Here is a 144,179-nt window from a genome sequence, read left to right as displayed (position 1 = left end):
ATAATTTGTCATTCTTACATCCAAGTATTTTCTTTCTTTCACTGTGTTCAAAAATTAATAGCAGACTATATTATACGCATTTACACCAGAAAAATGAATTGGAAAATTATATGTTTGATGATTGTATATTATATTGAGTTAATATCATCAGGTCAATCAAGTAGATCTTCAGAAGAAACGGTAAATAATGTCTTTATTTTATATTAGAAAACTATCGATAGATTTCAAAATAAAAATAATATAGTTTAACCTATAATTGTAGAAATGTATAGGTACAAGGAAATTGCAAAATTGATTTTTGATTAAAATTGCTATATAATATTAACAAGTCCTTTTTAGATGTCTATAACTATAAGTTATATTGTTATTTTATTTACGCCTATTTATTAATGGATTACAACACCATACATATTGTCAAACTATTCATAATATACCGGATGATCCATATGGTGTCAGACACTTATTTTCCCTTTAAATATAAATATTTAAATTTGAAAATTATACTTTTTCTTATGCTTGTAGGTACATAAGATAGCTTTGAGATAAAACTCTGAACTTTGAGCTCAGATAAACTCTGAACTTTGAACGTTTTTAATATCACCCCTCATACATAATAAGACTAAAATTTTGTTTTTCCAAATGCAAACACATACTTTTAAGTCGATAACTGGGTAGGGAAAATTAAATTTTGAAATTGTCCTTTGAATTTTTAATTGGTTCGTCACTACTTACTTATGACTTGGTAATTATTTAAATTAAAAATCAATATTTTTCGATTTTTAAAGACAGTGGCTTAGCAAGCTAATAATTAAATAACAATTCTTATCTACTGATTTAAGCACAGTGCCGGTTTCTAGTCTTCGTAATAACGAAAAAATATTGAAAACAGTTAAGAGAATAATGAAAGTCAATACTAAGTGTCATATAAAACGAAAATATTAATGAAAATTCAAACGCTTCAATTTTTCAAATTCTTTTTTCTACATATTTATGGAATTTAAACATACGTTCTCTTTGAAAAAACGAAGTCAAAGCCTATTATACGTATAAGGGATGAAGATAAAATAGCTGTAAGTATTGAAAACATAGTAAAATATGTAGGTACAAGCATAGGAGAAAAAAAATGTATAAATCATTCATATTTTAAGAAAAATTAGTGTCTTACATCACATGGATCACTCTGTATACAAACACTTATTGAGTTAATTGTATTTATAGGAATAATTTTTTTTATGTATTACATTGATAGACATGGAGACAGACGGCACAAGAAATGATGTTGGAAGAACTGTACGACAAAAATGTTTTTAAATCATTGAACTATGTGTCAACTTTGATTAAACTTGGAATAGTACTCGACAATAACGACATTAACTTGCTTTCATCTGAATGCGTAACAAGCTTAAGTTGTGAAAACAAAAAAGTGTCCATCGAAAAATACCACACCCTAATGAAAGCGATCCTACGTATTAACAAAGATTATATGTCAATTATTTTTGACAATATATTAACGTTAATACACAGCGGGGAAAAGAGTTCACTTGACATGCTCGTCAAACATTATTTTTCGTATGTACCTCGCATCTTATCTTTGTTATATGCAGCCCGATGGGAAGCTCCTAAATGGCAAGTTAAATTTTTTATATATCTTAGTGCTCTTATTTCTATGGATTTAAAATCATTCGATTTTGATTTTGTACTGATGAAGACTTTTGAAGGAGAACATTTCGAATTGGCTCTTTTGGAAACACTTAAAGAAGATAGAAAAAAGAATACCGGCAATGCTAATGACATTTTATTGATAATCGAAAAACTATACAAAAACGATGAGCTACAAAACGCATATAAGAACGAACACCACATGACTGCACATAATTTGATGTTGTTTCACTTGTATGGAAATCATGAAGCGTATACACAAAATTCAAAACTCGAAATTTATCTGGACTGGAAATGGGTCAATTCAGTATTTATCGAAATATCCAGTGATAATAAATTTGCAATGGCTAACCAGCTAGGTTGGTCATTGATACAGCACCGATTTATTAGGTATCATGTGCTGCTTTTAAATTGTATTCAAGTGAGAGTGATGTTTTATGCGTGGTATCACGTAAAATTGTCCATAAAAATGCTATCACAGTATAAAAATGTTAAAAATTTGTTTAAAAATCCATTTACAGAAACACAAGTACTTCAATACTGGTATTCTCTTATAGATCCTTTAAAACACATTATGCGAATTTTTTCAATTAAAGACAATATTCTTTGGATCGCACTTCGTAAGATGATGGATGACATAACGAAATTCAAGATAAACGAGATTGATGATTTAGAAATGGATTTGAGAAATGAATTTCTAAGTATAGTAAAAGAGCTAGATCTTGGGGAAGTAAAAACTATAGATCAGCAGTTGAAAACACTGTCCACTGTAAAAAGTTCTAACGAGATCATTGAAAAGATCAAGGCTAATTCCAATCACCTGAAAAGCTATACAAGTTATTTACAAGAAATGTTAACGCCAATCAACGTTTCGAGCGTAGGTTGGTTCTTTGAGAAATATGAAAATATTTTTTATTCAAATGAAACCGACAAACGAAAACATAATATTGGTACATAAACCTTATCAGCAATTCAATACCTTATATATTTGAGCTGAATACATATGATTACGCAACTTCAACAGAAAATGTAGATTAAGCAACTTAAGCTCACTTTACTTCATAGCCTGTTTTTTAATAACTAACTTAATCACATATACATTTCACATATATTTTACTATCAAATTTTATTTTATTTTTTAAGCACAAATCCTGTAATTCTCTCTATAGATATATATATTATACTTTTATTCATATCAATAACTTACAATTATTATATTCTAATTAATCATCATCATATTATCAATTAAGTCTTTATTATCTTAGCTATTATATTTAGATAATAAAACAATGCGCTACTCGTACATTGAATCTCGAAGGCAAAGATATAGCATGCATATATATTACAATTTTGTACATAGTAAAAAATAATAAGCCAAGCCGTTTAAATTTAGTAGGAATTCATCAAAGCCAAGTGTACTTAGTTGGGATGACTCAGAAATTATAACTTTCTGAGACAAAAAGTTCTGCTTTACTCTTTCAGTTTCAGCATCTCTACCTCTTCTATTTTAATAAACTGTTACGTTGCTTAGTAATAGTTGAACCAAGGAAACCCTCCAAATGTATTCTCGAGTGTACTAATTGCCAAAAAGGCTTGTATACAACAAAAGTATACCACCTATTAACTAGGTGTGTTAAACGCCCGGGAAACCCACTCTTATGTCAGAAATCAAAAGAAGTTTCTTTGAATTCGTTAGTTGTGAAAACACCCATCCGGCTCCAGATCTCAATAATATTTTTTTTATTAAATTAGAACGCCAACGGACTAAACAAATAGAATAAACTGGTATTAAAGGTGTATAATTGAAGTATGGCCCGCTTCCTGTTTGTCAGCATAATAGAGCAACGACGCGACGGTATAAGAAATGTGTAAACCGTGCGGCGTCCTTTCGTCGATTCAACGAAGACCAGGCGGCGGCAACTATGATACTGGACGCCGCGCCGGACGGTGTTATTCGGCCATGAGACCCTGGTACCATTTTCGAGACCCTCGGATAGGACCTACGATGCGTCGAGCATGACCACGACCACGGTTACCTAGATAACCGTGACCACGATGGACGCTGGTATCGTTTCGCCGAAAACACACTGGGATCTAAAACCGAGAAAACCAGAAACCGAAAATTAGTTTTATTTAGATTTTAAGTGAGAAGGCATGAAAATGTCGGTAAGCTCTCGGAATATTATTATACATTTTTATCGACTTTTGATTTAGGCACAACTAATAAACGATTTAATTTTTTTCTCGGAAACGTTTACAGTTAAAAAATATACACATATTGCACGAATAGCGTTAGAAAGAGGTCACGATGATATTATCCTATTCCATTATCACTACCAATACGACTCTAATGAATTAATTCGGCATCAAGTAATTTAAATAAATAATACCTATACTTCAAACGGCTAACCGTTGTACGCGATTTTTTATTTTTTTTTATAACAAGTAGGTTCATAACTGCAATAATATTATAGAACAATAATAATATTAATACATTTTGAATTTAAAAATGGTGCCAATTGTTTGAACCATTATGAAAACTTTTATCGCGATCCCACCGCTATGAGCACGGTTGTCGGACGCCACACCCTATAAAATAATTCCTTTGTTTCGAGTGCGATGAATATTCTAACAAAATCGTACCAGGGTCCCATGTTCATTCGGCGTCAGATGTACGCAGCTCGGCTCAATGATAGGATAATTTTAAATTTGTTGGTTTTCAACTGCTGAAGGAAACATACCGTAATTTAAAATAAAAATATATTGTAATCATATACTTTCCATTATTGGTAAAAAAAAATTTTTAAGCGACGGTTTAAACGCATGAGAATGGTTGGAATGTCAACTTGACAGTGCGCCAAGGTAAATTTCAAGAATACCAGTGTATGAATACCTACATGAACCAATTCATTTGGGTTTTCTCACCCTCATATCTCATCCTTCTCCTGAGATTGGCTTTTGAAATTTGAAACACACATTTAACTTAAGTATCTTAGAACACAGTACAAATTGACTATTGAGCCTTATCAAAGAGGGAGAAAGTTTACATTTTCGTTCAACATACGTTTTCAAAGTTTACATTTTTATAAGGACAAATTATAAGGCACTTACCGTATTGATAGAAACCTGAAAATTAGAACAAAGGCACGTGTTAATACTAAAATTTAATCTGATGTCCATACTAGTATTAACACATTTTAAACATAAAACGAGCGGCATTTATTTAAAAACGCCACACCCCATAAAATAATTTCTTTGTTTCAAATGCGACGACTATTCTACCAAAATCGTACCAGGGCCCCATGTTCATAGGCTATAGCTCACCGACTTAACCATCCGGCGTCCGATGTATGCAGCTCGCCGCAACGATAGGATAATATTAAATTTGTCGGTGTTCGTTTACTGTAAGTACACTATAGGAAAGTTAAAATTGTACCGTAATTAAAAATAAAAATATATTGTAATCATATACTTCCATTGTAGCTAAAAAAAATGGCTCTTCTTCACAAAGAAGATCATAAGAGTCGTACCAATACGACTCTTATGAGTTAATTCGGCGTCAAGTAATTTAAATAAATAATACCTATACTTCAAACGGCTAACGTTGTACGCAATTTTTTTTTTTTTTTATAACAGATAGGTTCATAACTACAATGATATTATAGAATAATAATAATAATAATATTAATACATTATGAATTTAAAAATCGCGCCAATTGTTTGAACCGTTATGAAAACTTCTATCCCACCGCTATGAGCACGGTTGTCACTCCTTATAAAATAATTCCTTTGTTTCGAGTGCGATGAATATTCTAACAAAATCGTACCAGGGTCCCATGTTCATTCGGCGTCAGATGTACGCAGCTCGGCTCAATGATAGGATAATTTTAAATTTGTTCGTTTTCACCTACTGTAGGAAAGTTAAAACATACCGTAATTTAAAATAAAAATATATTGTAATCATATACTTTCCATTATTGGTAAAATAAAAGTTTTTAAGCGACGGTTTAAACGCATGAGAATGGTTGGAATATCAACTTGACAGTGCGCCAAGGTAAATTCCAAGAATACCAGTGTATGAATACCTACATGAACCAATTCATTTGGGTTTTCTCACCCTCATATCTCTGCTTCCTCCTAATATGGACTTTTGAAATTTGAAACATACATTTAACCTAAGTATCTTTGGACACTGCACAAATTGAGCCTTTTCAAAGAGGGAGAATATCAAAGTTTACATTTTTGTAAGGTACTTACTATACTCATCATTAAAATTATAAGGCACTTGCCGTATTGGTAGAAACCTGAAAATGAGCACAAAGGTACATGTTTATACTAAAATTTAATCTGATGTCCATACTCTAATGTGCAGAAATTAAGTTAATTTGGTGTCAAGTGATTTAAAGAATTTTCAAATTAATGAAATTAACACGATTTTTGAACTTTTTTTATAACAATTAGGTTCATAACTATAGTAATGTAGACTATAGTATAACAGTATTAAAACACATTTTAAATTTAAAAACGAGCGACATTTATTTAAAAACCCCATAAAATAATTTCTTTGTTTCGAATGCGACGACTATTCTACCAAAATCGTACCAGGGCCCCATGTTCATAGGCTATAGCTCACCGACTTAACCATCCGGCGTCCGATGTATGCAGCTCGGCGCAACGATAGGATAATATTAAATTTGTCGGTGTTCGCTTACTGTAAGTACACTATAGAAAAGTTAAAATTGTACCGTAATTAAAAATAAAAATATATTGTAATCATATACTTCCATTGTAGCTAAAAAAAATCGCCCCTCTTCACAAAGACTTTCAAATCACATATTGAACAATCTTGAAGGTCTTTTCACAAGTTTTTAATCGACGGTAGTTAAAATCGTGTCTTTAAAACTCAGAGTTATGCGATATTAGAGAAACCCTATTAAGTCTTGTGTACCCATTTTAATTATTTAAAAATGGTTATCGACCAGTCAAAATGTTCAGTAAATTATTCTTTAATAAAAAAATCAACTTAATTCACATGTTACCTACTATTTATACTTAAAAAGTTAATAAAGCTTTGCCGAATACTAAAAAAAAAAATTGAATGTTTTCTATAGGGTATTTTGTACTTAGTCTGCAGTCAGCTTAACTATAAATATATAATTAATTCGTAGTTAATAGTTATTACATATAATTACAATTTAGATAATTTAAACCAGTTATTTGATACAAAATAAAAATGGTGCCCCGCCAAAAGTACAACTTATAATTTCATGGTCGAAATGAGATATTTTCATAGGTTTAAGGTGCCTAAAGGTTGTAATAAAATTTAGCGTAAATATAACATTGGCATTACCATTATTCTGTGTTCTTATTAAGTCTAATTTCCATTCTGAAAAATGTTATGAATTCCTCATTAATCATTATCTTTTCTATCGATTGTTGCATATTATTTTCCAATATTTGATAATAGTTAAAAAAAAATAATAAGAAAAAATTGCCTTTATGGATTACAAAAATTGAAAAATAATTTAAAAAAAAATTAAATATCAAAATAGACATTTTTTCCTGTGTGACTATTTATGTTTACAGATTTTATCATAAATGGTTTCAGTAAAAAGTTGCCTATATAATCACCGTGAGGGCCCATAAGAGTTTTTATATGTAGCTACTTAATTGCTTAATTTATTTAATATCAATATATTTATAATTAAAATAAAATACAAATTCAGTTTTACATAATTTTAAAAATGTGTATGAATTCAAAATAATTGTTTAACAACCAGTTCGATTTTTTAATAATATATTATAGTAAGTACATTTTTATTATTTTTTTTGTAATTTTTCTCTGGAATATCTGTTGTCTACTTAAATGTATCAAGTACAAAAGGTAGTACAATGTTAAGTTACAATTAACGATCAACAAATACTATTTAAGTATAACTATAAGATTTAGACCCTCGAAACTTTAGTCTATTTGCGCCTAATATATAAATTTACAATTTTTATTTCACTTTAAGTTAAAATTAATAGAAAATGTTGAATTAATATTTTGTATTGCCCTAAACTAAAAGACTTATGCTTTTGTATTCGACTCAATTTGGCCTCAAGATTGTCAAATGAAAAACAATAATACTATACCTACTAAAAAATGACTCGGTCATAGTCGTACATAAACATTATTACTTTATAGTAAATTAATTAACGCTACTACAACAATTACTAATTATTTAAAATATCATATAATTACTATATAGATAATCCATTTATTGGAATAAACTTTCACTTAAATTTTTTATTTTCCATGTTTCCGGGTAACTTTTCTAATTTTTCATGGAAAAGCCTTATTCGGACTATTACAAACATAAAAAAAAAAATGAGACAAATCGGTTACGAACAGCATTACATTTTTATTTATATAGAAGATTATAACCTTTCAATAATTACATCTATGATAATGAGCAATTTAAATACAATTTTTTTTTTTACAAAACTGAATGCTATTAACAGTTAATGTCAGAGATGATTCATATAATACAAGTACATGACTAAACAATGTTGGGGTGGAAAAATAGTGTAAAGCCGTATCTAGTAATAAGGACTGTTCAAAAATCAGTTAAATACTTAATTGTATTAAATTCAACTATAACATTAAAACTAGTTTTGCTTTATTAGAATATATTCCCCTTTAAATTTTAAATGGCACATGTTATAAACTAAATACATTAATAAATCGATGGTAACAATGCAAAAGTACAATAATTCTTCAACAGTAAAAAAATAATTTTGTTTGTTAGCATAAACGACACGACAAAAATTTAATATTACTTGATAGGTAAAGTTGTTAAAGCAAAATAGAAAATTTAACACAGATCGTAAAACAAGTTTGGTATACCACGTTGGCTTTTACCAGTATATTCAATAACATATTTAACACACAAATAAGTACCTAAAATAAATTGTACATTCATATTAGATTGCGACAATGGAAATAAGGTTCTGTTAAATAAGAGTTTGGGTCTTAAACCAGTTTACTTTATACATTTTTTTAAAAACATGATTTGTCTAAATGTTTAAAAAACACAACAATTCATCAAAATTGTTAATGTCGTAATGTAAATTAATTAAAATTAACAGTCGGTAATTATCATATTTTATCTCTGCGTACAAATGCGATCGATTAACATAGGTGAAAATTGATCGGGGGAGAACTAATAGATCTTCATCAGCACCGACAGATTTATGCACACATTGCATTTAAGGATGATTCTTGTGTTTCCTAAAAATGAAAAATTGTTTATAAATAGTGTTTGTGGACAATATTACATAATCAAATTTCTTTGAATTAAATTAAGTATCTAGTAACCAAATATTAATATTATATTATCGTATTAAAATGTTTACCAATTGAAAGAGAACTCTATAATTTAGGACATATCCATGTCTTTTTATATGACATCACGGAGCCATTGTAGAGTCCATCTTTAAAGCAATGAAGATATACTCTGCAATGTCGGCACATACAAAAAGACACAGATACATATAAAAATTATCAATTTAATACTATATTTTGTTAACATTGTGGATTAGTCACCTTTGCACAAATTAAATGGCATTTTAAACTATTTCATCGTGTTTAACAAATAAACACGTATCTTTTACGCTTTGCATAATTTGTTGTAGTTGAATAATTACAGTGACACCACTATTTGGTAATAAATGTTTTCTAAGTCATAAAAGACATAGTTTATCATACTTGTATCCAGGTCGCTCACTTCCAGCTCGTATGGCTCTTTGTCCAGCAAACGCTGTATAAACTGGAACGGTAGTAAATTAATCAGCACCGTACGTCAAATTAACCAATCCACAGTCAATATGACTGGATCGTAAAGAAAGTATAAATAAAGCTATTTAAATAATAATCCGAAATTAAATGATAAAATATGATCAATTACTAACCATTAACGATTCCATAAATAATGTTTTAACAGATGTTGGTAAAAAAAACGTATACAAAAGTTCTCCGAGCAGGTCAAGGGCGCTTATAATCGTTTATCTTTTTCATCCATGCATCAGAACAGGAAACAGTTTTATCCTAAAATAAAAATGTATAATATTTTATTGGCCTTTGGCTTAATCTTATGTTAAAAAATATTCAGTTTTTTCAATTTTAATTACAGTTTAGATTGTTTGATAAAATAATTAAGTATTTGGTTCTAAAAAAAAATGATTACCAGAAATATCAATACTTCTAACTGTAATTTATTAAGACCACAATATTAAACAGACTCAAAAAGTATCAGGGGCATACAATTTATACAATAATAAATACTTGTGTGTTACCTCTCAAGAAAAATTATTTAGTTGGATACAATCTTCTTTGTGATATTGTCATCAGCGTTATCACTCTACTTAAAATTTAAAACAAATTTGAAGTTGTAAAATGTTCGTTGTTGCAGATAGTAAACTAGCTGTAATGTTGGCCGTTTCTAAAAAATAAATGATATATTAAATAAAGAAATTGATCAGTTTTCATATAGATTAGTTAAATAACATTTCTGTATTATTACTTTCAACTTTTTTTCAAAATACCCATTTAAATATCTGTCAATAAACTTCTCTAGTTTACTTTGCCGAACAGTTGACTAGTAAGAATAAGAGATTACTTATCGTTTCATTCAACAAAATACCTTATCATATAATTAAAAAAAAAAAAGATGAATAATAACAAATACAATAATTTTGTAGTGATAGCACTTTACCTTAATTTTTGTATTAGGTTCAGAGCAGTTATACGATCTTTTTGAACAGCCAACAGTTGACTGAAATTGGTTTCTTTGTTTCTCGTGCTCCACAGCTTGCCAATGTCTTGGCACTCATTTTGCGAGGTACTAATATGATGATTGCTTCCTCGTATTGACATTAAGCACTATCAATGAAAATTAATATTTTATTAATTTGTAATTATATTTTATTATTGATATTGTTCCTTCAGAGAAATCTTAATCCGATGCTTTGTATTTGCAGATTTCTCGTAGAAGGTTATGTAAAATAAATGCATAGTTATTTTTTTTGACTACCTGTGATACTCAAGTACTCTTTCTGCTTTCAGTTAATCCCGCAAGTATTGATGTTTGAAATTTCTCATGTAGACATACATTAAGTTACGATACTTTGTAATCAGGCCCTAATTACCTTGTAAATCCAGTGACGTTTATGGCTTGTAAACAAAAGTTGAATAAAAGGTCAATTCAAAATTTGAATCTTCTACTCCGTACGCAGGTTTTCCATCTGTAATTATTATCAAAAAATTTAACAAAATGTAAGTATAAATAAAAAAAATAAAGCTCAATTGACCACAAATGTGTTAATATAAAATAGTTTTTACTCTTTTATAAATTCAATTGTGTATATTTTATTACAAACAAATACAAGTTTGTTTACCGTAGACAGATAGTTTTGATTTAAAAAGAATTAAAACGATTTGTTTATACCTTACTGGTAACTTGAGTTATCCTATCGACTAGTGTAAAAATTAGTAGTACTAAATGCAGTATAATAATATTAACCAACCTTTGTTTTTGAGTCGATATCCAATCATTTTTACACGACACTAATACAATTGATTTACATAGAAAAGTACTAATAGCAAGAACTGTAGAAGAACTACTGTCTACTGTGTAAGTATGATGAATATTATACATTTAGTCATTTGTTTTCTAAGAAAAATAATTACAATACTGGTGGGTGCCTTGTGAAGTTCAATCCTACAGTAATATTATAGCTGAATAGTGATTGTCGATTTGAGATTATTATCAGTCACATCTTATCAAATCTTATCAGTAATAATAACACAGAACAAACTGAAGGGAAACTTACCTATTTAGTTTATGGGATAATGAGCTTTTCTAAGAATTCTAAGAAACGTTTGATTTCAGGTAATTAAAAAAATAATAAAATATGTATCAATTTGCCCTAATTATAGCTTTTAAATAAAAAACGAGGCCTAAGTTTAATTAAATAAGTAAATACATTTAGTAATTTAAGGTTTAAAGTTCAATACATTTAAGACTTAAAATGCAATTATGTTTTACGTTTTATATCTGAATAAATCTGTGTTACTTAATTTTAATGAAAGTTTTGAAAAATATATTATCGAGTATGTAACCCTGTTTATGTAATTGGACTTAATACCCTTTCCCAAGATCATCGGAAATTTAACAATTTATTATATTGCCTAAAAATGTATGTTCTTAATAATTTTACAAAATATTATTCAAAAACATAAAAGATATTATAAATATTTCCTATAAATATTTTGCAATTGGCCATAACACTCTCTTCAACTTCTCACCCAATTTTCTATATAATTATAGATACTAATAATACCTATGTACCATTTATCTTTTCTGCTTCTCATATAAACAATTACCATAGATTATACTATTACTATAGGATAGCCGATAGGAATATTTCGTTCATGTAATTTTATTTCTGTTATTATATAAATATATTAAAAATTTGGTTAACTATGTTTGAAAAAAAAAGTGTAAAAGCTTAAAAGTCGATTTTAAAGTGAAGGGTAAAAATAATAAAACAGCCGTGCTGCAATCAGAAAGTGGGGATCATAGCCAAACGCATTGTACAATACAATATAAAGGATAAACAATAAGTAAATAAACACAGTGTAAAATACACGTGAACCGATTGTAAAAACAAACTCGGAAAATATTAATAAAGAAAAAAAAATGTATTTATCTATCCGTTGCTTAGTGACGACCGCTAGAAATTGCATACATAGATGTTTATATTATACACGTCTGAATTTAAATCAATTATAATAATTTATTATAACAATGATGCAACGCCGTCGATTTTATCAGCTCGTTTTCCACTTGTTCGTTTCGGTAGGAACCACCAGACGAGCCGTGGCCGAAATAGCACAACGCGCTTCTTATCAACAACGGGTACAGGTCATGACTTCCATGACTTCTTCTCTGGTCACGGCGGGATACAAGTAAAACGTCCCGGACTTCCGGCAAACTTCAACTTACAAAACAGATTGTTCGCTTCATCGTCGGACCAAACCCGAGTTTGGTTTTTGGGCTTTAAATCGTGCAGAGCACATTTGAACGCCAAAGGTGGTATTGTTTTCAACTGGTAGGGATATTTTCGCATCCGGTCTCGGTTCACCGTTTCCACAAAGCCATAATCAATGCTGTGAACCGTCAGCCACTTCTGTCAGTTTTCTTCGTACCCGTTTACATTGATTACATCTTACATTGATACCATTGCGTTGGTTCGATGCGAAAACCGAGTAGACTTGGCAATTGTTGTGGCCTATGTTGACGCTGATGTGCTTGGTGTTTGCGTGCTTGGCCAGCTCTTCTTTGATCATCGACAACACATTGCTGTTAGCTTGGAGCTGTACATAGAAGTCTGACGGCGAGTTCACGTCCGTCACTATAACCGGCTCCACTACGTTCCGGGGATATTGCTTTGACAGCGGTTTTGTATTACATCTAAAATATTATATTGTTATTATTGCAATTATTTTTAACCAACAATAATACATGTTGTATATTACATTAGAATTTACACAAATTTATTTATTCGTCTATTATAGGTACAAATGAATTGGAAATAAACAAAACTTAAAATGTAATCTATATTATTTTAATATGTAAAAAAAATTGAAGTTACGAGGTTGGTTCGCATTACCAAAATTTACCACTGCTGTTTTAATTTTGGATAACAAATTTAGAACATAATTTATTACTTTTTATAGGGTTTACTTGAGTAAGTCATGCATTAGGCAGCCTGTTGGACAATGCACACATGACTGAAATTTTGAAGCACACCTCAGCCTGCCGAATGGGTTTTAATTTTTCGCTGTAAAACTTAACATCCCTTATATAGAGTATATCTACTTAGGGTTAAGCTCAATGGCAATTAAGGCTTGATCATAAGGAGGATCATAAGAAGTATAATACATAATATGGATTATGTATTAGAATATAAAACATAATATAGGTATTTATCTGGTATTTGTAATTTTATTAAATGCAATAACATAATAATTAACAATAGGGTAAGTTAATCGTACCCATCTTACATATAGTATTATTGAAATACAAGCTTTTTCAAACATAGTTAATCAAAATTTAAAAATATTTATAGAATAACAGTAATAAAATTGAAGAAAATGAAATATTCTTATTCCATAGTGATAGTATAATCAATGTTTATTAATTGTATTAAGAAGCAGAAAAGATAAATGGTACATAATAATAGTATCTATAATATAGAAAATTGGGTAAGAAGTTGATGAGAAGTGTTATGGCCGATTGCAAAATAATAATAGGAAAATATACCTAATAATTTTATAAATATCTAAATAACACATCTTTTTTCACATATTGATATTGTGATTATGTACCTTAAAGGAAATGACAATAAGTATAGAAAGAAATCATCGAAATTATCATTTGTTAGAAATTCGCCAAAAACTGTAGCGGATCTTTTAATAATTTGAAGTTTAAAATTAAATAATATGCATTCAACTTGCGTTATACATTTTATTTCAACCTTATGTTTACACAAAATGTTAACGATTTATTTTCTTACATTATAATATACAATATATTTTCAACTATTTTTTATATAGTTTTCTATAATTTTCTATATTATCTTATAGGAAACAAGTTGTTTTTCATGTTGTAATATAAATTAATTGCAAACAACTGTAGGTATCATTCATTATTAAATTTTAACATTATACATTACAAAAACTACTATTACAGAAATATTATATTTATTTTTCGTAAATAAGTTGGGTTTTAAAAGTATTTTGTCATGTTATTTGTGTACTCAAATGTTTGGAACTATTTATTTTCTTGCATTGTAAAACCTAGTATCACAGTAAAATACCCAAAATACCAAAAAAACGTGAAAATACAAAGCTAAAATATCATAGCTCCCAATTATATGACAAAAATAATTAAATTTAGATTTTTTACATTATTGGATATAATATATATATAATTATTGAAACATCTAGTTTCTACCGTGCAAGAATTAAATTAGGTCAAACATTTAAATATAAAAAAACTGCAAAACAGAATATGTGCCTAAAAACAACTCGTTTTCGATAAAAAAAAAATAAGTAATAAAACTACACAAAATTGTTTTTGTAAAATAGGAAGATTCATGTAATATTCAAAGTTTGTGATACTTATAAGTCCTTACTATTTGTTTAAATTACAATAGTCGCTGTGAAAACGATAAATGATCTTACAAAACTTGCCTTATCTCACTCCACCAAGCACCTGCACACAATACATTTATAGTTACTATAAAATAACGTTCTACAATACATTCAAACACAAGCATCAAAACAAAATTCGCTATAACAATTTTGCTCGTATTTTCATTTATTTACACTGCCTCAATCAAAGCATATAACAATTTACTTTCAATTAAAAAAACTACAATAAAACTATTCACGTTTTCTTGTAAAAATTGAAAATTCTTATTATGTTAAAACATAATAGATTATAATTAAAATCCATTAAACAAATGCTCTGAATAAGTTAGAAATTTGAAAGTGATTTTATCAGAGAGGACTAGTACAGTAGAGTATAGGCACAATGGAATCAAAGCATAGAGGGGACGGAGAGGTCACAGGTCTATTGGAATTATTATAAAATGCATAAAATCACTTTCAAATAAACGCTTTGATACTTTGACCCTTGAAATATTATTTGTAAATTTCAACTCGATCCGACTCGTTTTCTCTAAATGATAGCCAGTAAAAGTTTTAACTTTTAACATCGTATGTTTTTTTTTCAAATTTTAACTGTGGGGAAGTAAAATATTTACAACATTAAACCCCTCTTTCCTCAAGTACCAAATAGATGGAATTTGTGATTTATAGAGTTGATACCCGAAGGAATTGGTCCAGTATTAAAAAAAATACAGTCTATACAGACAAAAAAAAAGCACACAACTGTCATTTTCGTTCACGTTCCTCAAAAAAAAGAATTCGTTAATTTTCCTCGTTCCTTTAAAAATAAAGGAAGCAGTTTTGTTATATCAAATGCATTAACTATAATCTTATGGTGAATTAATTAACATTTAATTTAAATAAATGTGTCTATTATTTCTAAAATACCACACACAAAGGCTAAAGTAACAAAAAAAAAGGCACCTTCAATAAACTTGAACGAAACAGTATAATACGTAGAACAAATACATTTTGCTCCATTAATAAATTATTAATAATGACAAAGAACAATTACATTTTATTTGTTCCGGAACAAATATCAAAGGAACGAGTTCCAGGTAATTGTTCTGGAACAAATATCAAAGGAACGAGTTCCGGGTATTTGTTCCGGAACGAATATCTTGAGGAACGAGTTCCGAGTATTTACTCCGGAACGAATATCTCGAGGAACGAGTTCCGGGTATTTGTTCCGGAACAAAAAAGAGAAATGAGTCAAATAGAAACGAATTCCGAACCCCTGCTATTCTATACCTACAACTATTATAGTATTTTTTCGAAAGTTGAAATAGTGTCATATTATTAATTTGTATTTTAGTTATTAATTTTTAAATTAATACAAAATCAGAAAAAGAACAAAACTAATGCACCAATAAATACCGATTTTGAATTACAAGTGATTTAAAACCCTTCAACAATATCGGTGTCAATATAATAATTTGATTAAAATGTGTACAACATATTACGGGAATAAAGATGGTACCTCGTAGAGATCGGTTTAACATAAATGTATATTATTTTTTTACGAAGAAAACTTTGTAAATAGTTTATTTACTTTTAATTTTCAGACATTAAGTGTGTATATTTTATTATTTTCACTTGATCAGATGGATATAAAAATTCAAAATAGACTGATTCGAGTTAGCTTGACACAATTAAATATTACCCAACTCGATTTTATGTTTGAAAAATAGTTCTAACGCGATTCTACGCAGTCCATGTTAATCTAGCCAGTTACATTAGCTTTATTGGGCTAGATCGGTCCAGGCCGTGTAGAATCGGACCGTAAAATTTTTTAATTACTAACTTAACATTCTTCTACCTCGAAAAAAGTAGGAATTACAATCTAATTCGAAATGTATATTACTATTTAACTATTCGAATCCTTAAAAATGAAGTATTCTAATCCAAATTACAGCCCTATTGGATATCTTGTATTCTAGTTAACACATTTTATAATTATTGTGTTCATACATTCAGAGTCCCTTATTATCTTATATTACAATATAGTATAGGTTCAAACAAAAAACTTATTTTTCCCAAACAACAGAATAAAATCTATAAAATATTTTACTGTATAGTGTATACATAACTGTTCTTATAATGTTAAAACTCAAAAATGTGTGCCAACAGTTAATAGTCATTTGTTTACACTTCAACAGGCATTGTGAAAAATACTGTATTTTATGTAGTTTAATTTATATGATTACTGATTAAACACATAAGAGCCCTTTACATGTAGCTAAATCACTTAAGGGGTGAAATAATATATTTTTATAGCTTTTTAAAAAAAAATTATTAAAATGTTTAATTCTAATTAGAGCCACTTTCGAGATAAATTCAAAGAGATAATCTATGCACTTAAAACCAGAGAGTAATTGCATCAATTTTGTAGTGTCCATATTTTGATTTTTATTTCAACTACCAAAATGTTATAACTACAGTTAGTTGTATATTTCTTTTAGTCATACTATTAAATATTACATATGAAATTAATAGTAATTATTAATTAAAACTATAATATTAAATCGAAATCAGAACAAGTATTTGCTATAACTTGTGTAAAGTAGAGTTCTACTTTGCGTGCTTGTTTGTTGAAACATATAAAGGCAAATAACAAAAAAAAATGTATTTAAAAAAAACAACATGATATCTGAGAAAATATATAAACAGTGACAATAAAAATTCCAATCGCACCTACGACTCACAGGCTGTAATGCAGGTGTTGATGAAATTTGGTTCAGAGGCTCAACGAAAAATAATGTTATATTCAATAAAAATGTAGATTAATTTCATAGATACATTATTTCTACTGACCCCATATATGTTTTATCAGCATTATAACGAATCATTTGTTGGAATTGAATTAACAATTTGGTCGTTTATTGTAAAAGTGGCGTTACCTTACATTTTTTTAAATACATATACTTTGCTAATGGAGTCATGTTGAGTTATGTCTTTCCTAACAAAAGAGAAGCTACTCTAAAAAAAGTAAAAATCAAAAAAACACTGATTGAATACTTGTATTTGTTCTTCTACACATTATTTCACAAAAAGCTCGTTATTTAAAAATTCAATTATTACAGAGAAAAAATTCAACATCAACATTTTTTTTATTGTTTAACGTTAAAATTATAACGGATTATAACGGTTTCTGAATTATAATGTTTAGCGTTATTATAAATGTTAACAATGAATATGTGACTTACCAACGATTAAACAACCACAACATTGTTAAAGACATGTATATGAACAATACACACAGTATCATGTATGAATAATACATTTTTATTACTAACGTTGATTATCAGTGGCGTAGTTACGGGGGGGGATTAGGGTGTCGTATCCCCCCCCCATGACCTTTTTTTTTTACTGGCCATAGGCTTAACAAAATATTTATGTACTTATTTAACATTATTATAGTAATACCCCGAATCTCCTATGTACCTATATAGTTTATAAATATAACTAAAATAATAGCAGTCGATTGAGGTTTTTTTATTGCGGAGCGACGATGCACATCAACAATGTCGTCGTACAATGTACGTCAATAATCCAACAATATTATACTTGTGTAAATGCTCTGAAAATAACTGATGGATTTATACACGTTATCGGAATTTTCTTAACAACTTTTTGTCTCATTCGATAAACGGCATGTGGGCATTAAGATTAAGCATGTGGTCAGTGGAAACAAATTACAATCAGCAGTGTGAGCAACTGGATAATAGTTGACAACAGTTTTCACTGTATTATGTATACTGTATAGTGTATTAAAACATAGTTGTGAATTGTGATACGTGAATCATAGTAAGTCAACTAGGTACACGAGTTTAGACTTAAGTTATTTTATTATTTAGTCGTGTCATAGAGAAGACAATTTTTTTTATAAGTCTAAAAATAGAAAAAAAAAGAAAAAAACCAGTACAGTGGGGTCGGGGCATAGTGGCGACGGAGCATAGTGGGGACGGGGAGGTCACAGGTTTATAGGAATTTTTAAATCTGAAAGTGATAAAATCACTTTCGAAAAAACGCTTCGATGCAAATCGGTAGTTAGTATTTTCAAGGCAGTACAATCTAAACCAAGCACAGTGTAAGCTAGGAAAGTTAGAAAGTAATAAATTGAATCGGCCATTTCAAAAACGACTTAGGTCACCGATTTTTCAAAACTGTCTTTTTATCAAATGTAATAATTATATACTTAGCTACGTATTCTGTGTGAAAGCTCAATTTGTCAGACTCATATTTAATACAAATGTTGAGTACAAGAAATTTGAATCACTGCAAAATATATTTATGAAGTTTCTTGTGGCTAGTGTAATATTTCAAATTTGTGACTTGTGTCGTTTTTTAAATGACTGATAAAATTACAAAATAGAAGCATCAAAGCGTTAATTTGAAAGTGATTTTATCCGAGAGGACTAGTATAGTAGAGTATTGGCATAATGTAATCAAAGCAATGAGGAAACGGAGAGGTCACAGGTCTACAAGAATTATTATAAATAAAAGTGATAAAATTGAATAAAATCGCTTTCAAATAAACGCTTTGAGTTTTCACACAGAATACGTAGCTAAGTATATAATTATTACATTTGATAAAAAGACAGTTTTGAAAAATCGGTGACCTAAGTCGTTTTTGAAATGGCCGATTCAATTTATTACTTTCTAACTTTCCTAGCTTACACTGTGCTTGGTTTAGATTGTACTGCCTTGAAAATACTAACTACCGATTTGCATCGAAGCGTTTTTTCGAAAGTGATTTTATCACTTTCAGATTTAAAAATTCCTTTAAACCTGTGACCTCCCCGTCCCCACTATGCTCCGTCGCCACTATGCCCCGACCCCACTGTACTGGTTTTTTTTTTTAACATTATGACATTGTGATGTAATGTTTTTGCAGGATTTAAATGTACAACTCCTTTTCTTTGCTTATCTTTTTCTCTTTCATCAGCGCAATACTCTTTGTTTCCTCTTAAATCCCGTATATGTTGAAGGCTTTTAAGGGCTCGTTTACTTTTCCTTCCCATGTTAACTTAATGAATTTAAAAAAAAAATATGCCTAAAATTAAAAATTAAAAAGTTAACTATGACACATGAAATACAACTCTAGACGTCAAACAACTTTATTACACCACATAACAATATGATTAATCCATATACACAACAATTTCCATGTATTTATAAAGCACATATATTAGATTAATAGAAGTCCTGATATTATTATTGTAATTTTCTTGACTTAAATACACATTTTTATACTAATGCAAATAATTTTTTTAACGTCATCAAAAACATGTCCATAAAAATTAAAATACATACCCATTTATAATAGAAGCATACCGTCAAACATAATTTATGATAGTATTAATAACAATAATTGCAGGTATATAACAAAGTTATCATAACAAAAAGTTGCACACGAGTATAAAATGAAAAGCTTACATAAATGTTAATATTTACCTGTAACATTTACAAAACAACAACCACTTATTACATAGATTAATTTCTTTATTGTCAAGTAATACCCCAAAAAATTACAGTACACAAAAGTACCTTTTTTTGTAAATTTCTTAAATGAAACTATCAGTTCTTACATTCATAGTTCTTTTACTATAGCCAGTAAAAGTTCTAACTTAGAAACTCGTACGGTTTTTTTTTTTGTTTTTTCAACTTTCGCCTGTGAAGAGTTAAACTTTTTCAACTTTTACCCCCCCAAAGTACCAACTAGATGAAAATTGCGATTTATAGAGTTGCTATTCGAAGGAATTTGTCCAGTATTAAAGAAGTTACAGTGTATACAGATAAAAAAAAAACACACATCAGAGTAAAACCAATACCTTCTCGCTTTGCATCGAAGCTAAAAATGTAAAAATACTAGAAATACACTTTTTTCATATTTTTCAAAAAAAAAATCGTTCTATTGAAAATAAAGAAGATTGTAATGAGGTAAGTATCTTTATCGTTTTATATTTTGTTTCATCACTCCAATTTTTAGTAATTTGGTTTATTTTGTAAAACAAGCAATATAAAAGCAATACGAAATTGTTTAGATATTGTTGAAAAATTATACAATTTTTTCAATACTCCCAAACGAAATCATGTGTTATTATCTACTATCGAAAACAGTAATGTTGATCAAAAAATAAAAACATTAAAAAGGCTATCTGCAACTCGATGGGTGCAAAGATACGATGCGATTCATGATTTCATTGACCTTTTTAAGTTTGTAATAGAAGCTTTAGAATGAATATCAGATTGGAAAGATTCGTCTGCTACGGATGCATCAATAATTCTAAAATCAATGGACTCTGAATTCCTAATTTCAGTTAATATTGTTCAGGTAAAAACAACATTTTTAATTAAAAAGAAGGTATCTTAAGTCTATTGCAATTACCTGATGTATTTTTTCAGCTAATGTTTTCATTTGGCTTACCGTTATGTAAATAATTACAAAAAACCAAAATTGACTTAAAAGAAGCCATTGATCTCGCACAAGATACTGTCAATGAGTTATGTACATTATTGTTAGTTACATACTGTTATGTTTATTACAAAAAAAGAGCTATGTACATTATATTATATTATATTACAAACAAAATAAATGTACTTAAAAATTAAGTAGTTTGTATTTTTGTGTGTACAAAAATGTCTATCCCCCTCTAAGACAAATTCCTAATTACGCCACTGTTGATTATTAATAACACCATTAAACATTGAGTACGCGTCTCCATGCAGCTAATGCACCTTGGGTCTGGCCACCCATCAAAATACACATAATACGCTTAACTCTAAGCAATCTAACACGTATAATTGCCGTTGTTGTGTTGACAACACAATATCAACAAACAATAAAATGTTCGCTGTACCTTTAGTGTACAAGATTGCTCATTAAATAATCTCAACAATAAACTCACCAAATGTGATGTCTTTCCTTTTTTTATAAACGTCTTGTTTATTACTTTAACATTTGCCAATTTGTTGTATAATAATGACATAAATAAATTACAAAAATCGTAATGTACAATTCAATAATAAAATAACAAAAAACCAAACAACATTGTGTGATAAGTGCGGTTTTTTGACTGACTTGAACTACCCGTTCATCATAACAGCTCCGCATCGGACGTCCGGCTATTACGCTGACGCGCCGTTGCCAGTGTCGCCAATTGTTTTCGCCGACAATAAATTTATACTTTATAGGTTTTATTTTGTTGATACGATTTTAAACGTTATCGATTTTTTCCGTTCAACGTTAAAAAGATTTAAAACGTTATTGAATTTTTTCGTTTAACGTTTATAGTATTTATAACGTTACGAATTATTGAGTTTAACGTTATGTATTTATTTTTATTTTGCATCTTTTAATTTTTTTGATAAAAGTAATAAAAGAACCTCCACTGTGATTTTTTTGTTAGCATCTAATACTTATTTTTATCATTTAATATTAACTCATATTTTCAAATACTTATTTACGAAGTTACCATGTATTTTTTTAGGATAAACTAAAAACAATGACAACAAATTGTGTTTCTAAAAATAGGCCACTATCTACAATATTTAAAATCAATTTTTTTATACAATTTACATCATAACTAAATATTGCGATATACGCCTGTATATCTTGGTGGAAGTTAGTATTTAAGTAGAAAATAAAACACAACAATAATATGTTTGAACACAATACTATTGAACATAAAAACACACAGTATAATATATATATACAACGTACGTTACAATTATAACAGCAGCCGTAATAGACTGGTAAAACCAACACCTTAATACTATGTCTTATATATGATATATTCTAGGTTACAGATGTAATTGGTCCTTGTATAAAACTACTTAAATATTACTCAATGATTTCTTCAGTGTACACATATAATACCATATAAGGTTATATAATATTTATTACTTATATTCCATGACCCAAATAAACAATATTAATTATATTCAATACACCCCCTTAATTAATATTCCCTTAAATTAACTTATTCTACTGTGATATCTTCTGTATTCCGATGTTTGATCGAATCATCCCAAATCTGTCCTTTGGAAGTGCTTTTGTAAAGATATCTGCCAACATTTCTTCTGTGTTTATGTATTGAACTTCGAATTGACCTTCCTCATATTTTTCACGAATGAAATGGTATCGTACATCGATGTGCTTGGTTATTCGATGAAACTCCGGATTTTTAACTAAACGAATGGTACTTTAATTATCAATGAATAATATAGGTTTATCATACATATTATTATTAGTGAGTTCTCGTAAAAAACTTTTAAACCAAATTAGTCCTTTCGTAATGTCCGACGCTGCAATGAACTCCGCTTCCGTACTGCTAAGAGAGACCGTTGCTTGACGTTGAGCTTGCCAAGAGATTGTAGATGAACCCAACATGAATAGATGTCCGGAAGTTGATCTCCTTGTTTCTAAATCTCCAGCATAATCAGAATCTGTAAATATTCTTAAATCTAAATTATTATCAGATTTATACACCAATCCATAATCAATTGTATGTTTAACGTAACGTATAATGCGTTTGACCATCGACCAATGAGCATTAGTTGGTTTTGTCAAAAATCGTGATGCAAAATTAACTGCAAATGCCAAATCTGGTCTTGTTAATTGTGACAGGAATAATAAACTTCCCACTGCTTCTCGATACGGTACTTGACCTTCTTTAAGTACTATCGAATCCATGTGAACATCCAATGTCGTTGATTTATCAATGGGTGTTGAGATATCCTTTGCATCTAACATGTTAAATCGTTTAATAATATTTCTAGAATAATTAGTTTGATTAATAAATAATGATCCATCATCTAATTTCTTAATTCCCATTCCTAGAAAATAATCTAAGTTAACATGTTTAACTTCAAATTCTTTTTCTAATTTAGACAATAATACCTGTATTTTTGTTTTATTGACTGACGCAATAAGACCATCGTCAACAAAAATAGCTAAAATCAATTTTTCATTATTATCATGATTAGTGAAAACACACGAATCATATTTACTTTGATTTAAATTGAATTGCAAAAGGAAATTCTTAAACCGTGTATTCCAACACCGTGGAGATTGTTTCAATCCATATAATGACTTACGTAATTTGCAGACCCGTCCTGAATTGTCGTCATATCCGATCGGTTGTTCCATATACAGTTCGTCTTCTAACATACCATATAGAAATGCTGTACGAATATCAAATTGGCATAATTCCAATTTCTGAGCCGCACTAATGGCTAAAATTGTTCTAATAGATTCAAATCTAACTACAGGTGAAAATGTTTCGTTATAATTTATCCCATATATCTGTCGAGAACCGTTAACAACTAATCGAGCCTTAAATCGATCAACCTGCCCGTTACCATTGTACTTGATTTTGTAAACCCATGAATTATTTAATACTTGCTTTCCTTCTGGAGTTGGCACTAACGTCCAGGTGTCATTAGTATGCAATGAATTTATCTCGTCGTCCATGGCTAAAATCCAATCATTTTTATTCTGACAGCTCACAGCTTCTTTATAGTTAATCGGTTCTGTAATACACGACGTAATACATGCATATCTGGCCGGTTTACGCAATTGACCTCGATTGCGAAGATTGTAACTTGGTAGTTCTGTTGGCGTGACTTCTAGTTGTTTTTCTGGTTGTACCTCTACCGCCTGAGATGTTTCTTCGTCGACATTATAATCTTGACTTACACTTTCGCTAAATGTTAATTCATTAGTATTTATTTCTTTTTTAAACACAACAGCTCTATAACCTCTTATAGTTTTAGTTTTTGGACAATAAGCCCTATACCCACGTTTATCTAAAGAATACCCGACAAAAATACACAATTTACTTTTAGCGTCCCATTTTCGTCTCTTGGCCTTTGGAATATGAACATACATTTCTGTTCCAAATACCCTTAAATGCCTTATATCTGGTTCTTTGTTAAAATAAAGCTCATATGGACTTTTACCTTCAACAGTACTCTTACCAGTAAGATTGAGTACATACACTGATGTATTAACTGCTTCTGCCCAAAATGATAAGTCCATCTTCTTTGAATGAAGTAATGTTCGTGCTGCTTCCACAATAGTTCTCATTTCACGTTCCGCCCCAGAATTTTGCTCTGGTGTGTACGCTATTGTTTTTTCATGCCGAATGCCATATTTCTGCAAAATACTTGTTACTTCTTTAGAAATAAACTCTAAACCATTATCACTTCTTAAAGCTTTTACTTTATTCCCAGAATCATTTTTAACAAATCTTATAAATAACTAATTTAGTTTTGACCTCATTTTTATTTTTCAAGTAAAAGACCGTCCGATAATGTGTGTAATCATCCTTGAACAATAAAAAATATTGGGACCCGCCCAGAGACCTGTTTTCCATCGGTCCGCATAAATCTGCATAAATTAACTCTCCGGTTTTACCCGATGTAGTCGAACGACTCTTAAATGGCTTTCTCGTTTGCTTCCCAATAACATAGTCACCGCAAAAGAACTGCTTCCAATCACCGCTTACATTTATATTATGTTTTAGCAAACAAGATTTTACGTACTGTTTACATTGATGCCCTAGTCGTTCATGCTAAAGTTGAATGGAATCCGCGATTGCCGCATTCACTTCCATTTGTCCGTTACCTTGCTCGGTCAATGTCATGTCGTAGGCTATTTGCTGTACAATCTCAATGTTCATATTATATAACCCGTTTTTGCGTTCACCAGTGCAAACGACCTTATTGTTTTTCAAAAAAATACATTTTTTACTGTCTGATTCCATTGTCAAACCTTTATTTAATGCTTTGCCCGTACTAAATAAATTATACTTTAAATTTGGTACATATAACACATAAGACAAATAATTTGTATTCATGTTATTTCCCACATAACATATTATGTTTATATTACCCGAACCTTCTGCCTGTAAATTTGTACCATCGCCAATCCTTATTTCCACTGGCGACCTGAATTTTTTATAGTTCACAAACCACTCTCTGTTGCTTGTCATGTAATCAGTAGCCAAATACCATTGATTCTCTTTGCGATCAGTAACCAAAGATTCACTATAGAACGCTTGACCTGTTAAACTTGTACTTGGCGAATCTGATTTCGCCTCACCCTGATCCTTCTGGTACTTCTGATACTTCCTGCAGTCTTTCTTGAGATGACCTAGTTTCTTGCACCAAAAACAGGGACCTATCTTTTTAGTATTATTATTACTAAAATTACGTTCATTACCAACATTACCACCATTCTTCTTAAAAAATTTCTTTTGAAATCTTTTGACAGTCAAAGCATTGGATTCCTCTGCTTCAACTTCTGAACCTCCTTGAGACATTCTCGATTCTTCTATTAACAACCGAGATGTAAGTTCATTTAAATTTTTACTTGCTTGAGGTACACTGTCCCATGCACTGTAAAAATGTTTATAAGATGGCGGTAAAGTCATAAGAATTTTAGTTAGCAACATATTGTCAGAGATTTTCTCTCCCGATTGAGCAAGTTAGTTTTGAAGATTCTGTAGTTTACTGATATGCGTCGAAATGTCATCTGTAGGCTCTTTTACATAACTGAAAAATTTATTTTGTAATAAATGTATACCTGCTTCAGATTTTTGCTCGTAGATACTTAATAATTTGTTCCACATATCATATGCTGTACTACAATTTAGCAAATATTGTAACGGTCCATTTTCCAATGACGTGACGATTAGTCTTTGACATTTACTATCATCCCTTGACCACGCTATTCGTTCTAACTGAAACCTTTTCTTGGCATCCTCTTCTTTCTCGGAGGTTGCTATTGTATATACTGGCTTTTTATAATCTCCTGTAATTATACCGCTTATCTCAAATGAATTAATTATTACCTTCATTTGAAATTTCCAAAGTGTCCAGCCTTCCGAGTTACTCAGCTTTGTAATCTTCAGTGACTCGTCCATAGTTAAAAGATAACGTACTTAAAAATAGTACTTACTGAACAATTGGAATAAGTGAATTTTAACTACATAAAATACTTAGTCTTCTGATGCTTCACTGTTGTGCCTGAGACTATGTGTCTGGGCCAATAACCTTTTGCGATAAACGCCTGTATATCTTGGTGGAAGTTAGTATTTAAGTAGAAAATAAAACACAACAATAATATGTTTGTACACTATAAAAACACACAGTATAATATATATATACAACGTACGTTACAATTATAAGAGCAGCCGTAATAAACTGGTAAAACCAACACCTTAATACTATGTCTTATATATGATATATTCTAGGTTACAGATGTAATTGGTCCTTGTATAAAACAACTTAAATATTACTCAATGATTTCTTCAGTGTACACATAAAATACCATATAAGGTTATATAATATTTATTACTTATATTCCATGACCCAAATAAACAATATTAATTATATTCAATACTAAAATTAAAAAATAAATATTTGAGTAGTTGAAAAAAAAATGTTCACATCACATTTGATTATTTATATTCTATAATTTGATTTTGTTTTCCTTAATACTTCAAATTTTAAGATCAATACTTTAAAATCTTAATATAGTTTTATACTTGAATGGACTATATATTTTATAACAATAACCATTTTTAAGATTAGGATGAAATGTGTCTAATAAAAGTTAAAACGATTTTCCTAAGTCTAAATATAATGCATATGACAAAAAGTCAGAGGTCGGCATATATTTTCTTGTTTTTTAATTTTTATAATATACAACTTTAAAGCTCTGTAGTGAATGAACTATACATATAAGATAAAGTTCTGAAACTCTCCATTACACTTCCACGTGCCAAAGGGATTTTAGGAGCCTAAACAACAAAATCCGTTAATCGGTTTTGGAGATCTGTAAATAGTAAGAAAAATAGCTTAAATTGACAATTTTTTTTAACTGTTAAAAACCTAAACAATTTGTTTAATTTTTAAATTCGTATTTTGAATCTTCTTGACAAGCCTTTCTAATGAGCTTTAAAACAACTTACTATATTTTAAAGTTGAAAATTATGCGTTAAAAGATCGTAACACGCTGACTTTTTTCAAATTTAAATAATAACACATAAAAATGTTCTCGAATATTCTAGCTCACAATTTCCCGGTAAATCCTTTATCTTATCAGATGTTATAACCGGAAAAAACCACTGCCGTGATAAACAACACCCTAGACACGTTTCTATATAACTGGTATAGTAAAGTGATTCTACATTATTTTATCGCTCTACAGTTTACATCGAACAATAAAATTTACTGCAAAGATAAAATAATTTCCCAATACGTAGTATTCATGTGTTGCGATTTCATACAAATTACACATACTTAATTATAGACCACAAAAAACCAAACATTTGATCATGTAGAGTCTATTTGGAGTAATTTAGTTTTTGGTACCTATAATAATATTTTTTTTTGTTACAACATTTTATATCGTTTATCCGTTATTGTTTTCGTTATGTTATTTGAATCTTTTCGTTTATCGTTTTTTTGATATGTTTAACGTTTTTATATTTTTCGTTTATCAAAACGTTTTGGTTATTGTTTTATTTTTAGAATAAGCGTTTAATGTTTTTCGTTATGTTTTTGGTTATCCATTTCAATCGTTTTTTGACAAGTTTAACGTCATAATCATAACGTTATAAAAACGTTTTCGAGCCCTGTGTAAATGGCTATATTACTACCATTTATCTTCAAACTAAATTTATGTTTTTACAATAACTATTTTATAAAAGCTATAATATTATTACATATTAATAATGTTTTTTTCCTAAATGGATATTGCTACATACAGATCTTATTAGTGTTTAATCAGTAGTTTTATGTATTCTATTATTTCACAGCGACTGTTACAATGTAAACAATGGACAAAAGTATTTTAGTATCATAAAGTTTCGACATTATTATAGTTCTTTTACGAAAACATGTTTTTTTTGTAAATAAATGGCTAATACCTACCTCGTACAATCTTTTAAGTTAACATTTAAAAAACTCATATTTTACTAATATATGTATTTTAATGTTTTTATTATTGGTCAAAAACGTTGACAATACATTTATTATATAATATAGGTGATCAACTTATTGTGAACCAATTGTGAATAATTAACTTACACAATAATAAACTTATTGTAAATAATTATCTCACTGGGTTTAATTAATAATTTAATTTAATTTTCCATACAGTTTTTACACAATGTTATCTCAACTTCTTCCATATTTTGTTTTGGTTTTTACCCCCTCCAAATTTAGATTTGTTGATAGCAACTTTTGAAACTAAAATAGTAACGCATACATTTCACTATCTTTTTTTTTGAGAATTCTGTACTAAAAAAATTAACTGGTCGATATAGAGTTTTGAATAAATATTGTTAAAGTTATAAAAGTTTAAAAGTTAGGATAATAGGGGAAGTGCGGTTGGGAAATGCACACAGATAAAAATAATACTACACTCCACCCTTTCTCCTGCCAGTCAAAATTTGTATTATAATATCAATTTAAAAAGTTAATGAAATATATGCGCCACCATTTAAGTTTCAAAAGTTGCTATCAAAAAAACTAAGTTGGGAGGGTTTTTAAAAAAATATAAATAAATAAAAAATTGAGCTCCCATTGCATGAAAACACTATTAAAAAAAAAAATCTTATTTAACCCAGTGAGATATTGAGTGGTTAACGATAAGTTGATAACCTTGTATTATCACATAACATAATTATATTAATAACGTTAGTTCATAAAAACACATGCAGAACCCTTATATGTTTAATCATTAACATAATATGCTATCAACTTGCGGTATAATTTTAAAAACAAGTTTCAGATCCAAAGCCCGAAATCTAGGTCCAAAATTGAGTACTTTCGCTCCTCATAGGAAAGTGGTTTATGATATTTTGCTGGAATTTACGAAACATGTGCAAATGATAAAAAAAAAAATTCTACAAAAGTTTAAAGATATTTCGACTATATTACAAAAAGTTATAGCGTTTAAATGTTTAGCCCTATTAATATTAAGTTAATTGTATCTTTCATAAGCAACTTGTCTAAAATTAAACTTGCTAAAATTAGCATAACTCACAAAAAGCCATGACAGATTTTTACCTAAAATTACAAAAATAGAGAGCTATGATTTGCGAAAATGTGTAGGTTGTGTACATATGTGGATGTGTAGAGAAACTTATAAACTAAAACAAATTGCCGACTCAATTAAATAATTAAAAATAATAATATTTTCAACAATAATTTGAAAATTATCTCGGTTATCGTTTGCACGAATTGTTTTGTAAGTTAAAAATTGTGTACATAGCCCTCCGCTGAGATTCCGCCTTTACTATTACTCATACTACTATAATATTAAGTAAATATAATATTATACTCTACTTGGTATTATGCTTCAGAATATTGTAAATATGTTATTCATAACGAAAAATGACAAATTTTGCTTGTGTTAACAAATTTGCATAAACAATTCTGCAAAATAAAACTAGATTTTTATTGTTTCGGTCGGCAATATATAAGCTATTCGATCAGTCGTAAAAAAACCATTACAGCAGCCAGTATAACTATCATTGCACTTATTTGGTAAGTAATATACGAAATTGTTTTCTTATATTTACTGGTTTTATATATTTCCTAAGTATAGAATGTATTAAATGTATACGAAATAACACTTTTTAATATAATTACTTTAGAAATCACTTTTTTTTTTTAATTTTCTTAATCTTTATTAATATGTACAATAAGTAAAATGGCTTGTTTTTTTTTTTTACAAAGCTGGACGACTTGAGTGAAGGGGGCGACCAGTGACACTACTTTAGGTGTAAAAAATCACTTAGACTATTTAAATAATATTTTTAAAAATTATTTGAATACATTTTTAAACGAAGAACTTTTATTTAAATAATTTGTTATCTAGATGATTATTCAGATATATTTTAATAAAATTCTGGTTATAACTACGCATAGCATAGTACTATAGTAGGTACTGCAGGCGTTTATTTGAAAGTGATTTTATCCTAGTAAGTCAGTACAGTGAAGTCGAGGCATAATAGGATCAGAGCAGTAGGGACGGAGAGGTTACAGGTCACAGAAAAACAAAATGTATTTTTAAGTAGCAGATTTTGTTGTTATTGTACAGTAAAAATTTCAGTTCCCTAGATCTAACTTGAAAAATTGTTATTTAATCGCGGTTTTTAGATTTCAGACCACTGTGGTCTGTACGTATGTGTTAGCGAGTTAATGAAAAGCTAGTTAAAAGTTAATGAATTGTATATTTTAAAAGTTGTTATCAAAAAATATAACTATTTTATATAATAAGCTAGTGAATAATTCTAATGAATTGTCATAGTGTAAACATTTCTAATTTTTAAGTGTTATTACATTTATTTGATTTTATAGAAAATGGTTAACGATACTATATTCTTAGGCTACCAGAATGAATACATATAACGTGTTTAATGTAAGCAAACAAAATCCGCCTTGACATAATTAAGAGGCCTCTACATCTGTGTAGTTTCCATCGAAAACAACTCTATTTAATTCAACCATATTCTGAAACGCGCGAAACGACAGTAAATTTTAAAGCTAGTAAACATACTTTGTCAATAATTGTTATTAAATATTTTCTGTAATCGTATCTCGTGGTTAAGTATTCTTTGAATCGATGTAAGACACCATGATTTTTTATCTGCATGGCTATAGCAGCAGAAGTTTAAACTTCACACCTGACTAATGTAAATAAGTAAACACAATGAAAAAAAAATAATCCTGCTTAAAGTTAAAGAATTTACATAGGGAAATCTGCAATAAATATCTAGATTTTATTTTAAGTATAAACGATCTAAACGCTTTAATGCCAATTTTTATCGTAGTCATTATTTACAAAAACAAAAAAAAAATTGTTCGTAGCTTCTTGCTGCTTTGTTTATGTTAAATGTTTCCATCTATACCACGTATATTGTAAATGGACATCTACATATTATAATATTATTTATTACTATATGTTGCTGGCCTAATACAAGTGATGTATAAAGTTATGATATTTTATTGTACTTAGAATCTATGTGAATTGTTTTTTTAGTAGTTTAGTGTAGGACTTTAAGCACTTGTTTAGCTGTATACCATAGTATACTTATACCTATGATACTATTTGAGCTCCTCCTCCATACGTAGAAACTCTAATATTATGTTTACATACTGAACACAAAAAAACCATGTATTTTTAAAACAAGTGTTTTCCACTAGCTGAATCATAGCACCAGAAATTGTTAGATACTACTCATATTATTATTATTTAAGTACTTAAAAAATAGTTATCCAAAACTTGTTATCGGCCAGTCATTTTTAGTACAATATTATAAATTTAAAAACTTTTTTAGAAACGTGCTTTTCTAAAAATAGTAAAAAGTGAACTAAAAAAAAAAAAAATTACTACAAGAACAATTTACCAGTCAATTGTAGCACATTTTATCTAAGATTTCAGTTACTTTGAAAACAACCGAAAATTAACTTCAATTTTAAATAATGTTAAACATATTTACTTTTTGACTAAAAAGAAAAGCATGGACCCTATCAACTAAGTCCCTAATAATTTTATCAGTTAACATTTTACTTAATGTTTTATATTGTAAGTTTTTTTGTAATTTAAATTTGATTTAATATTAGTGTGTGTCACATACATTTCATAATACTTTACTCATTGCATATTATAAATTTATCTATATTTATATTTTATTGTAAGTATACCTTCGTCTAATATAACATATTTTAATTTGTATTATTATTTGCAGACAAAAATGAAAGTAATCTATGTGTTAATGTACTGTGTTTTTTTAAACGTTTTGACAAATGCGGGTATGTAATTCGTTTTTACAAGTATCTACTTAAGGTATTTAGTTTAGATTTAAAAAAAATTAAACAATATTCAATATTCAACTTTTTTACAGATATAGCAGAAAAAAGAAAGATGCTTCATACTACAAGTCAGTACATTTTTTGTTTACAAAATATTATTTTAAGTTTTACGACTTACAGTTTTTATATATAATTTATTACAGACATACTCATCGAAATACATATTGGAAAAGGTAAGACATACTTAAAATGATTAATAATATGAATTGAATGGTTTTTTTTGTACTTGCTATTTGCCTGACTGTAAGGTAATTTATATTTATGAACTATAATCATATAAAAATGTTTTCATTTATTGGCCTTTGTGTGTATTGTATTTATAAAAATGGGGGTTTTCCGAAGAACTCTAGGAATTCTCAACAGTGGTGAAGTCGAGGTTTGATGAGGATAGTAAGCTTAAATAATGTAACATGTATTGAGAATATTTCTCAAAAGAGTCTCCCACTCGAAATATATGGTTACATTATAATAATTCAGTTTGTACAATATTATTGATAATCTAGAATAGATATTATAGAATAATTGTGTCATAAAATTCCAACATGGTTGAACACTCAAAGGATGGACATTGGACACTGATCAAAATTGACAAATTGACAGTTAAAGATACTTATCACACAAAAACGAGTCGGCCATCTTCCAAATATGCTATCACCAAATAAATTATATATAACTATACATTATATTTTTAGTTGTATATAGATATAATTTATTATGATTATAGCATATTTGGAACATGGCCGTCATTTTTTGTTTACATTGTTAAGTGACTCTTCTGCTTTAATCTATTCTGTGGTTAAATGGGCCACGTTAAACTCAAAATGTACTTCTGTTCAGAACATTTTTATACATATTATGTCGAATTAAAATTTCGAAATTTGATTTTTTTAATTTAATTAATTTATTTATTTCAGGGACCCTTTGGAATATAATAAAACATTTTGCTTGTATTATTGATTTCTCAATGGGTAACTATTATTACACAACAAAATCGATTAAGTATGCTAGTAGAAGACATTTTTTGGAAATTATACAATAATTGCAAAAACAATTTATCGATGCAACTTTACGAGTGATATAAATATTAAATTTAAATCACTCAATATTTATTTGTAAATGTAACTTCATTATTATTATTAAACATGTAATTCTACCTTGACTTCCTCCTTTAAATTTATAATTGAACGTGAAATTAAGTCTAATATCATTTAAAAATACATTTTTTATCAATTTTAATTTCAGATCAATTGACTTTTATGTTTGCAATACCTGGTAATAATTGAAAATATTTCAATATAGTTGTTGGTTATTCACAAGAATAAAACGATTCGTTTTAATTTCAGAAAAAAATTTTGATAACGACCGTGCTAAACGTAATTCATTTTTCATATTAGTAATATATTACACACGGCTTTTACATGAGTTTTTAAATTATGAGAAAAATCATATGCATATTAATTTTGCCATAAAAATAGACATATATAAAAATGCATTTTGTTTTTAATTTTAGAGCGTATGTTGGAGTTTGGTCTGCAACTAAAATTACTCGAAGACTCAGGTAATTATAAAATTTAACATATTTTTACAAACACTTTACAAAACTTATAGTTAAATTTTAATTGTACTAAAAAACATTCAGTTTGAAATCATAGTTATAAACTAAATATTTTCAGCTTAGTGTTAATGATCATTTGATATCATTCTGTTCATTTCGTTTACTCAAAACAGCTACTTGAAAATTATTTCAAGTGTTCTAAATTGAATCGATTGTTTATGGAAGGGGTTTAATCCAAAACTACTTTACCAATATATATATATTATATATTTATGAGTTTTAACCGTATATAGCCACAGAAAATATTTATAAAAAAATATCTAGTTATTTTTTCCGCTTAACGGAAATACATTGAATCGCGGAAATATTTTAGCATTACGGGTCCGTATAACCATAACGATTGTTTTATTATGAGGTACAATTAATATCACTATACCTCTATCTTTATGATGATGACGCGAAATCGTAACACGATTTTTCCACGCAGATTTTGGAATGACCTATGACATAATAATATGTCATATTAATTGATGTTTCTATTACAGACCTTACTGAAGATGATGTAGCTGCTCAAGGTAATTACGCATTATCCGACAGTTGTAAATAGCGCTTAAAATCTAGATGGTCATTCGAAATTTATTTTAAGTCAATCCAGGTTTCCGTAACGTAATGAGAATAAACTGTTAGAATGAAAACGTTCATTTTACAAGCTTATAATAAACTAAACATAACATTATACAAATATTTGTTCGACAACCTTACGTTCATTTAAACAGCTATATATTTTTACGTTCAAAAACCTTTACCTCCAACCGAACACAAAAAATTGTACTTTCATTGAACTTTTAAACTTAGAACGTTACACGTTTTAACATCAAATCCCGTTACCCTATTTACACAAATTTAATAAACAAATCATTTTTATACGTTCAGTTCAGTTAAACGATTTTTGAAGTTAAAACGTATGACCGTCATAGGTCTTCAAAATCCCTAAAGAAAAAGAATAAAAACTAATATCAGCTAGTTTAATGGCTTGTATTCACTAGTCGAAATTTGTGTGTGATATTTATTTCTATTGACACTTTAATTGTCAGTGAAAAATCATGCAAGTAATTGTAGTTGCCGTGTATCTTCTTACTATAATAAAATATCGCACAAAGTATTAATTAAACTGCTACTCATTAAAGTTTCTACTTTTTCTTCATTTTGGTCACCGTAACTAGCTAGCTTGTTGTTTTATTATAATAACATACTAGTCGAATAAAATACTATATGGTTGAAAAATAAAAGATTTTTCGAATAACCATTTTTTAAATAGACACCATGTAAACGTATAATTCCAATAAAAACATATTTTAACGATTTGTGTAATTGTTTAACTTGTGTTTTTCAAATAATGTAGTTTGTAATTTTGAAATTTCACCGTGTTTACTAAAGTTACAGAATTATTTATACTTTGTTTAACACATTTATTGAATTTATCAGCTCGTAGTGATAAATCTATACAAGATCTTGGAGATGCACGAAGAAAAATGTTAGACCCAGTTTTAGCATTGTTAATAATCAATATTATGAGCAGTAAGTAATAAACTAATAAAAAAACTAGTTGTGTCACGGAAAATTGCATAGTCGGACCAACAAACATTACAGTTAACACTTTAAAGTTAAAATAACTACATAAATAAATCGTCCAACTAAATTTCTAGTTAATGAAACTACAAATTAGTTCAAAAAGTTATTTAATACTTATTCCACCGTTACAGTTTTTTATTAGGTTAATTATCCGTACCTTAGAGCAAAAGTGTATTTAGTAAAAAATTTCTATTTTCCGGGTGTTTGATTCACCTAGATTTAAATCGCACGCTCTATTTACTGTCCTACATGACGTTTGAACTCTTAGATGAGTCCATCTAAGTTTATTTATTTTAAATAATTAGTAAGTTACTTATTAATTAGAGGTTTAGAAGTGGACGTTTAAGAACAAACGAGTGCCAAGGATGTAAGTGAAAATAATAGAGGAAATGCATGATACAAGAGTGAAGAGTGTGTGTGTGGAGAAATGGAATATTTTAGTCAAAAGATATACAGCGGGAGGTGCCTTTGTGTATGATGTTTACGGAGGACGTTGTGGGAAAGTCCGAAACAATTGGCTGAGAGACTTGAAAAATGGAGAGAAGCGCTTGAAGACAAAGGACTAAGGATTAGCCGGAGTAAAACGGTGACAATCTTGTTTAATTTTGGAGAATGTTATAGGGTAAAACAGGTAATGCAGTTGGATGATGATGAAGTGTGTGAATTTGTAGGTTTAGAAAAAAAAAGTTTGTTATTATTAATTTATTAATAAATAATTTAATTTTTCTCTCTCCTGTAAAAATAACATTTTGTGACCCAATACACTTTTTCTCTTGAGTGATGATATCAGATTAGCCTTAATTTTAGTTAGTCCAAATATGTATTATTTTGTCAGTACAGCAAGCTGAATTTGGCTAACTTTTGAAACTTTTTTTTTAGACCCAAGGAGTCACAGAATTGATTTTAAGTACACATGTCGAACCATAGGATTGTTCTGGAGTACAAGAATTCCAGCAAGTTACATAAACACTGCAATTGTTTTAGAAGACGATACTTGTGTCATACGCCATGGAAGGTTAGACAGGAAGTCATTCCAACGCTTTGGGCTTGATATACATTATGTGGACAACAGCGACCATAGCGATACAGGAAACAGCATAGTTCGTGATTTAACGATATTATGAGCATAAATATTTTCTATTTTCTCAGGTTTATTTAAATAAATGATACATAAATTATAATGTACGTCTGTTATTATATTTAAATTTTTTTTTGCGTGCCTCACTAATATCAAAATTGTTAAATAATTTAACCTTCTGCAAAATAAAACGATTTTACTCGCTATTATAAACTATTTGATTTATTTCAGTCATAATTTGTATTGGCTTAATATACAGGCTATTTAGGGCCTTTGTCGGGACCACTACTCCTCTCCGTCCACCCCATCGGCCGACATTGCTTCACAATTATTTAATCTTAGTAATTTTAAGTCCTTACATTTTTATTTTAGTATATCCATTTTGTCACTTCTCGGACCATTTGCTTGTAATAACAAAAAATTAAAAGAAGTGAGAAAAGTAATATCGATGTCTGTGGAATGAGGTACATTTGAGTGTATTGATCAGTTATACGTTAAAACGTTTCATTTGAGTTTTTCCGTTTTGTTTGTTAAATGTTTATTTATTACATATAATATTATTTCCATTGTTTTAAACACACATGAGTCTACTATATGAATTCTCCAAGAAGAAAGTCAACACTTTTTATGAATCAATAATATAAATAACACACTTTATTCATCACAGTACACATATCAACACCTCTCGTGTAGACCGTCACATAAGGACTAGCTGGGTTACGACCATGAAATGACATGGGTAGAACCGGTGGGTTAGATAGTGTAGCCAACGTTGCTAACACCACATGCCTTGTTCTGGTCCAGTGACGGTCTTGGAGTAGTAGCTCTTCGTTGACAAGGTTAATAATTTTTTTTAATAAATAAAAGAAATACACTTATGCTTGCTTTATAAATATTAGCTGGTAGGCGACCGGGTAGCTCACAGATAGTAGCTGGTAGGTGGCCGGATAGGTCACAGATTCTGAGTGGTAGATTAGTGTCTAGCCGTCTTTTAGCTATTTGTCAGGTCAGAAACCATCTACCTATTAAAAAAGCGAGTGTCCGGTGCTATTTACTTTACGGGTTTGGAAGCAATTTTTTAAAAAAGAATGAAACGTCTAGAGGTTAGTGTCCAGACCTCCGCCGCCTCGGGCGTATGGGTCACAGATTCCGAGTACTGTATGCTAGTACGGTTATTCCGGCACTGCGTTTTAAATTAACGTCGTTATAATTCATAGTACCTTTATCTAATAAATCAGAATTCATATCAAGTTTCGAAAAACTATTTCGCAAGCTAAGTACGGATTAAGTGTAGTGTCAGTCTAGATATCTGTCAGGTCAGAAACGACCTACTAAAAAAGCCAGTTTCTGGTGCTTCTTGCTTGAAGACTAGCGTTACGTATCAGCAGTTCCTATATATATATAAATGGTGGGGATGGTCCACCATACGCGAGTGCCCCACAGGCACTATATGTTACTCGTATAAATTGCGTTTCACAATAAACGTCACGAACATTATTACTTATATAAATCTAAATGTGTTTATACAATGTAATCTCAATTTTTCACATTTTTTTTTAACTTTTGCAATTTTTAAAACTTGAATTGTAATGTATACATTTTATTAACTTTTTAAATTAAAAATAATGTACTCAACAATTTGACTGGTCGAAATGGTAATTTTTAAAGTTATACGATGAATAAAAATTAAGATGGGAAGGGAAGTGCAGTTGAAAAGTGTGCGCGGATAAAAATAATTGTAACTTCAATAACTTCAAAAATAGTTATCATAGTTGCTATCAAAAAACGGTAAGAGAAGGGTAAAAACAATAAAAATTATGAAAAATTAATTTCACATTGTATAAACACAATATGAAAAAACAAAAAAAATGTATAAATCATTCATATTTTAAGAAAAATGAGTGTCTTACATCACATGGATCACTCTCTATACAAATACTTATTGAGTTAGTTGTATTTATAGGAATAATTTTTTTTATGAATTACTATTGATAGACATGGAGACAGACGGCACAAGAAATGAGACTGGAAGAACTGTACGACAAAAATTTCACCTATAAAGCTATACAAGTTATTTACAAGAAATGGTAACGCCAATCAACGTTTCGAGCATAGGTTGGTTCTTTGAGAAATATGAAAATATTTTTTATTCAAATGAAACCGACAAACGAAAACATAATATTGGTACATAAACCTTATCAGCAACTCAATACTTTATATATTTGAACTAAATACATATATGCTTACGCAACTTCAACAGAAAATTTAGAATAAACAACTTTTTATTTTATTTATTATATTTGAATTGTTTCAACATAATCTTGTTTTTACAATATAAAATTAAACAACTTAAGTTTACTTTACTTCATAGCCTGTTTTTAATAATTAACTTAATATGTACCTAGGTATATTTATGCATTTAAATCCTAACATTTCATATATTTTATTATCAATTTTTTTTTTTTTTTTTATCACAAATTCTGTAATTCTCTCTCTATATATATATTATATTATTATTCATAACAATAACTTACAATTATTATATTCTAATTAATCACCATATTATTATCAATTAAGTCTTTATTATCTTAACTATTATATTTAGATAATAAAACAAGCGCTACTCGTACATTGAATCTCAAAGGTAAAGATATAGCAGACATAATATTGGTACATAAACCTTATCATTAATTTTTCAATTCAATACTTTATATATTTAAACTGAATACATATGATTACGCAACATCAACAGAAAGTTTAGATTAAACAACTTAAGCTCACTTTACTTCATAGCCTGTTTTTAATAATTAACTTAATCATTACCTAGGTATATTTATGCATTTAAATCCTAATATTTCACATATATTTTATTATTAATTTTTTTTAATTTTTTTATCACAAATCCTGTAATTCTCTCTCTATATATATATTATATTATTATTCTTAACAATTATTTTATTCTAATGAATCATATTATTATCAATTAAGTTTTTATTATCTTAACTATTATATTTACATAATAAAACAATGCGCTACTCGTACATTGAATCTCGAAGGCAAAGATATAGCAGACATATCTATTCCAATTTTGTACATAGTTAAAAATAATAAGCCAAGTCGTTTACATTTAGTAGGAATTCATCAAAGCCAAGTGTAACTAGTTGGGATGACTCGGAAATTATTATTTTCCGAGACAAATAGTTCTGCTTTACTCTTTCAGTTTTAGCATCTCTACCTCTTCTATTTTAATAAACTGTTACGTTGCTTAGTAATAGTTGAACCAAGGAAACCCTCCAAATGTATTCTCGAGTGTACTTATTACCAAAAAGGCTTACATACAACAAAAGTATACGACTTATTGACTAGGTGTGTTAAACGCCCGGGAAACCCTTTCTTATGTCAGAAATCAAAAGAAGTTTCTTTGAATTTGTTAATTGTGAAAACACCCATCCAGCTCCAGATCTCAATAATATTTTTTTATTAAATTAGAACGTCAACGGACTAAACAAATAGAATAAACTAGTATTAAAGGTGTATATTAGAAGTATGGCCCGCTTCCTGTTTGTCAGCATAATAGAGCTACGACGCGATGGTATAAGAAATGTGTAAACCGTGCGGCGTAACTTTTATCGCGATCCCACCGCTATGAGCACGGTTGTCGGACGCCACACCCTATAAAATAATTTCTTTGTTTCGAGTGCGATGAATATTCTAACAAAATCGTACCAGGGTCCCATGTTCATCCGGCGTCAGATGTACGCAGCTCGGCTCAATGATAGGATAATTTTAAATTTGTTGGTTTTCACCTACTGAAGGAAAGTTAAAACATACCGTAATTTAAAATAAAAATATATTGTAATCATATACTTTCCATTATTGGTAAAATAAAAGTTTTTAAGCGACGGTTTAAACGCATGAGAATGGTTGGAATGTCAACTTGACAGTGCGCCAAGGTAAATTCCAAAAATACCAGTGTATGAATTCCTACATGAACCAATTCATTTGGGTTTTCTCACCCTCATATATCTTCCTTCTCCTGAGATTGGCTTTTGAAATTTGAAACACACATTTAACTTAAGTATCTTAGGACACAGTACAAATTGACTATTGAGCCTTATCAAAGAGGGAGAAAGTTTACATTTTCGTTCAACATACGTTTTCAAAGTTTACATTTTTATAAGGACAAATTATAAGGCACTTACCATATTGATAGAAACCTGAAAATTAGAACAAAGGCACGTGTTAATACTAAAATTTAATCTGATGTCCATACTAGTATTAACACATTTTAAACATAAAACGAGCGGCATTTATTTAAAAACGCCACACCCCATAAAATAATTTCTTTGTTTTGAATGCGACGACTATTCTACCAAAATCGTACCAGGGCCCCATGTTCATAGGCTATAGCTCACCGACTTAACAATCTGGCGTCCGATGTATGCAGCTCGGCGCAACTATAGGATAATATTAAATTTGTCGGTGTTCGCTTACTGTAAGTACACTATAGGAAAGTTAAAATTGTACCGTAATTAAAAATAAAAATATATTGTAATCATATACTTCCCATTGTATCTAAAAAAAATCGACCCTCTTCACAAAGACTTTTAAATCGCATATTGAACATTCTTGAAGGTCTTTTCACAAGTTTTTAATCAACGGTAGTTAAAATCGTGTCTTTAAAATTCAGAGTAATGCGATATTAGAGAAACCCTATTAAGTCTTGTGTACCCATTTTAATTATTTAAAACTTGTTATCGACCAGTTAAAATGTTCAGTAAATTATTATTTAATAAAAAAATCAACCAAATACATATGTTACATATTTAAATTTAAAAAGTTAATAAAGCTTTGCCGAATACTAAAAAAAAAAAATTTGAATACTTTCTAGTTTCTATAGGGTATTTTGTACTCAGTCTGCAGTCAGCTTAACTATAAATATATAATTAATTCGTAGTATTAGTTAATACATATAATTAAAATTTAGATAATTTAAACCAGTTATTTGATACAAAATAAAAATGGTTCCCCGCTAAAAGTTGAACTTATAACTTCATGGTCGAAATGAGATTTTTAATAGGTTTAAGGTGCCTAGAGGCTGTAATAAAATTTAGCGTGAATAGAACATTGGCATTTCCATTATCCTGTGTTCTTATTAAGTCTAATTTCCATTCTAAAAAATGATATGAATTCCTCAAAAGAAAGAAAGAAAGAAAGAAAAGAAACACACAAACAAACAAACAAACAAAGAAAAAAAAGATAGAAAAAAAGAAAGAATCATACAAATAAGGTAAAGAAAGAAAAGAAAGAAAGAAACAAACAAACAAACAAAGAAAAAAAAGAAAGAAAGACAAGAAAGAAAGACAAGAAAGAAAGAAAGAAAGAAAGAAAGAAAAGAAAGAAACAAAGGAAGAAAGATAGAAAGAAAGAAAGAAAGATAGAACGATAGAAAGAAAGAAACAAAGTAAGAAAAGAAAGAAAGAAACAAACAAACAAACAAACAAACAAAAAAAAGAAAGAAAGAAAGAAAGAAAGAAAGAAAGAAAGAAAGAAAAGAAAGAAAAGAAAGAATCAAAGAAAGAAAGAAAGAAAGAAAAGAAAGAAAAGAAAGAAAAGAAATAAAAGAAATAAAAGAAAGAAAAGAACCAATGAAACAAAGAAAGAAAGAAAAGAAAAGAAAGAAACAAAGATAGAAAAGAAAGAATAAATGAATGAAACAAACAAACAAAGAAGGAAACAAAAAAAGAAAGAAAATAAAGAAAGTAAGAATGAAACAAAAAAAAAAGAAAGAAACAAAGAAAGAAAGAAAGAAAGATAGAAAGAAAGAAAGAAAGAAAGAAAGAAAAAAAAGAAAGAAACAAAGTAAGAAAAAAACAAAGAAAGACAAGAAAGAAAGAAAGAAAGAAAGAAAGAAAGAAAGAAAGAAAGAAAGAAAGAAAGAAAAGAAAGAAAGACAAGAAGGAAAAGAAAAGAAAGAAACAAAGAGAAAAGTAAGAATGAAACACACAAACAAAGAAGGAAACAAAAAAAAGAAAGAAAGAAATAAAGATAGAAAAAAAAAAACAAAGTAAGAAAGATAGAAAGAAAGAAAGAAAGAAAGAAAGAAAGAAAGAAAAGAAAGAAAGAATGAAAGACAAGAAAGAAAGAAGGAAAAAAAGAAAAGAAAGAAAGAAAGAAAGAAAGAAAAGAAAGAATCAAAGAAAGAAACAATGAAACATGGAATTTCGGAGAATGTTATAGGGTAAAACAGGTAATGCAGTTGGATGATGATAAAGTGTGTGAATTTGTAGGTTTAGGAAAAAAAAAGTTTGTTATTATTAATTTATTAATAAATAATTTAATTTTTCTCTCTCCTGTAAAAATAACATTTTGTGACCCAATACACTTTTTCTCTTGAGTGATGATATCAGATTAGCCTTAATTTTAGTTAGTCCAAATATGTATTATTTTGTCAGTACAGCAAGCTGAATTTGGCTAACTTTTGAAACTTTTTTTTTAGACACAAGGAGTCACAGAATTGATTTTAAGTACACATGTCGAACCATAGGATTGTTCTGGAGTACAAGAATTCCAGCAAGTTACATAAACACTGCAATTGTTTTAGAAGACGATACTTGTGTCATACGCCATGGAAGGTTAGACAGGAAGTCATTCCAACGCTTTGGGCTTGATATACATTATGTGGACAACAGCGACCATAGCGATACAGGAAACAGCATAGTTCGTGATTTAACCATATTATGAGCATAAATATTTTCTATTTTCTCAGGTTTATTTAAATAAATGATACATAAATTATAATGTACGTCTGTTATTATATTTAAATATTTTTTTGCGTGCCTCACTAATATAAAAATTGTTAAATAATTCAACCTACTGCATAATAAAACGTTTTTGCTCACCATTATAAACTATTGATTACTTTCAGTCATTATTTGTATTGGCTTAATATACAGGCCACTTAGATGCTTTGTCGGGACCACTACTCCTCTTTATCCATTCCATCTGTAGACATTGCTTCACTATTAATTATTAATTATTGTAAATAAAAGTCCTTACATTTTTGTTTTAATACATCCATTTTGTCACTTCACGGACCATTTGCTTGTAATAACAAAAAAATAAAAGAATAAACAGAAAAGTAAGTAACTACTTAATACCAAACTAGTAAGTATTACTAGTAATACTTAATTTGGTGGAGGCGCCGTTTTCCGTTAGTTTTATTTCTACTCTAGGGGAGAGCCCATATTTTGAGACTACGGACACGATCCCCAAACAACTACACTAAATATATACGTATTACCCTCAGGTTGTGTAGAGGTTTGTAATTTAGGGTACAAATTGCTTTGGAGAATTAAAAAATTATAAGGCGACATATTATACAGCAAATTAGTTATTAAATTCATGTCATTGTATACATAATACAGTAAATATTTTTAATACAATTATTAGTCATATTGGACATTAAGTAACACACTTAAATACAATTTACGATTTTATTTTTAGTATACATTTTTATTATTTTGATTAATATATAACATATGACGCTGTATAACTATTATATTAAAAGGGTTGAAAATAATCAAACGATTCGTATAAATTCGCGATCGTGGGGAATATTAGGTTTTGATCGCAACGTTGATGTCCAAGACATATCGGCATCAGATTTAGTTGAGCATTTTAAACAGGCAAAACAAATTAATACTCTAGAAGCGTTACAAGTTTGTAGGAATATTAAAACTCCATTTGTTAGTGTGCCTATTCATAAATACGACAAGTTTGTTGTGTTAAAAGCCGTTAGTACTGCAAAGTACACTTTATCACAATTTCATAATAGGTCATTAGCTGAAAAAATTAGTTTACTGAAACAAGATAAGAAGGGTTATTTGTATCGGTACTGTACGAAAAACGATCTTATCAATATATTAGCGCAATTAGGAGAAGAAGCGCCAGTATCTTCTCTAATAGGGGTCTTAAAAAATAGGTTAAGGGAGACATTTAAGCAAAATCCTTTGGTAGACGCGCATAATTCGGACGAGGACAGTGATAGTGATAATCTAGATAAGGTTTTGGAAGCTAAACCCCATAGTTACATATCTGACACTTCTGATAGTACCACATCGTCTGACGACTTAGATAATACTGTAATCCCTTCTGATAATAAGACAGACACGCCCGCAACTGATAAGCCATCTACATCAGCGGAAGCGTCTAAATTTTCCGAAAGTAATAAAAAAAGTCCTGAGGCAGGACGATTCATAAGCGGCGCACCAAAAGTAAAAATGAGTATTACACCGCAAAGTTTCTCCGGTCGGATGACCGAAGATGTTAACGAGTATTTTAAGGATTTCGAAAGAATCTCGGCCGCAAATGTATGGGATGACAGCCAAAAATTAATTATGTTCCCGCTGTATCTTAGGGAAGAGGCGAAAATTTTATTTGAGAAGATAGAGAGTGAAACTGGGAGCTTAACTTGGTCAATTTTAAAAAAGGTGTTCGCGGATTACTATGATTCCGAGGAACAACGCGCGCTTTTGAGAGAAAATCTGAATAGGAGGAAAAAACGGCCAGAGGAGACATTACAGAGTTATATTTTGAGAGTGCTGGGAGAGTGTAAGCGAGTGGATGAAAATATGAGCCAGAAAGATATCAGTAAGATAATTATGAAAGGATTACCTCAGGAAGTGTATTGGAGAATATATGCAATGGATAACTCTACGGTCGACAAGATAACAGCGAATATTAGGACATATGAAGCGGACATGGTAGCAATAAATAATAATGAAAGCGAAATTGAAATTTTAAGGAAAGAGATTGAGAAACTCAGGGTCGGCAGAGAAAGCAATAGCAGTGATGAGGTAAGACAGTTGAAGGAAGAGCTTGAGAGGGTCAAGGCAAGCATAAATAACAGGCCAGTTAGAAATAATGGTAATTTTAGAGGCAACTCTAATAATACTGGTAACTTTAGGGGCAATCCTAATAATAATAGTAACAATACTAGGGACCGCAATTATAACAATTATAATAGGGCTAGCGATAACAATTTCAGAAATAGGAATTACAACAATAACAACAGATATAATGGTAATAATTTTAGGAACCGCAATTTTAACGATAATAATAATTCAGATAACAGTAACAGGTCTAGAGATGACGATAACGGTAATAATAACCGGAATCGTAATTACAATAACAATAATAATGGTAACAATAACAGATCTAGCGGTAATAGCGGCGGTAGAAATTATAATAATCGTAATAATAATAACGAAAATTATAGGAATACAAGACGCGATAATGGAGACGATAGGGGTAGAAATAGAAATTTTTCGGATAGTCATGAGGATGACTTTGATAGGCGTAATTCAAAAAACTATAACTCGCGTTTTAAGAACAATGACAGGAGAGACGATAGAGATAATAACTCGGGCGATCAGCAAGGCAACGCAAAAAACTAGTGGGTCAAAACCCGGAAGCCAGGTCGAGTTTTGATACTAAACATTCTCAAAAACCTGACTTTAATGTAAATTAAGCAACTTTAGATAACCCCCCCCCCAAATAGAGCGCATAAGTAGTTGTATATTTAATGATGTAAATTATATAGGGAAAGACCCAGTAATAATAGGCAGTCTAAATAATGTATTATATAAGTTTGTTTTGGACAGTGGAGCGAGCGTCAGTGTTGTTAGTGATAAGATACTTCCAAAAGAACAAGTAATTAAATCCTATGGCGCGACACAATTATATGCTGCTAATGGAGAAAAATTACAATTGATTGGTAGAACAGTCATAGAAGTATATTTCAACGGTATACTTATAAAAATACAATGCGCGGTCGTCCAAAATTTGAATTGTAACAGTCTTTTAGGGGTGGACTTTTTAAATAAATTTAAGGGAACTATTAATTTCGCTGATTCTAAAATAGAACTTAATGTTAATAATGAAAAAATACAAATAAATTTTCTTAGCGGTAATGACAATACAGTTAACACCGTTGTAAATGAGATGAACAATTCAAATTTCGATGACAGGGAAAGAATACAAGAAATGGCAACATCGGCCTGTGTATTAGCGCAAATCCCTCGCGACGGTTATTGTGGAGTCAATGCACTCGTTAGCGTATTAAATGAGCAGTATGTAGAAGTTAGTTCTCACGATATTATGGAATTATTGGAAATACAGTTTGAAAAAACTGCCGTGTGGTTAGAAGCAGAAGATCTCGCTGCAGTAGCCGATTTTTTTAACTATAACTTAATTGTTATATCGAAATCCGATAGGGCATATGAAGAAGGTACCATTGCCTTTTCAAAACCAAATCGCAATTACGTTATGATATTGTTCTCACACCGTCATTGGACACCTCTTATGTTCAAACCCGACGCTAATAAAATTAATGGATTTCAAACAATAACTATAATAAATGATTACGATGATTTAACCGTCAGAAAGCAAATATTAAAACAACGAATTAAAAATCATGACTACACTTGTGAGAACAATATTGTAAATGGTAACGGTCCAGACGAAATTCGACACGGCGATTGTACTCAGGACGCGCGCGTCACAGAGCAGGCGCTAACGGTCAGTAATAAATTCCGCGAACGGGCCCCACGCGATGAAAGTGTTCCCAACATAGAATTTGATATCAACCCGGCGCTATCCGATTTACAATATAAAAAAATGCATGTCCTTTTAACCAAATATAGCGCAATTTTTTCTAAATCTAAGTATGATTTAGGGGAAGTGAGAATCAAACCCGTTGAATTTAAATTATCAAGTGATAGGATAATTAACATCCCTAATTTTAAGTTAAGCCGCGTCGAAAGAGATGAAGTTGAAAGACAGACACAGGAATTACTAAAAGCCGGGATTATCGAAAAATCAAATAGTCCATATTCTAATCCTGTATTTTTAGTAGGTAAAAATATGCCCCAAGGTAATAAGCATGCGTCAGTCCCGCGAGAATATCGAATGGTCTTAGACTATAGGCAACTTAATTCTATTATTTATAAGGAAAGTTTTCCAGTGCCGCTGATTCAAAATATTTACAATACATTAGGCGGAAACCAATACTTTTCATGTATGGACGCAAACGCAGGTTATTATCAGATACCGTTGGCCGAAAACTCGCGAGCATTTACCGCATATTCGACAGCAACGGGCCATTACGCTTTTCGCGTGTTACCAATGGGAATATGTAATGCAGTAGAAATCTATCAAGGCGCGGCGTGTAGAATACTAGCAGGTTTAATGTATAAGCATGTAGTGAATTATATCGACGACACCGTCGCCTACGGGAAAACTTTTGATGACCATTTGATTTCGTTAGAATTAACTTTTGAGCGCTTCTTAAAGTATAATTTAAAACTAAAGCCTTCCAAATGTAAGTTCGGCTATCAAGAAATAAAAATTTTAGGCAATATTATTGACACTAGGGGTATCAGACCGACTGATGAAGGATTAGAGTCTATAAGAAAGTTTCCCACCCCGCGCACAATTAAGCAGCTAAGATCATTTTTGGGCCTCGCCAACTTTTTTCGTAGATTTGTGGTTAGCTATAGTAAGATAGCTAAGCCATTAACTGACTTAACTAAGGGAACTTTTAAAAACAAAAAATCGCCTATAGCGTGGAAACACGAGCACGACTTAGCCTTTCAGGAACTTAAAGATAAATTGACAAGCAAACCGGTTCTCGCGCATTTCGATGAAAGCTGTCAAACTATTATTATTTCAGATGGTTCTAAGTTAGGGCTAGGGACTATCTTAAGCCAAAGGAATTCAAATAATGAAATACACCCTGTGGCATATGCTTCAAAAAAGTTAAGCGCGTCAAAACATAATTATAGCGCCATGGAAATTGAGGTTTTAGCGCTACATTTTGCTTTTACAACTTTTCGCCAGTACGTTCACGGGAGAAAAGTCGAGATTTACCATCACGCGCCTACGCATCCATACAGCCTTCTTGATTATTATTTGTGTACCTTAATTTGCCTACGGTTATCACCGGTCATCTCTGTGTGCGCACCGCTCGACTCCGGTCTGATCCCAATCATCACCAGCCAGTATTCAGGTCAGACTGTATATATATATATATATTGCATATTTTGTATATTGATTTGCCATTGCTTCTTTAGTTATTAATAAATACTTTGTAGCCTGCATAACCTGAGTGTCGACTACCGTTATTTTAGTGTGATCGCCCGTTAAGCTCCTCGAGCGATATAGTAAATTTATAAAGGAGACTTTAGGGTTACTTAGGCGTAAAGCGGACTAGCCAACCGTTTCCCGTCAGGGGCCGTCTACTTTAACCTTATCGACGAGCACTCAGACTAGTTTGGTAAGCTAGTCAAGTAGCGACGTTACAATTTGGTGTTATAACCAAATTAAGTAAGAAAGAATGAAACAAACAAACAATGAAAGAAACAAAGAAAGATAGAACGATATAAAGAAAGAAACAAAGTAAGAAAGATAGAAAGAAAGAAAGAAAGAATGAAACAAACAAACAATGAAAGAAACAAAAAAAGAAAGAAAAGAAAGAAAAGAAAGAAAGAAACAATAAAACAGAGAAACAAAGAAAGAAACAAAGAAAGGAAGATAGAAAGAAAGAAACAAACAAAAAAACCTAGAAAGAAAAGAATGAAAAGAAACAAAGAAAGAAAAAAAAGAAACAATCAAACAAAGAAAGAAAAGGAAGAAATAAAGAAAGATGTTCTCTTTTGAAAGAAAGAAACAAAGTAAGAAAAATAAAAAGAATGAAAGAAAGAAAGAAAGAAAGAAAGTAAGAAAGAATGAAACAAAAAAAAAAGAAAGAAACAAAGAAAGAAAGAAAGAAAGATAGAAAGAAAGAAAGAAAGAAAGAAAGAAAAAAAAGAAAGAAACAAAGTAAGAAAAAAACAAAGAAAGACAAGAAAGAAAGAAAGAAAGAAAGAAAGAAAGAAAGAAAGAAAGAAAGAAAGAAAAGAAAGAAAGACAAGAAGGAAAAGAAAAGAAAGAAACAAAGAGAAAAGTAAGAATGAAACACACAAACAAAGAAGGAAACAAAAAAAAGAAAGAAAGAAAGAGAGAAAGAAAGAAAGAAATAAAGATAGAAAAAAAAAAACAAAGTAAGAAAGATAGAAAGAAAGAAAGAAAGAAAGAAAGAAAGAAAGAAAAGAAAGAAAGAATGAAAGACAAGAAAGAAAGAAGGAAAAAAAGAAAAGAAAGAAAGAAAGAAAGAAAGAAAAGAAAGAATCAAAGAAAGAAACAATGAAACATGGAATTTCGGAGAATGTTATAGGGTAAAACAGGTAATGCAGTTGGATGATGATAAAGTGTGTGAATTTGTAGGTTTAGGAAAAAAAAAGTTTGTTATTATTAATTTATTAATAAATAATTTAATTTTTCTCTCTCCTGTAAAAATAACATTTTGTGACCCAATACACTTTTTCTCTTGAGTGATGATATCAGATTAGCCTTAATTTTAGTTAGTCCAAATATGTATTATTTTGTCAGTACAGCAAGCTGAATTTGGCTAACTTTTGAAACTTTTTTTTAGACACAAGGAGTCACAGAATTGATTTTAAGTACACATGTCGAACCATAGGATTGTTCTGGAGTACAAGAATTCCAGCAAGTTACATAAACACTGCAATTGTTTTAGAAGACGATACTTGTGTCATACGCCATGGAAGGTTAGACAGGAAGTCATTCCAACGCTTTGGGCTTGATATACATTATGTGGACAACAGCGACCATAGCGATACAGGAAACAGCATAGTTCGTGATTTAACCATATTATGAGCATAAATATTTTCTATTTTCTCAGGTTTATTTAAATAAATGATACATAAATTATAATGTACGTCTGTTATTATATTTAAATATTTTTTTGCGTGCCTCACTAATATAAAAATTGTTAAATAATTCAACCTACTGCATAATAAAACGTTTTTGCTCACCATTATAAACTATTGATTACTTTCAGTCATTATTTGTATTGGCTTAATATACAGGCCACTTAGATGCTTTGTCGGGACCACTACTCCTCTTTATCCATTCCATCTGTAGACATTGCTTCACTATTAATTATTAATTATTGTAAATAAAAGTCCTTACATTTTTGTTTTAATACATCCATTTTGTCACTTCACGGACCATTTGCTTGTAATAACAAAAAAAATAAAAGAATAAACAGAAAAGTAATATCGATATCTGCAATATGAGGTGTATTTGATCAGTAATACGTCAAAAGATTTCATTTGAGTTTTTCCGTTTTGTTTGATAATGTTTATTTATTTTATCTTTTAGCTTCGATGCAGAGCGGCGAAGGTATTGGTCTTACTCTGGCGTATGCTTTTTTTGTGTTTTTATACACTGTAACTTTTTTAATACTGGACCAATTCCTTCGAGTAGCAACTCTATAAATCAAAAATTTTACTGATTTTATCCGAAAGGACTAGTACAGTAGAGTATAGGCATATTGGAATCAAAGCAACGTGGGGACGGAGAGGTCAGAGGTCTACAGGAATTATTATAAATAAAAGTGATAAAATTGAATAAAATCACTTTCAAACAAACATTTTGATGCTTATTTGTAAATACAGCACGTCAATTTAATACATTCTAACTTGCTGGTTTATACTGTGCTTGGTTTGGACTGTACTGGCTTGAAAATACTAACTATCAATTTATATTGAAGCGTTTTTTCGAACTTGACTTTATCATTTTCAGATTTAAAAATTCCTGTAAACCTGTGACATCCTCGTCTCCACTATGCCCTAACCCTTCTATACTGGTTTTTTTAAAGGTTTCATTACCTTATTTATGGCTCTCCCATACAAATATTTAAATCGCCGCCAATTAGTAACGGAGCCAAGAGAGTCCAAGAATCAAGTGGTCACATTGTCATTCCGACGTATATTCCTAATATATCAATTATTAACAAAATTATCTTTTAAATATTTTTAAAATAAATTTATATAAAGGGGGATCCAACTAACGTAAGACACTCATTTTCTCTGAAAATATGAATATTTTTAGAATTTTTATGATTTGTAGGTTACTTACTACACTTTTCAATATTTTTAAAATTTTTATTATTAATCCTTATAAGCCAATAAGAGGTTTTTTTGGTATTTTTAAATGGAAACATGATTTAGACTAGCGTTACGTATCAGCAGTTCCTATATATATATAAATGGTGGGGATTGTCCACCATACGCGAGTGCCCCACGGGCACTATATGTTACTCGTATAAATTGCGTTTCACAATAAACGACACGAACATTATTACTTATATAAATCTAAATGTGTTTATACAATGTAATCTCAATTTTTCACATTTTTTTTTAACTTTTGCAATTATTAAAACTTGAATTGTAATGTATACATTTTATTAACTTTTTAAATTAAAAGTAATGTACTCAACATTTTGACTGGTCGAAATGGTAATTTTTAAAGTTATACGAGTCTAAAAATTAAGATGGGAAGGGAAGTGCGGTTGAAAAGTGTGCGCAGAAAAAAATAATTGTAACTTCAATAACTACAAAAATAATTATCAAAGTCACTATCAACAAACGGAAAGAGGAGGGTAAAAAAAAAAAAAATAATGAAAAATTGATTTCACATTGTATAAACCCAATATAAAAACAAAAAATTAAATGTTTTATTGAACCCTTTGAGAAATTGAGTGGTTCACGATAAAATGGTCATCCTGTAAATAATATTGTCGATAAATATGGAACAGGCAAGCCACTTAGAAAAACTGTAATTCTTAAAATAGTGAAAATATGTTTCCACATTAAGTAAGCCATTAACTTGAATTTATCTGAATGCCATGCTAGCTTAAATTGTTAAACACTAAGGTTTTTTCCCAAAGAAACCTAAACATAATGGGAGCGGTTCTATATGTTAACAATTATTGTATAAAAAAACAATTTTGAAAAATATAATAAAGGTAATGAAGAGCAGAAAAAAAAATTCAATTGGGAAAAATTGGTTTCAATTTGGGCAAATCAAAACCCCATGCATACAAAAAACTAATAAACAAAACAATTTTTAAAAAAAATAGTGAGGCTGGAAAACAAGATACAATTATCAGTTATCAAATCAATCTCTTTAAATATGAATATTTTGAAAATAATACTTTTCTTATGCTTGTAGGTACCTACATAAGATAGCTTTGAGATAAAACTTTGAACTTTGAACTCGACCCTCATACATAATAAGACTAAAATTTTGTTTTTCCCAATGCAAACACATACATTTAAGTCGATAACTGAGTAGGAAAAATAAAATTTTGAAATGGTCTTTTGAATTTTTAATTGGTTTGTCACTACTCACTTATGGGCATAGTAATTATTTAAATTAAAAATCAATATTTTTCGATTTTTAAAGACAGTAGTTCAACAAGCTCTAATTAAATAAAAAATCTTATTCGTCGATTTAAACACAGTGACGGTTTCTAGTCATAGTAATAACGAAAAAATATTGAAAACAGTTTAGAGAATAATGAAAGTCATTACTAAGTCATATAAAACGAAAATATTAATGGAAATTCAAACGCTAAAATGTATCAAATTCTTTTGTCTATATATTTGTGGAATTTAAACATACGTTCTCTTTGAAAAAACGAATTCAATGCCTATTATACGTATAAGGGATGAAGATAAAAATGTTGTAAGTATTGAAAAACATAGTAAAATATGTACCTACAAGCATAGAAGAAAAAAAATGTATACATCATTCATATGATTACGCAACTGCAACAGAAAGTTTAGATTAAACAACTTAAGCTCACTTTACTTCATAGCCTGTTTTTAATAATTAACTTAATCATTACCTAGGTATATTTATGCATTTAAATCCTAAAATTTCACATATATTTTATTATTAATTTTTTTTAATTTTTTTATCACAAATCCTGTAATTCTCTCTCTATATATATATTATATTATTATTCTTAACAATTATTTTATTCTAATGAATCATATTATTATCAATTAAGTTTTTATTATCTTAACTATTATATTCACATAATAAAACAATGCGCTACTCGTACATTGAATCTCGAAGGCAAAGATATAGCAGACATATCTATTCCAATTTTGTACATAGTTAAAAATAATAAGCCAAGTGTAACTAGTTGGGATGACTCGGAAATTATTATTTTCCGAGACAAAGAGTTCTGCTTTACTCTTTCAGTTTTAGCATCTCTACCTCTTCTATTTTAATAAACTGTTACGTTGCTTAGTAATAGTTGAACCAAGGAAACCCTCCAAATGTATTCTCGAGTGTACTAATTACCAAAAAGGCTTACATACAACAAAAGTATACGACTTATTGACTAGGTGTGTTAAACGCCCGGGAAACCCTTTCTTATGTCAGAAATCAAAAGAAGTTTCTTTGAATTTGTTAATTGTGAAAACACCCATCCAGCTCCAGATCTCAATAATATTTTTTTATTAAATTAGAACGTCAACGGACTAAACAAATAGAATAAACTGGTATTAAAGGTGTATATTAGAAGTATGGCCCGCTTCCTGTTTGTCAGCATAATAGAGCTACGACGCGATGGTATAAGAAATGTGTAAACCGTGCGGCGTCCTTTCGTCGATTCAACGAAGACCAGGCGGCGGCAACTATGATACTGGACGCCGCGCCGGACGGTGTTATTCGGCCATGAGACCCTGGTACCACTTTCGAGACCCTCGGATAGGACCTACGATGCGTCGAGCATGACTACGACCACGGTTACTTAGATAACCGTGACCACGATGGACGCTGGTATCGTTTCGCCGAAAACACACTGGGATCTAAAACCGAGAAAACCAGAAACCGAAAATTAGTTTTATTTAGACTTTAGGTGAGAAGGCATGAAGTTGTCGGTAAGTTCTCGGAATATTATAAAACATTTTTATCGACTTTTGATTTAGGTACAACAAACAATTAACGATTTAAATTTTTTCTGGGAAACGTTTACAGTTAAAAAATATACACATATTGCACGAATAGCGTTAGAAAGAGGTCACGATGATATTATCCTATTCCATTATCACTACCAATACGACTCTAATGAATTAATTCGGCATCAAGTAATTTAAATAAATAATACCTATACTTCAAACGGCTAACCGTTGTACGCGATTTTTTATTTTTTTTTATAACAAGTAGGTTCATAACTACAATAATATTATAGAATAATAATAATAATATTAATACATTTTGAATTTAAAAATCGCGCCAATTGTTTGAACCGTTATGAAAACTTCTATCCCACCGCTATGCACGGTTGTCACTCCTTATAAAATAATTCCTTTGTTTCGAGTGCGATGAATATTCTAACAAAATCGTACCAGGGTCCCATGTTCATTCGGCGTCAGATGTACGCAGCTCGGCTCAATGATAGGATAATTTTAAATTTGTTCGTTTTCACCTACTGTAGGAAAGTTAAAACATACCGTAATTTAAAATAAAAATATATTGTAATCATATACTTTGCAACTTTTGGTAAAATTAAAGTTTTTAAGCGACGGTTTAAACGCATGAGAATGGTTAGAATATCAACTTGACAGTGCGCCAAGGTAAATTCCAAGAATACCAGTGTATGAATACCTACATGAACCAATTCATTTGGGTTTTCTCACCCTCATATCTCTGCTTCCTCCTAATATGGACTTTTGAAATTTGAAACACACATTTAACTTAAGTATCTTTGGACACTGCACAAATTGAGCCTTTTCAAAGAGGGAGAATATCAAAGTTTACATTTTTGTAAGGTACTTACACACTCATCATCAAAATTATAAGGCACTTGCCGTATTGGTAGAAACCTGAAATGTAGCACAAAGGTACATGTTTATACTAAAATTTAATCTGATGTTATGTGCTAATAACATACTCTAATGTGCAGTATTACAAGTATTGAGTTAATTTGGTGTCAAGTGATTTAAAGAATTTTTAAATTAATGAAGTTAACACGGTTTTTGAACTTTTTTTATAACAATTAGGTTCATAACTATAGTAATATAGACCATAGTATAACAGTATTAAAACACATTTAAAACTTAAAAACGAGCGACATTTATTTAAAAACCCCATAAAATAATTTCTTTGTTTCGAATGCGACGACTATCCTACCAAAATCGTACCAGGGCCCCATGTTCATAGGCTATAGCTCACCGACTTAACCATCCGGCGTCCGATGTATGCAGCTCGGCGCAACGATAGGATAATATTAAATTTGTCGGTGTTCGCTTACTGTAAGTACACTATAGGAAAGTTAAAATTGTACCGTAATTAAAAATAAAAATATATTGTAATCATATACTTCCCATTGTAGCTAAAAAAAATCGCCCCTCTTCACAAAGACTTTCAAATCACATATTGAACAATCTTGAAGGTCTTTTCACAAGTTTTTAATCGACGGTAGTTAAAATCGTGTCTTTAAAATTCAGAGTTATGCGATATTAGAGAAACCCTATTAAGTCTTGTGTACCCATTTTAATTATTTAAAACTGGTTATCGACCAGTCAAAATGTTCAGTAAATTATTCTTTAATAAAAAAATCAACTTAATTCACATGTTACCTACTATTTATACTTAAAAAGTTAATAATGCTTTGCCGAATACTAAAAAAAAAAATTGAATGTTTTCTATAGGGTATTTTGTACTCAGTCTGCAGTCAGCTTAACTATAAATATATAATTAATTCGTAGTTAATAGTAATTACATATAATTACAATTTTGATAATTTAAACCAGTTATTTGATACAAAATAAAAATAGTGCCCTGCAAAGAGTACAACTTATAACTTCATGGTTGAAATGAGATATTTAAATACCTCATATAAATAGAATATTGGCATTTTCATTATCCTGTGTTCCTATTAAGTCTAATTTCCATTCTGAAAAAAGTTTTGAATTCCCATTAATTATTATCCTTTCTATCGATTGTAGCATATTATTTTTCAATATTTGATAATAGTTTAAAAAAAAATAAAAAAAAATAGCCTTTATGGATTACAAAAATTGAAAAATAATTTTAAAAAAATTAAATATCAAAATAGACATTTTTTCCTGTGTGACTATTTATGTTTACAGATTTTATCATAAATGGTTTCAGTAAAAAGTTGCCTATATAATCACCGTGAGGCCCCATAAGAGTTTTTATATGTAGCTACTTAATTGCTTAATTTATTTAATATCAATATATTTATAATTAAAATAAAATACAAATTCAGTTTTACATAATTTTAAAAATGTGTATGAATTCAAAATAATTGTTTAACAACCAGTTCGATTTTTTAATAATATATTATAGTAAGTACATTTTTATTATTTTTTTTGTAATTTTTCTCTGGAATATCTGTTGTCTACTTAAATGTATCAAGTACAAAAGGTAGTACAATGTTAAGTTACAATTAACGATCAACAAATACTATTTAAGTATAACTATAAGATTTAGACCCTCGAAACTTTAGTCTATTTGCGCCTAATATATAACTTTACAATTTTTATTTCACCTTAAGTTAAAATTAATAGAAAATGTTGAATTAATATTTTGTATTGCCCTAAACTAAAAGACTTATGCTTTTGTATTCGACTCAATTTAGCCTCAAGATTGTCAAATGAAAAACAATAATACTATACCTACTAAAAAATGACTCGGTCATAGTCGTACATAAACATTATTACTTTATAGTAATTAATTAACGCTACTACTACAATTACTAATTATTTAAAATATCATATAATTACTATATAGGTAATCCATTTATTGGAATAAACTTTCACTCAAATTTTTAATTTTCCATGTTTCCGGGTAACTTTTCCAATTTTTCACGGAAAAGCCTTATTCGGACTATTACAAACATAAAAAAAAAAAAAAAAAAAAAGACAAATCGGTTACGAACAGTATTACATTTTTATTTATATAGAAGATTATTTATAACCTTTCAATAATTACATCTATGATAATGAGCAATTTAAATACAATTTTTTTTTTTACAAAACTGAATGCTATTAACAGTTAATGTCAGAGATGAATTAAATAATTCAAAGTACATGACTAAACAATGTTGGGGTAGAAAAATAGTGTAAAGCCGTATCTAGTAATAAGGACTGTTCAAAAATCAGTTAAATACTTAATTGTATTAAATTCAACTATTACATTAAAACTAGTTTTGCTTTATTAGAATATATTCCCCTTTAAATTTTAAATGGCACATGTTATAAACTAAATACATTATTAAATCGATGGTAACAATGCAAAAGTACAATAATTCTTCAACAGTAAAAAAATAATTTTGTTTGTTAGCATAAACGACACGACAAAAATTTAATATTACTTGATAGGTAAAGTTGTTAAAGCAAAATAGAAAATTTAACACAGATCGTAAAACAAGTTTGGTATACCACGTTGGTTTTTACCAGTATATTCAATAACATATTTAACACACAAATAAGTACCTAAAATAAATTGTACATTCATATTAGATTGCGACAATGGAAATAAGGTTCTGTTAAATAAGAGTTTGGGTCTTAAACCAGTTTACTTTATACATTTTTTTAAAAACATGATTTGTCTAAATGTTTAAAAAAGACAACAATTCATCAAAATTGTTAATGTCGTAATGTAAATTAATGAAAATTAACAGTCGGTAATTATCATATTTTATCACTGCGTACAAATGCGATCGATTAACATAGGTGAAAATTGATCGGGGGTGAACTAATAGATCTTCATCAGCACCGACAGACTTATGCACACATTGCATTTAAGGATGATTCTTGTGTCTCCTAAAAATGAAAAATTGTTTATAAATAGTGTTTGTGGACAATATTACATAATCAAATTTCTTTGAATTAAATTAAGTATCTAGTAACCAAATATTAATATTATATTATCGTATTAAAATGTTTACCAATTGAAAGAGAACTCTATAATTTAGGACATATCCATGTCTTTTTATATGACATCACGGAGCCATTGTAGAGTCCATCTTTAAAGCAATGAAGATAGACTCTGCAATGTCGGCACATACAAAAAGACAGAGATACATATAAAAATTATCAATTTAATACTATATTTTGTTAACATTGTGGATTAGTCACCTTTGCACAAATTAAATGGCATTTTAAACTATTTCATCGTGCTTAACAAATAAACACATATCTTTTACGCTTTGCATAATTTGTTGTAGTTGAATAATAACAGTGACATCACTGTTTGGTAATAAATAATTTCTAAGTCATAAAAGACATAGTTTATCATACTTGTATCCAGGTCGCTCACTTCCAGCTCGTATGGCTCTTTGTCCAGCAAACGCTGTATAAACTGGAACGGTAGTAAATTAATCAGCACCGTACGTCAAATTAACCAATCCACAGTCAATATGACTGGATCGTAAAGAAAGTATAAATAAAGCTATTTAAATAATAATCCGAAATTAAATGATAAAATATGATCAATTACTAACCATTAACGATTCCATAAATAATGTTTTAACAGATGTTGGTAAAAAAAACGTATAAAAAAGTTCTCCGAGCAGGTCAAGGGCGCTTATAATCGTTTATCTTTTTCATCCATGCATCAGAACAGGAAACAGTTTTATCCTAAAATAAAAATGTATAATATTTTATTGGCCTTTGGCTTAATCTTATGTTAAAAAATATTTAGTTTTTTCAATTTTAATTACAGTTTAGATTGTTTGATAAAATAATTAAGTATTTGGTTCTAAAAAAAAATGATTACCAGAAATATCAATACTTCTAACTGTAATTTATTAAGACCACAATATTAAACAGACTCAAAAAGTATCAGGGGCATACAATTTATACAATAATAAATACTTGTGTGTTACCTCTCAAGAAAAATTATTTAGTTGGATACAATCTTCTTTGTGATATTGTCATCAGCGTTATCACTCTACTTAAAATTTAAAACAAATTTGAAGTTGTAAAATGTTCGTTGTTGCAGACAGTAAACTAGCTGTAATGTTGGCCGTTTCTAAAAAATAAATGATATATTAAATAAAGAAATTGATCAGTTTTCATATAGATTAGTTAAATAACATTTCTGTATTATTACTTTCAACTTTTTTTCAAAATACCCATTTAAATATCTGTCAATAAACTTCTCTAGTTTACTTTGCCGAACAGTTGACTAGTAAGAATAAGAGATTACTTATCGTTTCATTCAACAAAATACCTTATCATAAAATTAAAAAAAAAAAAGATGAATAATAACAAATACAATAATTTTGTAGTGATAACACTTTACCTTAATTTTTGTATTAGGTTCAGAGCAGTTATACAATCTTTTTGAACAGCCAACAGTTCACCGAAATTGGTTTCTTTGTTTCTCGTGCTCCACAGCTTGCCAATGTCTTGGCACTCATTTTGCGAGGTACTAATATGATGATTGCTTCCTCGTATTGACATTAAGCACTATCAATGAAAATTAATATTTTATTAATTTGTAATTATATTTTATTATTGATATTGTTCCTTCAGAGAAATCTTAATCCGATGCTTTGTATTTGCAGATTTCTCGTAGAAGGTTATGTAAAATAAATGCATAGTTATTTTCTTTGACTACCTGTGATACTCAAGTACTCTTTCTGCTTTCAGTTAATCCCGCAAGTATTGATGTTTGAAATTTCTCATGTAGACATACATTAAGTTACGATACTTTGTAATCAGGCCCTAATAAAAGGTCAATTCAAAATTTGAATCTTCTACTCCGTACGCAGGTTTTCCATCTGTAATTATTATCAAAAAATTTAACAAAATGTAAGTATAAATAAAAAAAATAAAGCTCAATTGACCACAAATGTGTTAATATAAAATAGTTTTTACTCTTTTATAAATTCAATTGTGTATATTTTATTACAAACAAATACAAGTTTGTTTACCATAGACAGATAGTTTTGATTTAAAAAGAATTAAAATGATTTGTTTATACCTTACTGGTAAATTGAGTTATCCTATCAACTAGTGTAAAAATTAGTAGTACTAAATGCAGTATAATAATATTAACCAACCTTTGTTTTTGAGTCGATATCCAATCATTTTTACACGACACTAATACAATTGATTTACATAGAAAAGTACTAATAGCAAGAACTGTAGAAGAACTACTGTCTACTGTGTAAGTATGATGAATATTATACATTTAGTCATTTGTTTTCTAAGAAAAATAATTACAATACTAATGGGTGCCTTGTGAAGTTCAATCCTACAGTAATATTATAGCTGAATAGTGATTATCGATTTGAGATTATTATCAGTCACATCTTATCAAATCTTATCAGTAATAATAACACAGAACAAACCGAAGGGAAACTTACCTATTTAGTTTATGGGATAATGAGCTTTTCTAAGAATACTAAAAAACGTTTGATTTCAGGTAATTAAAAAAATAATAAAATATGTATCAATTTGCCCTAATTATAGCTTTTAAATAAAAAACGAGGCCTAAGTTTAATTAAATAAGTAAATACATTTAGTAATTTAAGGTTTAAAATTCAATACATTTAAGACTTAAAATGCAATTATATTTGCACGTTTTATATCTGAATAAATCTGTGTTACTTAATTTTAATGAAAGTTTTGAAAAATATATTATCGAGTATGTAACCCTGTTTATGTAATTGGACTTAATCATAGACCTATAAAGAAATGGACTGATAGTAGAGAGAGAGGTCCGAATGTCGACATCGTTAAAAAGAGACAGAGAGTTGTTAGGTTGGTCATGGGAGAAATAGTAATATGATAATACCCGATAACGAAATTTTTATATTAAAATAATTTAATTATTCTTGTTAGTAATTAAAATATTGAATTTCGTTTAATTTCTTATAATGGTTTTTCAATGTGTCATTCGTACGTGCAAAGCAAAATCAAATAAAGATTGCATCATGCATCGGTAAGTTGAGACATTATTTACTTATATTATATTTTTATATATTTGAATATTGATCATAGGTATATTACTAATAGTAATATACTAATAATATATAATCAATGATTTTAATAATAATATAATTTGTTTCAAAGCTGGCCTAGAAATCATGAAATGCTTTTAAAATGGGCAAATGCGATACGTATGTTTCAACCAGATTTTACTCCGACGACGCATACAAAAATATGCAGTAGTCATTTTATAGAATCTGACTATAACTTGAGCTTTACTGGTAAAAAAATGTTAAAAAAAGAAGCTGTGCCAAGTGTATTTAAACTGGGTATGTTCTTCCTTATACTTGTAATTGTTATTAAATTTATGTATTTTTTTTATAAATATAATATTGTATATACATTTTGTTAATGTTATGTGATAGTAGGTATATGGAAGTAATTTTTTTTAGAGTAATTTGTTAATTAAATTTTACTTTTCTTATCTTATCTTATTTACTTATTATTTAATTTCAAACAATATATTATAGAAGCATGTAAGAAATTATTCAATGTTGAAATGGTCGATGTCTTTGATGATGAAGAAGGAAGAAATTTACTATAAATGCCAAGTAATTTAGAAAATATTTTGTTTTTAATTTTTTATAAATCTCAAAATAAAGCAACTTCTAATGTGTTTTTTTTATTTTAGTGGATGAAGAAGATATTAAAAAATCTGACATCTGATCATCTGAAAGATGAAAAGAAAGTTAATGAAAATTGTTTTTCATTACTCAAGGTAAATATAATAATAATATAATAATGTCAAATATATGTTAAAAAAACGTATTTTTTGTATAAAACAATTAATTTGATTTAATTTTTATAGTTATTGCTGTATGTGTTAAATGGCTTGGTTGATAAGGTTACGTTCAGTGTTCAATGTTCTACGGATTTGTTACCAAAGACGGCTCGGATTTTATTCAATCCTGACATCCAATCATGAATTTAAGTATCGTTGATCCGTATCCTTTTACTGTAATATTAATGGCTCATCACAAAAAATATTCTCCTCCTTTATCTTTTTACACTACATGGTTAACTACTATATATTTTATATGTTCTTCACAAAATAATTTTTAAAAATTTCATTGTACGTCTTAATTGTCAATTTTTATCCACCTAAAATATTTCTAATAAGAACCATTGATATTAAAACTGATTCTATCTCAAACATTTTTATCATTATTGCAATGACTGTGTGTATTAATTTGTTATTTTTCAGTAAAATGTGATGTCATATCCATGGCTTTTATAGATATATTTAAATATCTATGAACAGTTTCATTGAGGAACAAAACAAAATGGACCGTTGTGTATTGTTAACAGTTTCACTCGTAATACAATTTTATTTAGCGATGAAGAACATTTTTCTAAATATAATATTTATTTACTCGTTTTAATAATGTATGAATAGCATAACTTCTTTGAATTTTTTAGTGAAATCAAAATGATGTTGGGGCTTTGTGTTTATATGATTATATTTTTTAAATAAAAAATATACTATTGGTGATAAAAATAATAAAATTGTTGTGTTATGTCTATTAATTTTTTTGGTTACAGTATAGTTCTTACTTTTGTTTATTTGTAAAATTATACCCTAAAGAATTTATATATATATATATATTTTTTTTTTTAAAGGAGTCTACCTAATGTAGAAACTGCTTTAATTATGCGACAAATTCATCACGAGTCTGGTGCATACTCTCCTGAGTTACGTACTTTTGCTCTGACATTACATTTTTATTTGCCAGCTGCATATAATTATATTATATTGGTCGTGACTTGAAAAAGAAACAAATAAGTAGTGATTTTACAATACCTAGTGAATTTGTTTAAACTTAGATGCAGATCTGTGATACAATAAATTGTCTATTGAGTTTGTAAAGAAAAACTATTTTTCAAAACATACACGTTTTATAAAAAGTAAAACAGAATGTTCATTGATAAAATTTGAATGAAATTGTAATGGTTTTTAAGTATTTATTAACGATATACTATATACATATCTATTTAAAACAATACATCATACGAAAGCATTGGATACCCGACAAAATAATGAAATACATATCCTTAAATGTTTTACAACTTCGCATAACACAATAATAAATAATAATTAAATAAGATTTAATTATTATAAATTTCCATTTGGTGTATTGTCATATATATATTTAAATTATTATTATTCCATGTCTTTTCAATTTTTATTCCATGGTCAACCTAACAACCATCTATCTCTTTCTAACGTTGTTCATAACGCGACAGCATAGGCGGGGTGTGTGAGAGGCGCAGTCCATATCTTTATAGGTCTATGGACTTAATACCCTTTCCCAAGCTCATCGGAAATTTAACAATTTATTATATTGCCTAAAAATGTATGTTCTTAATAATTTTACAAAATATTATTCAAAAATATAAAAGATATTATAAATATTTTGCAATCGGCCATAACACTTCTCTTCAACTTCTCACCCAATTTTCTATATAATTATAGATACTAATAATACCTATGTACCATTTATCTTTTCTGCTTCTTATATAAACAATTACCATAGATTATACTATTACTATAGGATAGCCAATAGGAATATTTCGTTCATGTAATTTTATTTCTGTTATTATATAAATGAATTAAAAATTTGGTTAACTATGTTTGAAAAAGAAAGTATAAAAGCTTAAAAGTCGATATCAAAGTGAAGGGTAAAAATAATAAAACAGCCGTGCTGCAATCAGAAAGTGGGGATCATAGCCAAACGCATTGTACAATACAATATAAAGGATAAACAATAAGTGAATAAACACAGTGTAAAATACACGTGAACCGATTGTAAAAACAAACTCGGAAAATATTAATAAAGAAAAAAAAATGTATTTATCTATCCGTTGCTTAGTGACGACCGCTAGAAATTGCATACATAGATGTTTATATTATACACGTCTGAATTTAAATCAATTATAATAATTTATTGTAACAATGATGCAACGCCGTCGATTCAGCTCGTTTTCCACTTGTTCGTTTCGGTAGGAACCACCAAACGAGCCGTGGCCGAAAAAGCACAACGCGCTTCTTATCAACAACGGGTACAGGTCATGACTTCCGTGACTTCTCCTCTGGTCACGGCGGGATACAAGTAAAACGTCCCGGACTTCCGGCAAACTTCAACTTACAAAACAGATTGCTCGCTTCATCGTCGGACCAAACCCGAGTTTGATTTATGGGCTTTAAATCGTCCGGAGCACAATTGAACGCCAAAGTGGTATTGTTTTCAACTGGTAGGGATATTTTCGCATCCGGTCTCGGTTCACCGTTTCCACAAAGCCATAATCAACGCTGTGAACCGTCCGCCACTTCTGTCAGTTTTATTCGTACCCGTTTACAATCTTACATTGATACCGTTGCGTTGGTTCGATGCCAAAACCGAGTAGACTTGGCAATTGTTGTGGCCTATGTTGACGCTGATGTGCTTGGTGTTTGCCAGCTCTTCTTTGATCATCGACAACACATTGCTGTTAGCTTGGAGCTGTACATAGAAGTCTGACGGCGAGTTCACGTCCGTCACTATAACCGGCTCCACTACATTCCGGGGATATTGCTTTGACAGCGGTTTTGTATTACATCTAAAATATTATATTGTTATTATTGCAATTATTTTTAACCAACAATAATACATGTTGTATATTACATTAGAATTTACACAAATTTATTTATTCGTCTATTATAGGTACAAATGAATTGGAAATAAACAAAACTTAAAATGTAATCTATATTATTTTAATATGTAAAAAAAATTGAAGTTCGAGGTTGGTTCGCATTACCAAAATTTACCACTGCTGTTTTAATTTTGGATAACAAATTTAGAACATAATTTATTACTTTTTATAGGGTTTACTTGAGTAAGTCATGCATTAGGCAGCCTGTTGGACAATGCACACATGACTGAAATTTTGAAGCACACCTCAGCCTGCCGAATGGGTTTTAATTTTTCGCTGTAAAACTTAACATCCCTTATATAGAGTATATCTACTTAGGGTTAAGCTCAATGGCAATTAAGGCTTGATCATAAGGAGGATCATAAGAAGTATAATACATAATATGGATTATGTATTAGAATATAAAACATAATATAGGTATTTATCTGGTATTTGTAATTTTATTAAATGCAATAACATAATAGTTAACAATAGGGTAAGTTAATCGTACCCATCGTACATATAGTATTATTGAAATACAAGCTTTTTCAAACATAGTTAATCAAAATTTAAAAATATTTATAGAATAACAGTAATAAAATTGAAGAAAATGAAATATTCTTATTCCATAGTGATAGTATAATCAATGTTTATTAATTGTATTAAGAAGCAGAAAAGATAAATGGTACATAATAATAGTATCTATAATATAGAAAATTGGGTAAGAAGTTGATGAGAAGTGTTATGGCCGATTGCAAAATATTAATAGGAAAATATACCTAATAATTTTATAAATATCTAAATAACACATCTTTTTTCACATATTGATATTGTGATTATGTACGTTAAAGGAAATGACATTAAATATAGAAAGAAATCATCGAAATTATCATTTGTTAGAAATTCGCCAAAAACTGTAGCGGATCTTTTAATAATTTGAAGTTTAAAATTAAATAGTATGCATTCAACTTGCGTTATACATTTTATTTCAACCTTATGTTTACACAAAATGTTAACGATTTATTTTCTTACATTATAATATACAATATATTTTCAACTATTTTTTATATAGTTTTCTATAATTTTCTATATTATCTTATAGGAAACAAGTTGTTTTTCATGTTGTAATATAAATTAATTGCAAACAACTGTAGGTATCATTCATTATTAAATTTTAACATTATACATTACAAAAACTACTATTACAGAAATATTATATTTATTTTTCGTAAATAAGTTGGGTTTTAAAAGTATTTTGTCATGTTATTTGTGTACTCAAATGTTTGGAACTATTTATTTTCTTGCATTGTAAAACCTAGTATCACAGTAAAATACCCAAAATACCAAAAAAACGTGAAAATACAAAGCTAAAATATCATAGCTCCCAATTATATGACAAAAATAATTAAATTTAGATTTTTTACATTATTGGATATCGATAAAAGTAGGAATTACCATCAAATTTGAAATGTATATTAATATACAACTATGCGAATATTCAAATCTTTAAAAATAATGTATATATAATTATTGAAACATCGAGTTTCTACCGTGCAAGAATTAAATTAGGTCAAACATTTAAATATAAGAAAACTGCAAAACAGAATATGTGCCTAAAAACAACTCGTTTTCGATAAAAAAAAATAAGTAATAAAACTACACAAAATTGTTTTTGTAAAATAGGAAGATTCTTGAATATTCAAAGTTTGTGATACTTATAAGTCCTTACTATTTGTTTAAATTACAATAGTCGCTGTGAAAACGATAAATGATCTTACAAAACTTGCCTTATCTCACTCCACCAAGCACCTGCACACAATACATTTATAGTTACTATAAAATAACGTTCTACAATACATTCAAACACAAGCATCAAAACAAAATTCGCTATAACAATTTATTTACACTGCCTCAATCAAAGCATATAACAATTTACTTTCAATTAAAAAAACTACAATAAAACTATTCACGTTTTCTTGTAAAAACTGAAAATTCTTATTATGTTAAAACATAATAGATTATAATTAAAATCCATTAAACAAATGCTCTGAATAAGTTAGAAATTTGAAAGTGATTTTATCAGAGAGGACTAGTACAGTAGAGTATAGGCACAATGGAATCAAAGCATAGAGGGGACGGAGAGGTCACAGGTCTATTGGAATTATTATAAAATGCATAAAATCACTTTCAAATAAACGCTTTGATACTTTGACCCTTGAAATATTATTTGTAAATTTCAACTCAATCCGACTCGTTTTCTCAAAATTATAGCCAGTAAAAGTTCTAACTTTTAACATCGTATGTTTTTTTTTCAAATTTTAACTGTGAGGAAGTAAAATATTTACAACATTAAACCCCTCTTTCCTCAAGTACCAAATAGATGGAATTTGTGATTTATAGAGTTGATACCCGAAGGAATTGGTTTAGTATTAAAAAAAATACAGTCTATACAGACAAAAAAAAAAGCACACATAATTGTAAAACCAATAGCGTCTCTGCTTCACATCAAGGATAAAACATTTTTCTGGGTTTTTGTGTAAAAGACTTTAAAAGTGGTCAAATTATATGTTTTTGGGGTCGGCGATTGTGAATTTAATATCATTTTTCAATTTTACTCGGCCAAAAAAAACTAAGTAAAAACAACTTGACTTATTATTTTCGAAAAATGTCAGGGATATTTGGAATATTCGACAATTATTTCATGCAACACTAACCAAAATTGTTTATTGCTAGCGAAATGTTTTTTCAGCCTTACGTGTTTTTTTTAGAAACATGAATGTTCTGTTATTTTCAAAATAACATTGCCATTCGCGCCATACTTTAATAACTCTTTTTCTATAATATAGCTTGAATAACATTTGTTATAAAATGTAAATTATATTCATTTTAATGTTTTTCGATCCATTAGTTTCCAAAATAGTTAATTGTAAAGGTTTTTAAAAAGGAAAACTAAAAAGCTAGTACAGTGGGAACGGAGCATGGTGAGTCCATTGCATAGTGGGAACGGGGAGGTCACAGGTTTACAGGAGTTTTTAAATCTGAGAGTGATAAAATCACATTCGAAAAAACGCTTTGACGCGAATCAGAAGTTAGTATTTTCGAGCCAGTACAGTCCAAACCAAGCACAGTGTAAACCAGCAAAGTTAGAAATTATTAAATTGTGGTGCTGTATTAACAAAGAAGCATCGAAGCGTTACTTTGAAAGTGATTTTATCTTAGAGGCAGTGTTGAGAAAGTTCTTTTTTAAAAGAATCTCGTTCCGATCCCCGTTCATTTCTTAAAATAAGAACTCGTTCTAGATCCTAGTTCCTTATTCAAACAAGGAACTCGTTCCGGATCCAGTTCCTCTAAAAAAAGAATTCGTTCCACTTTTCGGTCCTTTTTTGTAACCAAGTTATTTAAAAAATTGTTGTTATTTTTAAGGTATATTTTAATCATCGTGTCAAGATATTACGTTTTTCGTTAAATAATTTATTTAATATCATTGAAGAATATACTAATATCAGAGTAATATATTAAATAATTAATAAATCAAATATTTTCTTTTTCCAATTCACACTTCATAGTTATAGGTATCTTAATACGTTAAAAATATGGGAAATGGAAAAATAAAATAGATCCTACCTATTTCAAAAAAATAGTAAACTTATCATTTTTTTTTTATTAGAATTGAAATAATAATAATAGTTATAAAAATTGTTTTTAATTGTTGAAAACTATAGGCTGGGGTATGCAGGAGTCGTTCCGTTGTCAATAGTCAACGTAAACCAACTAAAAATACCTTTATTTATAATGTCTAGAAACAAAGAAAACTACACTAAAATATGTTTTTAAATGTTTTAAGGAACTGTCATTTTCGTTCACGTTCCTCAAAAAAAAAGAATTCGTTCATTTTCCTCGTTCCTTTAAAAATAAAGGAAGCAGTTTTGTTATATCAAATGCATTAACTATAATCTTATGGTGAATTAATTAACATTTAATTTAAATAAATGTGTCTATTATTTCTAAAATACCACACACAAAGGCTAAAGTAACAAAAAAAAAGGCACCTTCAATAAACTTGAACGAATCAGTATAATACGTAGAACAAATACATTTTGCTCCATTAATAAATTATTAATAATGACAAAGAACAATTACATTTTATTTGTTCCGGGACAAATATCAAAGGAACGAGTTCCAGGTAATTGTTCCGGAACAAATATCAAAGGAACGAGTTCCGGGTATTTGTTCCGGAACGAATATCTTGAGGAACGAGTTCCGAGTATTTGCTCCGGAACGAATATCTTGAGGAACGAGTTCCGAGTATTTACTCCGGAACGAATATCTCGAGGAACGAATTCCGAGTATTTACTCCGGAACGAATATCTCGAGGAACGAGTTCCGGGTATTTGTTCCGGAACATAAAAGAGAAATGAGTCAAATAGAAACGAATTCCGAACCCCTGCTATTCTATACCTACAACTATTATAGTATTTTTTCGAAAGTTGAAATAGTGTCATATTATTAATTTGTATTTTAGTTATTAATTTTTAAATTAATACAAAATCAGAAAAAGAACAAAACTAATGCACCAATAAATACCGATTTTGAATTACAAGTGATTTAAAACCCTTCAACATTATCGGTGTCAATATAATAATTTGATTAAAATGTGTACAACATGTTACGGGAATAAAGATGGTACCTCGTAGAGATCGGTTTAACATAAATGTATATTATTTTTTTACGAAGAAAACTTTGTAAATAGTTTATTTACATTTAATTTTCAGACATTAAGTGTGTATATTTTATTATTTTCACTTGATCAGATGGATATAAAAATTCAAAATAGACTGATTCAAGTTAGCTTGACACAATTAAATATTACCCAACTCGATTTTATGTTTGAAAAATAGTTCTAACGCGATTCTACGCAGTCCATGTTAATCTAGCCAGTTACATTAACTTTATTGGGCTAGATCGGTCCAGGTCGTGTAGAATCGGACCGCAAAATTTTTTAATTACTAACTTAACATTCTTCTACCTCGAAAAAAGTAGGAATTACAATCTAATTCGAAATGTATATTACTATTTAACTATTCGAATCCTTAAAAATGAAGTATTCTAATCCAAATTACAGCCCTATTGGATATCTTGTATTCTAGTTAACACATTTTATAATTATTGTGTTCATACATTTAGAGTCGCTTATTATCTTATATTACAATATAGTATAGGTTCAAACAAAAAACCTACTGCAAAGATAAAAAAATTTCCCAACACGTAGTTTTCATGTGTTGCGATTTCATACAAATTACACATACTTAATTATAGACCACAAAAAACCAAACATTTGATCATGTAGAGTCTATTTGGTGTCATTTAGTTTTTGGTACTTATAATAATATTTTTTTTTGCTACAACATTTTATATCGTTTATCCGTTATTGTTTTCGTTATGTTATTTGAATCTTTTCGTTTATCGTTTTTTTGATATGTTTAACGTTTTTATATTTTTCGTTTATCAAAACGTTTTGGTTATTGTTTTATTTTTAGAATAAGCGTTTAATGTTGTTCGTTATGTTTTTGGTTATCCATTTCAATCGTTTTTTGACAAGTTTAACGTCATAATCATAACGTTATAAAAACGTTTTCGAGCCCTGTGTAAATGGCTATATTACTACCATTTATCCTCAAACTAAATTGATGTTTTTACAATAATTATTTTATAAAAGCTATAATATTATTACATATTAATAATGTTTTTTTCCTAAATGGATATTGCTACATACAGATCTTATTAGTGTTTAATCAGCAGTTTTATGTATTCTATTATTTCACAGCGTCTGTTACAATGTAAACAAACGACAAAAGTATTTTAGTATCATAAAGTTTCAACATTATTATAGTTCTTTTACGAAAACATGTTTTTTTTGTAAATAAATGGCTAATACCTACCTCATACAATCTTTTAAGTTAACATTTAAAAAACTCAGATTTTACTAATATATGTATTTTTATGTTTTTATTATTGGTCAAAAACGTTGACAATACATTTATTATATAATATAGGTGATCAACTTATTGTGAACCAATTGTGAATAATTAACTTACACAATAATAAACTTATTGTAAATAATTATCTCACTGGGTTTAATTAATAATTTAATTTAATTTTCCATACAGTTTTTACACAATGTTATCTCAACTTCTTCCATTTTTTGTTTTGGTTTTTACCCCCTCCAAATTTAAATTTGTTGATAGCAACTTTTGAAACTAAAATAGTAACGCATACATTTCACTATCTTTTTTTTTGAGAATTCTGTATTAAAAAAATTAACTGGTCGATATAGAGTTTTGAATAAATATTGTTAAAGTTATAAGAGTTTAAAAGTTAGGATAAGAGGGGAAATGCGGTTGGGAAATGCACACAGATAAAAATAATACTACACTCCACCCTTTCTCCTGCCAGTCAAAATTTGTATTGCATTATTCTCAATTTAAAAAGTTAATGAAATATATGCGCCACCATTTAAGTTTCAAAAGTTGCTATCAAAAAAACTAAGTTGGGAGGGTTTTTAAAAAAATATAAATAAATAAAAAATTGAGATTCCATTGCATGAAAACACTATTAAAAAAAAAAATCTTATTTAACCCAGTGAGATATTGAGTGGTTAACGATAAGTTGATAACCTTGTATTATCACATAACATAATTATATTAATAACGTTAGTTCATAAAAACACATGCAGAACCCTTATATGTTTAATCATTAACATAATATGCTATCAACTTGCGGTATAATTTTAAAAACAAGTTTCAGATCCAAAGCCCGAAATCTAGGTCCAAAATTGAGTACTTTCGCTCCTCATAGGAAAGTGGTTTATGATATTTTGCTGGAATTTACGAAACATGTGCAAATGATAAAAAAAAATATTCTACAAAAGTTTAAAGATATTTCGACTATATTACAAAAAGTTATAGCGTTTAAATGTTTAGCCCTATTAATATTAAGTTAATTGTATCTTTCATAAGCAACTTGTCTAAAATTAAACTTGCTAAAATTAGCATAACTCACAAAAAGTCATGACAGATTTTTACCTAAAATTACAAAAATAGAAATGTAAGGGCCGAAGGCAGACATTTATAGGCCACTTTACCCGGTTACCAATGGCTATTTACCGATTAGTCTGTGTTGTGTTATGATGTAGATAGCTCTACTGGAGGTGTAAGGGTTCAACTGATTAAAATCAGAGAGCTATGATTTGCGAAAATGTGTAGGTTGAGTACATATGTGGATGTGTAGAGAAACTTATAAACTAAAACAAATTGCCGACTCAATTAAATAATTAAAAATAATAATATTTTCAACAATAATTTGAAAATTATCTCGGTTATCGTTTGCACGAATTGTTTTGTAAGTTAAAAATTGTGTACATAGCCCTCCGCTGAGATTCCGCCTTTACTATTACTCATACTACTATAATATTAAGTAAATATAATATTATACTCTACTTGGTATTAAGCTTCAGAATATTGTAAATATGTTATTCATAACGAAAAATGACAAATTTTGCTTGTGTTAACAAATTTGCATAAACAATTCTGCAAAATACAACTAGATTTTTATTGTTTCGGTCGGCAATATATAAGCTATTCGATCAGTCGTAAAAAAACCATTACAGCAGCCAGTATAACTATCATTGCACTTATTTGGTAAGTAATATACGAAATTGTTTTCTTATATTTACTGGTTTTATATATTTCCTAAGTATAGAATGTATTAAATGTATACGAAATAACACTTTTTAATATAATATGTACAATAAGTAAAATGGCTTGTTTTTTTTTTTACAAAGCTGGACGACTTGAGTGAAGGGGGCGACCAGTGACACTACTTTAGGTGTAAAAAATCACTTAGACTATTTAAATAATATTTTTAAAAATTATTTGAATACATTTTTAAACGAAGAACTTTTATTTAAATAATTTGTTATCTAGATGATTATTCAGATATATTTTAATAAAATTCTGGTTATAACTACGCATAGCATAGTACTATAGTAGGTACTGCAGGCGTTTATTTGAAAGTGATTTTATCCTAGTAAGTCAGTACAGTGAGGTCGAGGCATAATAGGATCAGAGCAGTAGGGACGGAGAGGTTACAGGTCACAGAAAAACAAAATGTATTTTTAAGTAGCAGATTTTGTTGTTATTGTACAGTAAAAATTTCAGTTCCCTAGATCTAACTTGAAAAATTGTTATTTAATCGCGGTTTTTAGATTTCAGACCACTGTGGTCTGTACGTATGTGTTAGCGAGTTAATGAAAAGCTAGTTAAAAGTTAATGAATTGTATATTTTAAAAGTTGTTATCAAAAAATATAACTATTTTATATAATAAGCTAGTGAATAATTCTAATGAATTGTCATAGTGTAAACATTTCTAATTTTTAAGTGTTATTACATTTATTTGATTTTATAGAAAATGGTTAACGATACTATATTCTTAGGCTACCAGAATGAATACATATAACGTGTTTAATGTAAGCAAACAAAATCCGCCTTGACATAATTAAGAGGCCTCTACATCTGTGTAGTTTCCATCGAAAACAACTCTATTTAATTCAACCATATTCTGAAACGCGCGAAACGACAGTAAATTTTAAAGCTAGTAAACATACTTTGTCAATAATTGTTATTAAATATTTTCTGTAATCGTATCTCGTGGTTAAGTATTTTTTGAATCGATGTAAGACACCATGATTTTTTATCTGCATGGCTATAGCAGCAGAAGTTTAAACTTCACACCTGACTAATGTAAATAAGTAAACACAATGAAAAAAAAATAATCCTGCTTAAAGTTAAAGAATTTACATAGGGAAATCTGCAATAAATATCTAGATTTTATTTTAAGTATAAACGATCTAAACGCTTTAATGCCAATTTTTATCGTAGTCATTATTTACAAAAACAAAAAAAAAATTGTTCGTAGCTTCTTGCTGCTTTGTTTATGTTAAATGTTTCCATCTATACCACGTATATTGTAAATGGACATCTACATATTATAATATTATTTATTACTATATGTTGCTGGCCTAATACAAGTGATGTATAAAGTTATGATATTTTATTGTACTTAGAATCTATGTGAATTGTTTTTTTAGTAGTTTAGTGTAGGACTTTAAGCACTTGTTTAGCTGTATACCATAGTATACTTATACCTATGATACTATTTGAGCTCCTCCTCCATACGTAGAAACTCTAATATTATGTTTACATACTGAACACAAAAAAACCATGTATTTTTAAAACAAGTGTTTTCCACTAGCTGAATCATAGCACCAGAAATTGTTAGATACTACTCATATTATTATTATTTAAGTACTTAAAAAATAGTTATCCAAAACTTGTTATCGGCCAGTCATTTTTAGTACAATATTATAAATTTAAAAACTTTTTTTAGAAACGTGCTTTTCTAAAAATAGTAAAAAGTGAACTAAAAAAAAAAAAAAATTACTACAAGAACAATTTACCAGTCAATTGTAGCACATTTTATCTAAGATTTCAGTTACTTTGAAAACAACCGAAAATTAACTTCAATTTTAAATAATGTTAAACATATTTACTTTTTGACTAAAAAGAAAAGCATGGACCCTATCAACTAAGTCCCTAATAATTTTATCAGTTAACATTTTACTTAATGTTTTATATTGTAAGTTTTTTTGTAATTTAAATTTGATTTAATATTTGTGTGTGTCACATACATTTCATAATACTTTACTCATTGCATATTATAAATTTATCTATATTTATATTTTATTGTAAGTATACCTTCGTCTAATATAACATATTTTAATTTGTATTATTATTTGCAGACAAAAATGAAAGTAATCTATGTGTTAATGTACTGTGTTTTTTTAAACGTTTTGACAAATGCGGGTATGTAATTCGTTTTTACAAGTATCTACTTAAGGTATTTAGTTTAGATTTAAAAAAAATTAAACAATATTCAATATTCAACTTTTTTACAGATATAGCAGAAAAAAGAAAGATGCTTCATACTACAAGTCAGTACATTTTTTGTTTACAAAATATTATTTTAAGTTTTACGACTTACAGTTTTTATATATAATTTATTACAGACATACTCATCGAAATACATATTGGAAAAGGTAAGATATACTTAAAATGATTAATACTATGAATTGAATGGTTTTTTTTGTACTTGCCATTTGCCTGACTGTAAGGTAATTTATATTTATGAACTATAATCATATAAAAATGTTTTCATTTATTGGCCTTTGTGTGTATTGTATTTTTAAAAATGGGGGTTTTCCGAAGAACTCTAGGAATTCTCAACAGTGGTGAAGTCGAGGTTTGATGAGGATAGTAAGCTTAAATAATGTAACATGTATTGAGAATATTTCTCAAAAGAGTCTCCCACACGAAATATATGGTTACATTATAATAATTCAGTTTGTACAATATTATTGATAATCTAGAATAGATATTATAGAATAATTGTGTCATAAAATTCCAACATGGTTGAACACTCAAAGGATGGACATTGGACACTGATCAAAATTGACACGTTAAAGATACTTATCACACAAAAACGAGTCGGCCATCTTCCAAATATGCTATCACCAAGTAAATTATATATAACTATACATTATTATTTTTAGTTGTATATAGATATAATTTATTATGATTATAGCATATTTGGAACATGGCCGTCATTTTTTGTTTACATTGTTAAGTGACTCTTCTGCTTTAATCTATTCTGTGGTTAAATGGGCCACGTTAAACTCAAAATGTACTTCTGTTCAGAACATTTTTATACATATTATGTCGAATTAAAATTTCGAAATTTGATTTTTTTAATTTAATTAATTTATTTATTTCAGGGACCCTTTGGAATATAATAAAACATTTTGCTTGTATTATTGATTTCTCAATGGGTAACTATTATTACACAACAAAATCGATTAAGTATGCTAGTAGAAGACATTTTTTGGAAATTATACAATAATTGCAAAAACAATTTATCGATGCAACTTTACGAGTGATATAAATATTAAATTTAAATCACTCAATATTTATTTGTAAATGTAACTTCATTATTATTATTAAACATATAATTCTACCTTGACTTCCTCCTTTAAATTTATAATTGAACGTGAAATTAAGTCTAATATCATTTAAAAATACATTTTTATCAATTTTAATTTCAGATCAATTGACTTTTATGTTTGCAATACCTGGTAATAATTGAAAATATTTCAATATAGTTGTTGGTTATTCACAAGAATAAAACGATTCGTTTTAATTTCAGAAAAAAATTTTGATAACGACGGTGCTAAACGTAATTCATTTTTCATATTAGTAATATATTACACACGGTTTTTACACGAGTGTTTAAATTATGAGAAAAATCATATGCATATTAATTTTGCCATCAAAATAGACATATATAAAAATGCATTTTGTTTTTAATTTTAGAGCGTATGTTGGAGTTTGGTCTGCAACTAAAATTACTCGAAGACTCAGGTAATTATAAAATTCAACATATTTTTACAAACACTTTAAAAAACTTATAGTTAAATTTTAATTGTACTTAAAAACATTCAGTTTGAAATCATAGTCATAAACTAAATATTTTCAGCTTAGTGTTAATGATCATTTGATATCATTCTATTCATTTCGTTTACTCAAAACAGCTACTTGAAAATTATTTCAAGTGTTCTAAATTGAATCGATTGTTTATGGAAGGGGTTTAATCCAAAACTACTTTACCATATATAATATATTATATATGGTAATAATAATATATAATATATATATATATTATATATTTATGAGTCTTAACCGTATATAGCCACAGAAAATATTTATAAAAAATATCTAGTTATTTTTTCCGCTCAACGGAAATACATTGAATCGCGGAAATGCTTTAGCATTACGGGTCCGTATAACCATAACGATTGTTTTATTATGAGGTACAACTAATATCACCATACCTCTATCTTTATGATGATGACGCGAAATCGTAACACGATTTTTCCACGCAGATTTCGGAATGACCTATGACATAATAATATGTCATATTAATTAATGTTTCTATTACAGACCTTACTGAAGATGATGTAGCAGCTCAAGGTAATTACTAGGGGTTACGGTTTTAAACGGGTACCCGTGTTTGCTACCCGGGTATTAAGAAATTAAAAACCCGGGTACCCGGGTAATTAAAAAACCGGGTACCTGGGTAATTAAAAATACCTTACTGAAGATGATTTAGCAGCTCTAGGTAATTACGCATTATCCGACAGTTGTAAATAGCGCTTAAAATCTAGATGGTCATTCGAAATTTATTTTAAGTCAATCCAGGTTTCCGTAACGTAATGAGAATAAACTGTTAGAATGAAAACGTTCATTTTACAAGCTTATAATAAACTAAACATAACATTATACAAATATTTGTTCGACCACCTTACGTTCATTTATACGCTATATATTTTAACGTTCAAAAACCTTTACCTCCAACCGAACACAAAAAATTGTACTTTCATTGAACTTTTAAACTTAGAACGTTACACGTTTTAACATCAAATCCCGTTACCCTATTTACACAAATTTAATAAACAAATCATTTTTATACGTTCAGTTCAGTTAAACGATTTTTGAAGTTAAAACGTATGACCGTCATAGGTCTTCAAAATCCCTAAAGAAAAAGAATAAAAACTAATATCAGCTAGTTTAATGGCTTGTATTCACTAGTCGAAATTTGTGTGTGATATTTATTTCTATTGACACTTTAATTGTCAGTGAAAAATCATGCAAGTAATTGTAGTTGCCGTGTATCTTCTTACTATAATAAAATATCGCACAAAGTATTAATTAAACTGCTACTCATTAAAGTTTCTACTTTTTCTTCATTTTGGTCACTGTAACCAGCTAGATTTTTGTTTTATTTAAATAACACACTAGTCGAATAAAATATTATTTGGTTAAAAAATAATAGATTTTTCGAATAACCATTTTTTAAATAGACACCATGTAAACGTATAATTCCAATAAAAACATATTTTAACGATTTGTGTAATTGTTTAACTTGTGTTTTTAAAATAATGTAGTTTGTAATTTTGAAATTTCACCGTGTTTACTGAAGTTACAGAGTTATTTATACTTTGTTTAACACATTTATTGAATTTATCAGCTCGTAGTGATAAATCTATACAAGATCTTGGAGATGCACGAAGAAAAATGTTAGACCCAGTTTTAGCATTGTTAATAATCAATATTATGAGCAGTAAGTAATAAACTAATAAAAAAACTAGTTGTGTCACGGAAAATTGCATAGTCGGACCAACAAACATTACAGTTAACACTTTAAAGTTAAAATAACAACATAAATAAATCGTCCAACTAATTTTCTAGTGAATGAAACTACAAGTTAGTTCAAAAAGTTATTTAATACTTATTCCACCGTTACAGTTTTTTATTAGGTTAATTATCCGTACCTTAGAGCAAAAGTGTATTTAGTAAAAAATTTCTATATTCCGGGTTTTTGATTCACCTAAATTTAAATTGCAAACTCTATTTACTGTTTTATATGACGTATGGACTCTTAGATGAGTTTATCTAAGTTCATTTATTTTATTTAATTAGTGAGTTACTTATTCATTAGAGGTTTAGAGGTGGACGTTAAAGAAAAAAACGAGTGCCAAGGATGTAAGTGAAAATAATAGAGGAAATGCATGATACAAGAGTAAAGAGTGTGTGTGTGTGGAGAAATGGAATATTTTAGTCAAAAGATATACAGCGGGAGGTGCCATTGTGTATGATGTTTACGGAGGACGTTGTGGGAAAGTCCGAAACAATTGGCTGAGAGACTTGAAAAGTGAAGAGAAGCGATTGAAGACAAAGGACTAAGGATTAGCCGGAGTAAAACGGTGACAATCTTGTTTAATTTTGGAGAATGTTATAGGGTAAAACAGGTAATGCAGTTGGATGATGATGAAGTGTGTGAATTTGTAGGTTTAGGAAAAAAAAAGTTTGTTATTATTAATTTATTAATAAATAATTTAATTTTTCTCTCTCCTGTAAAATTAACATTTTGTGACCCAATACACTTTTTCTCTTGAGTGATGATATAAGATTAGCTTTAATTTTAGTTAGTCCAAATATGTATTATTTTGTCAGTACAGCAAGCTGAATTTGGCTAACTTTTGAAAACTTTTTTTTAGACCCAAGGAGTCACAGAATTGATTTTGAGTACACATGTCGAATCATAGGATTGTTCTGGAGTACAAGAATTCCAGCAAGTTACATAAACACTGCAATTGTTTCAGATGACGAGACTTGTGTCATACGCCATGGAAGGTTAGACAGGAAGTCATTCAAACGCTTTGGGCTTGATATACATTATGTGGACAACAACGACCATAGCGATACAGGAAACAGCATAGTTCGTGATTTAACGATATTATGAGCATAAATATTTTCTATTTTCTCAGGTTTATTTTAATAAATGATACATAAATTATAATGTACATCTGTTATTATATTTAAATTTTTTTTTGCGTGCCTCACTTATATCAAAATTGTTAAATAATTTAACCTTCTGCAAAATAAAACGATTTTACTCGCTATTATAAACTATTTGATTTATTTCAGTCATAATTTGTATTGGCTTAATATACAGGCTTTTTAGGGCCTTTGTCGGGACCACTACTCCTCTCCGTCCACCCCATCTGCCGACATTGCTTCACAATTATTTAATCTTAGTAATTTTAAGTCCTTACATTTTTTTTTTAGTATATCCATTTTGTCACTTCTCGGACCATTTGCTTGTAATAACAAAAAATTAAAAGAAGTGAGAAAAGTAATATCGATGTCTGTGGAATGAGGTACATTTGAGTGTATTGATCAGTTATACGTTAAAACGTTTCATTTGAGTTTTTCCGTTTTGTTTGTTAAATGTTTATTTATTACATATAATATTATTTTCATTGTTTTAAATACACATGAGTCTACTATATGAATTCTCCAAGAAGAAAGTCAACACTTTTTATGAATCAATAATTTAAATAACACACTTTATTCATCACAGTACACATATCAACACCTCTCGTGTAGACCGTCACATAAGGACTAGCTTGGTTACGACCATGAAATGACATGGGTAGAACCGGTGGGTTAGATAGTGTAGCCAACGTTGCTAACACCACATGCCTTGTTCTGGTCCAGTGACGGTCTTGGAGTAGTAGCTCTTCGTTGACAAGGTTAATTTATTTTTTTAATAAATAAAAGAAGTACACTTATGCTTGTTTTATAAATATTAGCTGGTAGGCGACCGGGTAGCTCACAGATAGTAGCTGGTAGTTGGCCGGATAGGTCACAGATTCTGAGTGGTAGATCAGTGTCTAGCTGTTAGTTTAGCTATCTGTCAGGTCAGAAACCATCTACCTATTAATAAAGTGAGTGTCCGGTGCTATTTACTTTACGGGCTTGGAAGCAATGATTTAAAAAAAAATGAAACGTCTAGAGGTTAGTGTCCAGACCTCCGCCGCCTCGGGCGTATGGGTCACAGATTCCGAGTACTGTATGCTTGTACGGTTATTCCGGCACTGCGTTTTAAATTAACGTCGTTATAATTCATAGTACCTTTATCTAATAAATCAGAATTCATATCAAGTTTCGAAAAACTATTTCGCAAGCTAAGTACGGATTAAGTGTAGTGTCAGTCTAGATATCTGTCAGGTCAGAAACGACCTACTAAAAAAGCCAGTTTCTGGTGCTTCTTGCTTGAAGACTAGCGTTACGTATCAGCAGTTCCTATATTTATATATATAAATCGTGGGGATTGTCCACCATACGCGAGTGCCCCACGGGCACTACATGTTACTCGTGTAAATTGCGTTTCACAATAAACGTCACGAACATTATTACTTATATAAATCTAAATGTGTTTATACAATGTAATCTCAATTTTTCACATTTTTTTTTAACTTTTGCAATTTTTAAAACTTGAATTGTAATGTATACATTTTATTAACTTTTTAAATAAAAAATAATGTACTCAACAATTTGACTGGTCGAAATGGTAATTTTTAAAGTTATACGATGAATACAAATTAAGATGGGAAGGGAAGTGCAGTTGAAAAGTGTGCGTGGATAAAAATAATTGTAACTTCAATAACTTCAAAAATAGTTATCATAGTTGTTATCAAAAAACGGTAAGAGAAGGGTAAAAACAATACAAATTATGAAAAATTAATTTCACATTGTATAAACACACTATGAAAAAACAAAAAAAATGTATAAATCATTCATATTTTAAGAAAAATGAGTGTCTTACATCACATGGATCACTCTCTATACAAATACTTATTGAGTTAGTTGTATTTATAGGAATAATTTTTTTTATGAATTACTATTGATAGACATGGAGACAGACGGCACAAGAAATGAGACTGGAAGAACTGTACGACAAAAATTTCACCTATAAAGCTATACAAGTTATTTACAAGAAATGTTAACGCCAATCAACGTTTCGAGCATAGGTTGGTTCTTTGAGAAATATGAAAATATTTTTTATTCAAATGAAACCGACAAACGAAAACATAATATTGGTACATAAACCTTATCAGCAACTCAATACTTTATATATTTGAACTAAATACATATATGCTTACGCAACTTCAACAGAAAATTTAGAATAAACAACTTTTTATTTTATTTATTATATTTGAATTGTTTCAACATAATCTTGTTTTTAGAATATAAAATTAAACAACTTAAGCTCACTTTACTTCATAGCCTGTTTTTTAATAACTAACTTAATCACATATACATTTCACATATATTTTACTATCAAATTTTATTTTATTTTTTAAGCACAAATTCTGTAATTCTCTCTCTATATATATATTATATTATTATTCATAACAATAACTTACAATTATTATATTCTAAATAATCACCATATTATTATCAATTAAGTCTTTATTATCTTAACTATTATATTTAGATAATAAAACAAGCGCTACTCGTACATTGAATCTCAAAGGTAAAGATATAGCAGACATAATATTGGTACATAAACCTTATCATTAATTTTTCAATTCAATACTTTATATATTTAAACTGAATACATATGATTACGCAACATCAACAGAAAGTTTAGATTAAACAACTTAAGCTCACTTTACTTCATAGCCTGTTTTTAATAATTAACTTAATCATTACCTAGGTATATTTATGCATTTAAATCCTAATATTTCACATATATTTTATTATTAATTTTTTTAAATTTTTTTATCACAAATCCTGTAATTCTCTCTCTATATATATATTATATTATTATTCTTAACAATTATTTTATTCTAATGAATCATATTATTATCAATTAAGTTTTTATTATCTTAACTATTATATTCACATAATAAAACAATGCGCTACTCGTACATTGAATCTCGAAGGCAAAGATATAGCAGACATATCTATTCCAATTTTGTACATAGTTAAAAATAATAAGCCAAGTCGTTTACATTTAGTAGGAATTCATCAAAGCCAAGTGTAACTAGTTGGGATGACTCGGAAATTATTATTTTCCGAGACAAATAGTTCTGCTTTACTCTTTCAGTTTTAGCATCTCTACCTCTTCTATTTTAATAAACTGTTACGTTGCTTAGTAATAGTTGAACCAAGGAAACCCTCCAAATGTATTCTCGAGTGTACTTATTACCAAAAAGGCTTACATACAACAAAAGTATACGACTTATTGACTAGGTGTGTTAAACGCCCGGGAAACCCTTTCTTATGTCAGAAATCAAAAGAAGTTTCTTTGAATTTGTTAATTGTGAAAACACCCATCCAGCTCCAGATCTCAATAATATTTTTTTATTAAATTAGAACGTCAACGGACTAAACAAATAGAATAAACTGGTATTAAAGGTGTATATTAGAAGTATGGCCCGCTTCCTGTTTGTCAGCATAATAGAGCTACGACGCGATGGTATAAGAAATGTGTAAACCGTGCGGCGTAACTTTTATCGCGATCCCACCGCTATGAGCACGGTTGTCGGACGCCACACCCTATAAAATAATTTCTTTGTTTCGAGTGCGATGAATATTCTAACAAAATCGTACCAGGGTCCCATGTTCATCCGGCGTCAGATGTACGCAGCTCGGCTCAATGATAGGATAATTTTAAATTTGTTGGTTTTCACCTACTGAAGGAAAGTTAAAACATACCGTAATTTAAAATAAAAATATATTGTAATCATATACTTTCCATTATTGGTAAAATAAAAGTTTTTAAGCGACGGTTTAAACGCATGAGAATGGTTGGAATGTCAACTTGACAGTGCGCCAAGGTAAATTCCAAAAATACCAGTGTATGAATTCCTACATGAACCAATTCATTTGGGTTTTCTCACCCTCATATATCTTCCTTCTCCTGAGATTGGCTTTTGAAATTTGAAACACACATTTAACTTAAGTATCTTAGGACACAGTACAAATTGACTATTGAGCCTTATCAAAGAGGGAGAAAGTTTACATTTTCGTTCAACATACGTTTTCAAAGTTTACATTTTTATAAGGACAAATTATAAGGCACTTACCATATTGATAGAAACCTGAAAATTAGAACAAAGGCACGTGTTAATACTAAAATTTAATCTGATGTCCATACTAGTATTAACACATTTTAAACATAAAACGAGCGGCATTTATTTAAAAACACCTCATGCCACACCCCATAAAATAATTTCTTTGTTTTGAATGCGACGACTATTCTACCAAAATCGTACCAGGGCCCCATGTTCATAGGCTATAGCTCACCGACTTAACAATCTGGCGTCCGATGTATGCAGCTCGGCGCAACTATAGGATAATATTAAATTTGTCGGTGTTCGCTTACTGTAAGTACACTATAGAAAAGTTAAAATTGTACCGTAATTAAAAATAAAAATATATTGTATTCATATACTTCCCATTGTATCTAAAAAAAATCGACCCTCTTCACAAAGACTTTTAAATCGCATATTGAACATTCTTGAAGGTCTTTTCACAAGTTTTTAATCAACGGTAGTTAAAATCGTGTCTTTAAAATTCAGAATTATGCGATATTAGAGAAACCCTATTAAGTCTTGTGTACCCATTTTAATTATTTAAAACTGGTTATCGACCAGTCCAAATGTTCAGTAAATTATTCTTTAATAAAAAAATCAACTAAATACATATGTTACATATTTAAATTAAAAAAGTTAATAAATCTTTGCCGAATACTAAAAAAAAAAAATTTGAATACTTTCTAGTTTCTATAGGGTATTTTGTACTCAGTCTGCAGTCAGCTTAACTATAAATATATAATTAATTCGTAGTATTAGTTAATACATATAATTAAAATTTAGATAATTTAAACCAGTTATTTGATACAAAATAAAAATGGTTCCCCGCAAAAAGTTGAACTTATAACTTCATGGTCGAAATGAGATTTTTAATAGGTTTAAGGTGCCTAGAGGCTGTAATAAAATTTAGCGTAAATAGAACATTGGCATTTCCATTATCCTGTGTTCTTATTAAGTCTAATTTCCATTCTGAAAAATGATATGAATTCCTCAAAAGAAAGAAAGAAAGAAAGAAAAGAAACACACAAACAAACAAACAAACAAAGAAAAAAAAGATAGAAAAAAAGAAAGAATCATACAAATAAGGTAACGAAATAAAAGAAAGAAACAAAGAAAGAAAAGAAAGAAAGAAAAGAAAGAAAGAAAAGAAAGAAAGAAAAGAAAGAAAGAAAAGAAAGAAACAAAGAAAGAAAAGAAACAAAAGAAAAAAAAAAAGATAAGAAAGAAAGAAAGAAAGAAAAAAATAGAAACAAAAAAAGAAACAAAATAAAGAAAAGGAAGGAAGAAAAGAAAGAAAGAAAAGAAAGAAACAAAGAAAGAAAAGAAACAAAAGAAAAAAAAAAAAGATAAGAAAGAAAGAAAGAAAGAAAAAAATAGAAACAAAAAAAGAAACAAAATAAAGAAAAGGAAGGAAGAAAAGAAAGAAAGAAAAGAAAGAAACAAAGAAAGAAAAGAAACAAAAGAAACGAAAAAAGATAAGAAAGAAAGAAAGAAAGAAAAAAAAAAGAAACAAAAAAAGAAACAAAAGAAAAAAAAGAAAGAAAGAAACAATAAAACAAAGAAACAAAGAAAGAAACAAAGAAAGGAAGATAGAAAGAAAGAAACAAACAAAAAAACCTAGAAAGAAAAGAATGAAAAGATACAAAGAAAGAAAAAAAAGAATGAAACAAACAAAGAAAAAAAAGAAACAATCAAACAAAGAAAGAAAAGAAAGAAATAAAGAAAGATAGAACGATAGAAAGAAAGAAACAAAGTAAGAAAAATAGCAAGAAAGAAAGAAAGTAAGAGAGAATGAAACAAACAAACAATGAAAGAAACAAAGAAAGATAGAACGATATAAAGAAAGAAACAAAGTAAGAAAGAAAGAATGAAACAAACAAACAATGAAAGAAACAAAAAAAGAAAGAAAAGAAAGAAAGAAACAATAAAACAGAGAAACAAAGAAAGGAAGATAGAAAGAAAGAAAGAAACAAAAAAAACTTGAAAGAAAAGAATGAAAAGAAACAAAGAAAGAAAAAAAAGAATGAAACAAACAAAGAAAAAAAAGAAACAATCAAACAAAGAAAGAAAAGAAAGAAATAAAGAAAGATGTTCTCTTTTGAAAGAAAGAAACAAAGTAAGAAAAATAAAAAGAATGAAAGAAAAAAAGAAAGAAAGAAAGAAAGAAAGAATGAAACAAACAAACAATGAAAGAAACAAAGAAAGAAACAAACAAAGAAAAAAAGAAAGAAAGACAAGAAAGAAAGACAAGAAAGAAAGAAAGAAAGAAAGAAAGAAAGAAAGAAAGAAAAGAAAGAAAAGAAAGAAAAGAAAGAAAGAAAAGAAAAGAAAGAAACAAAGATAGAAAAGAAAGAATAAATGAATGAAACAAAAAAAAAACAAAGAAACAAAGAAAGAAAGATAGAAAGAAAGAAAGAAAGAAAGACAAGAAGGAAAAGAAAAGAAAGAAACAAAGAGAAAAGAAAGAATGAAACACACAAACAAATAAGGAAACAAAAAAAAGAAAGAAAAAAAAGAAAGAAAGAGAGAAAGAAACAAAGAAACAAAGAAAGAAAAAAAAACAAAGTAAGAAAGATAGAAAGAAAGAAAGAAAGAAAGAAAGAAAGAAAGAAAGAAAGAAATGAAAAGAAAGAAACAAAGAAAGAAAGAAAGAAAGAAAAGAAAGAAAGAATGAAAGACAAGAAAGAAAGAAAGACAAAAATGAAAGAAAGAAAAGAAAGAAAAGAAAGAATCAAAGAAAGAAACAAAGAAACATGGAAAGACAAGAAAGAAAGAAAGAAATAAAAAAAGAAAAGAAAGAAAGACAAGAAAGAAAAGAAAGAAAGAAAAAAAAAGAAAGAAAGACAAGAAAGAAAGAAACAAAGTAAAAAAGAAATAAAAGAAAGAAAAGAAAGAAACAAAGTAAAAAAGAAATAAAAGAAATAAAAGAAAGAAAAGAAAAGAAAAGAAAGAAACAAAGAAAGAAAAGAAAGAATAAATGAATGAAACAAACAAACAAAGAAGGAAACAAAAAAAGAAAGAAAAAAAAGAAAGTAAGAATGAAACAAAAAAAAAACAAAGAAACAAAGAAAGAAAGATAGAAAGAAAGAAAGAAAGAAAGAAAGAAAAAAAAGAAAGAAACAAAGTAAGAAAAAAACAAAGAAAGACAAGAAAGAAAGAAAGAAAGAAAGAAAGAAAGAAAAGAAAGAAAGACAAGAAGGAAAAGAAAAGAAACAAACAAAGAGAAAAGAAAGAATGAAACACACAAACAAAGAAGGAAATAAAAAAAAGAAAGAAAGAATGAAAGGAACGAAAGATAGAAACAAAGAAAGAAAAGAAAGAAAGAAAGAGAGAAAGAAAGAAAGAAAAGAAAGAAAGAAAAGAAAGAAAAGAAAAGATAAAAACAGAGAAAGAAAAGAAAGAATGAAACGCACAAACAAAGAAGGAAACAAGAAAAGAAAGAAAAAAAAGAAAGAACGAATGGAACAAAAAAAAAACAAAGAAACAATGAAAGAAAGATAGAAAGAAAGAATGAAAGAAAGAAAGAAAGAAAGAAAGAAAAAAAAGAAAGAAACAAAGAAAGACAAGAAAGAAAGAAAGAAATAAAGAAAGAAGGAAACAAAAAAAAGAAAGAAAAAAAAGAAAGAAAGAATGAAACAAAAAAAAAACAAAGAAACAAAGAAACAAAAATAGAAAGAAAGAAAGAAAGAAAGAAAAGAAACAAAGAAAGAAAAGAAAGAAAGAAAGAGAGAAAGAAAGAAAGAAAGAAAAGAAACAATAAAACAAAAAAAAAATTAAAGAAAGAATGAAAGAAAGAAAGAAAAGAAAGATAGAAAAGAAAAGAAAGAAACAAAGAAAGAAAAGAAAGAATGAAACACACAAACAAAGAAGGAAACAAAAAAAGAAAGAAAAAAAAGAAAAAAAAAAAAAGATAAGAAAGAAAGAAAGAAAGAAAAAAATAGAAACAAAAAAAGAAACAAAATAAAGAAAAGGAAGGAAGAAAAGAAAGAAAGAAAAGAAAGAAACAAAGAAAGAAAAGAAACAAAAGAAACGAAAAAAGATAAGAAAGAAAGAAAGAAAGAAAAAAAAAAGAAACAAAGATACAAAAAAGAAAAGAAACAAAAGAAAGAAAAGAAAAGATAGAAACAAAGAAAGAAAGAAAAGATAGAAAGACAAGAAAGAAAGAAAGAAAGATAGCAAGAAAGAAAGAAAGAAAATAAAGGAAGAAACAAAGAAAGAAAGAAAGAAAGACAAGAAAGAAAGAAAGAAAGATAGAAACAAAGTAAAAAAGAATTAAAAGAAAGAAAAGATACAAACAAACAAAAAAACAAAGTAAAGAAACAAAGAAAGGAAAAGATAGTAAGAAAGAATGAAACAAACAAACAAAAAAAAAAAGAAACAAAAGAAAGAAAAGAAAGAAAGAAAGGTAGAAACAAACAAAGAAAGAAAAGAAAGAATTAAAGAAAGAAAAAAACAAAGAAAGAAAAATATAAAGAAAGAAGGCAAGAAAGAAAAAAAAGATAGAAAGACAAGAAAGAAAGAAAGAAAGAAAACAAAGAAACAAAGAAAGATAAATATAAAGAAAGAAGGCAAGAAAGAAAGAAAAGATAGAAAGACAAGAAAGAAAGAAAGAAAGATAGCAAGAAAGAAAGAAAGAAAGAAAGAAAAGAAAGAAAGAAAGAAAAATATAAAGAAAGAAGGCAAGAAAGAAAGAAAAGAAACAAACAAACAAAGTAAAAAAGAATTAAAAGAAAGAAATGATACAAACAAACAAAAAAACAAAGAAAAAAAGATAAAAACAAAGAAAGAAAAGAAAGAAAAGAAAGAAAAAAAAAGAAACAAACAAAGAAAAAAGAAAAAAAAAAAAAGAAAAAAAGAAACAAAGAAAAAAAAGTAGAAACAAAAAACATAGAAAAGAAAGAAAAGAAGGAAAGACAAGAAAGAAAGAAATAAAGATAGAAAGAAAGAAAAGAAAAGATAGAAAGAATGAAAGAAAGAAGTAAACAATGAAAGATAGAAAAGAAAGAAACCAACAAAGAATCAAACAAACAAACAAAAGAATTAAAAGAAACAAAGAAAGAAAAGAAACAAACAAAAAAACATAGAAAGAAAAGAATCAAAGGAATCAAAGAAAGAAAAGAAAGAAACAAAGAAAGAAAAGAAACAAACACCAAAAAAACAAACAAAGAAATGAATAGAAAGAAACTAAGAATGAAAGTAAAGAAAGATAGAAAGAAAGAAAGAATGAAATAAACAATGTAAGATAGAAAAGAAAGAAACCAACAAAGAATCAAACAAAAAATGAAAAGAAAGAAAGACAAGAAAGAAAGATAGAAAGATAGAAAGAAAGAAAAGAAAAGATAGAAAGAATGAAAAAAAGTAATAAACAATGAAAGATAGAAAAGAAAGAAACCAACAAAGAATCAAACAAATAAAGAAAAGAAAGAAAGACAAGAAAGAAAGACAAGAAAGAAAGATAGAAAGAAAGATAGAAAGAAAGATAGAAAGAAAGATAGAAAGAAAGATAGAAAGAAAGATAGAAAGAAAGATAGAAAGAAAGATAGAAAGAAAGATAGAAAGAAAGATAGAAAGAAAGATAGAAAGAAAGATAGAAAGAAAGATAGAAAGAAAGATAGAAAGAAAGATAGAAAGAAAGATAGAAAGAAAGATAGAAAGAAAGATAGAAAAGAAAAGAAAGAAACAAAGAAAGAAAAGAAAGAATGAAACACACAAACAAAGAAGGAAACAAAAAAAGAAAGAAAAAAAAGAAAAAAAAAAAAAGATAAGAAAGAAAGAAAGAAAGAAAAAAATAGAAACAAAAAAAGAAACAAAATAAAGAAAAGGAAGGAAGAAAAGAAAGAAAGAAAAGAAAGAAACAAAGAAAGAAAAGAAACAAAAGAAACGAAAAAAGATAAGAAAGAAAGAAAGAAAGAAAAAAAAAAGAAACAAAGATACAAAAAAGAAAAGAAACAAAAGAAAGAAAAGAAAAGATAGAAACAAAGAAAGAAAGAAAAGATAGAAAGACAAGAAAGAAAGAAAGAAAGATAGCAAGAAAGAAAGAAAGAAAATAAAGGAAGAAACAAAGAAAGAAAGAAAGAAAGACAAGAAAGAAAGAAAGAAAGATAGAAACAAAGTAAAAAAGAATTAAAAGAAAGAAAAGATACAAACAAACAAAAAAACAAAGTAAAGAAACAAAGAAAGGAAAAGATAGTAAGAAAGAATGAAACAAACAAACAAAAAAAAAAAGAAACAAAAGAAAGAAAAGAAAGAAAGAAAGGTAGAAACAAACAAAGAAAGAAAAGAAAGAATTAAAGAAAGAAAAAAACAAAGAAAGAAAAATATAAAGAAAGAAGGCAAGAAAGAAAAAAAAGATAGAAAGACAAGAAAGAAAGAAAGAAAGAAAACAAAGAAACAAAGAAAGATAAATATAAAGAAAGAAGGCAAGAAAGAAAGAAAAGATAGAAAGACAAGAAAGAAAGAAAGAAAGATAGCAAGAAAGAAAGAAAGAAAGAAAGAAAAGAAAGAAAAAAAGAAAAATATAAAGAAAGAAGGCAAGAAAGAAAGAAAAGAAACAAACAAACAAAGTAAAAAAGAATTAAAAGAAAGAAATGATACAAACAAACAAAAAAACAAAGAAAAAAAGATAAAAACAAAGAAAGAAAAGAAAGAAAAGAAAGAAAAAAAAAGAAACAAACAAAGAAAAAAAGAAAAAAAAAAAAGAAAAAAAGAAACAAAGAAAAAAAAGTAGAAACAAAAAACATAGAAAAGAAAGAAAAGAAGGAAAGACAAGAAAGAAAGAAATAAAGATAGAAAGAAAGAAAAGAAAAGATAGAAAGAATGAAAGAAAGAAGTAAACAATGAAAGATAGAAAAGAAAGAAACCAACAAAGAATCAAAAAAACAAACAAAAGAATTAAAAGAAACAAAGAAAGAAAAGAAACAAACAAAAAAACATAGAAAGAAAAGAATCAAAGGAATCAAAGAAAGAAAAGAAAGAAACAAAGAAAGAAAAGAAACAAACACCAAAAAAACAAACAAAGAAATGAATAGAAAGAAACTAAGAATGAAAGTAAAGAAAGATAGAAAGAAAGAAAGAATGAAATAAACAATGTAAGATAGAAAAGAAAGAAACCAACAAAGAATCAAACAAAAAATGAAAAGAAAGAAAGACAAGAAAGAAAGATAGAAAGATAGAAAGAAAGAAAAGAAAAGATAGAAAGAATGAAAAAAAGTAATAAACAATGAAAGATAGAAAAGAAAGAAACCAACAAAGAATCAAACAAATAAAGAAAAGAAAGAAAGACAAGAAAGAAAGACAAGAAAGAAAGATAGAAAGAAAGATAGAAAGAAAGATAGAAAGAAAGATAGAAAGAAAGATAGAAAGAAAGATAGAAAGAAAGATAGAAAGAAAGATAGAAAGAAAGATAGAAAGAAAGATAGAAAGAAAGATAGAAAGAAAGATAGAAAGAAAGAAAAGAAAAGATAGAAAGAATGAAAAAAAGAAAAAAAAGAAAGACAAGATAGAAAGAAAGAAAGAAAAAACAAAGAAAAGAAACAATGAATAGAAAGAAAGAAAGAAAGATAGAAAGAAACAAAGAAAGTAAGTAAAGAAAGATAGAAAGAAAGACAGAAAGAATGAAACAATGAAAGAAAAAAAGTAAAAAAAAATGAAAGAAAGAAAAGAAAATAAAGAAACAAAAAAATAAAAGTAAGAAAGAAACAAAAAAACAAAGTAAAGAAAGAAACAAAATAACTAACAAAAAAACAAAGTAAAGAAAGAATAAAACAAAGAAAGAAAGAAAGAAAAGAAACAAACAAACAAACAAACAAAAAAAGAAAGTAAAAAAATAAAGAAAGAGGAGAAAAGAAAGAAAATAATAAAAAAAAGAAAGAAAGAAAAGAAAAGAAAGAAAAAAAAGAAACAAAGAACGAAAAATAGAAAAGGAAGAATTCAACAAAGAAAGAAAGAAAGAAAAGAAAGAAAAGAAAGAAAAGAAAGAAAGAAAAGAAATAAAGAAAAGATACAAACAAACAAAAAAACAAAGTAAAGAAACAAAGAAAGGAAAAGATAGTAAGAAAGAATGAAACAAACAAACAAAAAAAAAAGAAACAAAATAAAGAAAAGAAAGAAAGAAAGGTAGAAACAAACAAAGAAAGAAAAGAAAGAATTAAAGAAAGAAAAAAACAAAGAAAGAAAAATATAAAGAAAGAAGGCAAGAAAGAAAGAAAAGATAGAAAGACAAGAAAGAAAGAAAGAAAGATAGCAAGAAAGAAAGAAAGAAAGAAAACAAAGAAACAAAGAAAGAAAAATATAAAGAAAGAAGGCAAGAAAGAAAGAAAAGATAGAAAGACAAGAAAGAAAGAAAGAAAGATAGCAAGAAAGAAAGAAACAAACAAACAAACAAAGTAAAAAAGAATTAAAAGAAAGAAATGATACAAACAAACAAAAAAACAAAGAAAAAAAGATAAAAACAAAGAAGCAAAGAAAGAAAAGAAAGAAAAGAAAAGAAACAAACAAAGAAAAAAGAAAAAAAAAAGAAAGAAACAAAGAAACAAAGAAAAATAAGAAGAAACAAAAAACATAGAAAAGAAAGAAAACAAGGAAAGACGAGAAAGACAAGAAAAAAAAAGTAACAAACAAACAAACAAAAGAATCGAAAGAAACAAAGAAAGAAAAGAAACAAACAAAAAAACATAGAAAGAAAAGAATCAAAGGAATCAAAGAAAGAAAAGAAAGAAAGAAAGAAAGAAAAGAAACAAACACCAATAAAACAAACAAAGAAATGAAAAGAAAGAAACTAAGAATGAAAGTAAAGAAAGATAGAAAGAAAGAAAGAATGAAATAAACAATGAAAGATAGAAAAGAAAGAAACCAACAAAGAATCAAACAAATAAAGAAAAGAAAAAAAGACAAGAAAGAAAGACAAGAAAGAAAGATAGAAAGAAAGATAGAAAGAAAGAAAAGAAAAGATAGAAAGAATGAAAAAAAGAAAAAAAAGAAAGACAAGATAGAAAGAAAGAAAGAAAAAACAAAGAAAAGAAACAATGAATAGAAAGAAAGAAAGAAAGATAGAAAGAAACAAAGAAAGTAAGTAAAGAAAGATAGAAAGAAAGACAGAAAGAATGAAACAATGAAAGAAAAAAAGTAAAAAAAAATGAAAGAAAGAAAAGAAAATAAAGAAACAAAAAAATAAAAGTAAGAAAGAAACAAAAAAACAAAGTAAAGAAAGAAACAAAATAACTAACAAAAAAACAAAGTAAAGAAAGAATAAAAGAAAGAAAGAAAGAAAGAAAAGAAACAAACAAACAAACAAACAAAAAAAGAAAGTAAAAAAATAAAGAAAGAGGAGAAAAGAAAGAAAATAATAAAAAAAAGAAAGAAAGAAAAGAAAAGAAAGAAAAAAAAGAAACAAAGAACGAAAAATAGAAAAGGAAGAATTCAACAAAGAAAGAAAGAAAGAAAAGAAAGAAAAGAAAGAAAGAAAAGAAATAAAGAAAAGATACAAACAAACAAAAAAACAAAGTAAAGAAACAAAGAAAGGAAAAGATAGTAAGAAAGAATGAAACAAACAAACAAAAAAAAAAGAAACAAAATAAAGAAAAGAAAGAAAGAAAGGTAGAAACAAACAAAGAAAGAAAAGAAAGAATTAAAGAAAGAAAAAAACAAAGAAAGAAAAATATAAAGAAAGAAGGCAAGAAAGAAAGAAAAGATAGAAAGACAAGAAAGAAAGAAAGAAAGATAGCAAGAAAGAAAGAAAGAAAGAAAACAAAGAAACAAAGAAAGAAAAATATAAAGAAAGAAGGCAAGAAAGAAAGAAAAGATAGAAAGACAAGAAAGAAAGAAAGAAAGATAGCAAGAAAGAAAGAAAAGAAAGAAAGAAACAAACAAACAAACAAAGTAAAAAAGAATTAAAAGAAAGAAATGATACAAACAAACAAAAAAACAAAGAAAAAAAGATAAAAACAAAGAAGCAAAGAAAGAAAAGAAAGAAAAGAAAAGAAACAAACAAAGAAAAAAGAAAAAAAAAAGAAAGAAACAAAGAAACAAAGAAAAATAAGAAGAAACAAAAAACATAGAAAAGAAAGAAAACAAGGAAAGACGAGAAAGACAAGAAAAAAAAAGTAACAAACAAACAAACAAAAGAATCGAAAGAAACAAAGAAAGAAAAGAAACAAACAAAAAAACATAGAAAGAAAAGAATCAAAGGAATCAAAGAAAGAAAAGAAACAAACACCAATAAAACAAACAAAGAAATGAAAAGAAAGAAACTAAGAATGAAAGTAAAGAAAGATAGAAAGAAAGAAAGAATGAAATAAACAATGAAAGATAGAAAAGAAAGAAACCAACAAAGAATCAAACAAATAAAGAAAAGAAAAAAAGACAAGAAAGAAAGACAAGAAAGAAAGATAGAAAGAAAGATAGAAAGAAAGAAAAGAAAAGATAGAAAGAATGAAAAAAAGAAAAAAAAGAAAGACAAGATAGAAAGAAAGAAAGAAAAAACAAAGAAAAGAAACAATGAATAGAAAGAAAGAAAGAAAGATAGAAAGAAACAAAGAAAGTAAGTAAAGAAAGATAGAAAGAAAGACAGAAAGAATGAAACAATGAAAGAAAAAAAGTAAAAAAAAATGAAAGAAAGAAAAGAAAATAAAGAAACAAAAAAATAAAAGTAAGAAAGAAACAAAAAAACAAAGTAAAGAAAGAAACAAAATAACTAACAAAAAAACAAAGTAAAGAAAGAATAAAACAAAGAAAGAAAGAAAGAAAAGAAACAAACAAACAAACAAACAAAAAAAGAAAGTAAAAAAATAAAGAAAGAGGAGAAAAGAAAGAAAATAATAAAAAAAAGAAAGAAAGAAAAGAAAAGAAAGAAAAAAAAGAAACAAAGAACGAAAAATAGAAAAGGAAGAATTCAACAAAGAAAGAAAGAAAGAAAAGAAAGAAAAGAAAGAAAGAAAAGAAATAAAGAAAAGATACAAACAAACAAAAAAACAAAGTAAAGAAACAAAGAAAGGAAAAGATAGTAAGAAAGAATGAAACAAACAAACAAAAAAAAAAGAAACAAAATAAAGAAAAGAAAGAAAGAAAGGTAGAAACAAACAAAGAAAGAAAAGAAAGAATTAAAGAAAGAAAAAAACAAAGAAAGAAAAATATAAAGAAAGAAGGCAAGAAAGAAAGAAAAGATAGAAAGACAAGAAAGAAAGAAAGAAAGATAGCAAGAAAGAAAGAAAGAAAGAAAACAAAGAAACAAAGAAAGAAAAATATAAAGAAAGAAGGCAAGAAAGAAAGAAAAGATAGAAAGACAAGAAAGAAAGAAAGAAAGATAGCAAGAAAGAAAGAAAAGAAAGAAAGAAACAAACAAACAAACAAAGTAAAAAAGAATTAAAAGAAAGAAATGATACAAACAAACAAAAAAACAAAGAAAAAAAGATAAAAACAAAGAAGCAAAGAAAGAAAAGAAAGAAAAGAAAAGAAACAAACAAAGAAAAAAGAAAAAAAAAAGAAAGAAACAAAGAAACAAAGAAAAATAAGAAGAAACAAAAAACATAGAAAAGAAAGAAAACAAGGAAAGACGAGAAAGACAAGAAAAAAAAAGTAACAAACAAACAAACAAAAGAATCGAAAGAAACAAAGAAAGAAAAGAAACAAACAAAAAAACATAGAAAGAAAAGAATCAAAGGAATCAAAGAAAGAAAAGAAACAAACACCAATAAAACAAACAAAGAAATGAAAAGAAAGAAACTAAGAATGAAAGTAAAGAAAGATAGAAAGAAAGAAAGAATGAAATAAACAATGAAAGATAGAAAAGAAAGAAACCAACAAAGAATCAAACAAATAAAGAAAAGAAAAAAAGACAAGAAAGAAAGACAAGAAAGAAAGATAGAAAGAAAGATAGAAAGAAAGAAAAGAAAAGATAGAAAGAATGAAAAAAAGAAAAAAAAGAAAGACAAGATAGAAAGAAAGAAAGAAAAAACAAAGAAAAGAAACAATGAATAGAAAGAAAGAAAGAAAGATAGAAAGAAACAAAGAAAGTAAGTAAAGAAAGATAGAAAGAAAGACAGAAAGAATGAAACAATGAAAGAAAAAAAGTAAAAAAAAATGAAAGAAAGAAAAGAAAATAAAGAAACAAAAAAATAAAAGAAACAAACAAACAAAAAAACAAAGTAAAGAAACAAACAAAATAACTAACAAAAAAACAAAGTAAAGAAAGAATAAAACAAAGAAAGAAAGAAAGAAAAGAAACAAACAAACAAACAAACAAAAAAAGAAAGTAAAAAAATAAAGAAAGAGGAGAAAAGAAAGAAAATAATAAAAAAAAGAAAGAAAGAAAAGAAAAGAAAGAAAAAAAAGAAACAAAGAACGAAAAATAGAAAAGGAAGAATTCAACAAAGAAAGAAAGAAAGAAAAGAAAGAAAAGAAAGAAAGAAAAGAAATAAAGAAAAGATACAAACAAACAAAAAAACAAAGTAAAGAAACAAAGAAAGGAAAAGATAGTAAGAAAGAATGAAACAAACAAACAAAAAAAAAAGAAACAAAATAAAGAAAAGAAAGAAAGAAAGGTAGAAACAAACAAAGAAAGAAAAGAAAGAATTAAAGAAAGAAAAAAACAAAGAAAGAAAAATAATAAGAAAGAAGGCAAGAAAGAAAGAAAAGATAGAAAGACAAGAAAGAAAGAAAGAAAGATAGCAAGAAAGAAAGAAAGAAAGAAAACAAAGAAACAAAGAAAGAAAAATATAAAGAAAGAAGGCAAGAAAGAAAGAAAAGATAGAAAGACAAGAAAGAAAGAAAGAAAGATAGCAAGAAAGAAAGAAAAGAAAGAAAGAAACAAACAAACAAACAAAGTAAAAAAGAATTAAAAGAAAGAAATGATACAAACAAACAAAAAAACAAAGAAAAAAAGATAAAAACAAAGAAGCAAAGAAAGAAAAGAAAGAAAAGAAAAGAAACAAACAAAGAAAAAAGAAAAAAAAAAGAAAGAAACAAAGAAACAAAGAAAAATAAGAAGAAACAAAAAACATAGAAAAGAAAGAAAACAAGGAAAGACGAGAAAGACAAGAAAAAAAAGTAACAAACAAACAAACAAAAGAATCGAAAGAAACAAAGAAAGAAAAGAAACAAACAAAAAAACATAGAAAGAAAAGAATCAAAGGAATCAAAGAAAGAAAAGAAAGAAAGAAAGAAAGAAAAGAAACAAACACCAATAAAACAAACAAAGAAATGAAAAGAAAGAAACTAAGAATGAAAGTAAAGAAAGATAGAAAGAAAGAAAGAATGAAATAAACAATGAAAGATAGAAAAGAAAGAAACCAACAAAGAATCAAACAAATAAAGAAAAGAAAAAAAGACAAGAAAGAAAGACAAGAAAGAAAGATAGAAAGAAAGATAGAAAGAAAGAAAAGAAAAGATAGAAAGAATGAAAAAAAGAAAAAAAAGAAAGACAAGATAGAAAGAAAGAAAGAAAAAACAAAGAAAAGAAACAATGAATAGAAAGAAAGAAAGAAAGATAGAAAGAAACAAAGAAAGTAAGTAAAGAAAGATAGAAAGAAAGACAGAAAGAATGAAACAATGAAAGAAAAAAAGTAAAAAAAAATGAAAGAAAGAAAAGAAAATAAAGAAACAAAAAAATAAAAGTAAGAAAGAAACAAAAAAACAAAGTAAAGAAAGAAACAAAATAACTAACAAAAAAACAAAGTAAAGAAAGAATAAAAGAAAGAAAGAAAGAAAGAAAAGAAACAAACAAACAAACAAACAAAAAAAGAAAGTAAAAAAATAAAGAAAGAGGAGAAAAGAAAGAAAATAAAAAAAAAAAGAAAGAAAGAAAAGTAAAGAAAGAAAAAAAAGAAAAGGAAGAATTCAACAAAGAAAGAAAGAAAGAAAAGAAAGAAAAGAAAGAAAGAAAAGAAATAAAGTAAAGAAAGAAAACAAAGAAACAAACAAAAGAAACAAACAGTGAAAGTATTGATTCTTAGATGAGTTTATCTATGTTCATTTCTTTTAATTAATTAGTAAGTTACTTATTCATAAGAGGTTTAGAGGTGGACGTTAAAGAAAAAACGAGTGCCAAGGATGTAAGTGAAAGTAATAGAAGGAAAGCATGATAGAAGAGTAAAGAGTGTGTGTAAAGAAATGGATTATTATAGTACGAAAGATATACAGCGGGAGGTGTCTTTGTGTATGATGTTTACGGAGGGAAAGTCCGAAACAATTGGTTGAGAGACTTGAAAAGTGGAGAGAAGCGCTTGAAGACAAAGGACTAAGGATTAGCCGGAGTAAAACGGTGACAATCTTGTTTAATTTTGGAGAATGTTATAGGGTAAAACAGGTAATGCAGTTGGATGATGATGAAGTGTGTGAATTTGTAGGTTTAGGAAAAAAAAAGTTTGTTATTATTAATTTATTAATAAATAATTTAATTTTTCTCTCTCCTGTAAAATTAACATTTTGTGACCCAATACACTTTTTCTCTTGAGTGATGATATAAGATTAGCTTTAATTATAGTTAGTCCAAATATGTATTATTTTGTCAGTACAGCAAGCTGAATTTGGCTAACTTTTGAAAACTTTTTTTTTAGACCCAAGGAGTCACAGAATTGATTTTAAGTACACATGTCGAACCATAGGATTGTTCTGGAGTACAAGAATTCCAGCAAGTTACGTAAACACTGCAATTGTTTTAGATGACGAGACTTGTGTCGTACGCCATGAAAGGGTAGGCAGGAAGTCATTCAAATGCTTTGGGCTTGATATACATTATGTCAACAACATCGACCATAGCGATACAGGAAATAGCATAGTTCCTGATTTAACGATATTATGAGCATAAATATTTTCTATTCTCTCAGGTTTTTTTTAATAAATTATACATAAATTATAATGTACATCTGTTATTGTATTTAAATATTTTTTTGCGTGCCTCACTAATATAAAAATTGTTAAATAATTCAACCTACTGCATAATAAAACGTTTTTGCTCACCATTATAAACTATTGATTACTTTCAGTCATTATTTGTATTGGCTTAATATACAGGCCACTTAGATGCTTTGTCGGGACCACTACTCCTCTTTATCCATTCCATCTGTAGACATTGCTTCACTATTAATTATTAATTATTGTAAATAAAAGTCCTTACATTTTTGTTTTAATACATCCATTTTGTCACTTCACGGACCATTTGCTTGTAATAACAAAAAAATAAAAGAATAAACAGAAAAGTAAGTAACTACTTAATACCAAACTAGTAAGTATTACTAGTAATACTTAATTTGGTGGAGGCGCCGTTTTCCGTTAGTTTTATTTCTACTCTAGGGGAGAGCCCATTTTTTGAGACTACGGACACGATCCCCAAACAACTACACTAAATATATACGTATTACCCTCAGGTTGTGTAGAGGTTTGTAATTTAGGGTACAAATTGCTTTGGAGAATTAAAAAATTATAAGGCGACATATTATACAGCAAATTAATTATTAAATTCATGTCATTGTATACATAATACAGTAAATATTTTATAATACAATTATTAGTCATATTGGACATTAAGTAACACACTTAAATACAATTTACGATTTTATTTTTAGTATACATTTTTATTATTTTGATTAATATGTAACATATGACGCTGTATAATTATTATATTAAAAGGGTTGAAAATAATTAAACGATTCGTATAAATTCGCGATCGTGGGGAATATTAGGTTTTGATCGCAACGTTGATGTCCAAGACATATCGGCATCAGATTTAGTTGAGCATTTTAAACAGGCAAAACAAATTAATACTCTAGAAGCGTTACAAGTTTGTAGGAATATTAAAACTCCATTTGTTAGTGTGCCTATTCATAAATACGACAAGTTTGTTGTGTTAAAAGCCGTTAGTACTGCAAAGTACACTTTATCACAATTTCATAATAGGTCATTAGCTGAAAAAATTAGTTTACTGAAACAAGATAAGAAGGGTTATTTGTATCGGTACTGTACGAAAAACGATCTTATCAATATATTAGCGCAATTAGGAGAAGAAGCGCCAGTATCTTCTCTAATAGGGGTCTTAAAAAATAGGTTAAAATAGACGTTAAATAGACGCGCATAATTCGGACGAGGACAGTGATAGTGATAATCTAGATAAGGTTTTGGAAGCTAAACCCCATAGTTACATATCTGACACTTCTGATAGTACCACATCGTCTGACGACTTAGATAATACTGTAATCCCTTCTGATAATAAGACAGACACGCCCGCAACTGATAAGCCATCTACATCAGCGGAAGCGTCTAAATTTTCCGAAAGTAAAAAAAAAAGTCCTGAGGCAGGACGATTCATAAGCGGCGTACCAAAAGTAAAAATGAGTATTACACCGCAAAGTTTCTCCGGTCGGATGACCGAAGATGCTAACGAGTATTTTAAGGATTTCGAAAGAATCTCGGCCGCAAATGTATGGGATGACAGCCAAAAATTAATTATGTTCCTGCTGTATCTTAGGGAAGAGGCAAAAATTTTATTTGAGAAGATAGAGAGTGAAACTGGGAGCTTAACTTGGTCAATTTTAAAAAAGGTGTTCGCGGATTACTATGATTCCGAGGAACAACGCGCGCTTTTGAGAGAAAATCTGAATAGGAGGAAAAAACGGCCAGAGGAGACATTACAGAGTTATATTTTGAGAGTGCTGGGAGAGTGTAAGCGAGTGGATGAAAATATGAGCCAGAAAGATATCAGTAAGATAATTATGAAAGGATTACCTCAGGAAGTGTATTGGAGAATATATGCAATGGATAACTCTACGGTCGACAAGATAACAGCGAATATTAGGACATATGAAGCGGACATGGTAGCAATAAATAATAATGAAAGCGAAATTGAAATTTTAAGGAAAGAGATTGAGAAACTCAGGGTCGGCAGAGAAAGCAATAGCAGTGATGAGGTAAGACAGTTGAAGGAAGAGCTTGAGAGGGTCAAGGCAAGCATAAATAACAGGCCAGTTAGAAATAATGGTAATTTTAGAGGCAACTCTAATAATACTGGTAACTTTAGGGGCAATCCTAATAATAATAGTAACAATACTAGGGACCGCAATTATAACAATTATAATAGGGCTAGCGATAACAATTTCAGAAATAGGAATTACAACAATAACAACAGATATAATGGTAATAATTTTAGGAACCGCAATTTTAACGATAATAATAATTCAGATAACAGTAACAGGTCTAGAGATGACGATAACGGTAATAATAACCGGAATCGTAATTACAATAACAATAATAATGGTAACAATAACAGATCTAGCGGTAATAGCGGCGGTAGAAATTATAATAATCGTTATAATAATAACGAAAATTATAGGAATACAAGACGCGATAATGGAGACGATAGGGGTAGAAATAGAAATTTTTCGGATAGTCATGAGGATGACTTTGATAGGCGTAATTCAAAAAACTATAACTCGCGTTTTAAGAACAATGACAGGAGAGACGATAGAGATAATAACTCGGGCGATCAGCAAGGCAACGCAAAAAACTAGTGGGTCAAAACCCGGAAGCCAGGTCGAGTTTTGATACTAAACATTCTCAAAAACCTGACTTTAATGTAAATTAAGCAACTTTAGATAACCCCCCCCCCCCAAATAGAGCGCATAAGTAGTTGTATATTTAATGATGTAAATTATATAGGGAAAGACCCAGTAATAATAGGCAGTCTAAATAATGTATTATATAAGTTTGTTTTGGACAGTGGAGCGAGCGTCAGTGTTGTTAGTGATAAGATACTTCCAAAAGAACAAGTAATTAAATCCTATGGCGCGACACAATTATATGCTGCTAATGGAGAAAAATTACAATTGATTGGTAGAACAGTCATAGAAGTATATTTCAACGGTATACTTATAAAAATACAATGCGCGGTCGTCCAAAATTTGAATTGTAACAGTCTTTTAGGGGTGGACTTTTTAAATAAATTTAAGGGAATTATTAATTTCGCTGATTCTAAAATAGAACTTAATGTTAATAATGAAAAAATACAAATAAATTTTCTTAGCGGTAATGACAATACAGTTAACACCGTTGTAAATGAGATGAACAATTCAAATTTCGATGACAGGGAAAGAATACAAGAAATGGCAACATCGGCCTGTGTATTAGCGCAAATCCCTCGCGACGGTTATTGTGGAGTCAATGCACTCGTTAGCGTATTAAATGAGCAGTATGTAGAAGTTAGTTCTCACGATATTATGGAATTATTGGAAATACAGTTTGAAAAAACTGCCGTGTGGTTAGAAGCAGAAGATCTCGCTGCAATAGCCGATTTTTTTAACTATAACTTAATTGTTATATCGAAATCCGATAGGGCATATGAAGAAGGTACCATTGCCTTTTCAAAACCAAATCGCAATTACGTTATGATATTGTTCTCACACCGTCATTGGACACCTCTTATGTTCAAACCCGACGCTAATAAAATTAATGGATTTCAAACAATAACTATAATAAATGATTACGATGATTTAACCGTCAGAAAGCAAATATTAAAACAACGAATTAAAAATCATGACTACACTTGTGAGAACAATATTGTAAATGGTAACGGTCCAGACGAAATTCGACACGGCGATTGTACTCAGGACGCGCGCGTCACAGAGCAGGCGCTAACGGTCAGTAATAAATTCCGCGAACGGGCCCCACGCGATGAAAGTGTTCCCAACATAGAATTTGATATCAACCCGGCGCTATCCGATTTACAATATAAAAAAATGCATGTCCTTTTAACCAAATATAGCGCAATTTTTTCTAAATCTAAGTATGATTTAGGGGAAGTGAGAATCAAACCCGTTGAATTTAAATTATCAAGTGATAGGATAATTAACATCCCTAATTTTAAGTTAAGCCGCGTCGAAAGAGATGAAGTTGAAAGACAGACACAGGAATTACTAAAAGCCGGGATTATCGAAAAATCAAATAGTCCATATTCTAATCCTGTATTTTTAGTAGGTAAAAATATGCCCCAAGGTAATAAGCATGCGTCAGTCCCGCGAGAATATCGAATGGTCTTAGACTATAGGCAACTTAATTCTATTATTTATAAGGAAAGTTTTCCAGTGCCGCTGATTCAAAATATTTACAATACATTAGGCGGAAACCAATACTTTTCATGTATGGACGCAAACGCAGGTTATTATCAGATACCGTTGGCCGAAAACTCGCGAGCTTTTACCGCATATTCGACAGCAACGGGCCATTACGCTTTTCGCGTGTTACCAATGGGAATATGTAATGCAGTAGAAATCTATCAAGGCGCGGCGTGTAGAATACTAGCAGGTTTAATGTATAAGCATGTAGTGAATTATATCGACGACACCGTCGCCTACGGGAAAACTTTTGATGACCATTTGATTTCGTTAGAATTAACTTTTGAGCGCTTCTTAAAGTATAATTTAAAACTAAAGCCTTCCAAATGTAAGTTCGGCTATCAAGAAATAAAAATTTTAGGCAATATTATTGACACTAGGGGTATCAGACCGACTGATGAAGGATTAGAGTCTATAAGAAAGTTTCCCACCCCGCGCACAATTAAGCAGCTAAGATCATTTTTGGGCCTCGCCAACTTTTTTCGTAGATTTGTGGTTAGCTATAGTAAGATAGCTAAGCCATTAACTGACTTAACTAAGGGAACTTTTAAAAACAAAAAATCGCCTATAGCGTGGAAACACGAGCACGACTTAGCCTTTCAGGAACTTAAAGATAAATTGACAAGCAAACCGGTTCTCGCGCATTTCGATGAAAGCTGTCAAACTATTATTATTTCAGATGGTTCTAAGTTAGGGCTAGGGACTATCTTAAGCCAAAGGAATTCAAATAATGAAATACACCCTGTGGCATATGCTTCAAAAAAGTTAAGCGCGTCAAAACATAATTATAGCGCCATGGAAATTGAGGTTTTAGCGCTACATTTTGCTTTTACAACTTTTCGCCAGTACGTTCACGGGAGAAAAGTCGAGATTTACCATCACGCGCCTACGCATCCATACAGCCTTCTTGATTATTATTTGTGTACCTTAATTCGCCTACGGTTATCACCGGTCATCTCTGTGTGCGCACCGCTCGACTCCGGTCTGATCCCAATCATCACCAGCCAGTATTCAGGTCAGACTGTATATATATATATATATTGCATATTTTGTATATTGATTTGCCATTGCTTCTTTAGTTATTAATAAATACTTTGTAGCCTGCATAACCTGAGTGTCGACTACCGTTATTTTAGTGTGATCGCCCGTTAAGCTCCTCGAGCGATATAGTAAATTTATAAAGGAGACTTTAGGGTTACTTAGGCGTAAAGCGGACTAGCCAACCGTTTCCCGTCAGGGGCCGTCTACTTTAACCTTATCGACGAGCACTCAGACTAGTTTGGTAAGCTAGTCAAGTAGCGACGTTACAATTTGGTGTTATAACCAAATTAAGTAAGAAAGAATGAAACAAACAAACAATGAAAGAAACAAAGAAAGATAGAACGATATAAAGAAAGAAACAAAGTAAGAAAGATAGAAAGAAAGAAAGAAAGAATGAAACAAACAAACAATGAAAGAAACAAAAAAAGAAACAAAAGAAAGAAAAGAAAGAAAGAAACAATAAAACAGAGAAACAAAGAAAGAAACAAAGAAAGGAAGATAGAAAGAAAGAAACAAACAAAAAAACCTAGAAAGAAAAGAATGAAAAGAAACAAAGAAAGAAAAAAAAGAAACAATCAAACAAAGAAAGAAAAGAAAGAAATAAAGAAAGATGTTCTCTTTTGAAAGAAAGAAACAAAGTAAGAAAAATAAAAAGAATGAAAGAAAGAAAAAAGAAAGAAAGTAAGAAAGAATGAAACAAACAAACAATGAAAGAAACAAAGAAAGATAGAACGATATAAAGAAAGAAACAAAGTAAGAAAGATAGAAAGAAAGAAAGAAAGAATGAAACAAACTAACAATGAAAGAAACAAAGAAAGAAAAGAAAGAATTAACAAAAGAATGAAAGAAAGAAAAAAAAAAGACAAGAGAGAAAGAAAAGAAAGAAAGAAAGAAAGAAAGAAAGAAAGACTGAAACAAAAAAAAAACAAAGAATCAAAGAAAGAAAAATAGAAAGAAAGAAAGAAAAGAAAGAAAGAAATAAAAAGAAAGAATCAAAGAAAGAAAAGAAAGAAAGACAAGAAAGACAAGAAAGAAAGAAAAGAAAGAAAGAAAGAAAAGAAAAAAAAACAAAGAAACAAAGTATGAAAGATAGAATGAAAGAAAGAAAAAAAAGAAACAAAGAAAGAAAAGAAAGTAAGAAAGAATGAAACAAGCAAACAAAGAAAGAAACAAAGAAAGAAAGAAAAAAAGATAGAACGATATAAAGAAAGAAAAGAAAAGATAGAAACAAAGAAAGAAAAGAAAGAAACAAAGGTAGAAACAAACAAAGAAAGAAAGATAAGATAGAAAGACAAGAAAGAAAAGAAAGAAACAAACAAACAAACAAAAAAAGAAAGTAAAAAAATAAAGAAAGAGGAGAAAAGAAAGAAAATAAAAAAAAAAGAAAGAAAGAAAAGAAAAGAAAGAAAAAAAAGAAACAAAGAAAGAAAAAAAGAAAAGGAAGAATTCAACAAAGAAAGAAAGAAAGAAAAGAAAGAAAAGAAAGAAAGAAAGAAAAGAAAGAAAAGAAAGAATCAAAGAAAGAAAGAAAGAAAGAAAAGAAAGAAAGGAAGAAAAGAAAAGAAACAAACAAACAAAGAAAGAAAAGAAAGAAAGAAATACTGATTAAAAAAAAAACAAAGAAACAAAGAAAGAAAAATAGAAAGAAAGAAAGAAACAAAAGAAAGAAACAAAGAAAGAAAAGAAAGAAAAGAAAGAAAGACAAGAAAGAAAGAAAAGAAAGAAAGAAAGAAAAGAAAAAAAAACAAAGAAACAAAGTATGAAAGATAGAATGAAAGAAAGAAAAAAAAAGAAACAAAGAAACAAAGAAAGAAAAGAAAGTAAGAAAGAATGAAACAAGCAAACAAAGAAAGAAAGAAAAAAAGATAGAACGATATAAAGAAAGAAAAGAAAAGATAGAAACAAAGAAAGAAAAGAAAGAAACAAAGGTAGAAACAAACAAAGAAAGAAAGAAAAGATAGAAAGACAAGAAAGAAAAGAAACAAACAAACAAACAAACAGAAAAAAGAAAGAAAAAAATAAAGAAAGAGGAGAAAAGAAAGAAAATAAAAAAAAAAGAAAGAAAGAAAAGTAAAGAAAAAAAAAAAAGAAACAAAGAAAGAAAAAAAGAAAAGGAAGAATTCAACAAAGAAAGAAAGAAAGAAAAGAAAGAAAAGAAAGAAAGAAAGAAAAGAAAGAAAAGAAAGAATCAAAGAAAGAAAGAAAGAAAGAAAAGAAAGAAAGGAAGAAAAGAAAAGAAACAAACAAAGAAAGAAAGAAAAGAAAGAAAGAAAGACTGATTAAAAAAAAAACAAAGAAACAAAGAAAGAAAAATAGAAAGAAAGAAAGAAACAAAAGAAAGAAACAAAGAAAGAAAAGAAAGAAAGAAAGACTGAAACAAAAAAAAAACAAAGAATCAAAGAAAGAAAAATAGAAAGAAAGAAAGAAAAGAAAGAAAGAAATAAAAAGAAAGAATCAAAGAAAGAAAAGAAAGAAAGACAAGAAAGAAAAGAAACAAACAAACAAACAAACAAAAAAAGAAAGAAAAAAATAAAGAAAGAGGAGAAAAGAAAGAAAATAAAAAAAAAAGAAAGAAAGAAAAGTAAAGAAAAAAAAAAAAGAAACAAAGAAAGAAAAAAAGAAAAGGAAGAATTCAACAAAGAAAGAAAGAAAGAAAAGAAAGAAAAGAAAGAAAGAAAGAAAAGAAAGAAAAGAAAGAATCAAAGAAAGAAAGAAAGAAAGAAAAGAAAGAAAGGAAGAAAAGAAAAGAAACAAACAAACAAAGAAAGAAAAGAAAGAAAGAAAGACTGATTAAAAAAAAAACAATGAAACAAAGAAAGAAAAATAGAAAGAAAGAAAGAAACAAAAGAAAGAAACAAAGAAAGAAAAGAAAGAAAGAAAGACTGAAACAAAAAAAAAACAAAGAATCAAAGAAAGAAAAATAGAAAGAAAGAAAGAAAAGAAAGAAAGAAATAAAAAGAAAGAATCAAAGAAAGAAAAGAAAGAAAGACAAGAAAGAAAGAAAAGAAAGAAAGAAAGAAAAGAAAAAAAAACAAAGAAACAAAGTATGAAAGATAGAATGAAAGAAAGAAAAAAAAGAAACAAAGAAAGAAAAGAAAGTAAGAAAGAATGAAACAAGCAAACAAAGAAAGAAACAAAGAAAGAAAGAAAAAAAGATAGAACGATATAAAGAAAGAAAAGAAAAGATAGAAACAAAGAAAGAAAAGAAAGAAACAAAGGTAGAAACAAACAAAGAAAGAAAGAAAAGATAGAAAGACAAGAAAGAAAAGAAAGAAACAAACAAACAAACAAAAAAAGAAAGAAAAAAAATAAAGAAAGAAAATAAAAAAAAAAGAAAGAAAGAAAAGTAAAGAAAGAAAAAAAAGAAACAAAGAAAGAAAAAAAGAAAAGGAAGAATTCAACAAAGAAAGAAAGAAAGAAAAGAAAGAAAAGAAAGAAAAGAAAGAAAGAAAAGAAATAAAGTAAAGAAAAAAAACAAAGAAACAAACAAAAGAAACAAACAATGAAAGTATTGATTCTTAGATGAGTTTATCTATGTTCATTTCTTTTAATTAATTAGTAAGTTACTTATTCATAAGAGGTTTAGAGGTGGACGTTAAAGAAAAAACGAGTGCCAAGGATGTAAGTGAAAGTAATAGAAGGAAAGCATGATAGAAGAGTAAAGAGTGTGTGTAAATAAATGGATTATTATAGTACGAAAGATATACAGCGGGAGGTGTCTTTGTGTATGATGTTTACGGAGGGAAAGTCCGAAACAATTGGTTGAGAGACTTGAAAAGTGGAGAGAAGCGCTTGAAGACAATAGACTGAAGATAAGTAGGAGTAAAACGGTGACAATCAAAGAATAAAACACACAAACAAAGAAGGAAACAAAAAAAAGAAAGAAAAAAAAAGAAAAAAAGAATGAAAGGAACGAAAGAAAGAAACAAATAAAGAAAAAAAAAACAAAGTAAGAAAGACAGAAAGAAAGAAAGAAAGAAAGAAAGAAATGAAAAGAAAGAAACAAAGAAAGAAAGAAAGAAAGAAAAGAAAGAAAGAATGAAAGACAAGAAAGAAAGAAAGACAAGAAAGAAAGAAACAAAGAAACATGGAAAGACAAGAAAGAAAGAAAGAAATAAAGAAAGAAAGACAAGAAAGAAAAGAAAGAAAGAAAAGAAAAGAAAGAAAGACAAGAAAGAAATAAAAGAAAGAAATGAAAAGAAAAGAAAGAAACAAAGAAAGAAAAGAAAGAATAAATGAATGAAACAAACAAACAAAGAAGGAAACAAAAAAAGAAAGAAAAAAAAGAAAGTAAGAATGAAACAAAAAAAAAACAAAGAAACAAAGAAAGAAAGATAGAAAGAAAGAAAGAAAGAAAGAAAGAAAAAAAAGAAAGAAACAAAGTAAGAAAAAAACATAGAAAGACAAGAAAGAAAGAAAGAAAGAAAGAAAAGAAAGAAAGACAAGAAGGAAAAGAAAAGAAAGAAACAAAGAGAAAAGAAAGAATGAAACACACAAACAAAGAAGGAAATAAAAAAAAGAAAGAAAAAAAAGAAAGAAAGTATGAAAGGAACGAAAGATAGAAACAAAGAAAGAAAAGAAAGAAAGAAAGAGAGAAAGAAAGAAAGAAAGGAAAGAAAAACAAGAAAGAAAAGAAAAGATAAAAACAAAGAAAGAAAAGAAAGAATGAAACACACAAACAAAGAAGGAAACAAGAATAGAAAGAAAAAAAAGAAAGAACGAATGGAACAAAAAAAAAACAAAGAAACAATGAAAGAAAGATAGAAAGAAAGAAAGAAAGAAAAAAAGAAAGAAAGAAAGAAAGAAAGAAAGAAAGAAAGAAAAAAAAGAAAGAAAAGAAAGAATCAACGAAAGAAACAAAGAAACAAAGAAACAAAGAAAGAAATAAACAAAGAAGGAAACAAGAATAGAAAGAAAAAAAAGAAAGAACGAATGGAACAAAAAAAAAACAAAGAAACAATGAAAGAAAGATAGAAAGAAAGAAAGAAAGAAAGAAAAGAAAGAAAGAAAGAAAAGAAAGAAAGAAAGAGAGAAAGAAAGGAAAGAAACAAAAAACAAAAAAAAAAAATTAAAGAAAGAATGAAAGAAAGAAAGAAAAGAAAAGAAAGAATGAAACACACAAACAAAGAAGGAAATAAAAAAAGAATGAAAAAAAAGAAAGAAAGAAAGAATGAAACAAAAAAAAACAAAGAAAAAATAATAAAAAGGAAGTAAAAAAGAAAGAAAGAAAGAAAAGAAAAGATAGAAACAAAGAAAGAAAGAAAAGATAGAAAGACAAGAAAGAAAGAAAGAAAGATAGCAAGAAAGAAAGAAAGAAAAGAAAAGAAAGAAACAAAGAAAGAAAGAAGGAAAGACAAGAAAGAAAGAAAGAAAGATAGAAACAAAGTAAAAAAGAATTAAAAGAAAGAAAAGATACAAACAAACAAAAAAACAAAGTAAAGAAACAAAGAAAGGAAAAGATAGTAAGAAAGAATGAAACAAACAAACAAAAAAAAAAAGAAACAAAAGAAAGAAAAGAAAGAAAGAAAGGTAGAAACAAACAAAGAAAGAAAAGAAAGAATTAAAGAAAGAAAAAAACAAAGAAAGAAAAATATAAAGAAAGAAGGCAAGAAAGAAAGAAAAGATAGAAAGACAAGAAAGAAAGAAAGAAAGATAGCAAGAAAGAAAGAAAGAAAGAAAACAAAGAAACAAAGAAAGAAAAATATAAAGAAAGAAGGCAAGAAAGAAAGAAAAGAAAGAAAAGAAAAGAAACAAACAAAGAAAAAAGAAAAAAAAAAGAAAGAAACAAAGAAAAAAAAGAAGAAACAAAAAACATAGAAAAGAAAGAAAAGAAGGAAAGACGAGAAAGACAAGAAAAAAAAAAGTAACAAACAAACAAACAAAAGAATCAAAAGAAACAAAGAAAGAAAAGAAACAAACAAAAAAACATAGAAAGAAAAGAATCAAAGGAATCAAAGAAAGAAAAGAAAGAAACAAAGAAAGAAAAGAAACAAACACCAAAAAAACAAACAAAGAAATGAAAAGAAAGAAACTAAGAATGAAAGTAAAGAAAGATAGAAAGAAAGAAAGAATGAAATAAACAATGAAAGATAGAAAAGAAAGAAACCAACAAAGAATCAAACAAATAAAGAAAAGAAAAAAAGACAAGAAAGAAAGACAAGAAAGAAAGATAGAAAGAAAGAAAAGAAAAGATAGAAAGAATGAAAAAAAGAAAAAAAGAAAGACAAGAAAGAAAGAAAGAAAGAAAAAACAAAGAAAGAAACAATGAATAGAAAGAAAGAAAGAAAGATAGAAAGAAACAAAGAAAGTAAGTAAAGAAAGATAGAAAGAAAGACAGAAAGAATGAAACAATGAAAGAAAAAAAGTAAAAAAAAATGAAAGAAAGAAAAGAAAATAAAGAAACAAAAAAACAAAGTAAAGAAAGAAACAAAATAACTAACAAAAAAACAAAGTAAAGAAAGAATAAAACAAAGAAAGAAAGAAAGAAAGAAAAGAAAGAAAAGAAAGAAAGAAAGAAAAGAAACAAAAGAAAGAAACAAACAAACAAACAAAAAAAGAAAGTAAAAAAATAAAGAAAGAGGAGAAAAGAAAGAAAATAAAAAAAAAAAGAAAGAAAGAAAAGTAAAGAAAGAAAAAAAAGAAAAGGAAGAATTCAACAAAGAAAGAAAGAAAGAAAAGAAATAAAAGAAAGAAAGAAAAGAAATAAAGTAAAGAAAGAAAACAAAGAAACAAACAAAAGAAACAAACAGTGAAAGTATTGATTCTTAGATGAGTTTATCTATGTTCATTTCTTTTAATTAATTAGTAAGTTACTTATTCATAAGAGGTTTAGAGGTGGACGTTAAAGAAAAAACGAGTGCCAAGGATGTAAGTGAAAGTAATAGAAGGAAAGCATGATAGAAGAGTAAAGAGTGTGTGTAAAGAAATGGATTATTATAGTACGAAAGATATACAGCGGGAGGTGTCTTTGTGTATGATGTTTACGGAGGGAAAGTCCGAAACAATTGGTTGAGAGACTTGAAAAGTGGAGAGAAGCGCTTGAAGACAAAGGACTAAGGATTAGCCGGAGTAAAACGGTGACAATCTTGTTTAATTTTGGAGAATGTTATAGGGTAAAACAGGTAATGCAGTTGGATGATGATGAAGTGTGTGAATTTGTAGGTTTAGGAAAAAAAAAGTTTGTTATTATTAATTTATTAATAAATAATTTAATTTTTCTCTCTCCTGTAAAATTAACATTTTGTGACCCAATACACTTTTTCTCTTGAGTGATGATATAAGATTAGCTTTAATTATAGTTAGTCCAAATATGTATTATTTTGTCAGTACAGCAAGCTGAATTTGGCTAACTTTTGAAAACTTTTTTTTTAGACCCAAGGAGTCACAGAATTGATTTTAAGTACACATGTCGAACCATAGGATTGTTCTGGAGTACAAGAATTCCAGCAAGTTACGTAAACACTGCAATTGTTTTAGATGACGAGACTTGTGTCGTACGCCATGAAAGGGTAGGCAGGAAGTCATTCAAATGCTTTGGGCTTGATATACATTATGTCAACAACATCGACCATAGCGATACAGGAAATAGCATAGTTCCTGATTTAACGATATTATGAGCATAAATATTTTCTATTCTCTCAGGTTTTTTTTAATAAATTATACATAAATTATAATGTACATCTGTTATTGTATTTAAATATTTTTTTGCGTGCCTCACTAATATAAAAATTGTTAAATAATTCAACCTACTGCATAATAAAACGTTTTTGCTCACCATTATAAACTATTGATTATTTTCAGTCATTATTTGTATTGGCTTAATATACAGGCCACTTAGATGCTTTGTCGGGACCACTACTCCTCTTTATCCATTCCATCTGTAGACATTGCTTCACTATTAATTATTAATTATTGTAAATAAAAGTCCTTACATTTTTGTTTTAATACATCCATTTTGTCACTTCACGGACCATTTGCTTGTAATAACAAAAAAATAAAAGAATAAACAGAAAAGTAATATCGATATCTGCAATATGAGGTGTATTTGATCAGTAATACGTCAAAAGATTTCATTTGAGTTTTTCCGTTTTGTTTGATAATGTTTATTTATTTTATCTTTTAGCTTCGATGCAGAGCGGCGAAGGTATTGGTCTTACTCTGGCGTATGCTTTTTTTGTGTTTTTATACACTGTAACTTTTTTAATACTGGACCAATTCCTTCGAGTAGCAACTCTATAAATCAAAAATTTTACTGATTTTATCCGAGAGGACTAGTACAGTAGAGTATAGGCATATTAGAATCAAAGCAACGTGGGGACGGAGAGGTCAGAGGTCTACAGGAATTATTATAAATAAAAGTGATAAAATTGAATAAAATCACTTTCAAACAAACATTTTGATGCTTATTTGTAAATACAGCACGTCAATTTAATACTTTCTAACTTGCTGGTTTATACTGTGCTTGGTTTGGACTGTACTGGCTTGAAAATACTAACTATCAATTTGTATTGAAGCGTTTTTTCGAAATTGACTTTATCATTTTCAGATTTAAAAATTCCTGTAAACCTGTGACATCCTCGTCCCCACTATGCCCTAACCCTTCTATACTGGTTTTTTTAAAGGTTTCATTACCTTATTTATGGCTCTCCCATACAAATATTTAAATCGCCGCCAATTAGTAACGGAGCCAAGAGAGTCCAAGAATCAAGTGGTCACATTGTCATTCCGACGTATATTCCTAATATATCAATTATTAACAAAATTATCTTTTAAATATTTTTAAAATAAATTTATATAGAGGGTGATCCAACTAACGTAAGACACTCATTTTCTCTGAAAATATGAATATTTTTAGAATTTTTATGATTTGTAGGTTACTTACTACACTTTTCAATATTTTTAAAATTTTTATTATTAATCCTTATAAGCCAATAAGAGGTTTTTTTGGAATTTTTAAATGGAAACATGATTTAGACTAGCGTTACGTATCAGCAGTTCCTATATATATATAAATGGTGGGGATTGTCCACCATACGCGAGTGCCCCACGGGCACTATATGTTACTCGTATAAATTGCGTTTCACAATAAACGACACGAACATTATTACTTATATAAATCTAAATGTGTTTATACAATGTAATCTCAATTTTTCACATTTTTTTTTTAACTTTTGCAATTTTTAAAACTTGAATTGTAATGTATACATTTTATTAACTTTTTAAATTAAAAGTAATGTACTCAACATTTTGACTGGTCGAAATGGTAATTTTTAAAGTTATACGAGTCTAAAAATTAAGATGGGAAGGGAAGTGCGGTTGAAAAGTGTGCGCAGATAAAAATAATTGTAACTTCAATAACTACAAAAATAGTTATCAAAGTCACTATCAACAAACGGAAAGAGGAGGGTAAAAAAAAAAAAAAATAATGAAAAATTGATTTCACATTGTATAAACCCAATATAAAAACAAAAAATTAAATGTTTTATTGAACCCTTTGAGAAATTGAGTGGTTCACGATAAAATGGTCATCCTGTAAATAATATTGTCGATAAATATGGAACAGGCAAGCCACTTAAAAAACTGTAATTCTTAAAATAGTGAAAATATGTTTCTACATTAAGTAAGCCATTAACTTGAATTTATCTGAATGCCATGCTAGCTTAAATTGTTAAACACTAAGGTTTTTTCCCAAAGAAACCTAAACATAATGGGAGCGGTTCTATATGTTAACAATTATTGTATAAAAAAACAATTTTGAAAAATATAATAAAGGTAATGAAGAGCAGAAAAAAAAATTCAATTGGGAAAAATTGGTTTCAATTTGGGCAAATCAAAACCCCATGCATACTAAAAACTAATAAACAAAACAATTTTTAAAAAAAATAGTGAGGCTGGAAAACAAGATACAATTATCAGTTATCAAATCAATCTCTTTAAATATGAATATTTTGAAAATAATACTTTTCTTATGCTTGTAGGTACCTACATAAGATAGCTTTGAGATAAAACTTTGAACTTTGAACTCGACCCTCATACATAATAAGACTAAAATTTTGTTTTTCCCAATGCAAACACATACATTTAAGTCGATAACTGAGTAGGAAAAATAAAATTTTGAAATGGTCTTTTGAATTTTTAATTGGTTTGTCACTACTCACTTATGGGCATAGTAATTATTTAAATTAAAAATCAATATTTTTCGATTTTTAAAGACAGTAGTTCAACAAGCTCTAATTAAATAAAAAATCTTATTCGTCGATTTAAACACAGTGACGGTTTCTAGTCATAGTAATAACGAAAAAATATTGAAAACAGTTTAGAGAATAATGAAAGTCATTACTAAGTCATATAAAACGAAAATATTAATGGAAATTCAAACGCTAAAATGTATCAAATTCTTTTGTCTATATATTTGTGGAATTTAAACATACGTTCTCTTTGAAAAAACGAATTCAATGCCTATTATACGTATAAGGGATGAAGATAAAAATGTTGTAAGTATTGAAAAACATAGTAAAATATGTACCTACAAGCATAGAAGAAAAAAAATGTATACATCATTCATATGATTACGCAACTGCAACAGAAAGTTTAGATTAAACAACTTAAGCTCACTTTACTTCATAGCCTGTTTTTAATAATTAACTTAATCATTACCTAGGTATATTTATGCATTTAAATCCTAAAATTTCACATATATTTTATTATTAATTTTTTTTAAATTTTTTTATCACAAATCCTGTAATTCTCTCTCTATATATATATTATATTATTATTCTTAACAATTATTTTATTCTAATGAATCATATTATTATCAAATAAGTTTTTATTATCTTAACTATTATATTCACATAATAAAACAATGCGCTACTCGTACATTGAATCTCGAAGGCAAAGATATAGCAGACATATCTATTCCAATTTTGTACATAGTTAAAAATAATAAGCCAAGTCGTTTACATTTAGTAGGAATTCATCAAAGCCAAGTGTAACTAGTTGGGATGACTCGGAAATTATTATTTTCCGAGACAAAGAGTTCTGCTTTACTCTTTCAGTTTTAGCATCTCTACCTCTTCTATTTTAATAAACTGTTACGTTGCTTAGTAATAGTTGAACCAAGGAAACCCTCCAAATGTATTCTCGAGTGTACTAATTACCAAAAAGGCTTACATACAACAAAAGTATACGACTTATTGACTAGGTGTGTTAAACGCCCGGGAAACCCTTTCTTATGTCAGAAATCAAAAGAAGTTTCTTTGAATTTGTTAATTGTGAAAACACCCATCCAGCTCCAGATCTCAATAATATTTTTTTATTAAATTAGAACGTCAACGGACTAAACAAATAGAATAAACTGGTATTAAAGGTGTATATTAGAAGTATGGCCCGCTTCCTGTTTGTCAGCATAATAGAGCTACGACGCGATGGTATAAGAAATGTGTAAACCGTGCGGCGTCCTTTCGTCGATTCAACGAAGACCAGGCGGCGGCAACTATGATACTGGACGCCGCGCCGGACGGTGTTATTCGGCCATGAGACCCTGGTACCATTTTCGAGACCCTCGGATAGGACCTACGATGCGTCGAGCATGACCACGACCACGGTTACTTAGATAACCGTGACCACGATGGACGCTGGTATCGTTTCGCCGAAAACACACTGGGATCTAAAACCGAGAAAACCAGAAACCGAAAATTAGTTTTATTTAGACTTTAGGTGAGAAGGCATGAAGTTGTCGGTAAGTTCTCGGAATATTATAAAACATTTTTATCGACTTTTGATTTAGGTACAACAAACAATTAACGATTTAAATTTTTTCTGGGAAACGTTTACAGTTAAAAAATATACACATATTGCACGAATAGCGTTAGAAAGAGGTCACGATGATATTATCCTATTCCATTATCACTACCAATACGACTCTAATGAATTAATTCGGCATCAAGTAATTTAAATAAATAATACCTATACTTCAAACGGCTAACCGTTGTACGCGATTTTTTATTTTTTTTTATAACAAGTAGGTTCATAACTACAATAATATTATAGAATAATAATAATAATATTAATACATTTTGAATTTAAAAATCGCGCCAATTGTTTGAACCGTTATGAAAACTTCTATCCCACCGCTATGCACGGTTGTCACTCCTTATAAAATAATTCCTTTGTTTCGAGTGCGATGAATATTCTAACAAAATCGTACCAGGGTCCCATGTTCATTCGGCGTCAGATGTACGCAGCTCGGCTCAATGATAGGATAATTTTAAATTTGTTCGTTTTCACCTACTGTAGGAAAGTTAAAACATACCGTAATTTAAAATAAAAATATATTGTAATCATATACTTTGCAACTTTTGGTAAAATTAAAGTTTTTAAGCGACGGTTTAAACGCATGAGAATGGTTGGAATATCAACTTGACAGTGCGCCAAGGTAAATTCCAAGAATACCAGTGTATGAATACCTACATGAACCAATTCATTTGGGTTTTCTCACCCTCATATCTCTGCTTCCTCCTAATATGGACTTTTGAAATTTGAAACACACATTTAACTTAAGTATCTTTGGACACTGCACAAATTGAGCCTTTTCAAAGAGGGAGAATATCAAAGTTTACATTTTTGTAAGGTACTTACACACTCATCATCAAAATTATAAGGCACTTGCCGTATTGGTAGAAACCTGAAATGTAGCACAAAGGTACATGTTTATACTAAAATTTAATCTGATGTAATGTGCTAATAACATACTCTAATGTGCAGTATTACAAGTATTGAGTTAATTTGGTGTCAAGTGATTTAAAGAATTTTTAAATTAATGAAGTTAACACGATTTTTGAACTTTTTTTATAACAATTAGGTTCATAACTATAGTAATATAGACCATAGTATAACAGTATTAAAACACATTTAAAACTTAAAAACGAGCGACATTTATTTAAAAACCCCATAAAATAATTTCTTTGTTTCGAATGCGACGACTATTCTACCAAAATCGTACCAGGGCCCCATGTTCATAGGCTATAGCTCACCGACTTAACCATCCGGCGTCCGATGTATGCAGCTCGGCGCAACGATAGGATAATATTAAATTTGTCGGTGTTCGCTTACTGTAAGTACACTATAGGAAAGTTAAAATTGTACCGTAATTAAAAATAAAAATATATTGTAATCATATACTTCCCATTGTAGCTAAAAAAAATCGCCCCTCTTCACAAAGACTTTCAAATCACATATTGAACAATCTTGAAGGTCTTTTCACAAGTTTTTAATCGACGGTAGTTAAAATCGTGTCTTTAAAATTCAGAGTTATGCGATATTAGAGAAACCCTATTAAGTCTTGTGTACCCATTTTAATTATTTAAAACTGGTTATCGACCAGTCAAAATGTTCAGTAAATTATTCTTTAATAAAAAAATCAACTTAATTCACATGTTACCTACTATTTATACTCAAAAAGTTAATAAAGCTTTGCCGAATACTAAAAAAAAAAATTGAATGTTTTCTATAGGGTATTTTGTACTCAGTCTGCAGTCAGCTTAACTATAAATATATAATTAATTCGTAGTTAATAGTAATTACATATAATTACAATTTTGATAATTTAAACCAGTTATTTGATACAAAATAAAAATGGTGCCCTGCAAAGAGTACAACTTATAACTTCATGGTTGAAATGAGATATTTAAATACCTCATATAAATAGAATATTGGCATTTTCATTATCCTGTGTTCCTATTAAGTCTAATTTCCATTCTGAAAAAAGTTTTGAATTTCCATTAATTATTATCCTTTCTATCGATTGTAGCATATTATTTTTCAATATTTGATAATAGTTTAAAAAAAAATAAAAAAAAATAGCCTTTATGGATTACAAAAATTGAAAAATAATTTTAAAAAAAATTAAATATCAAAATAGACATTTTTTCCTGTGTGACTATTTATGTTTACAGATTTTATCATAAATGGTTTCAGTAAAAAGTTGCCTATATAATCACCGTGAGGCCCCATAAGAGTTTTTATATGTAGCTACTTAATTGCTTAATTTATTTAATATCAATATATTTATAATTAAAATAAAATACAAATTCAGTTTTACATAATTTTAAAAATGTGTATGAATTCAAAATAATTGTTTAACAACCAGTTCGATTTTTTAATAATATATTATAGTAAGTACATTTTTATTATTTTTTTTGTAATTTTTCTCTGGAATATCTGTTGTCTACTTAAATGTATCAAGTACAAAAGGTAGTACAATGTTAAGTTACAATTAACGATCAACAAATACTATTTAAGTATAACTATAAGATTTAGACCCTCGAAACTTTAGTCTATTTGCGCCTAATATATAACTTTACAATTTTTATTTCACCTTAAGTTAAAATTAATAGAAAATGTTGAATTAATATTTTGTATTGCCCTAAACTAAAAGACTTATGCTTTTGTATTCGACTCAATTTGGCCTCAAGATTGTCAAATGAAAAACAATAATACTATACCTACTAAAAAATGACTCGGTCATAGTCGTACATAAACATTATTACTTTATAGTAATTAATTAACGCTACTACTACAATTACTAATTATTTAAAATATCATATAATTACTATATAGGTAATCCATTTATTGGAATAAACTTTCACTCAAATTTTTAATTTTCCATGTTTCCGGGTAACTTTTCCAATTTTTCACGGAAAAGCCTTATTCGGACTATTACAAACATAAAAAAAAAAAAAAAAAAAAGACAAATCGGTTACGAACAGTATTACATTTTTATTTATATAGAAGATTATTTATAACCTTTCAATAATTACATCTATGATAATGAGCAATTTAAATACAATTTTTTTTTTTACAAAACTGAATGCTATTAACAGTTAATGTCAGAGATGAATTAAATAATTCAAAGTACATGACTAAACAATGTTGGGGTAGAAAAATAGTGTAAAGCCGTATCTAGTAATAAGGACTGTTCAAAAATCAGTTAAATACTTAATTGTATTAAATTCAACTATTACATTAAAACTAGTTTTGCTTTATTAGAATATATTCCCCTTTAAATTTTAAATGGCACATGTTATAAACTAAATACATTATTAAATCGATGGTAACAATGCAAAAGTACAATAATTCTTCAACAGTAAAAAAATAATTTTGTTTGTTAGCATAAACGACACGACAAAAATTTAATATTACTTGATAGGTAAAGTTGTTAAAGCAAAATAGAAAATTTAACACAGATCGTAAAACAAGTTTGGTATACCACGTTGGTTTTTACCAGTATATTCAATAACATATTTAACACACAAATAAGTACCTAAAATAAATTGTACATTCATATTAGATTGCGACAATGGAAATAAGGTTCTGTTAAATAAGAGTTTGGGTCTTAAACCAGTTTACTTTATACATTTTTTTAAAAACATGATTTGTCTAAATGTTTAAAAAAGACAACAATTCATCAAAATTGTTAATGTCGTAATGTAAATTAATTAAAATTAACAGTCGGTAATTATCATATTTTATCACTGCGTACAAATGCGATCGATTAACATAGGTGAAAATTGATCGGGGGTGAACTAATAGATCTTCATCAGCACCGACAGACTTATGCACACATTGCATTTAAGGATGATTCTTGTGTCTCCTAAAAATGAAAAATTGTTTATAAATAGTGTTTGTGGACAATATTACATAATCAAATTTCTTTGAATTAAATTAAGTATCTAGTAACCAAATATTAATATTATATTATCGTATTAAAATGTTTACCAATTGAAAGAGAACTCTATAATTTAGGACATATCCATGTCTTTTTATATGACATCACGGAGCCATTGTAGAGTCCATCTTTAAAGCAATGAAGATAGACTCTGCAATGTCGGCACATACAAAAAGACAGAGATACATATAAAAATTATCAATTTAATACTATATTTTGTTAACATTATGGATTAGTCACCTTTGCACAAATTAAATGGCATTTTAAACTATTTCATCGTGTTTAACAAATAAACACGTATCTTTTACGCTTTGCATAATTTGTTGTAGTTGAATAATTACAGTGACACCACTATTTGGTAATAAATGTTTTCTAAGTCATAAAAGACATAGTTTATCATACTTGTATCCAGGTCGCTCACTTCCAGCTCGTATGGCTCTTTGTCCAGCAAACGCTGTATAAACTGGAACGGTAGTAAATTAATCAGCACCGTACGTCAAATTAACCAATCCACAGTCAATATGACTGGATCGTAAAGAAAGTATAAGTAAAGCTTATTAAATAATAATCCGAAATTAAATGATAAAATATGATCAATTACTAACCATTAACGATTCCATAAATAATGTTTTAACAGATGTTGGTAAAAAAAACGTATAAAAAAGTTCTCCGAGCAGGTCAAGGGCGCTTATAATCGTTTATCTTTTTCATCCATGCATCAGAACAGGAAACAGTTTTATCCTAAAATAAAAATGTATAATATTTTATTGGCCTTTGGCTTAATCTTATGTTAAAAAATATTTAGTTTTTTCAATTTTAATTACAGTTTAGATTGTTTGATAAAATAATTAAGTATTTGGTTCTAAAAAAAAATGATTACCAGAAATATCAATACTTCTAACTGTAATTTATTAAGACCACAATATTAAACAGACTCAAAAAGTATCAGGGGCATACAATTTATACAATAATAAATACTTGTGTGTTACCTCTCAAGAAAAATTATTTAGTTGGATACAATCTTCTTTGTGATATTGTCATCAGCGTTATCACTCTACTTAAAATTTAAAACAAATTTGAAGTTGTAAAATGTTCGTTGTTGCAGACAGTAAACTAGCTGTAATGTTGGCCGTTTCTAAAAAATAAATGATATATTAAATAAAGAAATTGATCAGTTTTCATATAGATTAGTTAAATAACATTTCTGTATTATTACTTTCAACTTTTTTTCAAAATACCCATTTAAATATCTGTCAATAAACTTCTCTAGTTTACTTTGCCGAACAGTTGACTAGTAAGAATAAGAGATTACTTATCGTTTCATTCAACAAAATACCTTATCATAAAATTAAAAAAAAAAAAGATGAATAATAACAAATACAATAATTTTGTAGTGATAACACTTTACCTTAATTTTTGTATTAGGTTCAGAGCAGTTATACAATCTTTTTGAACAGCCAACAGTTCACCGAAATTGGTTTCTTTGTTTCTCGTGCTCCACAGCTTGCCAATGTCTTGGCACTCATTTTGCGAGGTACTAATATGATGATTGCTTCCTCGTATTGACATTAAGCACTATCAATGAAAATTAATATTTTATTAATTTGTAATTATATTTTATTATTGATATTGTTCCTTCAGAGAAATCTTAATCCGATGCTTTGTATTTGCAGATTTCTCGTAGAAGGTTATGTAAAATAAATGCATAGTTATTTTTTTTGACTACCTGTGATACTCAAGTACTCTTTCTGCTTTCAGTTAATCCCGCAAGTATTGATGTTTGAAATTTCTCATGTAGACATACATTAAGTTACGATACTTTGTAATCAGGCCCTAATTACCTTGTAAATCCAGTGACGTTTATGGCTTGTAAACAAAAGTTGAATAAAAGGTCAATTCAAAATTTGAATCTTCTACTCCGTACGCAGGTTTTCCATCTGTAATTATTATCAAAAAATTTAACAAAATGTAAGTATAAATAAAAAAAATAAAGCTCAATTGACCACAAATGTGTTAATATAAAATAGTTTTTACTCTTTTATAAATTCAATTGTGTATATTTTATTACAAACAAATACAAGTTTGTTTACCGTAGACAGATAGTTTTGATTTAAAAAGAATTAAAACGATTTGTTTATACCTTACTGGTAACTTGAGTTATCCTATCGACTAGTGTAAAAATTAGTAGTACTAAATGCAGTATAATAATATTAACCAACCTTTGTTTTTGAGTCGATATCCAATCATTTTTACACGACACTAATACAACTGATTTACATAGAAAAGTACTAATAGCAAGAACTGTAGAAGAACTACTGTCTACTGTGTAAGTATGATGAATATTATACATTTAGTCATTTGTTTTCTAAGAAAAATAATTACAATACTGGTGGGTGCCTTGTGAAGTTCAATCCTACAGTAATATTATAGCTGAATAGTGATTGTCGATTTGAGATTATTATCAGTCACATCTTATCAAATCTTATCAGTAATAATAACACAGAACAAACTGAAGGGAAACTTACCTATTTAGTTTATGGGATAATGAGCTTTTCTAAGAACTCTAAGAAACGTTTGATTTCAGGTAATTAAAAAAATAATAAAATATGTATCAATTTGCCCTAATTATAGCTTTTAAATAAAAAACGAGGCCTAAGTTTATTTAAATAAGTAAATACATTTAGTAATTTAAGGTTTAAAATTCAATACATTTAAGACTTAAAATGCAATTATATTTTACGTTTTATATCTGAATAAATCTGTGTTACTTAATTTTAATGAAAGTTTTGAAAAATATATTATCGAGTATGTAACCCTGTTTATGTAATTGGACTTAATACCCTTTCCCAAGCTCATCGGAAATTTAACAATTTATTATATTGCCTAAAAATGTATGTTCTTAATAATTTTACAAAATATTATTCAAAAATATAAAAGATATTATAAATATTTTGCAATCGGCCATAACACTTCTCTTCAACTTCTCACCCAATTTTCTATATAATTATAGATACTAATAATACCTATGTACCATTTATCTTTTCTGCTTCTTATATAAACAATTACCATAGATTATACTATTACTATAGGATAGCCAATAGGAATATTTCGTTCATGTAATTTTATTTCTGTTATTATATAAATGAATTAAAAATTTGGTTAACTATGTTTGAAAAAGAAAGTATAAAAGCTTAAAAGTCGATATCAAAGTGAAGGGTAAAAATAATAAAACAGCCGTGCTGCAATCAGAAAGTGGGGATCATAGCCAAACGCATTGTACAATACAATATAAAGGATAAACAATAAGTGAATAAACACAGTGTAAAATACACGTGAACCGATTGTAAAAACAAACTCGGAAAATATTAATAAAGAAAAAAAATGTATTTATCTATCCGTTGCTTAGTGACGACCGCTAGAAATTGCATACATAGATGTTTATATTATACACGTCTGAATTTAAATCAATTATAATAATTTATTGTAACAATGATGCAACGCCGTCGATTCAGCTCGTTTTCCACTTGTTCGTTTCGGTAGGAACCACCAAACGAGCCGTGGCCGAAAAAGCACAACGCGCTTCTTATCAACAACGGGTACAGGTCATGACTTCCGTGACTTCTCCTCTGGTCACGGCGGGATACAAGTAAAACGTCCCGGACTTCCGGCAAACTTCAACTTACAAAACAGATTGCTCGCTTCATCGTCGGACCAAACCCGAGTTTGATTTATGGGCTTTAAATCGTCCGGAGCACAATTGAACGCCAAAGTGGTATTGTTTTCAACTGGTAGGGATATTTTCGCATCCGGTCTCGGTTCACCGTTTCCACAAAGCCATAATCAACGCTGTGAACCGTCCGCCACTTCTGTCAGTTTTATTCGTACCCGTTTACAATCTTACATTGATACCGTTGCGTTGGTTCGATGCCAAAACCGAGTAGACTTGGCAATTGTTGTGGCCTATGTTGACGCTGATGTGCTTGGTGTTTGCCAGCTCTTCTTTGATCATCGACAACACATTGCTGTTAGCTTGGAGCTGTACATAGAAGTCTGACGGCGAGTTCACGTCCGTCACTATAACCGGCTCCACTACGTTCCGGGGATATTGCTTTGACAGCGGTTTTGTATTACATCTAAAATATTATATTGTTATTATTGCAATTATTTTTAACCAACAATAATACATGTTGTATATTACATTAGAATTTACACAAATTTATTTATTCGTCTATTATAGGTACAAATGAATTGGAAATAAACAAAACTTAAAATGTAATCTATATTATTTTAATATGTAAAAAAAATTGAAGTTACGAGGTTGGTTCGCATTACCAAAATTTACCACTGCTGTTTTAATTTTGGATAACAAATTTAGAACATAATTTATTACTTTTTATAGGGTTTACTTGAGTAAGTCATGCATTAGGCAGCCTGTTGGACAATGCACACATGACTGAAATTTTGAAGCACACCTCAGCCTGCCGAATGGGTTTTAATTTTTCGCTGTAAAACTTAACATCCCTTATATAGAGTATATCTACTTAGGGTTAAGCTCAATGGCAAATAGGGCTTGATCATAAGGAGGATATAAGTATAATACATAATATGGATTATGTAATAGAATATAAAACATAATATAGGTATTTTTCTGGTATGTATGAGGACGGACAATTTTTTTTTAAGCTTTGTTCATGGCCTCTTTATAGTTTTTTATAGTAGATAGTGAGCGCCAACGCAATGCCATTTAAATCACCTCTTCGACCATGAGTCCTCCTTTACATAAGAATCTGGGATGGCTTGAGTTAAAACTGTTGATATTTTAATATTTTGTTTTTTGTGTTTTAAAGATGACATTTAAATTTTGAAGGATTATATTTCCTTTATTTTTTTTTTATCAGCCTAGTATAGGCCAAAAATATTTTTTTTAAATGTATTTTTTAAACTTTTTTGCTATAAAGATTAATTAAGGAAGGTAAGAGCAAGCAATAGGTCTAGACCACCTAAAATCAAATAAATAAATATACCTTGCGTTTTGTTAAGACAATCTCGCTTTTGGAAAATATATTTTAGAATGAAACTTTTAGTTTTTCATTAGGTTCCGAGCTGAACTTTTTTCGACAAATTTCGATTAAACAATGTAACTTTTTTAGTTTTTGTTGTGGATTACTGTTTATCATCACTTAGTTAAAATGATTTAATACATAATTAATTGTAATTTTATTAAATGCAATAACATAATAATTAACAATAGGGTAAGTTAATCGTACCCATCGTACATATAGTATTATTGAAATACAAGCTTTTTCAAACATAGTTAATCAAAATTTAAAAATATTTATAGAATAACAGTAATAAAATTGAAGAAAATGAAATATTCTTATTCCATAGTGATAGTATAATCAATGTTTATTAATTGTATTAAGAAGCAGAAAAGATAAATGGTACATAATAGTATCTATAATATAGAAAATTGGGTAAGAAGTTGATGAGAAGTGTTATGGCCGATTGCAAAATATTAATAGGAAAATATACCTAATAATTTTATAAATATCTAAATAACACATCTTTTTTCACATATTGATATTGTGATTATGTACGTTAAAGGAAATGACATTAAATATAGAAAGAAATCATCGAAATTATCGTTTGTTAGAAATACGCCAAAAACTGTAGCGGATCTTTTAATAATTTGAAGTTTAAAATTAAATAATATGCATTCAACTTGCGTTATACATTTTATTTCAACCTTATGTTTACACAAAATGTTAACGATTTATTTTCTTACATTATAATATACAATATATTTTCAACTATTTCTATAGTTTTATATCATTTTCTATATTATCTTATAGGAAACAAGTTGTTTTTCATGTTGTAATATAAATTAATTGCAAACAACTGTAGGTATCATTCATTATTACATTTTAACATTATACATTACAAAAACTACTATTACAGAAATTTTATATTTATTTTTCGTAAATAAGTTGGGTTTTAAAAGTATTTTGTTATGTTATTTGTGTACTCAAATGTTTGGAACTATTTATTTTCTTGCATTGTAAAACCTAGTATCACAGTAAAATACCCAAAATACCAAAAAAACGTGAAAATACAAAGCTAAAATATCATAGCTCCCAATTATATGACAAAAATAATTAAATTTAGGTGTTTACATTATTGGATATCGATAAAAGTAGGAATTACTATCAAATTCGAAATGTATATTAATATACAACTATTCGAATATTCAAATCTTTAAAAATAATATATATAATTATTGAAACATCGAGTTTCTACCGTGCAAGAATTAAATTAGGTCAAACATTTAAATATAAAAAAACTGCAAAACAGAATATGTGCCTAAAAACCACTCGTTTTCGATAAAAAAAAATAAGTAATAAAACTACACAAAATTGTTTTTGTAAAATAGGAAGATGCATGTAATATTCAAAGTTTGTGATACTTATAAGTCCTTACTATTTGTTTACATTACAATAGTCGCTGTGAAAACGATAAATGATCTTACAAAACTTGCCTTATCTCACTCCACCAAGCACCTGCACACAATACATTTATAGTTACTATAAAATAACGTTCTACAATACATTCAAACACAAGCATCAAAACAAAATTCGCTATAACAATTTATTTACACTGCCTCAATCAAAGCATATAACAATTTACTTTCAATTAAAAAAACTACAATAAAACTATTCACGTTTTCTTGTAAAAACTGAAAATTCTTATTATGTTAAAACATAATAGATTATAATTAAAATCCATTAAACAAATGCTCTGAATAAGTTAGAAATTTGAAAGTGATTTTATTAGAGAGGACTAGTACAGTAGAGTATAGGCACAATGGAATCAAAGCATAGAGGGGACGGAGAGGTCACAGGTCTATTGGAATTATTATAAAATGCATAAAATCACTTTCAAATAAACGCTTTGATACTTTGACCCTTGAAATATTATTTGTAAATTTCAACTCGATCCGACTCGTTTTCTCAAAATTATAGCCAGTAAAAGTTCTAACTTTTAACATCGTATGTTTTTTTTTCAAATTTTAACTGTGAGGAAGTAAAATATTTACAACATTAAACCCCTCTCTCCTCAAGTACCAAATAGATGGAATTTGTGATTTATAGAGTTGATACCCGAAGGAATTGGTCCAGTATTAAAAAAAATACATTTACAGACAAAAAAAAAAGCACACATAATTGTAAAACCAATAGCGTCTCTGCTCCACATCAAGGATAAAACATTTTTCTGGGTTTGTGTGTAAAAGACTTTAAAAGTGGTCAAATTATATTTTTTTGGGGTCGGCGATTGTGAATTTAATATCATTTTTCAATTTTACTCGGCCAAAAAAAACTAAGTAAAAACAACTTGACTTATTATTTTCGAAAAATGTCAGGGATATTTGGAATATTCGACAATTATTTCATGCAACACTAACCAAAATTGTTTATTGCTAGCGAAATGTTTTTTCAGCCTTACGTGTTTTTTTAGAAACATGAATGTTCTGTTATTTTCAAAATAACATTGCCATTCGCGCCATACTTTAATAACTCTTTTTCTATAATATAGCTTGAATAACATTTGTTATAAAATGTAAATTATATTCATTTTAATGTTTTTCGATCCATTAGTTTCCAAAATAGTTAATTGTAAAGGTTTTTAAAAAGGAAAACTAAAAAGCTAGTACAGTGGGAACGGAGCATGGTGAGTCCATTGCATAGTGGGAACGGGGAGGTCACAGGTTTACAGGAGTTTTTAAATCTGAGAGTGATAAAATCACATTCGAAAAAACGCTTTGATGCGAATCAGAAGTTAGTATTTTCGAGCCAGTACAGTCCAAACCAAGCACAGTGTAAACCAGCAAAGTTAGAAATTATTAAATTGTGGTGCTGTATTAACAAAGAAGCATCGAAGCGTTACTTTGAAAGTGATTTTATCTTAGAGGCAGTGTTGAGAAAGTTCTTTTTTAAAAGAATCTCGTTCCGATTCCCGTTCATTTCTTAAAATAAGAACTCGTTCCAGATCCTAGTTCCTTATTCAAACAAGGAACTCGTTCCAGATCCAGTTCCTCTAAAAAAAGAATTCGTTCCACTTTTCGGTCCTTTATTGTAACCAAGTTATTTAAAAAATTGTTGTTATTTTTAAAGTATATTTTAATCATCGTGTCAAGATATTACGTTTTTCGTTAAATAATTTATTTAATATCATTGAAGAATATACTAATATCAGAGTAATATATTAAATAATTAATAAATCAAATATTTTCTTTTTCCAATTCACACTTCATAGTTATAGGTATCTTAATACGTTAAAAATATGGGAAATGGAAAAATAAAATAGATCCTACCTATTTCAAAAAAATAGTAAACTTATCATTTCTTTTTTTTATTAGAATTGAAATAATAATAATAGTTATAAAAATTGTTTTTAATTGTTGAAAACTATAGGCTGGGGTATGCAGGAGTCGTTCCGTTGTCAATAGTCAACGTAAACCAACTAAAAATACCTTTATTTATAACGTCTAGAAACAAAGAAAACTACACTAAAATATGTTTTTAAATGTTTTAAGGAACTGTCATTTTCGTTCACGTTCCTCAAAAAAAATATTCGTTCATTTTCCTCGTTCCTTTAAAAATAAAGGAAGCAGTTTTGTTATATCAAATGCATTACCTATAATCTTATGGTGAATTAATTAACATTTAATTTAAATAAATGTGTCTATTATTTCTAAAATACCACACACAAAGGCTAAAGTAACAAAAAAAAAGGCACCTTCAATAAACTTGAACGAAACAGTATAATACGTAGAACAAATACATTTTGCTCCATTAATAAATTATTAATAATGACAAAGAACAATTACATTTTATTTGTTCCGGAACAAATATCAAAGGAACGAGTTCCAGGTAATTGTTCTGGAACAAATATCAAAGGAACGAGTTCCGGGTATTTGTTCCGGATCGAATATCTTGAGGAACGAGTTCCAAGTATTTGCTCCGGAACGAATATCTCGAGGAACGAATTCCGGATAATTGCTCAGGAACGAATATCTTGAGGAACGAGTTCCGGGTATTTGTTCCGGAACATAAAAGAGACATGAGTCAAATAGAAACGAAATCCGAACCCCTGATATTCTATACCTACAACTATTATAGTATTTTTTCGAAAGTTGAAATAGTGTCATATTATTAATTTGTATTTTAGTTATTATTTTTTATGTTAATACAAAATCAGAAAAAGAACAAAACTAATGCACCAATAAATACCGATTTTGAATTACAAGTGATTTAAAACCCTTCAACATTATCGGTGTCAATATAATAATTTGATTAAAATGTGTACAACATGTTACGGGAATAAAGATGGTACCTCGTAGAGATCTGTTTAACATAAATGTATATTATTTTTTTACGAAGAAAACTTTGTAAATAGTTTATTTACTTTTAATTTTCAGACATTAAGTGTGTATATTTTATTATTTTCACTTGATCAGATGGATATAAAAATTCAAAATAGACCGATTCAAGTTAGCTTGACACAATTAAATATTACCCAACTCGATTTTATGTTTGAAAAATAGTTCTAACGCGATTCTACGCAGTCCATGTTAATCTAGCTAGTTACATTAACTTTATTGGGCTAGATCGGTCCAGGTCGTGTAGAATCGGACCGCAAAATTTTTTAATTACTAACTTAACATTCTTCTACCTCGAAAAAAGTAGGAATTACAATCTAATTCGAAATGTATATTACTATTTAACTATTCGAATCCTTAAAAATGAAGTATTCTAATCCAAATTACAGCCCTATTGGATATCTTGTATTCTAGTTAACACATTTTATAATTATTGTGTTCATACATTTAGAGTCGCTTATTATCTTATATTACAATATAGTATAGGTTCAAACAAAAAACTTATTTTTCCCAAACAACAGAATAAAATCTTTAAAATATTTTACTGTATAGTGTATACATAACTGTTCTTATAATGTTAAAACTCAAAAATGTGTGCCAACAGTAAATAGTCATTTGTTTACACTTCAACAGGCATTGTGAAAAATACTGTATTTTATGTAGTTTAATTTATATGATTACTGATTAAACACATAAGAGCCCTTTACATGTAGCTAAATCACTTAAGAGGTGAAATAATATATTTTTATAGCTTTTAAAAAAAAAAATATTAAAATGTTTAATATTAATTAGAGCCGCTTTCAAGATAAATTCGAAGAGATAATCTATGCACTTAAAACCGGAGAGTAATTGCAGCAATTTTGTAGTGTCCATATTTTTATTTTTATTTCAACTACCAAAATGTTATAACTACAGTTAGTTGTATATTTCTTTTAGTCATACTATTAAATATTACATATGAAATTAATAGTAATTATTAATTAAAACTGTAATATTAAATCGAAATCAGAACAAGTATTTGCTATAACTTGTGTAAAGTAGAGTTCTACTTTGCGTGCTTGTTTGTTGAAACATATAAAGGCAAATAACAAAAAAAAAATGTATTTAAAAAAAACAACATGATATCTGAGAAAATATATAAACAGTGACAATAAAAACTCCAATCGCACCTACGACTCACAGGCTGTAATGCAGGTGTTGTTGAAATTTGGTTCAGAGGCTCAACGAAAAATAATGTTATATTCAATAAAAATGTAGATTAATTTCATAGATACATTATTTCTACTGACCCCATAAATGTTTTATCAGCATTATAACGAATCATTTGTTGGAATTGAATAAACAATTTGGTCGTTTATTGTAAAAGTGGCGTTACCTTACATTTTTTAAATACATATACTTTGCTAATGGAGTCACGTTGAGTTATGTCTTTCCTAACAAAAGAGAAGCTACTCTAATAAAAGTAAAAATCAAAAAAACACTGATTGAATACTTGTATTTGTTCTTCTACACATTAATTCACAAAGAACTCGTTATTTAAAAATTCAATTATTACAGAGAAAAAATTCAACATCAACATTTTTTTTATTGTTTAACGTTAAAATGGATTATAACGGTTTCTGAATTATAATGTTTAGCGTTATTATAAATGTTAACAATGAATATGTGACTTACCAACGATTAAACAACCACAACATTGTTAAAGACATGTTTATGAACAATACACACAGTATCATGTATGAACAATACATTTTTATTACTAACGTTGATTATTAATAACACCATTAAACATTGAGTACGCGTCTCCATGCAGCTAATGCACCTTGGGTCTGGCCACCCATCAAAATACACATAATACGCTTAACTCTAAGCAATCTAACACGTATAATTGCCGTAGCCGTGTTGTTGTGTTGACAACACAATATCAACAAACAATAAAATGTTCGCTGTACCTTAGTGTACAAGATTGCTCATTAAATAATCTCAACAATGAACTCACCAAATGTGATGTCTTTCCTTTTTTTATACACGTCTTGCTTATTACTTTAACATTTGCCAATTTGTTGTATAATAATGACATAAATAAATTACAAAAATTGTAATGTACAATTCAATAATAAAATAACAAAAAACCAAACAACATTATGTGATAAGTGCGGTTTTTTGACTGACTTGAACTACCCGTTCATCATAACAGCTCCGCATCGGACGTCCGGCTATTACGCTGACCCGCCGTTGCCAGTGTCGCCAATTGTTTTCGCCGACAATAAATTTAAACTTTATAGGTTTTATTTTGTTGATACGATTTTAAACGTTATCGATTTTTTCCGTTCAACGTTAAAAAGATTTAAAACGTTATTGAATTTTTTCGTTTAACGTTTATAGTATTTATAACGTTATTAATTATTGAGTTTAACGTTATGTATTTATTTTTATTTTGCATCTTTTAATTTTTTTGATAAAAGTAATAAAAGAACCTCCACTGTAATTTTTTTGTTAGCATCTAATACTTATTTTTATCATTTAATATCAACTCATATTTTCAAATACTTATTTTCGAAGTTACCATGTATTTTTTTAGGATAAACTAAAAACAATGACAACAAATTGTGTTTCTAAAAATAGGCCACTATCTACAATATTTAAAATCAATTTTTTTATACAATTTCCATCATAACTAAAATTTAAAAATAAATATTTGAGTAGCTAATAGTAGTTGAAAAAAAAATGTTCACATCACATTTGATTATTTATATTCTATAATTTGATTTTGTTTTCCTTAATACTTCAAATTTTAAGATCAATACTTTAAAATCTTAATATAGTTTTATACTTGAATGGACTATATATTTTATAACAATAACCATTTTTAAGATTAGGATGAAATGTGACTAATAAAAGTTAAAACGATTTTCCTAAGTCTAAATATAATGCATATGACAAAAAGTCAGAGGTCGGCATATACTTTCTTGTTTTGTAATTTTTATAATATACAACTTTAAAGCTCTGTAGTGAATGAACTATACATATAAGATAAAGTTCTGAAACTCTCCATTGCACTTCCTCGTGCCAAAGGGATTTTAGGAGCCTAAACAACAAAATCCGTTAATCGGTTTTGGAGATCTGTAAATAGTAAGAAAAATAGCTTAAATTGACAATTTTTTTTAATTGTTAAAAACCTAAACAATTTGTTTAATTTTTAAATTCGTATTTTGAATCTTCTTGACAAGCATTTCTAATGAGCTTTGAAACAACTTACTATATTTTAAAGTTAAAGGAAAGTTGAAAATTATGCGTTAAAAGATCGTAACACGCTGACTTTTTTCAAATTTAAATAATAACACATAAAAATGTTCTCGAATATTCTAGCTTACAATTTCCCGGTAAATCCTTTATCTTATCAGATGTTATAACCGGAAAAAACCACTGCCGTGATAAACAACACCCTAGACCCGTTTCTATATACTTGGTATAGTAAAGTGATTCTACATTATTTTATCGCTCTACAGTTTACATCGAACAATAAAATTTACTGCAAAGATAAAATAATTTCCCAACACGTAGTATTCATGTGTTGCGATTTCATACAAATTACACATACTTAATTATAGACCACAAAAAACCAAACATTTGATCATGTAGAGTCTATTTGGTGTAATTTAGTTTTTGGTACCTATAATAATATTTTTTTTTGTTACAACATTTTATATCGTTTATCCGTTATTGTTTTCGTTATGTTATTTGAATCTTTTCGTTTATCGTTTTTTTGATATGTTTAACGTTTTTATGTTTTTCGTTTATCAAAACGTTTTGGTTATTGTTTTATTTTTAGAATAAGCGTTTAATGTTGTTCGTTATGTTTTTGGTTATCCATTTCAATCGTTTTTTGACAAGTTTAACGTCATAATCATAACGTTATAAAAACGTTTTCGAGCCCTGTGTAAATGGCTATATTACTACCATTTATCCTCAAACTAAATTGATGTTTTTACAATAATTATTTTATAAAAGCTATAATATTATTACATATTAATAATGTTTTTTTCCTAAATGGATATTGCTACATACAGATCTTATTAGTGTTTAATCAGCAGTTTTATGTATTCTATTATTTCACAGCGTCTGTTACAATGTAAACAAACGACAAAAGTATTTTAGTATCATAAAGTTTCAACATTATTATAGTTCTTTTACGAAAACATGTTTTTTTTGTAAATAAATGGCTAATACCTACCTCGTACAATCTTTTAAGTTAACATTTAAAAAACTCATATTTTACTAATATATGTATTTTTATGTTTTTATTATTGGTCAAAAACGTTGACAATACATTTATTATATAATATAGGTGATCAACTTATTGTGAACCAATTGTGAATAATTAACTTACACAATAATAAACTTATTGTAAATAATTATCTCACTGGGTTTAATTAATAATTTAATTTAATTTTCCATACAGTTTTTACACAATGTTATCTCAATTTCTTCCATTTTTTGTTTTGGTTTTTACCCCCTCCAAATTTAGATTTGTTGATAGCAACTTTTGAAACTAAAATAGTAACGCATACATTTCACTATCTTTTTTTTTTGAGAATTCTGTACTAAAAAAATTAACTGGTCGATATAGAGTTTTGAATAAATATTGTTAAAGTTATAAGAGTTTAAAAGTTAGGATAAGAGGGGAAGTGCGGTTGGGAAATGCACACAGATAAAAATAATACTACACTCCACCCTTTCTCCTGCCAGTCAAAATTTGTATTGCATTATTCTCAATTTAAAAAGTTAATGAAATATATGCGCCACCATTTAAGTTTCAAAAGTTGCTATCAAAAAAACTACGTTGGGAGGGTTTTTAAAAAAATATAAATAAATAAAAAATTGAGATCCCATTGCATGAAAACACTATTAAAAAAAAAAAAATCTTATTTAACCCAGTGAGATATTGAGTGGTTAACGATAAGTTAATAACCTTGTATTATCACATAACATAATTATATTAATAACGTTAGTTCATAAAAACACATGCAGAACCCTTATATGTTTAATCATTAACATAATATGCTATCAACTTGCGGTATAATTTTAAAAACAAGTTTCAGATCCAAAGCCCGAAATCTAGGTCCAAAATTGAGTACTTTTGCTCCTCATAGGAAAGCGGTTTATGATATTTTGCTGGAATTTACGAAACATGTGCAAATGATAAAAAAAAATATTCTACAAAAGTTTAAAGATATTTCGACTATATTACAAAAAGTTATAGCGTTTAAATGTTTAGCCCTATTAATATTAAGTTAATAGTATCTTTCATAAGCAACTTGTCTAAAATTAAACTTGCTAAAATTAGCATAACTCACAAAAAATCATGACAGATTTTTACCTAAAATTACAAAAATAGAAATGTAAGGGCCGAAGGTAAAGGCCACTTTACCCGGTTACCAATGGCTATTTACCGATTAGTCTGTGTTGTGTTATGATGTAGATAGCTCTACTGGAGGTGTAAGGGTTCAACTGATTAAAATCAGAGAGCTATGATTTGCGAAAATGTGTAGGTTGTGTACATATGTGGATGTGTAGAGAAACTTATAAACTAAAACAAATTGCCGACTCAATTAAATAATTAAAAATAATAATATTTTCAACAATAATTTGAAAATTATCTCGGTTATCGTTTGCACGAATTGTTTTGTAAGTTAAAAATTGTGTACATAGCCCTCCGCTGAGATTCCGCCTTTACTATTACTCATACTACTATAATATTAAGTAAATATAATATTATACTCTACTTGGTATTATGCTTCAGAATATTGTAAATATGTTATTTATAACGAAAAATGACAAATTTTGCTTGTGTTAACAAATTTGCATAAACAATTCTGCAAAATACAACTAGATTTTTATTGTTTCGGTCGGCAATATATAAGCTATTCGATCAGTCGTAAAAAAACCATTACAGCAGCCAGTATAACTATCATTGCACTTATTTGGTAAGTAATATACGAAATTGTTTTCTTATATTTACTGGTTTTATATATTTCCTAAGTATAGAATGTATTAAATGTATACGAAATAACACTTTTTAATATAATTATTTTAGAAATCACTTTTTTTTTTTAATTTTCTTAATCTTTATTAATATGTACAATAAGTAAAATGGCTTGTTTTTTTTTTACAAAGCTGGACGACTTGAGTGAAGGGGGCGACCAGTGACACTACTTTAGGTGTAAAAAATCACTTAGACTATTTAAAAAATATTTTTAAAAATTATTTGAATACATTTTTAAACGAAGAACTTTTATTTAAATAATTTGTTATCTAGATGATTATTCAGATATATTTTAATAAAATTCTGGTTATAACTACGCATAGCATAGTACTATAGTAGGTACTGCAGGCGTTTATTTGAAAGTGATTTTATCCTAGTAAGTCAGTACAGTGAGGTCGAGGCATAATAGGATCAGAGCAGTAGGAACGGAGAGGTTACAGGTCACAGAAAAACAAAATGTATTTTTAAGTAGCAGATTTTGTTGTTATTGTACAGTAAAAATTTCATGATATTTTATTGTACTTAGAATCTATGTGAATTGTTTTTTTAGTAGTTTAGTGTAGGACTTTAAGCACTTGTTTAGCTGTATACCATAGTATACTTATACCTATGATACTATTTGAGCTCCTCCTCCATACGTAGAAACTCTAATATTATGTTTACATACTGAACACAAAAAAACCATGTATTTTTAAAACAAGTGTTTTCCACTAGCTGAATCATAGCACCAGAAATTGTTAGATACTACTCATATTATTATTATTTAAGTACTTAAAAAATAGTTATCCAAAACTTGTTATCGGCCAGTCATTTTTAGTACAATATTATAAATTTAAAAACTTTTTTAGAAACGTGCTTTTCTAAAAATAGTAAAATGTGAACTAAAAAAAAAAAAAATTACTACAAGAACAATTTACCAGTCAATTGTAGCACATTTTATCTAAGATTTCAGTTACTTTGAAAACAACCGAAAATTAACTTCAATTTTAAATAATGTTAAACATATTTACTTTTTGACTAAAAAGAAAAGCATGGACCCTATCAACTAAGTCCCTAATAATTTTATCAGTTAACATTTTACTTAATGTTTTATATTGTAAGTTTTTTTGTAATTTAAATTTGATTTAATATTTGTGTGTGTCACATACATTTCATAATACTTTACTCATTGCATATTATAAATTTATCTATATTTATATTTTATTGTAAGTATACCTTCGTCTAATATAACATATTTTAATTTGTATTATTATTTGCAGACAAAAATGAAAGTAATCTATGTGTTAATGTACTGTGTTTTTTTAAACGTTTTGACAAATGCGGGTATGTAATTCGTTTTTACAAGTATCTACTTAAGGTATTTAGTTTAGATTTAAAAAAAATTAAACAATATTCAATATTCAACTTTTTTACAGATATAGCAGAAAAAAGAAAGATGCTTCATACTACAAGTCAGTACATTTTTTGTTTACAAAATATTATTTTAAGTTTTACGACTTACAGTTTTTATATATAATTTATTACAGACATACTCATCGAAATACATATTGGAAAAGGTAAGACATACTTAAAATGATTAATACTATGAATTGAATGGTTTTTTTTGTACTTGCCATTTGCCTGACTGTAAGGTAATTTATATTTATGAACTATAATCATATAAAAATGTTTTCATTTATTGGCCTTTGTGTGTATTGTATTTATAAAAATGGGGGTTTTCCGAAGAACTCTAGGAATTCTCAACAGTGGTGAAGTCGAGGTTTGATGAGGATAGTAAGCTTAAATAATGTAACATGTATTGAGAATATTTCTCAAAAGAGTCTCCCACTCGAAATATATGGTTACATTATAATAATTCAGTTTGTACAATATTATTGATAATCTAGAATAGATATTATAGAATAATTGTGTCATAAAATTCCAACATGGTTGAACACTCAAAGGATGGACATTGGACACTGATCAAAATTGACACGTTAAAGATACTTATCACACAAAAACGAGTCGGCCATCTTCCAAATATGCTATCACCAAATAAATTATATATAACTATACATTATTATTTTTAGTTGTATATAGATATAATTTATTATGATTATAGCATATTTGGAACATGGCCGTCATTTTTTGTTTACATTGTTAAGTGACTCTTCTGCTTTAATCTATTTTGTGGTTAAATGGGCCACGTTAAACTCAAAATGTACTTCTGTTCAGAACATTTTTATACATATTATGTCGAATTAAAATTTCGAAATTTGATTTTTTTAATTTAATTAATTAATTTATTTCAGGGACCCTTTGGAATATAATAAAACATTTTGCTTGTATTATTGATTTCTCAATGGGTAACTATTATTACACAACAAAATCGATTAAGTATGCTAGTAGAAGACATTTTTTGGAAATTATACAATAATTGCAAAAACAATTTATCGATGCAACTTTACGAGTGATATAAATATTAAATTTAAATCACTCAATATTTATTTGTAAATGTAACTTCATTATTATTATTAAACATGTAATTCTACCTTGACTTCCTCCTTTAAATTTATAATTGAACGTGAAATTAAGTCTAATATCATTTAAAAATACATTTTTTATCAATTTTAATTTCAGATCAATTGACTTTTATGTTTGCAATACCTGGTAATAATTGAAAATATTTCAATATAGTTGTTGGTTATTCACAAGAATAAAACGATTTGTTTTAATTTCAGAAAAAAATTTTGATAACGACCGTGCTAAACGTAATTCATTTTTCATATTAGTAATATATTACACACGGTTTTTACACGAGTGTTTAAATTATGAGAAAAATCATATGCATATTAATTTTGCCATCAAAATAGACATATATAAAAATGCATTTTGTTTTTAATTTTAGAGCGTATGTTGGAGTTTGGTCTGCAACTAAAATTACTCGAAGACTCAGGTAATTATAAAATTCAACATATTTTTACAAACACTTTACAAAACTTATAGTTAAATTTTAATTGTACTTAAAAACATTCAGTTTGAAATCATAGTCATAAACTAAATATTTTCAGCTTAGTGTTAATGATCATTTGATATCATTCTATTCATTTCGTTTACTCAAAACAGCTACTTGAAAATTATTTCAAGTGTTCTAAATTGAATCGATTGTTTATGGAAGGGGTTTAATCCAAAACTACTTTACCAATATATATATTATATATTTATGAGTCTTAACCGTATATAGCCACAGAAAATATTTATAAAAAATATCTAGTTATTTTTTCCGCTCAACGGAAATACATTGAATCGCGGAAATGCTTTAGCATTACGGGTCCGTATAACCATAACGATTGTTTTATTATGAGGTACAACTAATATCACCATACCTCTATCTTTATGATGATGATGCGAAATCGTAACACGATTTTTCCACGCAGATTTCGGAATGACCTATGACATAATAATATGTCATATTAATTGATGTTTCTATTACAGACCTTACTGAAGATGATGTAGCAGCTCAAGGTAATTACTAGGGGTTACGGTTTTAAACGGGTAATAAAAATACACGGGTACCCGTGTTTGCTACCCGGGTATTAAGAAATTAAAAACCCGGGTACCCGGGTAATTAAAAAACCGGGTACCTGGGTAATTAAAAATACCTTACTGAAGATGATTTAGCAGCTCTAGGTAATTACGCATTATCCGACAGTTGTAAATAGCGCTTAAAATCTAGATGGTCATTCGAAATTTATTTTAAGTCAATCCAGGTTTCCGTAACGTAATAAGAATAAACTGTTAGAATGAAAACGTTCATTTTACAAGCTTATAATAAACTAAACATAACATTATACAAATATTTGTTCGACAACCTTACGTTCATTTATACGCTATATATTTTAACGTTCAAAAACCTTTACCTCCAACCGAACACAAAAAATTGTACTTTCATTGAACTTTTAAACTTAGAACGTTACACGTTTTAACATCAAATCCCGTTACCCTATTTACACAAATTTAATAAACAAATCACTTTTATACGTCCAGTTCAGTTAAACGATTTTTGAAGTTAAAACGTATGACCGTCATAGGTCTTCAAAATCCCTAAAGAAGAAGAATAAAAACTAATATCAGCTAGTAGAATGGCTTGTATTCACTTGTCGAAATTTGTGTGTGATATTTATTTCTATTGACACTTTAATTGTCAGTGAAAAATTATGCAAGTAATTGTAGTTGCCGCGTATCTTCTTACTATAATAAAATATCGCACAAAGTATTAATTAAACTGCTACTCATTAAAGTTTCTACTTTTTCTTCATTTTGGTCACTGTAACTAGCTAGATTTTTGTTTTATTTAAATAACACACTAGTTGAATAAAATATTATTTGGTTGAAAAATAATAGATTTTTCGAATAACCATTTTTTAAATAGACACCATGTAAACGTATAGTTCCAATAAAAACATATTTTAACGATTTGTGTTATTGTTTAACGTGTGTTTTTCGAATAATATAATTTGTAATTTTGAAATTTCATCGTGTTTACTGAAGTTACAAAATTGCATTAAAAAACACTTTACAAAATTATTTATACTTTGTTTAACACATTTATTGAATTTATCAGCTCGTAGTGATACATCTATATATGATCTTGGAGATGCACGAAGAAAAATGTTAGACCCAGTTTTAGCATTGTTAATAATCAATATTATGAGCAGTAAGTAATAAACTAATAAAAAAACTAGTTGTGTCACGGAAAATTGCATAGTCGGACCAACAAACATTACAGTTAACACTTTAAAGTTAAAATAACAACATAAATAAATCGTCCAACTAATTTTCTAGTGAATGAAACTACAAATTAGTTCAAAAAGTTATTTAATACTTATTCCACTGTTACAGTTTTTTATTAGGTTAATTATCCGTACCTTAGAGCAAAAGTGTATTTAGTAAAAAATGTCTATATTCCGGGTTTTTGATTTACCTAAATTTAAATTGCAAACTCTATTTACTGTTTTATATGACGTATGGACTCTTAGATGAGTTTATCTAAGTTCATTTATTTTATTTAATTAGTGAGTTACTTATTCATTAGAGGTTTAGAGGTGGACGTTAAAGAAAAAAACGAGTGCCAAGGATGTAAGTGAAAATAATAGAGGAAATGCATGATACAAGAGTAAAGAGTGTGTGTGTGTGGAGAAATGGAATATTTTAGTCAAAAGATATACAGCGGGAGGTGCCTTTGTGTATGATGTTTACGGAGGACGTTGTGGGAAAGTCCGAAACAATTGGCTGAGAGACTTGAAAAGTGGAGAGAAGCGATTGAAGACAAAGGACTAAGGATTAGCCGGAGTAAAACGGTGACAATCTTGTTTAATTTTGGAGAATGTTATAAGGTAAAACAGGTAATGCAGTTGGATGATAATGAAGTGTGTGAATTTGTAGGTTTAGGGGGAAAAAAGTTTGTTATTATTAATTTATTAATAAATAATTTAATTTTTCTCTCTCCTGTAAAATTAACATTTTGTGACCCAATACACTTTTTCTCTTGAGTGATGATATAAGATTAGCTTTAATTTTAGTTAGTCCAAATATGTATTATTTTGTCAGTACAGCAAGCTGAATTTGGCTAACTTTTGAAAACTTTTTTTTAGACCCAAGGAGTCACAGAATTGATTTTGAGTACACATGTCGAATCATAGGATTGTTCTGGAGTACAAGAATTCCAGCAAGTTACATAAACACTGCAATTGTTTCAGATGACGAGACTTGTGTCATACGCCATGGAAGGTTAGACAGGAAGTCATTCAAACGCTTTGGGCTTGATATACATTATGTGGACAACGACGACCATAGCGATACAGGAAACAGCATAGTTCATGATTTAACGATATTATGAGCATAAATATTTTCTATTTTCTCAGGTTTATTTTAATAAATGATACATAAATTATAATGTACATCTGTTATTATATTTAAATTTTTTTTTGCGTGCCTCACTAATATCAAAATTGTTAAATAATTTAACCTTCTGCAAAATAAAACGATTTTACTCGCTATTATAAACTATTTGATTTATTTCAGTCATAATTTGTATTGGCTTAATATACAGGCTTTTTAGGGCCTTTGTCGGGACCACTACTCCTCTCCGTCCACCCCATCTGCCGACATTGCTTCACAATTATTTAATCTTAGTAATTTTAAGTTCTTACATTTTTATTTTAGTATATCCATTTTGTCACTTCTCGGACCATTTGCTTGTAATAACAAAAAATTAAAAGAAGTGAGAAAAGTAATATCGATGTCTGTGGAATGAGGTACATTTGAGTGTATTGATCAGTTATACGTTAAAACGTTTCATTTGAGTTTTTCCGTTTTGTTTGTTAAATGTTTATTTATTACATATAATATTATTTCCATTGTTTTAAACACACATGAGTCTACTATATGAATTCTCCAAGAAGAAAGTCAACACTTTTTATGAATCAATAATTTAAATAACACACTTTATTCATCACAGTACACATATCAACACCTCTCGTGTAGACCGTCACATAAGGACTAGCTGGGTTACGACCATGAAATGACATGGGTAGAACCGGTGGGTTAGATAGTGTAGCCAACGTTGCTAACACCACATGCCTTGTTCTGGTCCAGTGACGGTCTTGGAGTAGTAGCTCTTCGTTGACAAGGTTAATTATTTTTTTTAATAAATAAAAGAAATACACTTATGCTTGCTTTATAAATATTAGCTGGTAGGCGACCGGGTAGCTCACAGATAGTAGCTGGTAGGTGGCCGGATAGGTCACAGATTCTGAGTGGTAGATCAGTGTCTAGCCGTTTTTTAGCTATTTGTCAGGTCAGAAACCATCTACCTATTAAAAAAGCGAGTGTCCGGTGCTATTTACTTTACGGGTTTGGAAGCAATTTTTTAAAAAAGAATGAAACGTCTAGAGGTTAGTGTCCAGAACTCCGCCGCCTCGGGCGTATGGGTCACAGATTATATTAAGTGTTTATATTAAGTGTTTATAGTGTTTATACAATGTAATCTTAATTTTTCACATTTTTTTTTTAACTTTTGCAACTTTTAAAACTTGAATTGTAATGTATACATTTTATTAACTTTTTAAATTAAAAGTAACGTACTCAACATTTTGACTGGTCGAAATGGTAATTTTTAAAGTTATACGAGTCTAAAAATTAAGATGGAAAGGGAAGTGCGGTTGAAAAGTGTGCGCAGATAAAAATAATTGTAACTTCAATAACTACAAAAATAGTTATCAAAGTCACTATCAACAAACGGAAAGAGGAGGGTAAAAAAAAAAAAAATAATGAAAAATTGATTTCACATTGTATAAACCCAATATAAAAACAAAAAATTAAATGTTTTATTGAACTCTTTGAGAAATTGAGTGGTTCACGATAAAATGGTCATCCTGTAAATAATATTGTCGATAAATATGGAACAGGCAAGCCACTTAGAAAAACTGTAATTCTTAAAATAGTGAAAATATGTTTCCACATTAAGTAAGCCATTAACTTGAATTTATCTGAATGCCATGCTAGCTTAAATTGTTAAACACTAAGGTTTTTTCCCAAAGAAACCTAAACATAATGGGAGCGGTTCTATATGTTAACAATTATTGTATAAAAAAACAATTTTGAAAAATATAATAAAAGGTAATGAAGAGCAGAAAAAAAATTCAATTGGGAAAAATTGGTTTCAATTTGGGCAAATCAAAACCCCATGCATACTAAAAACTAATAAACAAAACAATTTTTAAAAAAAATAGTGAGGCTGGAAAACAAGATACAATTATCAGTTATCAAATCAATCTCTTTAAATATGAATATTTTGAAAATAATACTTTTCTTATGCTTGTAGGTACCTACATAAGATAGCTTTGAGATAAAACTTTGAACTTTGAACTCGACCCTCATACATAATAAGACTAAAATTTTGTTTTTCCCAATGCAAACACATACATTTAAGTCGATAACTGAGTAGGAAAAATAAAATTTTGAAATGGTCTTTTGAATTTTTAATTGGTTTGTCACTACTCACTTATGGGCATAGTAATTATTTAAATTAAAAATCAATATTTTTCGATTTTTAAAGACAGTAGTTCAACAAGCTCTAATTAAATAAAAAATCTTATTCGTCGATTTAAACACAGTGACGGTTTCTAGTCATAGTAATAACGAAAAAATATTGAAAACAGTTTAGAGAATAATGAAAGTCATTACTAAGTCATATAAAACGAAAATATTAATGGAAATTCAAACGCTAAAATGTATCAAATTCTTTTGTCTATATATTTGTGGAATTTAAACATACGTTCTCTTTGAAAAAACGAATTCAATGCCTATTATACGTATAAGGGATGAAGATAAAAATGTTGTAAGTATTGAAAAACATAGTAAAATATGTACCTACAAGCATAGAAGAAAAAAAATGTATACATCATTCATATGATTACGCAACTGCAACAGAAAGTTTAGATTAAACAACATAA

At 28.4% G+C, this 144,179-nt stretch overlaps 1 protein-coding gene and 3 long non-coding RNA genes across 24 annotated transcripts; 2 read left to right on the top strand and 2 right to left on the bottom strand.

The window, feature by feature from the left end:
* Positions 1-8,072: 8,072 nt before the first annotated feature.
* LOC126847860 (uncharacterized) lies at positions 8,073-11,438 on the bottom strand. 6 transcript variants are annotated; one of them, XR_007687139.1, is made up of 9 exons: positions 11,227-11,438; positions 10,734-10,944; positions 10,416-10,582; positions 10,224-10,343; positions 9,997-10,142; positions 9,613-9,748; positions 9,248-9,470; positions 9,058-9,158; positions 8,073-8,932 (listed from the first exon to the last, which is right to left on the bottom strand). It is a non-coding gene; the product is annotated as an uncharacterized LOC126847860 (long non-coding RNA). The 6 variants fall into 6 exon arrangements; XR_007687138.1 differs by lacking the exon at positions 9,058-9,158 and having other exon boundaries at positions 8,074-8,932; positions 9,410-9,532; XR_007687140.1 differs by lacking the exon at positions 9,058-9,158 and having other exon boundaries at positions 8,074-8,932; positions 9,410-9,470.
* An 18,923-nt stretch (positions 11,439-30,361) lies between these two features.
* On the top strand, positions 30,362-141,636 carry LOC126847857 (uncharacterized). 15 transcript variants are annotated; one of them, XM_050588273.1, is made up of 11 exons: positions 30,362-30,505; positions 136,944-137,007; positions 137,100-137,135; positions 137,211-137,240; positions 137,976-138,029; positions 138,304-138,333; positions 138,405-138,434; positions 138,572-138,619; positions 139,159-139,188; positions 140,288-140,380; positions 141,318-141,636. In XM_050588273.1, the coding sequence occupies exons 2-11, from the start codon at positions 136,950-136,952 to the stop codon at positions 141,560-141,562; spliced, it is 654 nt and encodes a 217-aa protein (XP_050444230.1). In that variant the 5' UTR covers positions 30,362-30,505; positions 136,944-136,949; the 3' UTR covers positions 141,563-141,636. The 15 variants fall into 15 exon arrangements, with proteins under 15 accessions (XP_050444230.1, XP_050444231.1, XP_050444232.1 ...); XM_050588270.1 differs by lacking the exons at positions 136,944-137,007; positions 137,100-137,135; positions 137,211-137,240; ... (5 more) ...; positions 140,288-140,380; positions 141,318-141,636 and adding exons at positions 32,713-32,776; positions 75,737-75,772; positions 75,848-75,877; ... (5 more) ...; positions 78,922-79,014; positions 79,952-80,343 and having other exon boundaries at positions 30,367-30,505; XM_050588268.1 differs by lacking the exons at positions 136,944-137,007; positions 137,100-137,135; positions 137,211-137,240; ... (5 more) ...; positions 140,288-140,380; positions 141,318-141,636 and adding exons at positions 75,581-75,644; positions 75,737-75,772; positions 75,848-75,877; ... (5 more) ...; positions 78,922-79,014; positions 79,952-80,343 and having other exon boundaries at positions 30,368-30,505.
* On the top strand, positions 61,865-63,560 carry LOC126847858 (uncharacterized). Its single transcript, XR_007687134.1, has 5 exons — positions 61,865-62,007; positions 62,139-62,323; positions 62,525-62,605; positions 62,686-62,772; positions 62,863-63,560. It is a non-coding gene; the product is annotated as an uncharacterized LOC126847858 (long non-coding RNA).
* On the bottom strand, positions 119,519-122,633 carry LOC126847861 (uncharacterized). Of its 2 annotated transcripts, none has more exons than XR_007687141.1 (8): positions 122,422-122,633; positions 121,929-122,139; positions 121,611-121,777; positions 121,419-121,538; positions 121,192-121,337; positions 120,808-120,943; positions 120,443-120,665; positions 119,519-120,127 (listed from the first exon to the last, which is right to left on the bottom strand). It is a non-coding gene; the product is annotated as an uncharacterized LOC126847861 (long non-coding RNA). The 2 variants fall into 2 exon arrangements; XR_007687142.1 differs by having other exon boundaries at positions 120,605-120,665.
* Positions 141,637-144,179: the final 2,543 nt, after the last annotated feature.

This window comes from Adelges cooleyi, unplaced genomic scaffold (genome assembly GCF_023614345.1).
Source record: "Adelges cooleyi isolate 19-005CV unplaced genomic scaffold, UGA_ACOO_1.1 ACOO_flye_CR_arks_rails_tigmint_CR_PRNA_122, whole genome shotgun sequence".
Classification (NCBI taxonomy): Eukaryota; Metazoa; Arthropoda; class Insecta; order Hemiptera; family Adelgidae; genus Adelges; species Adelges cooleyi.
This window is presented reverse-complemented; position numbering and strand designations above follow the sequence as displayed.

Bases quoted from the DNA above. Each gene is read 5' to 3' on its own strand.
- LOC126847857 (XM_050588273.1), top strand. From the start codon at position 136,950: ATGAAAGTAATCTATGTGTTAATGTACTGTGTTTTTTTAAACGTTTTG. The intron at 137,136-137,210 runs GTCAGTACATTT...AATTTATTACAG, and splicing joins AAAGATGCTTCATACTACAA to ACATACTCATCGAAATACAT. The intron at 138,334-138,404 runs GTAATAATTGAA...TTTTAATTTCAG, and splicing joins TTTTATGTTTGCAATACCTG to AAAAAAATTTTGATAACGAC.